The following is a 121,138-nucleotide window of genomic DNA, read 5'->3' on the forward strand; positions in this document are numbered from 1 at the left end:
CGTGGCCAGGAGGAGCAGACATCCTGGACATGGGAGGATATCTTGGACGGGAAGGGATCCTGGACGTGGGAGGAGATCCTGGCAGGAAAGGATCGCCTTCCATGGGAGCAGACGGAGGCAGCGAGGGAGGAACAACGACGACACCGGGGTTCACGGCCACAGCGGAAGCCCAAGAGGCAGCCTAAAAAATAATTGGGGGGGCACACGGTGGTTGGCGGAGCCAGGTTTTGAACCAGAGCCAACTCCCCGTACTCACCGTGGGGAGCGTGTGACCGGTCAGGCACCATGTTTTACGGTAATAGGCACTGTGTCTCCAGTGCGCATTCACAGCCCAGTGCGTCCTGTGCCAGCTCTCCGCACTTGCCGTGCGAAGGTGGTCATTTGTCCAGGATGCGTTGTGCCAGCTCTACGCTCCAGGCCTCCAGTGCGCCTCCACAGTTCAGTACGTCTTGTGCCTCCTCCCCGCACTCGCCCTGAGGTGCGTGTCACCAGCCCGGTGCCACCTGTACCGGTCCCACGCATCAGGCCTCCAGTGCGCCTCCACAGTCCAGTACGTCTTTTGCCTCCTCCCCGCACTCGCCCTGAGGAGCGTGTCACCAGCCCGGTGCCACCAGTACCGGCCCCACGCATCAGGCCTTCAGTGCGCCTCCACAGTCCAGTACGTCCTGTGCCTCCTCCTCGCACTCGCCCTGAGGTGCGTGTCACCAGCCCGGTGCCACCTATACTGGCCCCACGCATCAGGCCTACAGTGCGCCTCCCCAGTCCAGTACGTCCTGTGCCTGCTCCTCGCGTTCGCCCTGAGGTGCGTGTCACCAGCCCGGTACCACCAGTGCCGGCCCACGTACCAGGCATCTGGCGACAGTTCCCAGTCCAGAGCTTCCGGCGACAGTTCCCAGTCCAGGGCTTCCGGCGACAGTTCCCAGTCCAGAGCTTCCGGCGACGTTTCACAGTCCGGAACCTCCAGCGACGGTCCACAGTCCGGAACCTCCAACGACGGTCCACAGTCCGGAACCTCCAACGACGGTCCACAGTCCGGAACCTCAAACGACGGTCCACAGTCCGAAACCTCCTGAGAGGGTCCACAGTCCAGAACCTCCTGGGACGGTCCACGGTCCGGAACCTCCTGAGACGGTCCACAGTCCGGAACCTCCTGAGACGGTCCACGGTCCGGAACCTCCTGAGACGGTCCACGGTCGGGAACCACCAGCGACGGTCGGCAGTCCAGAGCCTCTAGCGACGGTCTGCGGTCCAGAGCCTCCAGCGACAGCCTGCGGTCCAGAGCCTCCAGTGGGGGTTCCCAGTTCAGAGCCTCCTGCGAGGGTTCCCAGTCAGGAGCCTCCGGCGACGATCTACGGTCCGGAGTCCCCGGCGACAATCTACGGTCCGGAGTCCCCGGCCACGACCTACGGTCCGGGGTCCCCGGCGATGACCCATGGTCCGGTTCCTCCGGCGACGATCCATGGTCCGGAACCTCAAACGACGGTCCACAGTCCGAAACCTCCTGAGAGGGTCCACAGTCCAGAACCTCCTGGGACGGTCCACGGTCCGGAACCTCCTGAGACGGTCCACAGTCCGGAACCTCCTGAGACGGTCCACGGTCCGGAACCTCCTGAGACGGTCCACGGTCCGGAACCACCAGCGACGGTCGGCAGTCCAGAGCCTCTAGCGACGGTCTGCGGTCCAGAGCCTCCAGCGACAGCCTGCGGTCCAGAGCCTCCAGTGGGGGTTCCCAGTTCAGAGCCTCCTGCGAGGGTTCCCAGTCAAGAGCCTCCGGCGACGACCTACGGTCCGGGGTCCCCGGCGATGACCCACGGTCCGGTTCCTCCGGCGACGATCCATGGTCCGGAGCCTCCGGCGACGATCCACGGTCCGGTGCCTCCGGCGACGATCCACGGTCCGGTGCCTCCGGCGACGATCCACGTCCGGTTCCTCCGGCGATGATCCACGGTCCGGAGCCTCCGGCAACGATACGCTGTCCGGTTCCCCCGGCGACGAACCATGGTCCGGTTCCTCCGGCGACGAGCCACGGTCCGGTTCCTCGGGCAACGATCCACAATCCGGAGCTTCCGGCGACGATCCCCGCACCAGAGCCGCTATTGAAGATGATGTAACCGCGAGCGGAGTGAGTACTTGGCCCCGCACCGGAGCCGCCCCCGACGGTAGATGCCCACCCGGACCCTCCCCTATTGAGTCAGGTTTTGCGGTCAGAGTCCGCACCTTTGGGGGGGGGGGGGGGGTACTGTCACGCCCTGACCATAAATAAAGAGCTTTTTATTCTCTATGTTGGTTAGGTCGGGGTGTGACTAGGGTGGGTCATCTAGGTGATTATATCTATGTTGGCCTGGTATGGTTCCCAATCAGAGGCAGCTGTTTATCGTTGTCTCTAATTGGGGATCATATTTAGGCCGCCATTTCCCCATTGTGCTTTGTGGGATCTTGTCTAGGTATAGTTCCCTGCGAGCACTACATTGAGCTTCACGTTTCGTTTTGCGCTTTATTGTTTTTTTCTTTGAGTTTTCTCTTCCAAATAAAGAGGATGGAAACATACCACACTGCATCTTGGTCCACTCATTATAACGAACGTGACACTCCTCCTCATGGACTGCACCAGATTTGCCAGTTATTGCTGTGAGATGTTACCCCACTCTTCCACCAAGGTACCTGCAAGTTCCCGGACATTTCTTGGGGGAATGGCCCTAGCCCTCACCCTCTGATCCAACAGGTCCCAGACGTGCTCAAAGGGATTGAGATCCGGGCTCTTCGCTGGCCATGGCAGAACACTGACATTACTGTCTTGCAGGAAATCCCGCACAGTACGAGCAGTATGGCTGGTGGCATTGTCATGCTGGAAGGTCATGTCAGGATGAGCCTGCAGGAAGGGTACCACATGAGGGAGGAGGATGTCCTCCCTGTAACGCGACTCGTCAGTGAAGAGCACTTTTTGCCAGTCCTGTCTGGTCCAGCGACGGTGGGTTTGTGCCCATAGGCGATGTTGTTGCCGGTGATGTCTGGTGAGGACCTGCCTTACAACAGGCCTACAAGCCCTCAGTCCAGCCTCTCTCAGCCTATTGCGGACAGTCTGAGCACTGATGGAGGGATTGTGCATTCCTGGTTTAACTCGGGCAGTTGTTGTTGCCATCCTGTACCTGTACTGTGCAGGTGTGATGTTCGGATGTAGAGGTCAGCCCGGTACCACCAGTTCCGGCACCACGCACCAGGCCTACAGTGCGCCTCAGCAGTACAGAGCGTCCGGCGACAGTACCCAATCCAGAGCGTCCGGCGACAGTACCCAGTCCAGAGCGTCCGGCGACAGTTCACAGACCGGAACCTCCTACGACGGGCCACAGTCCGGAACCTCCAACGACAGGCCACAGTCCGGAACCTCCAACGACAGGCCACAGTCCGGAACCTCCAACGACGGGCCACACTCCGGAACCTCCAACGACGGGCCACAGTCCGGTACCTCCAACGACGGGCCACATTCCGGAACCTCCGGCGACGATCCCCAGTCCGGAGCCTCCGGCGACGATCCACAGCCCGGGGTCTCCGGCGACGGTCCCCAGCCCGGGGTCTCCGGCGACGGTCCCTAGCCCGGGGTCTCCGGCGACGGTCCCCAGCCCGGGGTCTCTGGCGACGGTCCCCAGCCCGGGGTCTCCGGCGACGGTCCCCAGCCCGGGGTCTCTGGCGACGGTCCCCAGCCCGGGGTCTCCGGCGACGGTCCCCAGCCCGGGGCCTCTGGCGATGAGCCACGGTTCAGCTCAACAAAGGCGGAGGGACCAGGGTAAAGATGGGGGGCGGCGTCCAGAACCAGAGCCGCCACCGAGGGTAGATGCCCACCCGGACCCTCCCCTATAAGTTCAGGTTTGCGGACCTTTTGGGGGGGGGGGGGGGGGGGTACTGTCACGCCCTGACTTTAGTTATATATGTTTTCTGTATTATTTTGGTCAGGTCAGGGTGTGACGAGTGTAGGTATTTGTGTTTTTGTCTTGTCTAGGGTTTTTGTTGGGTTATTGTCTATGTGTAGTTGCATGTCAGCACTCGTTTGATTAGCTTCACGTTCGTTTTGTTATTTTGTTATTTTGTTTAGTTTTCTTCGTTAAGATTTGAATGTATTCAAATCACGCTGCGCCTTGGTCTCCTCGTTACGACGAACGTGACAGCTGGCATATGTGTACCAGGGCCCTACGTTTTTCTTTTCTTCACTAATCAGAATTTAAGGAATACATTTGATGGGTTGGAACCAAAATTATTTTCCAATAATAATTATTTTCCAATTCTGAACAGAACCATTATTATGTTCTACTGACCAGCAAAATAAAGTTCTGAACCAGTTAGAACCAATTAAAAGTTATGGTTTATATCATTCCTTTCTGTTCCTTTTTAAACCTCTGAAATCTACTTTTGTTTTTACATTTAGTTAGACATTAAATAACTTCACCAATCAATGTGGACAGAGTAGCTTGCTATTGAGCGGGTAAACGATTTAATCTGTATAGGAAAGTCATTAAGAGCTAATTGTATTTTGCCAGGACATAATGGTTTAATCATAATGAAAGACAAACACACGCTGTGCTGCCAGTAACAGTTTAGGGCATGAGACGCAACTGAAATTTTGTAGGTGAGGAGAGAGCAAGAGAGGATGGAGGAAGCTTGCCTTGAAGCACTGTTATGACATGCATTATATGAATTATGCCCACATAAATATACCTACAGAGGAGCAGCTTTTATGGAGGAACTTTGAATGTCTTTGAACTTCCGAGTTGGTTTAACATTGGACCAGAGCAAAAGTTAGCCAGCTAGCTAGCTAGCTTGTTTGCTAACAAGCTTGTGTGTGCAAAGCAGCACTTCAATTAAAAACACATCTTACCTTTTTGTATTTAATAAATCCAATGTGAAATGTGATAACTCTAGTATCCTTAACTAGTATGGAAAAAGTTGATCCATTCTTTTAAACATGTCTCCCTGATTTTTGAATCATGCTTGTAACGTTGTCAGTAGGCTACAGTAACCTATGCTTTAGAGGGGAGGAGCAGGTAGCCTACACACACACATGCTGGCAGGCAGACAGACACTGGAATAAGTTTCTGAGTGACATAGTAAATGCTTTGCATAGGTGCTTTGTTTTTCCTGGAACATAAAATAATGTTATTAACTAGTTCCCATGCTTTTAAAATAACGGTTATGATTCTGGAATAGTATAGATCACTTGAGTTTCCGGTTTGGGTTCTGTTCCTCAAATAATTTCATAATTTTCTAGTTTTCTGTTCTGTTCCCTGAACCGGTTACAACCGCTAATTATTACTTGTTTTCATGTTTTTGTTTTTATTTCACTTAATAACTGTTTTAAATATGACTTTGGATCCGTTACCATCTCCATTGGTGGCCATTTTGAATTCCACTTTCTGGATGATTTTGAAATGAGCATCCCTTCTAGGATGTTTTCATACCACCTGAGTAATGTTTATACCACATTGCATGCTTTTACTTGTTGCATGATTGCATTTTGATTACTGTTACAGTGCTATTTGTGTTGTTAATTGAATGCGTCATGAACTTTCTTGATCATTTGTAATTATTTTTTACTAATTTGCTTTACATTTGAATTATTTATGTACTTGTTTGACCTTTAACTGCATTGTTAGGAGCTAGTAACATAAGTATTGTGCTGCACCCGCTATAACATCTGCTAAACTGTGTACGCGATGGTCAAATACCAGCTGTTATGGCAGCGATTTTGAATTTTCGCGATAACTCGCTTCCTGGTTAAGTTTGAAATGTGCATCCCTTCTGGGATGTTTTCATATCACCTGCGGAATGTTTGTACCAAATGTCATGCTTGTAATATTTTTTTCTTCGGTAAAGCCCAGTAGGCTCAATTCATTATCTTTGGTATTATCCAACTCATTATCTATTGGGACATTTTTTGCATAAATTTGCCCCCAAATGTTTTTTACATCCCCACCATTAAACATGTAGCCTACAGGCTACTGAAGCCTTACTTACTCTTACTGACAGTTGTGGCTTCTTCACGTGATGTATTGTTATCTCTACCTTATTGCCCTTTGTGCTGTTGTCTGTGCCCAACAATGTTTGTACCATGTTTTGTGCTGCTACAATGTTGTGCACTGCCATGTTAAATAAAGGTTTTAAAAAATATATATATACAGGGGGTACCGGACCATGATACGTTGGTGATGTGGACACAAAGGAACTTGAAACTCTCGACCCGCTCCACTTCAGCCCCGTCAATGTTAATGGGGGCCTTTTCGGCCCTCCTTTTCCTATAGTCCACGATCAGCTCCTTTGTCTTGCTCACATTGTGGAAGAGGTTGTTGTCTCTGACCTCCTCCCTATAGGCTGTTTCATCATTGTCAGTGATCAGGCCTACCACTGTTGTGTCGTCAGCAAACTTAATGAGGGTGTTGGAGTCATGCTTGGCCACGCAATCGTGGGTGAACAGGGAGTTCAGGAGGGGACTAGGGACCCCAGTGTTGAGGATCAGCATGGCAGATGTGTTGTTGCCTACCCTTACCACCTGGGGCGGTGACTGAGGTGGTATACTCCTCTATGCCATTGGATGAATCCCGGAACATAGTCCAGTCTGTGCTAGCAAACAGCCCTGTAGCATAACATCTGCGTCATCTGACCACTTCCGTATTGAGTGAGTCACTGGTACTTCCTGCTTTAGTTTTTGCTTGTAAACAGGAATCAGGAAGATAGAATTATGGTCAGATTTTCCACATGGAGGGTGAGGGAGAGCTTTGTATGCGTCTCTGTGTGTTGAGTAAAGGTGGTCTAGAGTTTTTTTTCCCTCCGGTTGCACATGTGACATGCTGGTAGAAATTAGGTAAAATGGATTTAAGTTTGCCTGCATTAAGGTCCCCGGCCACTAGGTGGTGCCTTATACAGCTCGTTGAGTGCGGTCTTAGTGCCAGCATCGGTTTGTGGTGGTAAATCGATGGCTACAAAAAATATAGATGAAAACTCTCTTGGTAGATGGTGTGGTCTACAGCTTATCATAAGGTATTCTACCTCAGGCAAGCAATACCTGAGACGTATTTAATATTAGACATCGTGCACCAGCAGTTATTGAGGGCAGCTATGTCTTACCAGACGTAGCTGCCCTTTCCTGCCGATGCACGGAGAAGCCAGCCAACTCTATATTATCCGTGTCGTCGTTTAGCCACATCTCTGTGAAACATTACAGTTTTTAATGTCCCGTTGGTAGGATAGTCTTAATCATAGATCATCCAGTTTGTTTTCCAAAGATTGCACGTTGGCCAATAATACAGAGGGTAGTGGTGGTTTACCTACTCGTCTGCGAATTCTTACAAGGCACCCTGCCCTCCTCCTTTTTCTCTGTCTTTTCTTCACGCAATTGGCGGGGATTTGGGCCTTGTCGCGACAAAGCAGTATATCCTTCGCGTCGGACTCATTAAAGAAAAAATCTTGGTCCAGTTCGAGGTGAGTAATCACTGTTCTGATGTCCAGAAGCTCTTTTCGGTCATACGAGACGGTAGCAGTAACATTATGTACAAAATGAGTTACAAACAATGCGGAAAAAATAGCACAGTTGGTTAGGAGCCCGTAAAACGTCAGCCATCCCCTCCAGGGCCATTATACCTGCTACGCTTTCAGAACTTTGCACCCTTCTGAAAGTGCCCATGTTCCTCCTTGGTGGAGGTACTGATGGCTTTTATTTGTATTTATTTTATTCAACCTTTATTTTACTAGGCAAGTCAGTTAAGAACAAATTCTTATTTATAATGACGGCCTACCAAAAGGCAAAAGGCCACCAGCTGGGACGGGGGCTGGGATTAAAAATTAAAAATAAATATAGGACAAAACACACATCACGATAACAGAGACAACACAACACTACATAAAGAGAGACCTAAGACAACAACGTAGCGAGGCAGCAACACATGACAACACAGCATGTTAGCAACACAACATAACAACATGGTAGCAACACAACATGGTAGTAGCACTAAACATGGTACAAACATTATTGGGCACAACCAACAGCATAAAGGGCAAGAAGGTAGAGACAATAATACATCACACGAAGCAGCCACAACTGTCAGTAAGAGTGTACATGATTGAGTCTTTGAATGAAGAGACTGAGATAAAACTGTCCAGTTTGAGTGTTTGTTGCAGCTCGTTCCAGTCGCTAGCTGCAGCAAACTGAAAAGAGGAGCGGCCCTGGGATGTGTGTGCTTTGGGGACCTTTAACAGAATATGACTGGCAGAATGGGTGTTGTATGTGGAGGATGAGGGCCGCAGTAGATATCTCAGATAGGGGGAGTGAGGCCTAAGAGGGTTTTATAAATAAGCATCAACCAGTCAGTCTTGCGACGGGTATACCAAGTTGACCAGTTTACAGAGGAGTATACAGTGCAGTGATGTGTCCTATAAGGAGCATTGGTGGCAAATCTGATGGCTGAATGGTAAAGAACATCTAGCTGCTCGAGAGCACCCTTACCTGCCGATCTATACATTACGTCTCCGTAATCTAGCATGGGTAGGATGGTCGTCTGAATCAGGGTTACTTTGGCAGCTGGGGTGAAAGAGGAGCGATTACGATAGAGGAAACCAAGTCTAGATTTAACTTTAGCCTGCAGCTTGATATGTGCTGAGAAAAGGACAGTGTACTATCTAGCCATACTCCCAAGTACTTGTATGAGGTGACTACCTCAAGCTCTAAACCTTCAGAGGTAGTAATCACACCTGTGGGGAGAGGGGCATTCGTCTTACTAAACCACATGACCTTTGTTTTGGAGGTGTTCAGAACAAGATTATGGGCAGAGAAAGCTTGTTGGACACTAAGAAAGCTTTGTTGTAGAGCATTTTACACAAAATCCGGCGAGGGGCCAGTTATGTATAAGACTGTATCATCTGCATATAAATGGATGAGAGAGCATCCTACTGCCTGAGCTGTTATTGATGTAAATTGAGAAGAGCGTGGGGCCTAGGTTCGAGCCTTAGGGTACTCCCTTGGTGACAGGCAGTGGCTGAGACAGCAGATTTTCTGACTTTATACACTGCACTCTTTGAGAGAGGTAGTTAGCAAACCAGGCCAAAGACCCCTCAGAGACATCAATATTCCTTAGCCAGCTCACAAGAATGGAATGGTCTCCCATATCTAAAGCTTTGGCCAAGTCAATAAAAATAGCAGCACAATTTTGCTTAGAATCATGGGCAATGGTGACATCATTGAGGACCTTTAAGGTTGCAGTGACACATCCATAACCTGAGCAGAAACCAGATTGCCTACCTGAGAGAATACTATAGACATCAAGAAAGCCAGTCTGTTGATTATTGACAAGTTTTTCCAACACTTTTGATAAACAGGGCAAAATAGAAATTGAACAGATAGGATCAGCTTGATCTCCCCCTTTAAATAAAGGTCGAAACGTGGCTGCCTTCCAAGCAATGGGAATCTCCCCAGAAAGGAGAGACAGGTTAAAAAGTTTGGAGCTTGGCGATGATAGGGGCAACAACCTTAAAGAAGAAAGGGACTAAACCATCTGACCCAGATGTTTTTTTGGGGTCAAGTTTAAAGAGCTCCTTTAGCACCTCGGACTCAGTGACTGCCTGCAGGGAGAAACTTTGTAGCTGGGTGTAACCGATGTGAAATGGCTAGCTAGTTAGCGGTGGTGCACGCTAATAGCCTTTCAATCGGTGACGTCACTTGCTCTGAGACCTTGAAGTAGTGGTTCCCCTTGCTCTGCAAGGGCCGCGGCTTTTGTGGAGCGATGGGTAACGATGCTTCGTGGGTGACTGTTGTTGATGTGTGCAGAGGGTCCCTGGTTCGCGCCCGGGTCGGGGCGAGGGGACGCCATAAAGTTAAACTGTTACATTGATGCTGTTGACCCGGATCACTGGTTGCTGCGGAAAAGGAGGAGGTCGAAAGGGGGGTGAATGTAACCGATGTGAAATGGCTAGCTAGTTAGCGGTGGTGCGCGCTAATAGCCTTTCAATCGGTGACGTCACTTGCTCTGAGACCTTGAAGTAGTGGTTCCTCTTGCTCTGCAAGGGCCGCGGCTTTTGTGGAGCGATGGGTAACGATGCTTCGTTGGTGACTGTTGTTGATGTGTGCAGAGGCGCCCGGGTCGAGGGGACGGACTAAAGTTATACTGTTACATGGGCAGGGGAAAAAGAAGGAGAAGCATCGGAGATAGTCGCATTAGAAGGGGTGGGAGATGAGGAAATGTTGGACAGGCAAGGAGGCATGGCTGAGTCAAATAGGAATCGTGACTTAATGAAGTGGTGATTAAAGAGCTCAGCCATGTGCTTCTTGTCAGTAACAACCACACCATCAACATTAAGGGACATGGGAAGCTGTGAGGTGGGTTTATTCTCCAGGTCTTTAACCGGTTTCCAGAACTTCTTGGGGTTAGACCCACAGAGAGAGAACTGGGCCTTAAAGTAACTCTTCGGCCTTCCGGATAGCCTGAGTGCATTTATTTATAATTTGTCTGAATGAGAGCCAGTCAGCCTGAGTATGCATGTGCCGAGCCTTTTGCCAAATGCAATTCTTGAGGTGTAGTAACTCCGCAAGATCACGGTCGAACCAGGGGCTGAACCTGTTTGTAATTCTCATTTTCTTTATGGGGGCGTGTTTGTTAACAATACCACTAAAAATATAAAAAAAGAAGGTCCAAGTGTCTTCGACAGAGGGGATCAAGCTGATTCTATACCATTTTACAGAGGACAGTTCATGAAGGAAGGCTTGCTCATTGAAGTTTTTTAGCAAGCGTCTATGACAAATCAGGACAGGTCGTTTCACTGAGCAGCCATTACGAACACCGGCTGTAAAACAGTGATCACTAAGGTCATTACAGAAAACACCAAACTGATACTATCAGGATTATTTGTGAGGATAACATTGAGGAGAGTAGCTTTTTCTCGGTGTTTGGAGTCATACCTTGTAGGATTGGTAATAATCGGAGAAAGATTTTGGGAGTCCCATTGCTTTAGAACTTGGTCATGTGGTTTAAGCATGTCCCAGTTTAGGTCACCTAGCTGGACAAATTCAGGCTTACATTTTACACATTTTAGTCATTTAGCAGATGCTCTTATCCAGAGCGACTTACAGTAGAGTGCATACATTTTATTACATTTTACATACTGAGACAAGGATATCCCTACCGGCCAAATCCTCCCTAACCCGGACGACGCTATGCCAATTGTGCGTCGCCCCACAGACCTCCCGGTTGCGGCCGGCTGCGACAGAGCCTGGGCGCGAACCCAGAGACTCTGGTGGCGCAGCTAGCACTGCGATGCAGTGCCCTAGACCACTGCGCCACCCGGGAGGCTTAGTGTAAGGGGCCTGGAGAGAGTTTAGGGCAGGTAGGGTACAAGCTGGTGCTGATGGAGGACGATAGCACCCAGCAACAGTCAACAAAGAGTTATTTGAAAGTTTAATGCTTAAAACCAGCAAATCAAATTCTTTGGAGACAGACTTGGTGGAGACAACCGAGCACTGAAGGTGATCCTTGGTAAAGATTGCCAGTCCACCACCTTTAGAGGATCTGTCTTGCCGAAAAAGGTTATAACCAGAAAGGTTAACATCAGTATTCAAAACACTCTTCCTTAACCACGTCTCAGTAATGACCAACACGTCTGGATTGGAGCTGTGTACCCACACTCTCAATTGATCCATTTTAGGTAATACGCTTCTAGTGTTAATGTGCAGAAAAGTATAGCCTCGTTATTGTCATGTAATTTTATTTTTCTATTTTTTTAACTTTAGTTTATTTTGTATATATTTTCTTAACTCTATTTCTTGAACTGCATTGTTGGTTAAGGGCTTACAGTAAGCATTTCATGGTAAGGTCTACACCTGTTGTATTCGGCGTAAGTGAGAAATACAATTGTATTTGAGATAGAAATTACTTGAAACCCTGCATAAGATTCTCTGGAAGCATGTCTGACTGTTTGCACGCAAGCAAAGAGCATCTATATTCAGTTATTTTTTTATTGAACCTTTATTTAAAAGGCAAATCAGTTAAGAACAAATTCTTATTTACAATGACGGCCTACCCCGGCCAAACCCTAACGACGCTGGGCCAATTGTGTGCCGCCCTATGGGACTCCCAATCACGTCCGGTTGTGATACAGCCTGGAATCGAACCAGGGTCTGTTGTGATGCCTCTAGCACTGAGATACACTCGGGAGCCCCCCTCTGAGCTCAATTCAATGGGCTTTATTGGCATGGGAAACATATGTTTACATTGTCAAAGAAATTGAAATAGATCATAAACAAATGTGAAATAAACAATTAGAAATGAACAGTAAACATTACACAAAACTTTCAAAATATATAGTATACTGACTTCGCCTTCCCTCTGACTCAGGTGATCGCGGCCCTCCATATGCCGTACGCATGCGCAAAAGATGACGTCGATATCTGTCATACTGGTAGTTGGTTAATCAATAGTTGAAAACAAGAGGGAAATTCAAGGAATCAGTCCGTGCTGCATGTAAACTCAAAGTAAGTTGACAAACTTTGACTTTCATTTAGTCATTGCCTCATCATAATTTATATTGGTGTCCTCGTCTGTCACGTATGAGGAAAAATGGACTTGCTTTAGATCCTTGCAAGACTTGTCTTTTTGTCTACTGCTAGCTATCGTGCATGCTAGCTGTGAAGAAGCTGGCTATCTCACCGACCAACGTTAGCTAGTGAACAGTCAGCAACATTTCGTATGGTCAGAATATGGATACCTTTCTAGCTACTTAATATGTAAATTAGGAAATTTAGCTATTCAGATTGAGGCATAATGTCGCGTGATATCTACTAGCAATTGTTTTAGCAAGTTATTATACCTAGCCATTTTAGCCAAGTAGCTCTGGACCATCGCGCAACAACAGCAAGTTTTCTTTGTTTCCCCCCCGATTTTGTTTAGTGACTATCTTCAGTATACTTTCGTAACCTCAACAAAGTAAAAATGTTGTTAAAGTGCTGAAAGTGTTGTGTGCGCAGGATGTAATTTCAAAAAAAAAAAATGCATTTTAGCTCTCCACGCGCATGCGTTGCATCTGAGCTGGGTGTGCATCCGACGCATGCGCGTGGACCAGAATGCTAGAGCTAGCAAGTAAGCGGGGAACTGAAGCCAGCAAGCCTTGCTACTGTCTTTAGCTAGCGAACTAGTTTGACAGTTCATTTATGAACGTGTTAACGAGACCGAATTTAAGTTAGCTAGCTAGTCCAAAACATTTCAACTTAATGGTTTTATTGTCACATGCACAAGTACAGTGAAACGCTCAACCCAACAGTGCAGTAATCAATATCTAAATAGTATAACTAATATTTAATAAAGAAAACACAAGAAAATAGAGGAAGCTTTATACAGGGTCAGTGCCAATACCAAATTTACAATGAGCAGGGATACTGGTGTAGTTTGAGGTAGATGTACATATAACACGTCGTCCGTGTTAGGGTTTTGTCGGGGTAGGTCGTCATTGTAAATAAGAATTTGTTCTTAACTGACTTGCCTAGTTGAATAAAGTTTTTTACATTTTTTATCTAATGGGCCAAGATGACTTTCTGTTTAAATGTAATGGAATAAGTTCCCAGTGAACTTACAAATTCACTGAAGCAGCTAAATTACTATGTAGCGCTACACTTTGGGCCCCAAAGCAGGCATAATGACCATTTAAGGGAACTGTAATTCCACTGTGTAATTGGTCCCCATTGGGTGGCTGTATGGTGGTACAGAGACAAACGAGTAATGATTAAGAATATTAAATAGCAGACTAGTTCTAGTGATCAAGACGGCACGTAGACAAAATAATTTAATCAAGTTAAAAATTGTTGAGAGCTATTGTTAATCATAAATCACTGTAATTATACGGTCCTAACAGCTGCGGTTTTTCATCTTGAATTCTAAGTTACTTTTTTCACCTTTTAGTTTTTCTTTGTAAATATATTGCTTAAAAGGGTAAGTCAAGATCAAACCCTGTAGATCTGTGGTGACCGGCCCTGTTCCTGGAGACCTACAGAGTGTGCAGGTTTTTGTTCCTGGCCAGCACGAACACAAACTCTTAATTAATTATCACCTTGGTTAGGCTACTAGCATCAGCTGTTGTAGTGCTAGGCTGGGACAAAAGCTTGCTACTAGTATCAAGGCTGGAGGGACTGTACAGGGCAAGTTTACGGCAAGAAGGTTGAATAGCTTAATGTTTGAAATTGAGCAAATGTGATTTTGAAGAAGATTTAGAGATACTGGGCCCAGAGTAGAGATGACACAGAAAGGGACAACAAATACCAAAGACCTATAGGGAGGTAACCGACGCGGCCTTTGTTTTGCCCCCTCTATTAGGGATGGGTATGGAATATGTTTTTCCAGGTGAGACTGAGTGCAACAGAAATAGAGCATGATAATGATAGAATGCATTTTATAGGTCTTAACACGCTTTTACATTGTAATTCACTGCATCCACCATCAGAACATAGACTAACTTTTAATTCTCCTTAACCCATACACTCAAAGCTTGCTAATTTCTTGAAGTGTTTTGAAGCACAGGGTAGATGGTTGTGCTGGAAATGATTACAAATGTCCCACTTGAATGGCGCAGGTCTTGCTGACTATGTTGACATCAGCCTCCTCTGGCGTTATGGTACGTCACTGAAATCGGTGCAGCACACTGTGATTACGCCGATACTACTAAAAAGAAAGCCTATTTGATAGGTCTTTCTCCTAAAGGTAGGCCTACCCTATAGCAGCAGGGGTTTTCAAACCTCTCCTCGGGCTTCACCAGACATTCCATGTATTTGAACTATTTTACTGCTAGTAGGGCTGTGGCGATCATTGAATTTTGGATGACGGTTATTGGTCAGCCAAATGATCTCGGTCACCGTAATAACTATTCGAATAGCACCACAAATAATAATATCTATATTTTAAGACTCACATTTTCTCCTCTCCGCTCCTGAACACATGAGCTGCTGCTGCAGGGAAGGGTGTTTTGCATAGGCAACCGAAGACTCGTTTGCTACAACATCTTGCTTGTTTCAGCAATGTGCAACAAAGTTTCTTCATGTTGTAGAGTCCATGGTACAGTAGAAACGGACTCAACCGCATTAATGCCCGGCCATCCCGTCTTCAGTCAGCTGTTCTTTCCACAGAATTTTTTTTATTTTCATGATGTCTTCATCCATAACTGTTGGTTACATGGTTATACAGTAATTCATGGATCACATTAATGTTCAGAAAACTGCATTTTCAAAACTCAGACCATAAATAAATCTGTGTTTTCAAACCATTTTACCTGCTTTTCTTTTGAAAGTCAAGTCAAGTTTTTTCTTCACTAGTGATCAGGGGCTTGCAACTATAGTTTTCCTTCACAGAAAATACATTAGTGCAACACATTTGTCAGAAAATAGCTTTGTTTTCATCATTTGAGAACAGAGGTGCCACGATATTTGGTAAGTAGCCACACAAGTAATTGACAAAGGTCTTTTTTGCAAACATGATGCACGGCCATCATATTTCTAATGTTTATCATAGAAAGAATGTAGCCAGCTATGTTCCCTAATGTTTTTCTTGAAGTTAATCTTGCATTTTACCCGATAAAAGTAGGCTACACCGAGAAAAGTACCAGAGAAAAGTAGCTACACATCAGTCCGAGCGCTGTCTGCTGATGAATGCCTAGTTCGTGAATTTTCTTCCAAGTAGAGAAGTGCAACTGAAGCACAAAATTAGTCTGATGCCAAGCAGAAATTACAACAACAAGCATTTTAGGTCTGCGTTTACAAAATGCAGAAAGACATTTCTTATGCTTTTTTATCAGGGGACCCCTGGTAATTGTGCCAGCCCTAACTGCTAAGCAGACCTTATTTAACTTGTCAACTAATTATCAAGCTCTTCAGGTGAATCTGGTGAGCTAGTCTGGGGGTATCCAAGGAGAGGTTTGAAAACCACTTCCCTATATTATGAGGTGAAGGTGTCTGTGGGGCTTATCATGTTCATTTAGTAATAAACAGGGTTTAAATTAGGCATAGCCAAAGTAGCCCAAGTAAATTTTTGCTAAAGTGTTGCAAGGCTACATTTTAAATCATAGGCTTATTAGAACATGAATAACTTCTATCACCAAGGGCCTTTAAGGTAGTGCCATATTTGTTAAAGGTAGGGCATTACATGTTTAAATTAGCTCTGTAATTTTAACTAATTTCTTTAAAAATCCCTGTTTACTTTAATCTGCTCTATCATTTAGGCTAATAGATTTGTTTTGCTAAATTGCCCGGTGCCATTATTTTAGGATCTCGCCTTTCGGCGGCAGCTAGAATCAAAGCATACATCTTTGAGAGTAATGGTTCAGGTACAGGAGAATGTAATGAATTATCACTGTGTGAAGGGCCCCGTATGGAATTAATAAGCCTCTTGTATTTTCCTGTCTCTTTCTTTGTAAAAAAACAAACAAATGCTTCCTTTTGTTTAAATCTCCCTGCGTCACTGGGCAATTAATTAACCACGTGAATTCTACCCTACGATGCGCACCAGAGGCAGTAATTTCATGCTGGAGTGCCCAGTGTAATAGTGTGAGAATATTTATAAGCCTCAATGCCAGTGAGGTTAGCCTGTGAAAGTTTGTCCAGTGCTCCTCCCTTTTTTAGGTAAAAACTGCATGCTATGGATCAAAAAGTGCTGTGCAAGACCCTGGTATTATCTGCCAGGGCATAGGTGTGCATTCATTCACTTGAACTCAAATAGTGAACACACGGTTTCAGGACACGGGCAGTAAGCCGTGGTTGACCCTCCCTATCCCCACAGTGATCAGCCGACCCAAACCTTACCATCATGGCTCCGGGTTCTGGTCTTTGGCCAGTATTGGGCCCAGCTGAGATACTGTATGTGGGTGAAAGCGAGGGCCCCTAACAGAGACTATGTAGGAAATATTTACTTGAGTCTAATTGGATTAATGCCAGTGACATCTATAGTTTCAGAGCCTTACCTAATAGGAAGGAACATTAACTTGTTTTCAAAGCAGAGAGGTCTTTTCTCCACTTCCTTGAAGTCTATGTAAGTCACATGAAGAAAAGTGGAAGTCCTGGCAGGTGGAATCTGCAATGAACATCGACGAGAAGAACCTTGTGGTTAAGTTCTGGACGGGAAGGCTGACTGATGAAGATGTTGAGTGCTTCATTGAGAGATACTACACCATTCTACAGCCAGCTTTAAAGCCTGTAGATAAGTATGGTTTCTGGTACAGAGTGAGGAAGTACAGGGTGAAGTTGAAGAGGGGAAGGACAGGAGAGCTGTTAGAGGTGCTGAACGCAATCACTTTGGGCCCCTACAGTGGTAGGATTTTCTACCCCGGACAGGTCCTGCTTCACCTGCGGCCGTGCTGACCATCAAGAATGCACATACATTACAGTGCTAGTGCTATGAATCCCTTGGACACAAGGCCAGAGAATGCAAGAACTCCAGCAATGCACCCTATGTGATGAAAATGGCCACTCCTCCTTCGACCAGCCAAGAGAAGACAGGCAGCTTCTAGCGAAGAGCTAGCAGAAGAGGAATGCCAGCAGCAGAAGCTTGAAGGCGAGCAACCCGAGAGGCAAACCAGTCAGTCAACAAGCAAAAAGCAGAGTGAGTGACAGCGAGGAGGAGGAGACGATTTTGAAGGTGCTTTTGATAGTGACTATACCAGCGACTCTATCCTTCCTGAGAGTGAGGTCAACATAGGTGAATGGTCCTCCAACGAGGGGACCCAGAAGGAACCGGAGACAACGAGGACAACGAGAGTTCCCCCACCCCTCCCGAGAAGACCAGAAGACTGCACAACCTGTTAAGCGATGTCACAGCTCCCCATCTACAGGCAATGCAAAAAGATGAGATGCCTAGTCCTACATAGTAAGCCATCCTAAATATGAAGGAGAAAATATATGGGGGAAAATGTTGATATTTTTGGGCACAAGAACTCCGCCTGGAAGATCTAATAGACGTTGACAAAAAAAAAATGGTATAAAGAAGGACCAGTAGGTGGATTTTAATAGGTAAGATGGTGACTGGTTAAGAATGAGGGGGTAAATGAAGGGATATTGTTGATATTCCTTGCAATCATTCTCATATTCTCTTTAGTATTATGGAATGTGCTGTATTGATAATAATTTCCTCTTATACAGTGCCTTCGGAAAGTATTTAGATCCCTTGACATTTCCCACATTTTGTTATGATACAGCCTTATTCTAAAACTGATTAAAAAAAGACATCCTCAATCTACACACAATACACCATAAAAACAAAGCAAAAGCAGGTTTAAAGAAATGTTTGCTATTTTATTAAAAATAAAAACTGAAATATCACATTTACATAAGTGTTCAGAACCTTTACTTAGTACTTTATTGAAGTACCTTTGGCAGCGAATACAGCAGTGAGTCTTCCTGGGTATGCTGCTAAAAGCGTGGCAATTTTGTATTTGGGGAGTTTCTCCCATTCTTCTCTGCAGATCCTTTCAAGCTCTGTCAAGATGTTCGATCGGGTTCAAGTCCGGGCTCAGCTGGGCCGCTCAAGGACATTCAGAGACTTGTCCCGAATCTTGTTTCTCATGGTCTAAGAGTCTAGGTGCCTTTTGGCAAACTCCAGTCGGGCTGTCATGTGCCTTTTACTGAGGAGTGGCTTCCGTCTGGCCACTCTACCATAAAGGCCTTATTGGTGGAGTGCTGCAGAGATGTTTGTCCTTCTGAAAGGTTCTCCAATCTCCACAGAGGAGCTCTGTCAGAGTGACCATCAGGTTCTTGGTCACCTCCCCGACCAAGGCTCTTCTCCCCAATTGCTCAGTTTGGCTGGGCGGCCAGCTCTAGGAAGAGTCTTTGTGGTTCCAAACTTCTTCCATTTAAGAATGATGTAGGCCACTGTGTTCTTGGGGACCTTCAATGCTGCAGAAATGTTGTGGTACCCTTCCCCAGATCTGTGCCTCGACACAATCCTGTCTCGGAGCTCTACGGACAATTCCTTCAACCTCATGGCTTGGTTTTTGCTCTGACATGCACTGTCAACTGTGGGACCTTTTATATAGACAGGTGTGTGCCTTTCCAAATCATGTCCAATCAATTGAATTCACCACAGGTGGACTCCAATCAAGTTGTAGAAACATCTTAAGGATGATCAATGGAAACAGAATGCACCTGAGCTCAATTTAGTCTCATTGCAAAGGGTCTGGATACTTATATGAATAAGGTATTTCTGTTTTTTACCTGTAATAAATTAGCAAATTTTTCTAAAAGCCTGTTTTTGCTTTATCTTTATGGAGTATTGTGTGTAGATTCCCAGAAAAAAAAAATATTAAATCAATTTTAAAATAAGGCTGGAACGTAACAAAGTGGAAAAAGTCAAGGGGTCTGAATTCTTTCCGAATGCACTGTTAAAACTAGAGAAATATATATAGGAGGAAAATACGTACTTAGACTATTAAATATGGAATAAAGATGATGATGATGATGATAATAATAATAATAATAACAAGAGGATGCAAAACTGCTCTCTGTAATTCATGAAAGAGAAAATAAACAGATGTTTTTTAAAGATGGTCTTGTGTTTTCTGTCTGCTACCAATTCTTCCCTTGTGTCCATTGAAAGAATTGACCCAGAAGCAAATACCGGGGCCTTAACGGCAAGTGTTTGTGCTAAGATGGTCGCCTAAGTCACAACAGGTGCACAGAAGAGGAATAAGCTCCATTTGAAGGAAGAAGAGCAGCGATACAAATTGGAGTCTGCTTTGAAACCTCAACAGAAGACTACAGATAAGGAGAGAAAGATGGAGAAGACGACATTCTGGAAGAACCCTGTCCCATCACACTTCTTACATAAACAGCATAACAGCTGCAGCATCTCTGTCGGAGCCATAATTCCCCATGCACTGTAGAGATACAGGAACACAAAGCTTCCCTTGGCAGTGGGTATCGTTAGATTTGGACAAGCCCTTTTGAAGACCTATTTCGGTAGCCCCATTCTGTAAGCCTTTATCAAAACCAGATTATGGAAATGTGGAGCAAGCGAAGGGTCCTCCGTTCATCCGCAACAGTTTGTTTGACATGCAGCGACGCTTTGTCAGCATTGCCCTGGAGGCATCACTGAATACAGACGTCGCTCTTTGTTCAACATGTTTTTTTGTTCTCTATGCTTTTCCTCAATCCCACATTTACACTCTGCAGCAGCAAGACATTTGGTACGGCATATTATTTACATGTTCATCGTGTCGTGAATCGCTCACTGGCAAGATTTGTGGAATCAAGACGATTTGCAAAGGCCTTGGTGGATGAAAGAATTGAAACAAACTAAATCAACTGACTATTCAGCACAAATGTCGAAATATTTGGATGGTTAATTCGGTTGAATTAACAAAACTATCAGTGCTTTCATACTGATATCACATTACCAGTCACACTGAAAGGTGTGTAGCCTTGGCCTAATCCGTAAAATCCCAGTTCAAAGGTGTCAGTGCGACACCTCACATCCAATCCTTAAACAAAGATGACAATTTTGTGGTTTATCTTTTTTTAGCATTTGATAAAGAAATAAGTACCTTGACCTAGATTTTTTTTAGGACATTTTAAAGTTTACACCAATTTATTGTGAAATTTGTCAAGTTTTTATTTTCTCTTTTGTTTGGCATTTCTGGGAGTTGTGCCCCTCTCAAGCACAGCCTGATGGGAGTTTCTCTGTGAGGCCTGTCACCTTCAAATGCCACACTCACCTAGCTGGGGATTTAAGTCAGGCAGCAAAGAGACTCATGCCACTTGGAATTTCAGCTCCTTCTGTGTTTACGGACCCAGTAGAATGGCACCTGTAGAGTGAAAATAGAAAGGAGAATATGGACCGTCAACACTTGTTTTCAAATTAGATAGCTGGCTAGACTAATTTACCAATCTAAAAAAAAAAGTGACTGTGACTGACATAATGAAAGAAACTGCTGATTCACAACCACATTTCAAAATTGCACCTTGTGTATTCTAACTCTGGACAGTAAGCTTTTTTGTTTGTTTTTGGAAATGTATTAGCAGGCCTACAAAGGGGGGCCCTTTGAATTAAAGCCATGGCATCTCCTACAGTATCCTCTACTATGACACTCCCTCTACGGATGTTGACTGAGTTAGAATCCCTTCCTACGCTGTCGTGCAGAATTAGCAGTGAAAGGACCGACTCATCATTGCCACCTCAGTCTGTCCCCAGCCCGATTTCCTCGAGGGCGTGAGGAGAGACAACCAAAGAACAAGGGTCTGAGGCAGTGTCTCTGGCTGGACAGACTGCTAGCCATCCCCCTCTCCAGTCACCTGCAGAGAGTCTGACTCAGGAACAGTGACGCCGAGTTTTAAATTGGGTCTGTGAGAGAGTGGCCTTGGCTCCGCCGGCGCATAACTAGGCTCTCGCATGCACTCACACTCCCACTGGCAAACTGTTCCCCAGCTGATAAAAGAGCAATGGAAAACACCTGCTGTACCATTTTATCTTCTATGGGGTTTTTACTCAGCCAAAGGATACATTTTCATACACCTGCAAGAGCATAAAACTGAATAATCTGGCGTTTTTATATTCAAGAAATGAACCTTTTGTTACAGGCTAATGTTAGTGCAATTGGGGTTTGAACAGTAAGGCTTGGAGATTGCTATGATCTATCATTAAGAGGAGACTTGAGTATCATAAAGTCAAATTATGATCATTATTGTCTAAATAAAATTGTGATTAAAAAGAATTATACCAGTTTCATTTAAGGACCAACAAATTGACAGCTGTGCCATACAGATGGCAAAATAATTGGGAAGAGATTTTTGATGTACCGATTCCATGGAACATGGTTTATGAACTGACACACCAAACAACGCAGGATTCAAAATTTAGTGTTTTATTTATTATACTAAAAAGGTAGGGGTGGTATACAGAATATAACCCTGTCCAAGCACCTATCAAGAGCTACCATAAGCGCAATGAGGATACTGACTCTCATGAGGACCGCCACAGGAAAGGAAGACCCAGAGTTCATTAGAGTTACCAGCCTCAGAGTGCAGCCCAAATAAATGCTTCAGAGTTTTAAAAAAATCTATATATTTTTTTTTCACCTTTATTTAACCAGGTAGGCCAGTTGAGAACAAGTTCTCATTTACAACTATGACCTGGCCAAGATGAAGCAAAGCAGTGCGACAAAGACAACACAGAGTTACACATGGGATAAACAAACAGAGTCAATAACACAATAGAAAAATCTGTATACAGTGTGTGCAAATGAAGTAAGGAGGTAAGGCAATAAATAGGCAAATAGTGGCGAAGTAATTACAATTTAGCAATTTACACTGGAGTGATAGATGTGCAAGTAAAAATACTGGTGTGCAAAGAGCAGAAAAACAAATATGGGGATGAGGTAGGTAGTTGGTTGGATGGGCTATTTACAGATGGGCTGTGTACAGCTGCAGCGATCGGTAAGCTGCTCTGATAGCTGATGCTTAATGTTAGTGAGGGAGATAAGTCTCCAACTTCAGTGATATTTTTATTTTTTTTGCAATTTGTTCCAGTTCTCTGGCAGCAGAGAACTGGACGGAAAGGCGGCCAAAGAGGTGTTGGCTTTGGGGATGACCAGTGAAATATACCTGCTGGAGCGCGTGCTACGGGTGGGTGTTGCTATGGTGATCAATGAGCTGCGATAAGGCAGGGCTTTACCTAGCAAAGACTTAGATGACCTGGAGCCAGTGGGTTTGGCGACGAGTATGTAGTGAGGACCAGCCAACGAGAGCATACAGGTTGCAGTGGTGGGTTGTATATGGGGCTTTGGTGACAAAACGGATGGCACTGTGATAGACTGCATCCAATTTGCTGAGTAGAGTGTTGGAGGCTATTTTGTAAATGACATCGCCGAAGTCAAGGATCGGTAGGATAGTCAGTTTTATGAGGATATGTTTGGCAGCATAAGTGAAGGAGGCTTTGTTGCGAAATAGGAAGCCAATTCTAGATTTAACTTTCGATTGGAGATGCTTAATGTGAGTCTGGGAGGAGAGTTTACAGTCTAGCCAGACACCTAGGTATTTGTAGTTGTCCACATATTGTATGTCAGAACCGTCCAGAGTAGTGATGCTAGTCGGTCGGGTGCGGGCAGCGATCGGTTGAAGAGCATGCATTTCGTTTTACTAGCCTTTAAGAGCAGTTGGAGGCCATGGAAGGAGTGTTGTATGGCATTGAAGCTCGTTTGGAGGTTTGTTAACACAGTGTCCAAAGAAGGGCAAGATGTATACAGAATGGTGTCGTCTGCGTAGAGGTTGATCAGAGAATCACCCGCAGCAAAGAGCGACATCATTGATATATGCAGAGAAAAGAGTCGGCCCTAGAATTGAACCCTGTCTGAGAAGTAGTTAGGGAACCAGGCGAGGCAGTCATTGGAGGAACCAAGGCTGTTGAGTCTGTCAATCACCTTATTCTTATAGGCAGAGTCGATAGCCTTGGCCAGGTCAATGAAGACAGCTGCACAGCACTGTCTTTTATCGATGGCGGTTATGATATCGTTTAGGACCTTAAGCGTGGCTGAGGTGCACCCGTGACCAGCTCGGAAACCAGATTGCATAGCGGAGAAGGTACGGTGGGATTTGAAATGGTCAGTAACAGTTTGGGTCATGAGGGTCCTCCCGCTTTGAAGAGGGGGATGAACGCGGCCGCTTTCCAATCTTTAGGAATCTCAGACGATACGAAACAGGGTAAACAGACTAGTAATAGGTGTTGCAACAATGACGGCGGATAAATTTAGGAAGAGAGGGTCCAGATTGTCTAGTCCAGCTGATTTGTAGAGATCCAGATTTTGCAGCTCTTTCAGAACATCAGCTGTCTGGACTTGGGTGAAGGAGATGCAGGGGGGGGCTTGGGCCAGTTGCTGCGGGGGGTGCAGAGCTGTTGGCCGGGATTGGGTTAGCCAGGTGGAAAGCATGGCCAGCCGTAGAAAAAATGCTTATTGAAATGATTGTGGATTTATCAGTGGTGACAGTGTTTCCTTGTCTCAGTGCAGTGGGCAGCTGGGAGGAGGTACTCTTATTCCCCATAGACTTTACAGTGTCCCAAAACTTTTTGGAATTAGTGCTGCAGGATGCAAATTTCTGTTTGAAAAAGCTAGCCTTTGCTTTCGTAACTGACTGTGTGTATTGGTTCCTGGTATTGGTTCCCTGAAAAGTTGCATATCGCGGGGACAATTCGAAGCTAGTGCAGTGCGCCACATGGTGTTTTTGTGCTGGTCAAGTCTGGAGTGAACCAAGGGCTATATCTGTTCTTAGTTCTGCATTTTTTTTTAAATTGGGCATGCTTATTTAAGATGGTGAGGAGAGCACTTTTAAAGAACAACCAGGCATTCTCTACTGATGGGATGAGGTCGATATCCTTCCAGGATACCAGGGCCAGGTCGATTAGAAAGGCCTGCTCGCAGAAGTGATTCGGGGAGCTCTTGACAGTGATGAGGGGTGGTTGTTTGACTGCAGACCCATTACAGACGCAGGCAATGAGGCAGTGATCGCTGAGATCCTTGTTGAAAATAGCATTGGTGTATTTAGAGGGCAGGTTGGTAAGGATGATATCTATGAGGGTGCCCATGTTTACGGATTTGGGGCTGTACCTGGTAGGTTCCATGATAATTTGTGTGAGATTGAGGGCATCTAGTTTAGAATGTAGGACGGCCGGGGTGTTAAGCATATCCCAATTTAGGTCACTTAGCAGTATGAACTCTGACGATAGATGGGGGGTAATCAGTTCACATATGGTGTCCAGGGCACAGCTGGGAGTTGAGGGGGGTCTATAACAAGCGGCAACAGTGAGGGACTTACTTCTGGGGAGATGGATCTTTAAAAGTAGAAGCTCGACCTGTTTGGGCATAGACCTGGATAGTATGACAGAACTCTGCAGTTCAAGTAACACGCAGGAGACTGTGTGAATCAGGCCTTCATGGTCGAATTGCTGCAAAGAAACCACTACTAAAGGACACCAATAAGAAGAAGAGACTTGCTTGGGCCTTAGAGACACGAGCAATGGACATCAGACCAGTGGAAATCTGTCCTTTGGTCTGATGAGTCCAAATTTGAGATTTTGGTTCCAACCGCTGTGTCTTTGTGAGACGAAGAATAGGTGAACGGATGACCTCTGCATGTGTGGTTCCCACCGTGAAGCATGGAGGATGTGGTGTGGGGGTGCTTTGCTGGTGATGCTGTCAGTGATTTATTTAGAATTCAAGGCGCACTTAACCAGTATGGCTACCACAACATTCTGCAGCCATACACCATCACATCTGGTTTGCACTATCATTTGTTTTTCAACAGGACAATGACCCAACACACCTCCAGGCTGTGTAAGGGCTATTTGACCTAGAAGGAGAGTGATTGAGTGCTGCATCAGATGACCTGGCCGCCACAATCACCCAACGTCAACCCAATTGAGATGTTTTAGAATGAGTTGGACCACAGCGTGAAGGAAAACCAGCCAACAAGTGCTCAGCATATGTGGGAACTCGAAGACTGTTGGAAAAGCATTCCAGGTGACGCTGGTTGAGAGAATGCCAAGAGGGTGCAAAGCTGTCATCAAGGCAACGGGTGGCTACTTTGAAGAATCTCAAATATAAATATATTTTGATTTAGCACTTTTTTGGTTACTATATGATTCCATATGTGTTATTTCATAGTTTTGATGTCTTCACTATTATTCTACAATGTATACTTTTTTTTTTTATGATTGAGTAGGTATGTCCAAACTTTTGACTGGTACTGTATGTGTGTGTATATATATATATATATATATATATATATATATATATATATATATATATATATATATATATATACACAGTGGGGAGAACAAGTATTTGATACACTGCCGATTTTGCAGGTTTTCCTACTTACAAAGCATGTAGAGGTCTGTAATTTTCCATTGTATGATTTTTAAGTAATTCATTTGCATTTTATTGCATGACGTAAGTATTTGATCACCTACCAACCAGTAAGAATTCCGGCTCTCACTGACCTGTTAGTTTTTCTTTAAGAAGCCCTCCTGTTCTCCACTCGTTACCTGTATAAAATACACCTGTCCACACACTCAATCAAACAGACTCCAACCTCTCCACAATGGCCAAGACCAGAGAGCTGTGTAAGGACATCAGGGAAAAAATTGTAGACCTGCACAAGGCTGGGATGGGCAACAGGACAATAGGCAAGCAGCTTGGTGAGAAGGCAACAACTGTTGGCGCAATTATTAGAAAATGGAAGAAGTTCAAGATGACGGTCAATCACCCTCGGTCTGGGGCTCCATGCAAGATCTCACCTCGTGGGGCATCAATGATCATGAGGAAGGTGAGGGATCAGCCCAGAACTACACGGCAGGACCTGGTCAATGACCTGAAGAGAGCTGGGACCACAGTCTCAAAGAAAACCATTAGTAACACACTACGCCGTCATGGATTAAAATCCTGCAGCGCACGCAAGGTCCCCCTGCTCAAGCCAGCGCATGTCCAGGCCCGTCTGAAGTTTGCCAATGACTATCTGGATGATCCAGAGGAGGAATGGGAGAAGGTCATGTGGTCTGATGAGACCAAAATAGAGCTTTTTGGTCTAAACTCCACTCGCTGTGTTTGGAGGAAGAAGAAGGATGAGTACAACCCCAAGAACACCATCCCAACCGTGAAGCATGGAGGTGGAAACATCCTTCTTTGGGGATGCTTTTCTGCAAAGGGGACAGGACGACTGCACCGTATTGAGGGGAGGATGGATGGGGCAATGTATCGTGAGATCTTGGCCAACAACCTCCTTCCCTATGTAAGAGCATTGAAGATGGGTCGTGGCTGGGTCTTCCAGCATGACAACGACCCGAAACACACAGCCAGGGCAAGTAAGGAGTGGCTCCATAAGAAGCATCTCAAGGTCCTGGTGTGGCCTAGCCAGTCTCCAGACCTGAACCCAATAGAAAATCTTTGGAGGGAGCTGAAAGTCCGTATTGCCCAGCGACAGCCCCGAAACCTGAAGGATCTGGAGAAGGTCTGTATGGAGGAGTGGGCCAAAATCCCTGCTGCAGTGTGTGCAAACCTGGTCAAGAACTACAGGAAACGTATGATCTCTGTAATTGCAAACAAAGGTTTCTGTACCAAATATTAAGTTCTGCTTTTCTGATGTATGTCATGCAATAAAATGCAAATGAATTACTTAAAAATCATACAATGTGATTTTCTGGATTTTTGTTTTAGATTCCGTTTCTCACAGTTGAAGTGTACCTATGATAAAAATTACAGACCTCTACATGCTTTGTAAGTAGGAAAACCTGCAAAATCGGCAGTGTATCAAATACTTGTTCTCCCCACTGTATATGGGGGATTCAAAAATGATCCAGACAGTTACATTGATAGAAGCCACAATCTATTTGCAATATTAAAGATTATCCACCCTCTAAAAATATATATATATATATTGAGGCCCTTGATAAATGACAGAGGCTGTTAGCATGTTTACGTGTTACTAATATAGCCTAACTATTAGCCAATGATAATTGACACCTGGGAACTTATCCACTCTCAATATTCAGGTCTTGCTTGGGAGTGTTCAGTTCAGGAGAGCATTATGTAATGTATTGTAGTTTGTCTAATTTGGTCCTCAATATCACTGTTGGTCAACCACTACAGAACACTGGAATGTACTAACCTACAAACCCATAGTAGCCAGTATTTCTCCCTCATTCTCCAGCGTTATTCAGCCATTTAAACCTCTCCATTAATCATTTGTTTGGCTGAACTTGAATTAGCCTCTTTACTTAACGAGCGCCTTGTGGTTTGAAGGAGCCAGGCAGGGCTGGGGGTTGGCGACTGAGGAACGGGTGAGGCAGCTGTCTCTCCACCGCGGGGCCTAGGCCAGAGCGTCTGCCATCTCACTGGGTACAGGCTGGCACCAAGCTCCAGGGCTGTGGGTGGTATTTACAGCTGGTGCGCCTCTACCCCTCCTCAACCCCACTGTGTCGCTGCCACTGTTCTGAGGGTAAGATGCACACGGAGAGAGCCAGGAGCCAGACTATCCTCTTTTAGTTTTACATGGAGCTGAGAGAGAATGACAGAGACTGCTCTAGAGAGTTGTGACTGAGGGATTATAGATGAAATGGAGATGTTCTTGGTTAAGTCGGAACGTTTTTTCAAAAGTAAACAATTGACAGTTCTAAGTACAATGAGCCTCCCAGCGGGCTCACACGTTGTGCCTGTGGCTCCTCCCCCCTAGTCGAAATTGGAAGGAAAATCTTTCATTCTGACTGACTAAATGGTTAACTGACTGGCTGCCTCCAAGGCTGTTCTTCCTTATCTGCCATTGGTGGCCACACAATGTAGCACTGTAGGAGTCGGATGCACCAGTCAAATCCCCCCCAAAGCAAACAAGTACTCACACTGACAGGTAACAACCTAGTACCTGCTGGGAATGCATCTAAAACACCTCTCCTGTGTCCCTCGCTAAGGCTTTTGTGATATGCCAGCAGCATACCACCCTGCTTCCCACTGCTGGCTTGCCTCTGAAGCTAAGCAGGGTTTGTCCTGGTTGGTCCCTTGATGGGGGAGACCAGATGAAGGGGTGTTGAGGGCCAGTAGGAGGCACTCTTTCCTCTGGTCTAAAATAAAAATATCCAAATGCCCCAGGGCAGTGATGTCCTGACTCTTTAGTCACTAAATATCCCATTGCACTTATCGTAAGAGTAGGGGTGTTAACCCCGGCGTCCTGGCTAAATTCCCAATCTGGCCCTCGCCTAATTATCCCCAGCTTCCAATTGGCTCATTTGTCTATCCTGTAACTGTTCCCCAGGTTGTTACTGTAAATGAGAATGTGTTCTCAGTCAACTGCCTGGGGAAAATAAACATACACCCTTTTGCTTGTTGATGCGTCAGTTGTATTTTGAAGTTTAGTCATTTCATTGTAGGCCTATTTCTTTGAACAGATGTCTGTTATTTCTGTGCCAGTAGGCTACATAGTGTATAGCTAGCCCAGCGGTTAAGAGTGTTGGGCCAGTAACCGAGAGGTTGTTTGTTCACCTAGTTGGCTCAGGGATTCGAAGCATCACTCTGTGCCCTTGAGCAAGGCGCTTAACCCTAATAGCTCCTGTAAGTAGCTCTGGATAAGAGCATCTGCTAATTGACTAAAATGTAAATGTATGTTTTTCATCAGGTATTCTTGAAGTAATGCCTGTCCTTGTGGTCAAGGACGGGCCCGGTCCCGGCACCCAGGTTCCCGCTCAACTCCAGAGGATCCCCATTCCACTCCTCAGCCCTACCTCAGACTGCACTGGCAAGACTGTGAAGGTGTGTCTCGGTCAGGTCAAACCCTTCCGCTACGCTTCGTTTCTTATATCTCCATAAATCCCCCTCTTCTCCCTTTCTTACATTCTCGCTCCTGTCCTCCACTGCCTGCTTTTCTTTTTCACTCTCATTCTCTGTCTATTTATCCATGTTCCTCTCTCCACAGTTTATTTTGTGTTGATGTGTTTTTTTTTTACCTTATCTTTCTTTCAAGTACACTATTGGCAGATGATTGTAAAGCAGACAAAGCAATTAACAACAAATTCACTCCCCGTCCTCCATTTTCCGTCTAAGGGAGTTATGTGTTAATTGGCTTGTGGACTTGACCGATTTGACACTCATCAATTTTTATATGTTTTACCATTCATCTAAAGTTTTGTTTTTCTGCTATTCTCCCAGGGGAGAGTAGTTCACAAAGGGCCATTGGTATCCATGGGAGAAGACAACTATGTCCTGAAGACTGTGATTCAAGGTATTGTATATGAGAAAACATTTAGGCCCAGAAGGATGTAGGCCTATACAATGAAGGAGTGACTGCCCAATCATGCATTGGTGGAATTTCCTTGGAGGGCATGTAGCTGGCTGTGTTAGATCTCAGCTGGCTCGATTGTCTCACTCCCACTGTAAGCCGTTCAGCTGGAATGGATCTTAATAGGATTGTCGAAAAAGGCCATTTCTTCTTTGTTGTGTCGTCCATGCTACATTTATCCCTCTGCATTATGATTAACATTCATACAGCAGCACTGCTTATTCAGAGAGAGTTATCTCGCTTGTTAATACAGTACTTCAAACCCATTTGAAATATGCCTTGTTTCCTTGTCTTGTGTAATAATTGTATTACCACAGCAATTGTCAGTCGTGACAGACTGATCAGTGCTATTTTTTTATAATGTTTTTCACTTTGTTCTTCTGCTGACATTTACACAACCCAGAGCGGTTGGAATTATAGGGAAGTGCTAATTGTCTTAGTAGTGTACAGAGCATTTCAGAGATGCTGATTGCAATGTCCTTTTAGAGCAACTTTTTCACTCAGGCCCCCCTTCCAGCACCGGGGAACATCCCTCGCATGCCACGTCTATTTCTATGGGCACAGGCACTGTTCATGACACAAACTGTTCACACCCCGCTTGTTGGTGGAGAGAATATGTTGCACGTTTAAAGCTTATTTCCTGCAATTCTATACATTTTGCCATGTCCAATGTGTGTTCATGTGATATTTGAGTGACCCAAACATTACTACAAAATCTATGGGCTGAAAAACATTAGCTGACATGGGCTAGTTGATCTGGACATTTCTGACAAGTTATAGCTCTCTAAGATATGCTATGACTGACAGGAAAACGGATTACACTCTATCCAATTTTGAACTTGCACCTTGTGCAGAGAGGAGTTGGGTGACATTTTAATTGAACTGTAGCCCTAATAAGAGAATACCCTTATAAAGCCGTACAGGCTCTGAGGTATTTTCTGTATATGTCTTGCATCTGTCAAATTTGCTGCGTGTGTACACTATCTTCTGCTTAAGAGTTGTCTCTGCCTCTGTCAGAAGAAGACTCCCAACAGAACATGTCCCCGGAACACTCATCCATCAATATCATCCTGTTTGGTGCGCTGGCGAAGGACTACTCCGAATCCGTCAGTCAAGGGGTAGGTCTCCGACCATTCCCTATAGGATCTCAAACACGGTGTAGTAATGGCTCTGATTTGTACTTACTGAGGAAGTGGGCACAAAATTCTTAATTGGAATGTAATGGACGTTAATGGTGTAGGTGGCTGTTTTATCTGACAGAATATAATGCTGCATTTTGTAATTCACTTGTAACTGAATGCATATCCTCAGTTCCATATTGTAACTGCATGCTTATCCTCAGTTCCATATTGTAACTGCATGCTTATCCTCAGTTCCATATTGTAACTGAATGCATATCCTCAGTTCCATATTGTAGCTGCATGCTTATCCTCAGTTCCATATTGTAACTGCATGCTTATCCTCAGTTCCATATTGTAGCTGCATGCTTATCCTCAGTTCCATATTGTAGCTGCATGCTATCCTCAGTTCCATATTGTAACTGCATGCTTATCCTCAGTTCCATATTGTAACTGCATGCTTATCCTCAGTTCCATATTGTAACTGCATGCTTATCCTCAGTTCCATATTGTAACTGCATGCTTATCCTCAGTTCCATATTGTAACTGCATGCTTATCCTCAGTTCCATATTGTAACTGCATGCTTATCCTCAGTTCCATATTGTAACTGCATGCTTATCCTCAGTTCCATATTGTAACTGCATGCTTATCCTCAGTTCCATATTGTAGCTGCATGCTTATCCTCAGTTCCATATTGTAGCTGCATGCTTATCCTCAGTTCCATATTGTAGCTGCATGCTTATCCTCAGTTCCATATTGTAGCTGCATGCTTATCCTCAGTTCCATATTGTAACTGCATGCTTATCCTCAGTTCCATATTGTAACTGCATGCATATCCTCAGTTCCATATTGTAACTGCATGCATATCCTCAGTTCCATATTGTAACTGCATGCTTATCCTCAGTTCCGTATTGTAACTGCATGCTTATCCTCAGTTCCGTATTGTAACTGCATGCTTATCCTCAGTTCCGTATTGTAACTGCATGCTTATCCTCAGTTCCGTATTGTAACTGCATGCTTATCCTCAGTTCCGTATTGTAGCTGCATGCTTATCCTCAGTTCCGTATTGTAGCTGCATGCTTATCCTCAGTTCCGTATTGTAGCTGCATGCTTATCCTCAGTTCCGTATTGTAGCTGCATGCTTATCCTCAGTTCCGTATTGTAGCTGCATGCTTATCCTCAGTTCCGTATTGTAGCTGCATGCTTATCCTCAGTTCCGTATTGTAGCTGCATGCTTATCCTCAGTTCCGTATTGTAGCTGCATGCTTATCCTCAGTTCCGTATTGTAGCTGCATGCTTATCCTCAGTTCCGTATTGTAGCTGCATGCTTATCCTCAGTTCCGTATTGTAGCTGCATGCTTATCCTCAGTTCCGTATTGTAGCTGCATGCTTATCCTCAGTTCCGTATTGTAGCTGCATGCTTATCCTCAGTTCCGTATTGTAGCTGCATGCTTATCCTCAGTTCCGTATTGTAGCTGCATGCTTATCCTCAGTTCCGTATTGTAGCTGCATGCTTATCCTCAGTTCCGTATTGTAGCTGCATGCTTATCCTCAGTTCCGTATTGTAGCTGCATGCTTATCCTCAGTTCCGTATTGTAGCTGCATGCTTATCCTCAGTTCCGTATTGTAGCTGCATGCTTATCCTCAGTTCCGTATTGTAGCTGCATGCTTATCCTCAGTTCCGTATTGTAGCTGCATGCTTATCCTCAGTTCCGTATTGTAGCTGCATGCTTATCCTCAGTTCCGTATTGTAGCTGCATGCTTATCCTCAGTTCCGTATTGTAGCTGCATGCTTATCCTCAGTTCCGTATTGTAGCTGCATGCTTATCCTCAGTTCCGTATTGTAGCTGCATGCTTATCCTCAGTTCCGTATTGTAGCTGCATGCTTATCCTCAGTTCCGTATTGTAGCTGCATGCTTATCCTCAGTTCCGTATTGTAGCTGCATGCTTATCCTCAGTTCCGTATTGTAGCTGCATGCTTATCCTCAGTTCCGTATTGTAGCTGCATGCTTATCCTCAGTTCCGTATTGTAGCTGCATGCTTATCCTCAGTTCCGTATTGTAGCTGCATGCTTATCCTCAGTTCCGTATTGCTTTGAGGAGTGGTATAATCTTCAAAAGAGATGATTGGAGCGTTAGCTGCTGATCAGAGCTCTAGTCATTGTGAGCAAAATTGCAACACTCCCAATGAGAGAGAGTGTCTTCCTTGTGGAGCGAGTTCTTACACAATTATCGTCTACATTGAAGTAGATTAAGTCAACAGTTTGATCTTAGGGATGCTATTCAGAGTCTGAGGATCAGACAGACTCTTGTTAAGTGCAAACACATAGGGATGTTAGTCATTTTGGTTGTTTACGTCCTCTAGTCTGTAATAGTGTTGACGTCCTACATGCTCTCTCTGTAACAGTGTTGACATGCTCTTTAACGGTGGTGACTGATCAGCAACTATTTTTATTAACCTTGATAAAATGACACTCAAACCCAATGATAGGATTCAGGCATCCATGTCATTTAAGACCAATGCACAGACAAAGTTGAATGAGCTGAGTGATGCACCAGTGTTAGACAGGCTGACCTATTGTCTCAGAACACCCCTGAGAGGAGAAGAATCATCACATTCTGAGCAGACGTAGCGGGAAAAGGGATTGGCTATCATGGCTGTAGAGTACTCTGTCAAACAATGGTTTGTTTAATCCACTGTAACATGATTACTTTGTATCTCTCCCTTCCCTTTGTCTGCTGTATGAGTTATGTCAGAGAACACTGTTAAACCATTTGGAGGACAGTCACACACTGCTCCCCAAGCAAAATACAACTGGCTTATCTCTATTTTGAGTGTAGCATATTACTCACAAGCCTGTATTTCTTACCACAACATCTGCTATATTAAACGGTCTGTGCTATACTTGGGACTTCCCTACCCCATTCAATTTTAAATGGTTGGTTAAGGTTAGGGTAAGAGTTAGGTTAGGGACATCCCAAGTATCCCAGATACCAATGACTTATACTAAACCCATTTTACATCGTTTATAATATTTTTTTTACATTTGGGGGGGCAGTGTTATCTCACCTCTCACCACACCACATAACTCTCTCTGTCTCTGTTGCATGCGTTTGTTCCCTCAGGACATGCTGCTGGTGACTGGCTTCACTGTGGGCAATTCTCCCACAGCTCAAAAAGACAAGCTCCATGCCTGTAACCTGCAGCTAGCTGGAGATGATGCCTGGATGTATGTGAGTACATATTCAGGGAAGGGTTCCTATGTTGGTTGTTAATTAAAGGGAGGGTTTAATAAAATATGACCCTTAGTTTTCTGAAATGTTTTTCTCTGTGTCCTAGGTGTGGCCATCTACTGTAAGCCCGAGAGCATCTGTACCCCGCAAAAGAACCTCTCCAGCCAGCACTGAGGTCAGTCTGTGAACTCATTAGCTCAAAGACCTTGGTTTTATGGAGGCTGTCAGATGCCGTATTGTGCCTGTCTGAAAAATCTCATGTCATCAGATGTTCATCCCAATGTGAACTTGGGTGTGTCATGTTTTGCAGGATCTTTTTGGTACTGAATACATGTAAAATAGCTGGCCTATGGCCCTTCCACTTAAATCACTCTTACTGATCCCAAAACAATTTTACTCTGTCCAATCGATTCATTTAGGGACTGACCATATCCAGTCTCTACAACTGACTGTTGTTCTCTCTGAAGTCATTTACAAATAGACATTCTCTCTTTACTTAAATTGTTGTCCGATCCTGAATGGTAATGCAGTAGTGTTTGTCTTCAGGTCACTAAGGCAGTGAAGGTGGTTAAGTACACCTACGTCCCACTGAGCGACCTGAAGCCTGGGGTAGTGGTGAATGTCTACGCTGTAGTCACCTTCTTCAAGCAGCCATTCCGGACCAAGGGGACAGGTAAGTCAACCTGCCCTGCAAATGCACTAACATGGTATAGACAAATATGCTGATATTCCACCAGGCCAATGTCGAGCTCAGTTTAAGGTGTTGGCTCTGTGCTAAGATACTCTACAGGCAGAAAAGGACACACTTCCTACTCAGCAAAGCACTTTGAAGTCCATATTCAACCAACAGGCTGGTTGCTATGACTACTGGACCCCCTGACCTGCTGCTGCGAGATAATAAGGGGTTTGTGTCTAGGTGGTGTCATCCAGGGTAGGTTGGGTGGGGGTTACTGTACTGTGATCTCATTAAACAAGCATTTGTAGAGGCGTAGGGTTTGGCGGGCAGGGGAGGTGAGGTGGAGGCTGGCAATGGGAAAAAGAGGACCTCTCTCTGCACCCTCTCACTAAGCACCCAACATCACAGGGTACATATGAGTCCTTGCGGTGTTGCTTAGCCCTTCAACTCGCGACCTTTGACTTGGAAGTGCTGCGACTGCCTTTTTAACTGGTCTGCCCTTGCCGGGAGTCAGGCAGTGTGGCGAGGTTTGTTCACACAGAAAAAAAAAAACCTTGCTGTAGAAAGCGCAGAGGGGCTCGCAGAGTGGTTGTCCGAGGTAAGGGAACCTCGCTCTTTTGCTGTTATACGAACATACTCTGTCCTATCCTGTCCTCATAGCACCTATTCTCTGACTCCTTTCTTGTTCTCCTCCTCTCCTTCTCCTCTTTTCTTCTCCTTCTCTCCCCCTCTCATATCCATCTAATATTCTTAATCTCTAGCTTCTCCAACTCTTTTATCACCAATGGTTTTATTATGGTTGTCCAATAATCTCCAAAACAGAACAACCGGATACTCAACATTTACAGTGTCTGCTCTTTATTGCTACTATTCCAAACCAATGACTTTTTTAAATTGTACAATACAAACACATTGTAAAAATTACAAGGTAAATTACAGCACCCTGTATTAAACCACAGTCACTGAGTCCTCGTGCGGTTAATCTCTGCCTTAACACACCCTAAGCATTGATCGAGCATTAGATCTTGTCATGCAAGCTGACATAAAGTGGTGAAAAATCAATCCTCATCCTACTCAACCAACCCTGTAGATATCTGACTTGATTTTGATGTACTGTACAATGTGCTGGGCCATCTCGTCCAATTGAATCAGAGGTCCCTCCATTGTGTCTGGAGGGAAAACTCTGCATGAAAGATCCATTTTGAATGCAAGTGCCTGTGATGCAAATGACAAAAAAAGCAATTATAAACAGGGTGGTTCGAGCCCTGAATGCTGACTGGCTGACAGCCGTGGTATACAGTGGCTTGCGAAAGTATTCACCCCCCCCATGGCATTTTTCCTATTTTATTTCCTTACAACCTGGAATTAAAATTGATTTTTGGGGGGTTTGTATCATTTGATTTAAACAACAGACCTACCACTTTGAAGATGTAAAATATGTTTTATTGTGAAACAAACAAGAAATAAGATTAAAAAAACAGAACTTGAGCATGCATAACTATTCACCCCCCCCCCCCCCAAATCAATACTTTGTAGAGACACCTTTTGCAGCAATTACAGCTGCAAGTCTCTTGGGGTATGTCTCTATAAGCATGGCACATCTAGCCACTGGGAGTTTTGCCCATTTAAAGTAAAAACTGCTCCAGCTCCTTCAAGTTGGATGGGTTCCGCTGGTGTACAGCAATCTTTAAGTCATACCACAGATTCTCAATTGGATTGAGGTCTGGGCTTTGACTAGGCCATTCCAAGACATTTAAATGTTTTCCCTTAAACCACTTGAGTGTTGCTTTAGCAGTATGCTTAGGGTCATTGTCCTGCTGGAAGGTGAACCTCCGTCCCAGTCTCAAATCTCTGGAAGACTGAAACAGGTTTCCCTCAAGAATTTCCCTGTATTTAGCGCCATCCATCATTCCTTCAATGCTGACCAGTTTCCCAGTCCCTGCCAATGGAAAAACATCCCCACAGCATGATGCTGCCACCACCATGCTTCACTGTTCTCCGGGTGATGAGAGGTGTTGGATTTGCGCCAGACATAGCATTTTCCTTGATGGCCAAAAACAAAAAAAACAAAAAAAATTTTTTTTTTTTTATCCCATTTTCTCCCCAATTTTCGTGGTATCCAATCGCTAGTAATTACAAAGCCATGCGTCCTCCGAAGCACAACCCAACCAAGCCGCACTGCTTCTTAACACAGCGCGCCTCCAACCCGGAAGCCAGCCGCACCAATGTGTCGGAGGAAACACTGTGTACCTGGCCCCCTTGGTTAGCGCGCACTGCGCCCGGCCCCCCACAGGAGTCGCTGGAGCGCGATGAGACAAGGATATCCCTACCGGCCAAACCCTCCCTAACCCGGACGACGCTATGCCAATTGTGCGTCGCCCCACGGACCTCCCGGTCGCGGCCGGCTGCGACAGAGCCTGGGCGCGAACCCAGAGACTCTGGTGGCGCAGCTAGCACTGCGATGCAGTGCCCTAGACCACTGCGCCACCCGGGAGGCCCAAAAAAAAAAAACATTTTAGTCTAATCTGACCCGAGTACCTTCTTCCATATGTTTGGGGAGTCTCCCACATGCCTTTTGGCAAACACGCTTTTTTTTTTCTTTAAGCAATGGCTTTTTTCTGGACACTTCCGTTAAGCCCAGCTCTGTGGAGTGTACGGCTTAAAGTGGTCCTATGGACAGATACTCCCATCTCTGCTGTGGAGCTTTTCAGCTCCTTCAGGGTTATCTTTGTTTTCTTTGTTGCCTCTCTGATTAATGCCCTTCTTGCCTGGTCCGTGAGTTTTGGTGGGCAGCCCTCTCTTGGCAGGTTTGTTGTGGTGCCATATTCTTTCCATTTTTTAGTAATGGATTTAATGGTGTGCCGTGTGAGGTTCAAAGTTTCTGATATTTTTTTTAGAACCCAACCCTGATCTGTACTTCTACACAACTTTGTCCCTGACCTGTTTGGAGAGCTCCTTGATCTTCATAGTGCCGATTGCTTGGTGGTGCCCCTTGCTTAGTGGTGTTGCAGACTCTGGGGCCTTTCAGAACAGGTGTATATATACTGAGATCATGTGACGGATCATGTGACACTTATATTAGACACAGGTTGACTTTTTTAAAACAAATTATGTGACTTCTGAAGGCAATTGCTTGCACCAGATCTTATTTAGGGACTTCATAGCAAAGGGGATGAATTCATATGCACGCACCACTTTTCTGTTTATTTATTTTTTAGAATTTTTTGAAACAAGTAATTTTTTTCAGTTCACTTCACCAATTTGGACTATTTTGTGTATGTCCATTACATGAAATCCAAATAAAAATCTATTTAAATTACAGGTTGTAATGAAACAAAATAGGAAAAACACCAAGGGGGTGAATACTTTTTCAAGGCACTGTACCACAAGTATGACAAACATTTCTTTTTACTGCTCTAATTACGTTGGTAACCAGTTTATAATAGCAATAAGGCACCTCTGGGGTTTGTGGTATATGGTCAATATACCATGGCTAAGGGCTCCGCGTTGCGTCGTGCATAAGAACAGCCCTTACCCGTGGTATATTGGCCATATACCACACTTCTTCGGGCCTTATAGCTTAAGTATAGTTAACTGATCTTAAGATGGTAAAATGGGGCCTGAGCAAAGCATGTGTTAATGCTTTGCAAAGCTGTAATCTGTGTGTGATCCAACTTGTAACATTTACCATTTTAATGTGGAAGTACCTTACAAAATTATTATTCTTGTGTGGTCAGGGCTTTGCTCTGCTTATTTTCACAAGGCGTTTACATGGCAAGCACAACAGACTTCAAATGCTTCGAGAAGCACAACGTTTACGAGCCAAGACATTTATGCCTTGTTTTTGACCTGAGGGGACAGTCGGTTAGTAGTAATCTCTGAACCCCTCTTGTCTCGGGAAGTACCGTAATGAAAGAAAGAGCTCAGTAATATATAATACAGTAATATGTCCATGGCTTTCCAAATCACATTTTCTTGTGCGTCTCGAAAAGCCTGCAAACAGTGTACCTTGGTGTCCTTTTTGTTTGTGTGAGCCTCATACAAAGAGTTCCCCCTTAAGCCAAACTGGATTGAGTAATGAATAAATAAATAAATAAAACAGCAGTGTTAGTAGTACAGCGTTAACTGACCATGTATTGTCATGCTACTGAATCCTAGTGGCAGCAGAAGGGAGATATTAAGAGAATCCATCAGTTGAGACACTGGTGGGGTGGCAGATGGATGAGCCCCTTACCTAGCCTGGTTGACGCCACCCACTTGACTACACAGCGAAGAGAACACAGAGTTCGATGTTAGCCAGATGATCCCTTACCACCCCTCAGCCTAGGAATCTAATGTTATTATATACAGTTTATTAGGTACACCCATCTAGTACAGGGTTGGACCCCCCTTTGCCACCAGAACAGCCTGAATTGTTTGGGGCATGGATTCTACAAGTCGGACATGTTCCACATGGATATTGGTCCATGCTGACGCGATGGCATCATGCAGTTGCTGCAGATTGGACGGCGATGCACCACCGCCACCAGCCTGTACCGTTGACACCAGGCAGGATGGACTCATGCTGCTTACGCCAAATCCTGACTCTGCCATCAGTATGACGCAAGAGGAACCGTGATTCGTCAGACCAGGTGATGTTTTTCCACTCCTCAATTGTCCAGTGTTGGTGATCGGGTGCCCACTGGAGCCGCTGCTTCTTGTTTTTTGCTGATAGGATAGGAACCCTCTGTGGTCGTCTGCTACAGTAGCCCATCCATGACAAGGACCAACGAGATGTGCGTTCCGAGATGCCGTTCTGCACACCACTGTTGTACTGCTGTTATTTGTCAGTTTGTGGGCTGCCTGTTAGCTTACACGATTCTTGACATTCTCCTTCGACCTCTCATCAACGAGCTGTTTTCACCCACAGGACTGCCGCTGACTGGATATTTTTTGTTTGTCGTACCATTCTCGGTAAACCCTAGACACTGTCATGTGTGAAAAGCCCAGAAGGGTGGCCGTTTCTGAGATACTGGATCCAGCGCACCTGGCACCAACGATCATACCACGCTCAAAGTCGCTTAGGTCACTCGTTTTACCTATTCTAACGTTCAATCTAACAGTAACTGAATGCCTCGATGCCTGTCTGCCTGCTTTATATAGCAAGTCATGGGCACGTGACTCACTGTCTGTAGGAGCGATCCATTTTCGTGAACTGGGGTGTGTACCTAATAATAAAACCATCCGGTGAGTGTATTTCTTACATTGTGTACTGTTGTGTGCTGCTTTTCAGTAAACCGCATTCCAGCTCTACAATCAAATTGTCTTTGTGGGTGGACCTCTATTGCAGCATTCAATGGCCCTTGTACCCACAGACTAATTTAAATGAGCCAAATCACTTCCAATAGAGCAGTGTTTCTCAGCGTTCTAATCTTCGAGTACCCCCAAAAGTACACATTGTTGTAGACCCAAATTAACACACTTGATTCAAGTAGTCAAGGGTTTGATGACTAGCTTAATCAGGTGTGCTTGTCTGGGCTCTAAAATAAATGTGTACCGTTGAGGGTATTCAAGGACCAGAGTTGAGAAACACTGCATTAGATGGGCTTTTGTTGGGAGCATAAGAAGATTGAGAACCTTGCCTTTTGAAAGCTGCGGTCAAAGTATGTTTAAAGCAAGCAACCATTTTGGGCTGTCTCAAATCACATTGCAATGAGATGTGCATACTAGGGCCCGTCTCAGTATTCAGCAGGCCATATCTGGAATCTGATCTGACAGTGGTCCCGATTTCTATCCCCCATAGATTACTGCTCCACACTGAAGATTACAGACCAATCAAATAAAAAAGTGGGCTGTACCATCTTTTGTGACAAGCTCGAGGAACACCCTAAAATCTTCAAAATGGGAGACGTCATACGCCTACACAGAGTCAAGGTAAATGTGTGATCAGCAGGTAGCCTATCAGTTAAGAGCTTTGGGCCAGCAACCGGAAGGTCGCTGGTTCGAATCCCTGAGCTGACTAGGTGAACAATTTGTCAATGTACCCTTGAACAAGGCACTTAAGCCTAATTGCTCCTGTAAGTTGCTCTGGATAAGACCGTCTGCTAAAGGACTAAAATGTAAATGAGTGATGCTGAGAATCAGATTTTTCACTTTTTTAAATGTATGCCAAACAAGAACCAATGATTGCAAAGTTAAACAAACCATAAGGACTAGTTTATGTTGTACTTTTACCCCTTTTTTGTGATATCCAATTGGTAGTTAGTCTTGTCCCATCGCTGCAACTCCCCTACAGCCTCGGGAGAGTCGAAGGTTGAGAGCCATGCGTCATCTGAAACATGACTCTGCCAAGCCGCACTGCTTGCTTAACCCAGAAGACAGCCACATCAATGTGTCGGGAGGAAACACCAGCCCATCTGGCGACCATAGTCAGCTTGCAGGCGCCCGGCCCGCCAGAAAGGAGTCGCTAGAGCACGATGGGACCAGGAAATCCCGGCCGGGCAAACCCTCCCCTAACCCGGAAGACGCTGGGCCAATTGTGCGCCGCCTCATGGGTCTCTCGGTCACAGCCAGCTGTTACACAGCCTGGGATCGAACCCAGGTCTATAGTGACGACTCATGCACTGCACTGTGCCTTACACCATGCCCAAACTGGACGCGCGCGCAAATTGATTTTGTCCCCCCACACCAAACACAATCACGACACGCAGGTTGAAATATCAAAACAAACTCGGAACCAATTTTATTATTTTGGGGACAGGTCGAAAAGCATTAAATATTCACGGCAATTTAGCTAGCTAGCTTGTAGTTGCTAGCTAATTTGTCCTATTTAGCTAGATTGCTGTTGCTAGCAAATTTGTCCTGGGATATAAACGTTGAGTTGTTATTTTACCTGAAATGCACAAGGTCCTATACTCCAACAATTAATTAATCCACACATAAAACGGTTAAACGAATCGTTTCTAGTCATCTCTCCTCCTTCCAGGCTTTTTCTTTTTTGGACTTTATATGGCGATTGGCATCTAACTTTTATAATAAGGTGTATCACCACAACTGACCGACCGACCTCAGTTCATCTTTCAATCACCCACGTGGGTATAACCAATGAGGAGATGGCACGTGGGTATATGCTTCTATAAACCAATGAGATGGGAGAGGCAGGACTTGCAAGGCATTCAGTGTCACAAATAGAACTGACTTCTATTCTATTTTAGAGCATGGCAACGCAGACGCTTGTTGGTGCACGCGAGCGAGCAGTGTGGGTATGTGTAAATTGTGTGGTCTGAATGTTAGACCCCTGCGCCACTCGGGAGGCCACAAGGACTACTTTAACTAAACAGTTTACAAAAACACGTTTACTTGAAGAGCAGTGCAGATGCCACGTTTTGTAACAGAATAACGGTTTGTGCAGTTGGTGGTAACAGAATGACGGCAAACTTTGCATCTGTAAAATTTTCAGTGGAAATTATGAAAGGTCATCCTTGTGCGTAGAGTTGGATGGTTTGTTTAACTTTGCAATCATTGGTTTTTGTTTGACATTATTTTAAAGTGAAAAATCTTAGTCTCAGCATCACTCTTACTGTGGACTTGCCCAAGATTGATTCTGACCTTATTGTAATTTGAAATGAACTGATATTTAGAATGTGAGCCTTGCTGAAATGTTTGAGATTATCCAGTCACAAAGCTCAAATCTCTTTCTCTCTCAGACCCAGCTTTTTAATGGAGCCATTAGCCTTTTGACCAGCCATGGTTTCTCCGTGGTCACCTTTGATGGAATGGTAGGCAGTCCCGTGGTCCCTCGTACCTCCAGCGGGTCCTTCAAATTTGGGGAGGAAGACTGCCAGGTCGTGGAGGCCCTGCGCACGTGGGCGGCCAACCAGTCCCTGGTTCCTGCCGAGCCCTGTGTACCCCTGTCGGCAGTACAGCCCAAGACTTACTTTGACCTGACCTGCCAACTGCTGGCTACAGCCCCTGTGGACAGCAGCTGCACCCTGTTGAAGGTAAGAACCATGAAGAACCTTTTTCCACTTCTTTAGCGACTTTCTGGACCTGTCAGTATGTTTGATTGTATTGAATCAGGTAGCTAGGAAACTCTGGAAATCCAGTGGAAAACGTGATATTTTGGTCATCGGATGGCTACCTTGGTGTACAGTGAATAAAAGGTTTGACATTTAGCAAAAGCATAATGATGAGAAAAACGTTTTCTGATTTAGGCTAGTGTATGTCTTTAAGCATCCCTCTTAACAGTTTGTGGCAAAGGCGGGGAAGACGTTTTCTTTTCTACTTATATCTGCGAGCACTTCATCTCCCTGCTTATACAGTTTGAAATATATATGAGGACGTAAAAAGACATGGGCTTAGTGCAATGATGCGGTTGTGAGTGTTGACACTTTATGCCAAAGAACATGCTCATTATGAGGTAGGAACCGTGTCAACCCTCAGGGAATTTGTCCTCATTGGGATGCCACTTCACTCAGTTTAATAATAGTCATGTATGTTTACATAAGATCCTTATTGTGGGTAATGACGCAGTGATAAACCACAGAACTGGAGGCCCATGACCCTCCTGTGTTGGGATGACAACGTGACATTTGCGGTAAAGATTACTAGTGCCTGGGGGGCCATCTTGTAATGCCCTCCTTTTTATTTGTTCTCACTTTGTAGCGCATTTTTTCCATTCTTGAATTTTTTACACGTAGACCTTTTGTATGGCAGTTGACAACTTGAGTCGTTGACTTGTTTTGTAGTTGTTGTGTTGTCTTCCTCTTCAGTTTTTGGCTCTCCGTCTTGTTCACTCTTTCTCTCTCCCTCTGTGTAAGTTAAAAATGATCAACCTTTTTCTTTCTCCAGGTTTGGGACGGATCAAAGTGCCCTCACCCCCTGCTGGATGTATTTGTGGAGCCCAACACTCTTGAAGGAAGTCCCACGTTGTCCAAGGACATGGCAAACCTCACAGCCAACGTCTTGGTCTACGACAACCATGTAGAGGTCGCCCGGCAGTTTAAGGTGAGAGGTCACAGACTGTTGCTCAGCAATGTGGGACGGATAACCACATCAGGTACTTTGTGCTCTATCGTCAATCCAATGGTTTGACTTTGAAGTACAGGCCTACCAGTCCGTGATGGTAGGCTACATGGCTGTGTGATTACACAGAGATCGGGAGGGAAGGTAAAAAAATAATAAAGCATTAGTGCCCTGTCACTACATCAACACCTGAAGGTTTTGCCACGGGCTGTTTCTGCTGCGTCGTGCCCTAATTCAACGACGCAGTTTCTCTCTCTCTCGTCTTCTAATAGTTCACTGTGTTCTCCTTCAAAACACAAACTCTTGAGTTCTTTGCTTTTTGCAGCGCCTCAGGCAAATCTGTTTTACTTTCTTCCCCCTCATTTCCCCTGCTGACAATAATAGCGATGAATATTTAAAATGCTACAATATGCATCGCTTTCTCACACGTTCCATTTCTTACTCTCTCCTTCTCCACCCTTCCTGAATGTATAATTCCGTCTTTCTGCTTGACAGAAGCAGCAAAGCTTTGATCCTCTGCCTTAGCGATCATCCTTATCAGTGGAGATAGGCGCTATTAGCATATGGTTGCATGATTGCATAATTTGTTAACCCACTCTGACAAGATTCCTCTTGTCACCAGGGTGGCCTGTCCACACCCACTCAACCTCTCGTCTGTAGGACTCATTGGGGTCATCTGTAGGACTCATTGGGGTCATCTGTAGGACTCATTGGGGTCATCTGTAGGACTCATCGGGGTCATCTCCATCAACAACCCCTAGCCTAGACCAATGCATTGAGTAATATGTTGTGTTATGTGTAGCTACAGTCAATGCTCTCTTGATTAAGAAGAAGCGGTTTCACATTGTGCTATTTTATTAAGGATGATAAGACAAAACCCTTCTGTCACAAAGGAAAACAATATTCTGCTTTTACCAAACTCTGCAAACTACCCATTTGTAGAATACAGGTCGACCTACATTTTTGTACAAGTATGTACAGTATCACAAGCTTAAAAGTCAATGATAACTCCCATCTAACATGAATTTGTATCATGGAGTTGGTTTACATAGATTTTGGTGTCGGAGTCCCTGTTATAATGTCTTACCTCAACATTAGGTTTGCCTGCTGGCCTCTCAGATCACTCTTTCTCCCTCCCTCGCATCTCTCTCTTCCTCAGTCTGGAGATTGTCATCATTTTCCTCTTTACCCTCTTTCTCTTCATTCATTTCAACTCTGTCACTATCATCAGTATCTATCCGTTCTTCATCACTCTCAGGTCTCATCCGTCTCCCGATCAAGCTGGAGGTCAGCTTTCTTTTCTTAATTCCCGTCTTTCTCGTTCTCCTTTTTGGTTGATTTGCTCACTCCTGTCATGTGCTCTGTCTGCATTCCTTCACAATTTTTTTCCTCTGCTCAATTGTTTTCCATTTTGTTTTGTTTTGCACCATCATGATTACTGTGTATTTCCTCACTGCAGTCCGTCTGACCGTTCTTCACCACTGTTCAGCTCTTTCTCCTCGTCCTCGGATGGGGTTTTCACCTAGTGCTTATGGTGTTCCATTGTATGAGTCGTTAAATGGCACTTTCAATTAACAGTTCTTCTGTTACAATAATACTTCACTAAATCATATTTTGCATTATTCTCACTGTGTGCTTATTGTGCATGTATTATTTTGATTTACACTTTTTGGTCATTTAGCGAAGCTCTTATTCAGGGTGACTTACAGGAGCAATTAGGGTTAAGTGCCTTGCTCAATGGCACATTGACAATTTTTTTTTTCACTCTGGGATTCGAACCAGCGACCTTTCGGTTACTGCACCAACGCTCTTAACTGCTAGGCTACCTGCTTCTGTGATACAGAACAGGGATTATGTATCTGTTATGTATTGTGGTGAACCACTCGTCACTGCTGTCCACTGGCCTAACTGTCCCTCATCATGGATAAACATTACCGTGTGACAGCAGAGAGAGGACCTATGCTACACACACAAGAATTTAGCTGCACCTGCTAAAACATCTGCTAAACTGTGTATGCAACCAATAAACTTTCATTTGATACACACATGCACAAACAAATCCTATGTGGATACATGAATAAAAAGTTCCACAACTTTGAATTTCAGTCTTTTGGTTGTAACTGGGAGAAGAAAAGGTCAAAACAAAATTGTTATCCTCCACACTTATTTTTTTTATACTGTAAGACTATTGATTTTGTCTTCACACATTCTCCAGTTATTTCAGACTTACTCTGATTAGGTGGAATACAGTATTTAATATCATAGCCTCTTAAACGAAAGAGGATTTATTTGATAGGAGTCATTTAATGCTTATCAATCAATTCACCCTCCTAAATAAAGCTTTTTCAGGGCAGATGAGTGTGAATAGAAATATTTCCCCATTTATCAATCTCCTCTGGCGAATCGTCAGTAATAGTGTGTGAAATTGGCAGAGCCGGCTTTTGAGAAGACGGCTAGTTAGAGAAGAAAGGAGGTTATTAGGATAACAGAAAATGAGAGAGAGTGGGGGAATTGGGAGGGGAGGAGAAGGAAAAGTGCCCAATCGATCCGCCTCCGTCATGGTTTCCCTGTGGTCACCCTCACAGCATGGTGTCTCTGACACACACACACACACACACACACACACACACACACACACACACACACACACACACACACACACACACACTCGCCACTGCTAAAACAGCAGGGTGCTTTCAGTTGCGGTCTGTATACCACATTCTGTTCTCCACACACTCAAACAGATATATGACTACACAGTGAGACAACATGGGACCTGTAGCTTTCAATGGCGCTGTTAACACACACTCTTATTGACCCCTACGCATTCATCATAGAGCACACAACTGATATGTCATCACTCTACTTCTTATGCATTGTAGACCATATGCACGGGGGTATCTGGTTTCATATACGTGTCAACCACTTTTCAACATTTACTGTACATTGAGTTATGCATGCAGGGGACTGGCAGATCTTTTGTGCTTTGTCTGAAGTGCAGGACAGATTGGATCCCCAGCTTCACTAATTTGCTGGTAAGGGTCCAATGACATTGACCACAAAGTCATGATACTGTGGGATCATGCAAATCCAGCTGTATCTTTCTACGTCTTTAGACCAGAAGGGGAAAATGCCGTGTCAGACCCAAAAATGACATGGTATTATCCGGCATGGTCTGTTACACTCTCTCTTCTCTTTCTCTCTCTCTTTTTCTCTCCCTCTTACTGCACTTGTCCCATCCCTTTGCATCTGTTTCCTCTTTTCTAACATTCCCTTTGTCCCTTTCCATCTATCCCTCTGTCATTTCTTAAGTTTTCTCCCGAATCTCCCTTCATTTAACTTTATCGAGGCTGTATCACAACCGGCCGTGATTGGGAATCCCATAGGGCTGCGCACAATTGGCCCAGCGTCGTCCGGGTTTGGCCAAAGTAGGCCGTCATTGTAAATAAGAATTTGTTCCTAACTGACTTGCCAAGTTAAAGAAAAAAATGTAAAAAGAAAAAAATCTATGTTTGTCATCTCATGTCCCTTTCTCTCTTTCTCAGCACAAACTCTCACACAGATGTTAACCCAAACAGTGTACTAATGCTCAGCTCTGGATCTCCCAATTTCCCTTTCTGCTGAAACCGCAACTGTCTTGGTACAATTCCTCCACATCCAAACCGAGATATACAGTTGAAGTCGGAAGTTTACATACACTTAGGTTGGAGTCATTAAAACTTGTTTTTCAACCACTCCACAAATTTCTTGCTAACAAACTATAGTTTTGGCAAGTCGGTTAGGACATCTACTTTGTGCATGACACAAGTCATTTTTCCAACAATTGTTTACAGACAGATTATTTCACTTATAATTCACTGTATCACAATTCCAGTGTGTCAGAAGTTTACATTAAGTTGACTGTGCCTTTAAACAGCTTGGGAAATTCCAGAAAATGATGTCATGGCTTTCGAAGCTTCTGAAAGGCTAATTGACATAATTTGAGTCAATTGGAGGTGTACCTGTGGATGTATTTCAAGGCCTACCTTCAAACTCAGTGCCTCTTTGCTTGACATCATGGGAAAATCAAAAGAAATCAGCCAAGACCTCAGAAAAAAAATTGTAGACCTTCACAAGTCTGGTTCATCAAGGTACCACGTTCATCTGTACAAACAATAATACGTAAGAATAAACACCATGGGACCACGCAGCCGTCATACCGCTCAGGAAGGAGACGCGTTCTGTCTCCTAGAGATTAACTTACTTTGGTGCGAAAAGTGCAAATCAATCCAGGAACAACAGCAAAGGACTATGTGAAGATGCTGAAGGAAACGGGTACAAAAGTATCTATATCCACAGTAAAACAAGTCCTATATCGACATAACCTGAAAGGCCGCTCAGCAAGAAGGAAGCCACTGCTCCAAAACCGCCATAAAAAAAGCCAGACTACAGTTTGCAACTGCACATGGGGACAAATATCATACTTTTTTGAGAAATGTCCTCTGGTCTGATGGGGGAAAAAATAGAACTGTTTAGGCATAATGACCATCGTTATGTTTGGAGGGAAAAGGGGGAGGCTTGCAAGCCGAATAACACCATCCCAACCGTGAAGCACAGGTGGCAGCATCACAATGAACCTTCCAGGTACAACCCCAAATCCGTAAACACAGGCACCCTCATAGATATCATCCTAACCAACTTGCCCTCCAAATACACATCTGCTGTCTTCAACCAAGATCTCAGCGATCACTGCCTCATTGCCTGCATCCGTAATGGGTCTGCGGTCAAACAACCATCCCTTATCAGTGTCAAACGCTCCCTAAAACACTTCAGCGAGCAGGCCTTTCTAATCGACCTGGCCCGGGTATCCTGGAAGGATATTGACCTCATCCCGTCAGTAGAGGATGCCTGGTTATTCATTAAAAGTGCCTTCCTCACCATCTTAAATAAGCATGACCCATTCAAAAAAATGTAGAACCAGGAACAGATATAGCCCTTGGTTCACTCCAGACCTGAATGCCCGACCAGCACAAAAACATCCTGTGGCGTACTGCATTAGCATCGAATAGCCCCTGTGATATGCAACGTGTCAGGTTAGTTAGGAACCAATATACACAGGCAGTTAGGAAAGCTAAGGCTAGCTTTTTCAAACAGAACTTTCCATCCTGTAGCATAAACTCAAAGTTCTGGGACACTAAAGTCCATGGAGAATAAGAGCACCTCCCAGCTGCACACTTCACTGAGGCTAGGAAACACTGTCACCACTAATAAATCCACTATAATTGAGAATCTCAATAAGCATTTTCTACGGCAGGCCATGCTTTCCACCTGGCTACCCTTACCCCGGTCAACAGCCCTGCACCCCCCACAGCAACTCGCCCAAGCCTCCCCCATTTCTCCTTCACCCAAATCCAGATAGCTGATGTTCTGAAAGAGCTGCAAATATCTGGACCCCCTACAAATCAGCCGGGCTAGACAATCTGGACCCTCTCTTTCTAAAATGATCTGCCAAAATTGTTGCAACCCCTATTACTAGCCTGTTCAACATCTTACATATCGTCTGAGATTCCCAAAGATTGGAAAGCTGCCGCGGTCATCCCTCTCCAAAGGGGGTGACACTCTAGACCCAAACTGCTACAGACCTATATCTATCCTACCCTGCCTTTCTGTCTTCGAAAGCCAAGTTAACAAACAATTACTGACCATTTCGAATCCCACCATACCTTCTCCGCTATGCAATCTGGTTTCAGGCTGGTCATGGGTGCACCTCAGCCATGCTCAAGGTCCTAAACGATATCAAAACCACCATCGATAAGAGACAGTACTGTGCAGCCGTATTCATCGACCTAGCCAAGGCTTTCGACTCTGTCAATCACCACATTCTTATCGGCAGACTCAACAGCCTTGGTTTCTCAAATGACTGCCTCATCTGGTTCACCAAATACTTCTCAGACAGAGTTCAGTGTGTCAAATCGGAGGGCCTGTTGTCCGGACCTCTGGCAGTCTCTATAGGGGTGCCACAGGGTTCAATTCTCGAGCCGACTCTCTTCTCTGTATACATCAATGATGTCGCTCTTGCTGCTGGTGATTCTCTGATCCACCTCTACGCAGATGACACCATTCTGTATACTTCTGGCCCTTCTTTGGACACTGTGTTAACTAACCTCCAGACGAGCTTCAATGCCATACAACTCTCCTTCTGTGGCCTCCAACTGCTCTTAAATGCAAGTAAAACTAAATGCATGCTCTTCAACCGATAGCTGCCCGCACCTGCCCGACCGTCCAGCATCACTACTCTGGATCATTCTGACTTAGAATATGCGGACAACTACAAATACAGAGATGTCTGGTTAGACTGTAAACTCTCCTTCCAGACTCACATTAAGCATCTCCAATCCAAAATTAAATCTGGAATCGGCTTCCTATTTTGCAAAAAAGCATCCTTCACTCATGCTGCCAAACATACCCTCGTAAAACTGTCCATCCTACCGATCCTCGACTTTGGCGATGTCATTTACAAAATAGCCTCCAACACTCTACTCAACAAACTGGATGCAGTCTATCACAGTGCCATCCGTTTTGTCACCAAAGCCTCATACTACCCACCACTGCGACCTGTGCGCTCTCGTTGGCTGACCCTCGCTTCATACTCGTCGCCAAACCCACTGGCTCCAGGTCATCTACAAGTCTTTGCTAGGTAAAGCCCCACCTTATCTCAGCTAAATCGTCACCATTGCAGCACCCACCCACCCGTAGCACGCACTCCAGCAGGTATATTTCACTGGTCATCCCCAAAGCCAATTCCTCCTTTGGCCGCCTTTCCTTCCACTTCTCTGCTGCCAATGACTGGAACGAACTGCAAAAATCACTGAAGCTGGAGACTCATGTCTCCCTCACTAACTTTAAGCACCATCTGTCAGAGCAGATCACTGCTCCTGTACATAGCCCATCTATAAATAGCCCATCCAACTACCTCATCCCCATACTGTATTTATTTATTTATCTTGCTCCTTTGCACCCCAGTATCTCTACTTGCACATTCATCTTTTGCATATCTATCACTCCAGTGTTTAATTGCTATATTGTAATTACTTTGCCGCCATGGCCTATTTATTGCCTTACCTACCTTATCTTACCTCATTTGCACACACTGTATATAGACTTTTTCTACTGTATTATTGACTGTATGTTTGTTTATTCCATGTGTAACTCTGTTGGTGTTTGTGTCGCACTGCTTTGCTTTATCTTGGCCAGGTCGCAGTTGTAAATGAGAACTTGTTGTCAACTGGCCTACCTGGTTAAATAAAGGTGAAATAAAAAATAAATCAAATAAAAAAAATGTTGTGGGGGTGCTTTGCTGCAGGAGGGACTGGTGCACTTCACAAAATAGATGGCATCATGAGGAAGGAAAATGATGTGGATATATTGAAGCAACATCTCAAGACATCAGTCAGGAAGTTAAAACTTGGTCACAAATGGATCTTCCAAATGGACAATGACCCCAAGCATACTTCCAAAGTTGTGGCAAAATGGCTTAAGGACAACAAAGTCAAGGTATCGGAGTGGCCATCACAAAGCCCTGACTTTGTGGGCAGAACTGAAAAAGCGTGTGCGAGCAAGGAGGCCTACAAACCTGACTGTTACACTAGCTCTGTTAGGAGGAATGGGCCAAAATTCACCCAACTTATTGTGGGAAGCTTGTGGAAGGCTACCTGAAACTTTTGACCCAAGTTAAACAATTTAAAGGCAATGCTACCAAATACTAATTGAGTGTATGTAAACTTCTGACCCACTGGGAATGTGATGAAAGAAATAAAAGCTGAAAGAAATAATTCTCTATTATTTTGACATTTCACATTCTTAAAATAAAGTGGTGATCCTAACTGACCAAAGACAGGGAACTTTTACTAGGATTAAATGTGTTAAGGTGCATGTAAACTTCTGACTTCTTCAACTGTGTGTGTGTGTGTGTGTGTGTGTGTGTGTGTGTGTATATATGTATATATCTATATATTTTTTGGGGTGTGTAATTTATAGATACTTTTGGATTCAGCTTATTCTAAAGAAACTGGAAAGGTGTTGGTTATGTTCATTTGCTATTAGTCAAAAAATAGGCAGAGTAGAGTCCCCTAATAGCTAGTGACCTTCCACGTGTACGTACAGACACGTACACATATAGAGGACAACCTATGGTGATTATTTACAGCTGACCCTGCACTTACTGGATACAGTTTCCCCTCCCCCACACCCCCTTGCCCTTGCTTCCTGTTTGTTGAACACAGTGTATGATGGTGAAAATGAGATTAACGCTGTGGTTGAAAGTCTCCTCTTAAAGTACAGAAGTGTCAGACGCCATTTCTCCTCATGCTTTAAAAAGCAATTGCGCATGGCGAGAGCATTCTGAGAAAGAATAACGTTCACACTTCTGCTTCATTACTCCGCTCGCTCCCTTTGCCTGCGAAAACATGATCTGCCATGCTCACCTTCTGTGAGAAGGCATTTTTAACCCAATGCCATTTTTAGAGTTCTTTTAAGGGGGAAAAAATGACAAATTGGGAGCGCTGCTTTGCATAGGTCTGTGTTCGTATAAATAGCCCCATTTGTAAGTGAACCCTGGTGTCTGGACAAAGAGAGGTCGCGGTGTCATTGAAGCACCTGGATTCCAGATTCCTATCATTGCTGTTTTGTGAAGGGTCCTTAATCATTGTTGGGATGAGGGGTTTGAGGCTTATTGACATCCTCATTAGAATTGCAATGTGAAGAGTAGAACTCAAAACTGGACCTAGTTCCATTGGTCTGCTCCCAGAATGCAACTCTCCTAGTAGTTGTATCATTTCTTGACTCAGGTTGTCTCAAGTTGAGGATTTCAGTCCCATTCTCACACCGGTGTTTTACCTCACCCTGGGTTTCTGAGATTGCATTAAAGCGTGTCAGTTACGTGACTGGGTGCGTGGACAACTTTGAACATGTGGCCTGTTCTACAGTGGTAATAATCTGCCGCCTCTATGTAAATGTCCCACCACTTTAGCCTTCATGGACCGTGCATGTTGACCAGAGAGATGACTTTCTGTCTGTGGATAGTTAGGCCCATCCCCCATACTGTACCACTGTGACCTCTTGGCTAGCCACACATCTTATCATCTGTTATTCATGAAGCGCAAGAGAAATACAAGAGCGAGACAGGGCACCTGTGCTGTCTGAACACACTTGTGCTTCCATAACTTACCTCCTCAGACAACCAGTGGCTGAACTCTGTGTGTGTGTAGGCACGTATATTCAAACCCGGGTCTCCTGTGTTCCACGAGACGGTGTTAGGCTGCTGAGCTAAAGCCTAGGCATTAGTTCAGGGAGTCTACACAAGTCTTCAGGTCTCACACAAGGTTACTTGTCACATGAGCGTGGTCTGAAACCACCTTCATTACCATGGCAGCTCTTGTTAAAAAAAAGTAATTTCAATGCACTGTTTCCTCATTTGTTTTAATCTTGTATCTTAGGGAACACTTTGTCTGACTTTGTTTACCTTCCAGAAAAGTGTTAACAAAATGGCTGCCAAGAGCCCCAAACATTCTACTTTAATCGAGGTGCTTAATCTCAATGAGCCACACTTATTGTGCTACTCCCCTTCCCCTCTCCTGTGAGTCTCCCCACTCCCCACACACAACCCCTGAATCCTGTAACTGAGTAATGTCGGCTCTCTTTCTAGCTTCTGGTTCTAGTTTCTTTCTATTATAAAAAGACTGGTGTGAAATTAGTTTGGGTTTTTTTCTCTGCCAGAAGTTTGCTAAAGTCTGCTAAAGTTTGGTCCGGTTTATTGAGCCTGACTCGTTAAGAAACTGTAAAGCCGAAAGCAATCTTCTGAATTTGGAGAATCCTTTACAGAGCCATCATTGCGTCACTCGGAGAATGAGACACTGTTAGTCGGTGGGCTCATGACGTTTGGTCACACAGACGCACTTGAACATGTATTTTTGGGCGATGACTGTTAAGCGGATAGAAAACGTCACCCTAATGCGTCAACAAAATATATCAGGAACCAGAGCTGTCACTGGCTGAAAGAGAGCCACCATCGCTTGGCTCAGTATGTGTTCTCATTATAACCACACCTGGCTACTTTGGGCAGAGGATGGTAGATTTAATAGCTGTAGCAAGGCAGGAACAGCTTTGGGGTTAGCAGCAGTGCTTGGCTTGGCTGGCTTTGAACCAGAAGCATGCAGCATCACCCCCATTTCTCTAAAGTCTCACTGTCCTCCTGTGTTCTCTCACCAGTCTCTGAGCATTAATCATTTACTCTGCGGCTCTAACACCTGTTTCTATCTTTGGCATTTAAACACAAACAAAACTGTGGCCAACTCACAGAACTCTCAAAGACTAAACATTGAACACCCCAATGTTGTTGATCTTTTCATTTGTTTTAATACTTAGGATATTGTGACAATGTTTCTGTGAAATGTCTTCAATGTGCTGCAATTTTGGTGCCCCCCCCCCCCCCCAGAACCATTATCAACCCCCTGTGCTCCAGTCAGCCCTGACTGATGGAATCTTCAGAACTGAGTGTTGCTCCAGAAAGGAAGGTTTTGGGAGACCATCAGGCAAACCTTGCTTGCCTCTGTCTGCACATAAGGGAATGTTTTTGGGCTGTACATTTTGCAGTTGAGGATAAAGAATGAATTGGACCATTTTCTTCTGCTGTTAGCTTTTTTCACCCTGTGGAGGATACTTCTAAGAATTGTATCTCACAATTCCATAAATGTTCTTTGGAATGCCTGCTTTGTGCAGTCGCTTTACAAAAAAACTAAACAAGAACATGCTAAGGAAATGTATGCCGTCTTTTAAACATGGCCAGTGTTACTAGATAGGTACACGATACTAGCCCATGTTGTGACCGGAAGCTGAACAAAGCCCCTGATGAGCAGTAGAGCTAAACGGTGCTCCCCTACTACTCTACTACCCTGTACTCATGTGCTCTCACAGATAGAGCATGAGAGGTGAAGTCAGGTTCCTGTCACCCTGAAGCTGATCGTGACCGTAAAGCTCATCTGTTAAAAAACATTCAGTTTAGCTGATTTGTGTACCCTTGATGAGATATACTTATTAAAAATACTTAAACCTGATTTGTCTCGGTATCACGGGAAAGGTTTAGATTTGGTACCATACCGCCCTCTTCTGGCTGCAAGTGTCAAATTAAACTGATACATCCTTCTACTTGTTATTCAGCAACAGTGAAATGATTCAATGACCACTATGGGGAGCAGTATGATGTCTGGTGCTGATTTCCTTCTGATGCGAAGACTGCAACTACATTAAAAAAAAATTACAATCGGCATTGCAAAAATGATAACATTGGATGACTCAAATCCAAGGATCGTGAAACAGTGACTCACCTCATCAATTTCCAATATGCAGGTGCTATTTTGAACCAAAGCATTCAACATACTTCATTAGTTGAGAGGGGCTGGAGTGATACATACGTTTCTAACATGTCTTTGACCCCTCCTTCTCCTTCTAGCCCGGGTCATACCTTCGGATATACAACCTACACGCAGTTCCTGGGGCTAGTCGGTTGCCAAGCAATGACTCTGGCCAGTCTGATCAGACGGGACACCTGGGTTTCCACCTGCATGGGGGCACCTCATACGGCAGGGGGTTACGCGTGCTGCCTGAAGACAGCCCAGATATACTGGACCTCAAAAGGTAAGAGGGGGCTGTCTGCCAATTTGTGCCTGCCAATTTGTGACCTCATAAGGCCTAAATGATAGGACACTTTCGCTTGAACTGCCAATCTTTTAAGTTTCTTTTCTCATTGTTTCAGGATCTTGGAGACATTCTCAGAGTCTGACATAAATGACTCATCCATGTTTGAAGTCTGGAGTACACCACCAGAGTCTTTTGGTATGTTGACATTTATATGTACAATACCTCGTTTTCCTGTTAATATTGCTTAAAGTCATAATGGCTTGGAAGGCTGTGGTTTGGAGGAAACGTATGGCACCACATAAGTTTCTGCTGTCATTTTAGGTACTGCTCCAGATGAAATTGCTACAGGTATGAAATGAGAAGTATGGAGCTATTTTGTTACACTTGTGGGCAAAATATAAGCATATATAATTGTAAAATATTAGGATGTGAGCAGAAAAACAAAGGGTTGAATCACATCTCAAGAAACAAAATCACTTCCCAGTCTAGGTGTAATTCACACCCCCTGCCAGTACAAAATCACTTCCCAGTCTAGGCATAATTCACAACCCCAGCCAGTACAAAATCACTTCCCAGTCTAGGTGTAATTCACACCCCCTGCCAGTACAAAATCACTTCCCAGTCTAGGCATAATTCACACCCCCAGCCAGTACAAAATCACTTCCCAGTCTAGGTGTAATTCACACCCCCTGCCAGTACAAAATCACTTCCCAGTCTAGGTGTAATTCACACCCCCTGCCAGTACAAAATCACTTCCCAGTCTAGGCATAATTCACACCCCCAGCCAGTACAAAATCACTTCCCAGTCTAGGTGTAATTCACACCATTTAAGTCATTTAGCAGACGCTCTTATCCAGAGCGACTTACAAATTGGAAAGTTCATACATATTCATCCTGGTCCCCCCGTGGGAATTGAACCCTGGTCCCCCCGTGGGAATTGAACCCACAACCCTGGCGTTGCAAGCGCCATGCTCTACCAACTGAGCCACACGGGACCACTGCCAGTACAAAATCACTTCCCAGTCTAGGTGTAATTCACATCCTCAAGCCAGTACAAATCACTTCCCAGTCTAGGCATAATTCACACCCCCGGCCAGTACAAAATCACTTCCCAGTCTAGGTGTAATTCACATCCTCAAGCCAGTACAAAATCACTTCCTAGTCTAGGTGTTATTCACACCCTCAGCCAGTACAAAATCACTTCCCAGTCTAGGTGTAATTCACATCCTCAGCCAGTACAAAATCACTTCCCAGTCTAGGTGTAATTCACATCCCCAGCCAGTACAAAATCACGTCCCAGTCTAGGTGTAATTCACATCCTCAGCCAGTACAAAATCACTTCCCAGTCTAGGTGTAATTCACATCCCCAGCCAGTACAAAATCACGTCCCAGTCTAGGTGTAATTCACATCCCCAGCCAGTACAAAATCACGTCCCAGTCTAGGTGTAATTCACACCCCCTGCCAGTACAAAATCACTTCCCAGTCTAGGTGTAATTCACATCTTCAGCCAGTACAATGGAAACTGGGTTTCAGACTACTCCACTACTAATGTACATCCACATCTGTGATAGAAGTCTATGTCTTTGATTTGTTGCAGTCCTGTCTGACACTAGCTAGCAGATTGTAACGGGCTAATGTGCTGCTCCATTAGCCGTTACAGGCTAGATACTGTTCGGCATAGCACCGAGAATTTTCGGCCAACCTTAACTTTGACGATATTATCTTCGTTCTCGATTTGCACAAATATATATCTCCAAAAATGTCTGTGTCCAGTTGTAAGTGGTTCTTTTGAATTTAGAAAATGCTCTGTTATTAAATTAAATCATTTGTTTTGCTCCATGACTTGATCCAACACAGTGAGAGAAGATTTGAAATAAAGATGGTGGCGTACACATTGTTGGATTACTTCATAGAGCAAAACATAAATTTGTTTTAATAATGGAGCAATTTCTACATTCAAACAAACCAGCTGCGACTGGACATGGGCATTTTAGAAGATGCATGTTAGAGTGAATCGAGAACTAAGATAGTATCGCCAAGTTAAGGTTGGTGGAAAATTCTCTGCTACGCCAAACAGTACCTATCCCGTAACGGCTAATGGAGAATCACATTAGCCCGTTACAATCTGCCAGCTACTCTGACACTTGTTGTATGTGTGTTGGTGTAGAGAGGACGTGTGACCACACTGTGGAACAGGTGAGTCTGGCTGAAGTGAAGAGCAGAGGCCCCCCTCAGGTGTTCCACGTTCAGGCTCAGCTCAAGTCTTACCAGCCTCAGAGACTCTACCAGTCCCTGAAACTCTTCTGTCACAAGTGTAAAACCATGTGAGTTACTGCTATACACTGACAACCAAACACAAACACTCAAGACACAACATTCACTTGATTGTATTAGCTACATAGCTCCAATTGTGAGATCATAGGTTATCCATGCTTCTTCATATACATACTCGCACATGTCTCTCTCAATCCATTGGGACCCCCAGGGTGTGCACAATTATCTAGTCCAGCACTAACACACCTGATTCAACTAATCACCAAGCCCTTGATTAGTTGAAGGTGTGTGCACTCTTTGGGTGTCAATCAGGAATGGTCCTTGCTATCTGGGATCCTTGTGACATCCTTACCCCATTTGAAGTTAACGTTTAAACATTTTTAAATGTTAAGGACAAGGTTAGGGTTTAGGGTAGGGACGTCCCAAGGATTCCGGACAGCACTAATCAGTCAGGAATAGATTGAGAAACGATTGAAAAACTGCCCTGTACCTTTCAGACGGGACGTCCCTGATGATGTCACAGTGGGGGGCTTGTTCTCAGAGGCCCAGAAGGACATTGGACCTTGTAATAATGGGTACTGGACTCTGGTTCTGCCTCTCCCCAGAGAGCTTCCTTCTGAATCCCCCAGCCGGACCCTGACCCTTCTGATGTCCAGCCAGCTAATGGGAAAGGGCAAGGCAAAGGAGCTGATCTTCCTGAAGGGTGAGAACCACACAACTGCCTTGTTACTATGGAGACACGGAGTGTTATCTGCATCTCTCTTCCTCTCATGGCCACAACCGTACAGACTTGAAACCTAGTAAAGAAACGCTATATAAATGCAATCTATTTCTACTGAAACACAGTGATGCATGTCTCTTTTAGTGATGCATTTCACATTTACCTTCTAAAACCTACGCTATGAATCAAATCAAATCAAATTTTATTGGTCACATACACATGGTTAGCAGATGTTAATGCGAGTGTAGCAAAATGCTTGTGCTTCTAGTTCAGACAATGCAGTAATAACCAACGAGTAATCTAACCTAACAATTTCACAACAGCTACCTTATACACACAAGTGTAAAGGGATGAAGAAGATGTACATAAAGATATATGAATGAGTGATGGTACAGAACGTCATAGGCAAGATGCAGTAGATGGTATAGAGTACAGTATATACATATGAGATGCGTAATGTAGGGTATGTAAACATTAAGTGGCATTGTTTAAAGTGGCTAGTGATACATTTTTTACATGTATGGCAGCAGCCACTCAATGTTAGTGATGGCTGTTAAACAGTCTGATGGCCTTGAGATAGAAGCTGTTTTTCAGTCTCTCGGTCCCTGCTTTGATGCACCTGTACTGACCTCGCCTTCTGGATGATAGCGGGGTGAACAGGCAGTGGCTCGGGTGGTTGTTGTCCTTGATGATCTTTATGGCCTTCCTGTGACATCGGGGGTGTAGGTGTCCTGGAGGGCAGGTAGTTTGCCCCCGGTGATGCGTATGACAGTTTGATTCTATGTTTTACGCCAAAGGCTAAACTGTTATCCATTATTTTGTCTGCTTTCCCGTAGGGGCTACCTTGGAGGAAACGTGTCGGATAGCATCCGCGTACAGTAACATTGTCCCAGTGACATCACCACAAGGAACCATGACCCCGCTGGATCTCTCGGCTCCCTTCCTCTTCCGGGGCACGAAAAGATACTATGGGTCTGTATCTATCTTGAAAGTGACTGTCTTAGCCACATCTGACACAGGCCACATTTTGTCCATCAGTGTACTTAAATACACTAAAATGTGATGTGGGTTTTTATGCCTTTGTTTTTCAGATGCAAACAGTGCTCCCAACTAAAAGTGGGAGAGTCATTGGGAGAAGGAGTAGAGGTTTGGGATGAGAAAAGTGTGGCAGACGGTATGCCGATCTCTTTCTCACTGTGTACACCTTTTAGGTGGTGGAGATTTAGTGTGGACCTGACCCCATCGTCATTTCTCCCTATTCACCCCTTGATCACATTAATAACCTCTTACCTGGGTCGTGTTCACAGGCAAAACCTCAGCAAAACATTTTGCAGTGGTAGGAAGATCTTATTAGACCAGTTAGACCATTACGTTCCATGTTTACTGAACACGACACAGGTTATCAGTCAGAGGAATCATCTTAGTAATGGAAATGGCAATGAAGATGTAGTTGTTGTTTTGTGCTTCTGTAAGTTGTTCCTATGTGTATGTTTGTATTTGGTGGGGGTTTTTTAAAAGGGAAAAAATCAGATTTAAAGGAAATGGTAATGAAATTGCAGTTAGCAATAAAAGTACAAGTTTAAGGGCTTGAGTGGCTTGAACACCTGTGACCTGGTCTTTGTGGAACATGAGCTACAATACACAGAGACAGGTCTCTCACGGTGACCTTTGTGACCTGGTTTTTGTGGAACATGAGCTACAATACACAGAGACAGGTCTCTCACGGTGACCTTTGTGACCTGGTCTTTGTGGAACATGAGCTACAATACACAGAGACAGGTCTCTCACGGTGACCTTTGTGACCTGGTTTTTGTGGAACATGAGCTACAATACACAGAGACAGGTCTCTCACGGTGACCTTTGTGACCTGGGTTTATGTTCTTGCTGTTTTTGTTATGTATCTGCTTCCTCTTCAGCTTTCGTGGATATTCTGGCTCGGCTGGGTCTTCCATTTCACTGCTCTGTTGTGTCTGTGACGTCTCGGTTTGTTAATGCTATGGTCACAGCATCCGTTTTGATCATGTTAGGATTACCTTCATCCCTCTTCGCTTTTAAATGTACTGGCTATTCTTGACCTTCTCTCTGCCCCAGGCCCTCAGCTAGGGGAGGCTGGTGGGAGGAGCTATAGGAGGAAGGGCTCATTGTAATTGTTGGAATGGAATGAATAGAACGGAGTCAAACATGGTTTCCATATGTTTGTTGTGTTTGATACCATTCCATTTATTCCATTCGTATTTACAATGAGTCCTCCTATAGCTCCTCCCACCAGCCTCTTCTGGTTGGACTGTATTGTCTTCTCTCTCCCTCTTGTTACTAGGCTCCTCCCCCTTTCCTGAACCCTCAGTTGTTTTGATCTTATGTCTCCTCTCCACCGGCACTTTTAATGTTACGTCTGCTGTGTTTCTTTACTCCACCAATCCTCAGTTTTATGTTCTGGCTTCCCTCCTGATTCAGCAGCACCTTAGGTTGTAAAGTTACGCCAAGTGTCCGCTCCTGCCTCTGCTCAGGTCTCTCTCTTAAATCATGTGGTTTTAATGTTATGGCTCTCCTCTCGGCTCTCTTCCCTCGCCCAGCTCTCGGGGTGCAGCTGCTGCAGTATGGCCTACTGATGAAGCTTGAGCTGCAGGATGGCACCGGCTCCCTGGAGGCCCTGCTCTGGAGAGATGCAGTACGTGAGGGGATGGGTGCCAGTCCATATGAAGAGACAAGACAGACACAACACATTGAAATATTTTTCAACTTGGTGCCCATAGGTCTGCATGGGTATTTGGGCTCTATGTGTGTTGTATTCTTGTTGTCTAACTGGTAACGCCATTAACCCTATGGCAGGAATCCTTCTTCCACGTGTCAGCTGAGGACGCAGCAGCTGACCAGGAGGCACAAGACAGGGTCCAGGAAACCATGGACAGGCTCTGCCCACCAGGGAGTAGCACGGGTAATCATATATTATAATAATAATATGCCATTTAGCAGACGCTTTTATCCAACCGACTTAGTCATGCATGCATACTTTTACATATGGGTAGTCTGGGAATTGAACCCACTACCCTGGCGTTGAAAGCGCCATGCTCTACCAACTGAGCTACAGTGACTCATTGGCCCTGTCCAGAAACATCCCTTATTATTTAGGCTTTGCTGCAGGCTGCTTCCAGCAGTGTCCACGGATGTATCACTATCACATAAATAGACCTGTGAAGTGAGAATGTTTTTGTCAATATTTCAAGGGCAGAGTTTTTAACCCCACATCAACAGTGGGTTCTAATGAAGCATTGACAAACAGCGCGTAGAGGTTTCCCATTAGTGAGCAATGAGGCTGGATTAGCTTCCAGGCAGATGGCCCCTCAGAGCGTGAATGCACTGCAGCAATTGAGCAAGTGACTGGACAGCAATTAGTATTCACATGTCCTCCTGAGCAGACGAGGCTAAAATATGTATTTAAGGATGTCAATTTGGTGTATGTGCGGCATGTTTGTGTGGTGTATTTATGTTTTGTGTGGTGTATTTATGTTTTGTGTGGTGTATTTATGTTTTGTGTGGTGTATTTATGTTTTGTGTGGTGTATTTATGTTTTGTGTGGTGTATTTATGTTTTGTGTGGTGTATTCATGTTTTGTGTGGTGTATTCATGTTTTGTGTGGTGTATTTATGTTTTGTGTGGTGTATTCATGTTTTGTGTGGTGTATTTATGTTTTGTGTGGTGTATTCATGTTTTGTGTGGTGTATTCATGTTTTGTGTGGTGTATTCATGTTTTGTGTGGTGTATTCATGTTTTGTGTGGTGTATTTATGTTTTGTGTGGTGTATTCATGTTTTGTGTGGTGTATTCATGTCTTGTCTGTGCCCTTTCCCTTCCTGTGCCCAGCGGAGAGGCCCTGGATGGACCTGTGTCTCAGTGCCTACACAGTGGAGGAGAACGGCCAGAGACGGGCCTGCTACCAGATCTGCCACACTGATACCAGAGGCACTAACCCACATACACACCCTTACGCCGCACCTAGTGACACATAGCACTCAACCAACCAGAATATCATGTATATGCCAAATAATAATTTGTGAATATTGTATACAGTTGTGTACCTCCAAATTAATAAAACAAATTATATTGGCTGAAATGTATCTGGCTTTGAGTGTCTCTGACCATTTCCTTTGTCTTATTTCCTCCTTTGTACCAACATTTTATATGTTTTGTACTTTATTGACAGTATGTGTAAACTCTGTTTTCCCCTTCTTAGAAATAAATGATGTGAAAATTATTTGTATTGTCAATTTGAATTTAACCATGGCATTTTTATTGTCTACATCCCTCAAACTCAATTCTGTACCTTGAAGCCAGTTCCACTGCATTAGAGTTCCCCTCTAATCAGGGACTGGTTTAGACCTGAGACCAGGTGTGTGTGTGTAATTAATTATCAGGTAGAACAGAAAACCAGCAGGCTCCGGACCTCATAGGGTAAGAGTTGAATACTCTACATCGGCTATTCCCAAACTGGGGGTACACGCAATACCGTCGGAGGTGCGCCAAATAAAAATGTGATTCACATTTTCAAACAGTCCATTTAGATTTTCCAACGGGGCTATACAATTTAGTGATGTTTTCTTCTCGCTTGAGTAGCCTCGTTTCACTGTCAAAAATAAAATTAAAACCATCCACTGTTCAGCGAAATAATAAGACAATGTCAAATAGAGGTAGCCTAGTCAAATAATTAACATCCAATCACATTAACCGTTACTCTCTCACGGGGATTCCACTAACGGTCCGTATGTAGCCAAACGTAGCTGCTTCTCATTCCGTTTGCTTGAAAATTGATAAATGGTTAAAAAAAGTAAGGTCTGCGTCGATAGAGACACATACCAGCTCTACTGGTAGTACTGCTACTGCCAGCAGTACTACACCTACACCTGTCTGACACAAGTTGTTCCGCTTCCACGAGCACAACCAATGCTAGCATCAGTAATTCTACATTTGTTGCTTTGTTGCTAGTCCAGCTAGCATGGATACTAACAGTTGTGAATCTGATGCAGCCGAGAGCTACTGCCCCCTTACCCAGGAAAGCACCGAACAACCGACAGGGACGTTGGACCATTGAAGAGGCGAAAATATGATGACAACTACATTGATTTGGGGTTCACTTACAGTTGAAGTCGGAAGTTTACATACACCTTAGCCAAATACATTTAAACTCAGTTTCACAATTCCTGACATTTAATCCTAGTAAAAATTCTCAGTCTTAGGTCAGTTAGGATCACCACTTTATTTTAAGAATGTGAAATGTCAGAATAATAGTAGAGAATGATTTATTTCAGCTTTTATTTCTTTCATCACAGTGGGTCAGAAGTTTACATACACTCAATTCGTATTTGGTAGCATTGCCTTTAAATTGTTTAACTTGGGTCAAATGTTTCGGGTAGCCTTCCACAAGCTTCCCACAATAAGTTGGTTGAATTTTGGCCCATTCCTCCTGACAGAGCTGGTGTAACTGAGTCAGGTTTGTAGGCCTCCTTGCTCACACATGCTTTTTCAGTTCTGCCCACACATTTTCTATAGGATTGAGGTCAGGGCTTTGTGATGGCCACTCCCAATATCTTGACTTTGTTGTCCTTAAGCCATTTTGCCACAACTTTGGAAGTATGCTTGGGGTCATTGTCCATTTGGGAGACCCATTTGCGACCAAGCTTTAACTTCCTGACTAATGTCTTGAGCTGTTGCTTCAATATATCCACATATTTTTCCTTCCTCATGAGGCCATCTATTTTGTGAAGTGCACCAGTCCCTCCTGCAGCAAAGCACCCCCACAACATGATGCTGCTACCCCCGTGCTTCACGGTTGGGATGGTGTTCTTCGGCTTGCAAGCCTCCCCCTTTTTCCTCCAAACATGACGATGGTCATTATGGCCAAATAGTTAGTTATATTTTTGTTTCATCAGATCAGAGGACATTTCTCCAAAAAGTACGATCTTTGTCCCCATGTGCAGTTGCAAACCGTAGTCTGGCTTTTTTTATGGCAGTTTTGGAGCAGTGGCTTCTTCCTTGCTGAGCGTCCTTTCAGGTTATGTTGATACAGGACTCATTTTACTGTGGATATAGATACTTTTGTACCTGTTTCCTCCAGCATCTTTACAAGGTCCTTTGCTGTTGTTCTGGGATTGATTTGCACTTTTCGCACCAAAGTACGTTCATCTCTAGGAAACAGAACGCGTCTCCTTCCTGGGCGGTAGGACTGCTGCGTGGTCCCATGGTGTTTATACTTGCGTACTATTGTTTGTACAGAACGTGGTATCTTCAGGCATTTGGAAATTGCTCCCAAGGATGAACCAGACTTGTGTAGGTCTACAAAAAAAAAATCTGAGGTCTTGGCTGATTTCTTTTGATTTTCCCATGATGTCAAGCAAAGAAGCACTGAGTTTGAAGGTAGGCCATGAAACACATCCACAGGTACACCTCCAATTGACTCAAATTATGTCAATTAGCCTATCAGAAGCTTCTAAAGCCGTGACATCATTTTCTGGAATTTTCCAAGCTGTTTAAATGCACAGTCAACTTAGTGTATGTACACTTCTGACCCAAAAGAATTGTGATACAGTGAAATAATCTGTCTGTAAATAATTGTTGGAAAAATTACTTGTGTCATGCACAAAGTAGATGTCCTAACTGACTTGCCAAAACTATAGTTTGTTAACAAGAAATTTGTGGAGTGGTTGAAAAATGAGTTTTAATGACTCCAACCTAAGTGCATGTAAACTTCTGACTTCAACTGTACATTGGGAGTAGTGCCTTTCCTCAGCCACAGTGTGTTATATGTGCAAAAGTATTATCTCACAACTCGTTGAAACATTCACTCTTGCGTAGACATTTAGAAACGAAACATGCCACTTTGAAAAATAAGTGAGAATTAAGACTTTTGAGGAGTAAGACAGGTAAAAAAGCAAGAGATACCATTAATAAGAAGGGGCTAGAAGCGTCTTATATGGTGAGCTACTGAGTGGCTAGGACAGGCAATCCCCATACTATTGTAGAGGACTTAATTCTTCCTGCTGCCGCAGATATGGCTGGGACAATGCTGGGGGAAAAGGCCCAAAAAACTTTGCAGACAATGCCTTCATCAAACAACACTGTTTCACGACACATCAGTGACATGGCATGAGATGTTTTGAAACAATTACTGCTTTGCATAGAAGTAATGCATATAATTCACTGACATCTGGATGAGTCAGCAGATGTGGCGGGCCTGGCACAGCTCCTGGTATCTGTCCGTTACGTTTATGGGGGGTCAATTAAGGAAGACATCCTCTTCTGGAAACCAGGACAACAGAGGATATTTTTAAGGTACTGGACAGCTTTGTGACATCAAATCGACTTTGGTGGTCAAGATGTGTTGGTATCTGTACTGATGGCACAAAAGCCATGACAAATAATTAAGGGAAACAGGGAGACATAGTGGAGTGGTAACGCGCATGCAAGCAGTTGCTCCCAAAGCCACTTGGGTACACTGCAGCATCCCTCGAGAGGCTCTTGCTGCCAAGGGAATGCCTGACAGCTTGAAAGACGTTTTGGACAATAACATGTCTTTCCATTGTTGTATGATTTTTTGTGTGCAAATTAACTCAAGTTTACAGACAATGTCAAATGTGATATAGCGAAGCACCTGAGTGAGCAGAATTTTTCCTGAAACGGACGACACAAACAACTGGATTCGTTGTCCCTTTCATGCCCTGCCTCAGTCCACTTACCGATATCTGAACAAGAGAGCCTCATCAAAATTGCAACAAATGGTTCTGTGAAAATTTTATTTAATCAGAAGCCACTGCCAGATTTCTGGATAGGGCTGCGTTCAGAGTATCCTGCCTTGGCAAGCTGTTAAGATACGGATTCCCTTTGCAACCACATACCTATGTGAGAGTGGATTCTCGGCCCTCACTAGCACAAAAAAATAAATACAGGCACAGACTGTGTGTGGAAAATTATTTTAGACTGAGACTCTCTCCAATACAACCCAACATTGCAGAGTTATGTGCATCCTTTCTAGCACACCATGCTCATTAACCTGTGGTGAGTTATTCCCAATTTTTTATGAACAAATAAGGTTTTATATGTAAGATGGCTAAATTTACATTTACATTTAAGTCATTTAGCAGACGCTCTTATCCAGAGCGACTTACAAATTGGTGCATTCACCTTATGATATCCAGTGGAACAACCACTTTACAATAGTGCATCTAACTCTTTAAGGGGGGGGGGGGGGGGGGTTAGAAGGATTACTTTATCCTATCCTAGGTATTCCTTGAAGAGGTGGGGTTTCAGGTGTCTCCGGAAGGTGGTGATTGACTCCGCTGACCTGGCGTCGTGAGGGAGTTTGTTCCACCATTGGATAAATAAAGAGCAAAATTATTAATTATTATTTGTGCTCTGGTCCTATAAGAGCTCTTTGTCAATTCCCACGAGCCGGGTTGTGACACAAACTCACACTCATTCTTATGTTTAATAAATGTATTGTAAAGTGTGTGTGGCAGGATGATTACAATGACGCCAAAAAACATTTGAGAGTGTGCTGACCCTGGTGCTAGAGGGGGTACGCAGCTGGAGGTTGAATGTTTGAAGGGGTACGGGACTATAAAAAGTTTGGGAACCACTGCTCTACATCATATCACACTATTTCTTCTGTAGCCTTTATAGGGACAGATTTGAAGGTTTGCATCTGCCTAATTGCAGCAAAAAGAATATATTACGTTTTTAATTGGATATCATTACAGTAGGCACTTTCAACCCAGGGCCGCCGCAGGGTGGAATGATGTCATGTCAAAACCATAGAATTACTATTTCTGTGCTCAATGCCTACTGATAGTTCTTAATTATCTTCGAATTTCACTGGCACCTGATGGGTTCTAAAAGCACATTCGTATCACTCTCAATGGAGTTCATCTGTGGGTGATCGATTGTTTTATGATGGGCTTCATGGCCCGAGGTAATGTGGCTGAAATGGATATAGTTCACTGGGAACTAGTAGTGACGTTCTATTGTCCATGTAGCTCTAGGGCTCCATCGGGTGGTGTATCAGTGAAATGTGTTATGAATGCTATGGAGCCCCTATGGGGTGTATGCAGGTTTTGGTTTCTAATGTATTACTTGATCATGTTTGATTATTAGGCTAATGATGTTAGTGGCCAGTCTTGTTGTTCTTGGAATTTTGGTAACAAAATTCTCCAACTTTTGCTTTGGTCATAAATACAAGTATAGCACAGGGTCAACAACATTATTTACATATGAGTTAATAGAACATGAACTATTAAAAGTTGGATTTTCACTGGGCAGTTCCTTATAAGCTTTTTTACTGCAATTCTACATATTTTATCATAGGGTGGAGAGAACATTTTACTATTTTCAACCTAGTGTCCTGCAGTTCTACACATTATGCCATCGCTATTTTTTGTTCTAATGCTTTCTGAGTGACTCAAACATAACAAAATCAATGGGGGCACCAATGGGAATTTTAGATTCTCCCCAACTGTAGTTTTTATTTGGGCGTAGTTAGTTCTCAAAGATCTTGTTAAAAATGCATATATAGCTCCATTATCTTGTGTAGATACTGTACTTTATATCTGATTTTAAGTTTACACTGAAAACGTTTTACCATTAAAAAAAAATCTAAATGGCAGCAACAAAAAAATGCCCGCTGCTAAATGAATAGAGGGGAAACACTGCATCTGCAATAAACAGATAAAACATTGGTTGAAACAGCCAATAACCTAATTACCGGATGCATTCTTCGGATTTAGGTAATTGTGAGAGTTTAAGTCCTGTATAGCAAATCAATCAGGCGGGTACTGCCGACAGCAGGTAATATGCACAGAATATATCAAACATTTGGAACACCTTCCTAATATTGAGATATTGAGTTGCCCCCCCCCCCCCTTTTGCCCTCAGAACAGTCTCACTTCGTTGGGGCATGGACTCTACAAAGTGTCGAAAGCGTTCCGCAGGGATGCTGGCCAATGTTGATTCAAATGCTTCCCACAGTTGTGTCAAGTTGGCTGGAAGTCCTTTGGTTGGCGGACCATTCTTGATACACACAGGAAACTGTTGAGCGTGAAAAACCCAGCAGCTCAAACCGGTGTGCCTAGCACCTACTACCATACCTCGTTCAAAGGCACTTGCATTTTTTGTCTTGCCCATTCGCTCTCTGAATGGCATACATACACAATCCATGTCTCAATTGTCTTAAGGCTTAAAACTCCTTCTTTAACCTGTCTCCTCCATTTCATCTACGCTGACTGAAGTGGATTTAACAAGTGACGTCAATAAAGGAATCATAGCTTTCACCTGGCCAGTCTATGTAATGGAAAGAGCAAATGTTCTTAATATTTTGTGTACTCAGTGTATAGCCCAATGGCTCCTAAATCAAGGGCACACTGATCAAAATGATTAGCAAGATGAATAAGACTCTGGTGCCTGGAGTGATGTTGATGTGTGCTGTAATGCGGTTGGCAGGGGACTTTTTGATGTTAGCTTTAGTCTGATTTCCTGAACCCTGGTTTTGTACCGTATGCATCATCCATGCTGTGAGGAACCAGTGTTCGCTTGGGGAAAATCCACCCACATCAACACCTGCTCTCTAACTTCATCCCTTTGTGTGAGCAGAGCGCAACAGAACCCCCCCCCAGGTATACCTTTCTCACAGACAAAGCTTCAAAAGGGGTTTTCAATGTCCCTGAAATGGATATTCACAGTGAAGCAAATTTATACAGTGGAATACACTGCTACATGGTGTCAGGAAGGAGCTACGGTGGAAAGAAGCTTGTGCTGGTGGCATAGTGGTCGTTCTGTACAAAGGTGAGTAGCAGTCTATCATAAATAATCCTGTGCAGAATTTGCTTAGCATAGTGCACTTTCTGGCAGGGACATTCTTCTCACTCCCTTTTTAATGAGATGTTCAGTATAGTTTGAAAGTAATATATGGGTGCATTATAATATAATATGCATCTTAGCAGATGCTTTATCCAATGCAACTTGCAGTACAGTGCGTGTTTGTATGTGATCCCTGCAGGAATTGAACCCACAACCCTGACTTTTGCTAGTGCCACAATTTTTGCCAACTGAGCCACACAGGACCCGTGTGTGAGACAGAGCTGTGAGAACTTCCTTACCTGAAGTAGTTTTTCCTCTTTGTTTTGACCAAGTTCATAGACCAACTCTTCTGTTGGCATTAAGTGAAAAACTGTGGTGCAGATTTCCTTTCTTTTAGACAACAGCATACCTTAAGTCCAATACACAGGATGAAATGTCTCTATGACTCTTAACACATCATATTCAGCGATGACACGGCCTGTGAGAGAGATTGTGGAGAGGGAACTTTGTCTCTATTTTAGGCTTGTGCCGTAAGCTAAGTTGCTGCTTAGAGCAGACTGGGCCTGAAGATTTTTTGCTTACATTTATTTACATTTTACTAATTTAGCAGGCACACTTATCCAGAGAAAAGTGGTGCACATCCTAGTCTTATTCATTGTTTGTGCTGCAAATCAGATTATCTTGGTAGTGGGGGGGGCAGACACAGCAGCTGTTCAAACTGTAGAACCCAGTTCCTACATTTTAATATAAAAATTGATTTTATCAAACACAACTATTTTACATTTTATCTCTGGGACCCTCAGGATGACAAATCAGAGCAAGATTACTGAATGTAAGTACATTATTTACCTTCAGAGGTGAATGTATCAAACCAGTTGCCGTGCTAATTTTTTTTGTGTGCACTCTCCTCAAACAATAGCATGGTATTTTTTCACTGTAATAGCTACTGTAAAGGACAGTGCAGTTGATTAACAAGAATTTAAACTTTCTGCCCATATAAGACATGTCTGTGTCCTGGGATTTTTTTTGTTACTTACAACGTCATGCTAATCACATTAGCGCACGTTAGCTCTACCGTCCCACGGGGGGAACACTGATCCCGTAGAGGTTTTAATAACTAATTAGTCAATTATCAATGATATCATTAGAGCAAATAACACCAATGAGTGTTGCCTAACGCCCATTAGTCCAGGTTAACATCCGAGTGAGATATACAAATTCACCAAACATGCTTCAATTGGTTATTAACAACCCTTATCCCAAGGCAATCGGTCTGCAGTTGGCTTAAACTGGCACTTTTACAGTAATGTTGATGAATGTGCACTGTCCCTGTAAAATTAAACTTAATAGCTACATAAAGTAAAGTAGCATAATCACACACTCTAATTGCAATTATCCAGGACTGCTCAAACCTAGATTGGAGTCAATTGTTTATTTTCTGTTATGTTCTTCTGTTTATTTTTATATTGAATGACACATCATATTTTGCTATAGCCTAAATAGTTTTTATTGTTGCTACCATTTTCCCCAGGGGGTGCCAATAAGCTGTGTGTAAAAGCTACGGTGATTACATGTATTATACTTGTCTGTGTATGACATGATAGACCCAGGTACTTAGATAACAAAAGTAACTGTACAGTGAAATGTCACTTTTATTTTATTTTTTTCGTCTTTTTTTTTTGTAACCTTTTTTTTCACCCCAATTTCATGGTATCCAATTGATAGTTACAGTCTTGTTCCATCGCTGCAACTCCCGTACGGACTCGGGAGAGGTGACGGTCACAACCTAGCCAAGCCGCAGAGCTTCTTGACACAATGCCCACTTAACCCAGAAGCCAGCCACACCAATGTGTTGGAGGAAATACAGTGCACCTGGCGACCGTGTCAGCATCTAATGCGCCCGGCCCGCCACAGGAGTCGCTAGTGCGTGATGGGACAAGAACATCCCTGCCGGCCAAACCCTCCCATAACCCGGACAACGCTGGGCCAATTGCGTGCCGGTCTCCCGGTCGCGGCCGGCTGCGACAGAGCCTGGACTCAAACCAGGACCTCTAGTGGCACAGCTAGCACTGTGATGCAGTGCCTTAGACCACTGCGCCACTCAGGAGGTGAAATCTCACTTTCAAAAGTTAATATCCTGTTAACTCATTCCCACATCATTGTGTTGACTTATTCTATACTTGTGTTTGTGGCCAAAGCATAAATTAGAGGGAAAAAAACATAAAAAATCCCACCTCACTTGTATCTCAAACAGACTATTATTTTTGTTTTATTTTATTTAACCTTTATTTAATTAGGCAAGTCAGTTAAGAACAAATTCTTATTTACATTGACGGCCTACCAAAATGCAAAATGCCTCCTGCGGGGACGGGGTTGGGATTAAACATTTTTTTTATATACATATATATATAGGACAAAACACCCATCATGACAAGAGAGACAACACAACACTACATAAAGAGAGACCTAAGACAACAACAGAGCAAGGCAGCAACACATGACAACACACCATGGTAGAAACACAACATGGTCACAGCACAAAACATGGTACAAACATTATTGGGCACAGACAACTGCACAAAAGGCAAGAAGACAGAGACAACAATACATCATCCAAAGCAGCCACAACTGATGATTGCTATTTTCTCACAGAGTATGATGTCATACTCCGGAGGAGGATGATCTGGCCAGTCAGCTGAATACTAGCATAAATATTTTTTATCAAATGCATATGGCCACACCATTCTGTTATTGGGGTACCCCCACACCATTCTGTTATTGGGGTACCCCCACACCATTCCAACACAGAAAAGATTAACATACTTAATTACTGTTTTTTGGAAGGAAACTATTCCACTCATATTGTAATTAATTATAAGTAATATTTCATAGAGATCTGGAAACCCTGGACAGTTACTTTAACTCCTGTCCACTGAATGTGGCAGCCAATAGCCTAGTATGCTGGTGTTTTTGGAATTGCTGAAAGCATAGGCCCCTGTTTAGTTTTACACAAAAAAGACAATGAATGCTTTGCTTCCATGAACCCGAGCGCCCCAATACAGCGCAACCGTGAGATGCCTTTTACACGTTGTGGTCCTGCAGTCCAGGCCATATCCATTGATGTGTACAGTAGTCCTTATACAACATGCCACCACGCTGAACATAAACGTCTAGTTGCAGTGAATCATGTTGTTGGAAAGTTTCACAAAAAAACGCCCTCTAGGTTCTCAACAGAGATAAACCTCCAGCAAAACAAAAAAACATTTGTAGGCTACTTACAGTATTTCAAGGAGAAACATTGTCTGACGTGGTTGAGTGATGCTGACTGATTTAGTTGAACAGATCCGGGTTAGCCGCCAGGGGAGCCCGTCTCTTCTCTCCGTGATGCTCACGTGCGCAGCTCCAGACAGAGCTTGGCACATCCCGGACAATACGCACTCCATCTCCGACTCTGGGCGCCCGGATCGTGGGTACCAGTAATAACCGTCCAGGGCGCTTTTCGGACCTAGAAGCAAATGCTTTTGAATAGGAAATGCGATCTTGTGTCCATTTAACCCTTTTACAATCTGTTATATATTCAGAGGCACAGACGAAATTCAAACATACCCTACTTCACATGGTGAGAAAACAACCGTTGGTGAACTTTACTTTGTCGCATTTCGGAGACGCACCTGTCAATTGCCAAGTGCACTTTATTTAATTCGAAGTGGTGTTGACAACTATGGAATGAAGGTTTGGCTTTGTTTCTGTCGTCTCTCCGATGTGGTAATCATCCATGGATAAATATATTTGTAATACAATATACTATTGTTGCGTGTTTTAGAATAAACAATGCTGGTACTACTCTTAAGATTACTGTGTTTCTCTCTTTGGAGCGAGAATGTGTTCACGCAAATACACGAGGAGAAGACACATTTGATTCCTAGACATTATGAAACCGCCGTCACTATCGGGAATTTACACAAAACCGATAGTGATAGTCAGAGATTTCACTCGTCGTATGGCAGAGTTATCAACGAAATTGACAATAAAAGGGTGCATACTCCAAGTTCATCCTCTTGGGATGTGGTTAGGACATGGATAGATAACTTAAATGGGACTTCATTCAATACGAAAAGGGTTATGAATGAAATAACAATGCGCAAAAGCAATTCGTCAAATGGAACAGAACCCATTTGGTTACCCGAGGAAGGCGAGTCAAAAAGGCTGATGGAGGAAAAGTTGGACACGGAGAAGCATGCAGCCATGGAAACGCGAGATGGTGTATACATTCATTTAAAGCCCTCCACGAGACATAAGCGAGGAGGACACCACCGTGACGAGCACAACCGGATCTGCATACACAAAAGAGCAACTGCAGACCGTCGGAGAAGAAATGCGAAGGATGGCAGTAAAAAAGGTAACAAAATAAGCGAGCCAACCTTGCTGTCAGATGCGTCTTTGGACACACCGCTGTCCACGTGGGAACCGCTGCCTAAACCTATGGCCCAGAACCAGTCAACAGACATGCCATTTCATTCCACTGATTATGAACAGTTCACTTTGCCAGACCTCCAGGACTATACCCCACTGATTCCTCTCAATCCTCAAACTAGGAGAAAAGATGTAAAAAACCCATTTTACCCCGTAACAGCAGAATCATATGGGGCATATGCCATCATGATCATTTCGGTCATCATTTTCACTGTTGGATTAATTGGGAATATAGCAATCATGTGCATTGTGTGCCACAACTACTACATGAGAAGTATTTCAAATTCTCTTCTAGCCAATCTCGCCCTATGGGATTTTGTTGTCATCTTTTTTTGCCTGCCTTTGGTGATCTTCCATGAACTGACCAAGAATTGGCTGTTGGGGGAGTTCTCCTGTAAAATCATCCCCTATATTGAGGTAATAATGTCCACTAGCTATTGTGTTACTTGATTGAATGTTATGATTGGGTGATGAAGTTGGTGTTCAAAGTCTGCTGTCATAACCATCTCTTCCTTGTGAAATCTGTCACATATGGTGAGCAAAAAAGTGTTGGGGCAGTGACACTTTGGATTTGAAATGATACTATGACTATGAAGTGCAGACTGTCAGCTTTAATTTGAGGGTATTTTCATCCATATCGGGTGAACCGTTTAAAAAATACAGCACTTTTTGTACTCCCATTTTAGGGGACCAAAAGTATTGGGACAAATTAAATAATGTATATTAAAGTAGTAAAAAGTATTTGGTCCCATATTCATACCACGCAATGACTACATCAAGCTTGTGACTACACATTTATTGGATGCATTTGCTGTTTGTTTTGGTTGTGTTTCAGGTTAGTTTGTGCCTAATAGATATGAATGGAGTCACATTTATTATAAATAAGAATACAATATGTTTCTAAACACTTCTACATTAATGTGGATGCTACCATGATTATGGATAGTCCTGAATGAATCATGAATAATGATGAATGAGAAAGTTAGACGCACAAATATCATACCCTCAAGCGATGCTAACCTCTCACTATTACAATAACAGGGGAGGTTGGCATTTTTGTGGGGGTATGATATTTGTGTGTCTAACTTTCTCACTCATCAACAACAACAAAAATGTGTCCTGTCCCAATACTTTTGATGCTCACTTTATGTCAATTCTTACACTGTACAATGTTCTGTGCTTCAAGTGTTTGCAGTATTTGGAGGATCCCATACTAGGTCTAGATTTTTTTTTCTCCCGAATGTCACCTCAACCTGTTGTTCCAAACTTTTAGGGGAGGTGTCACTATTCTAGCTACAGAGGTAAAAGCCCCTAGGCGACCTATGCTATGTCAGGGATACGGTTACAGTCCTACTTTCCCTAATAAGGCAGTAGTCTGAAACTCACTTGGCCTCAATAATTACATCAGACCCACACCCGTTATTGCATCAACTTACCTGTCTGTTTCAGCTGTAAGGCAGCTCTTCTGTCAGCCATCTATTGTAAAATATACAATGTTAAATGTAGGTGATGAGGGATCACACAGAGCCAAGACAGGCCTTTAAAATAACATGTTTTCCAGAGTTACAGAAAGCTAACCATACAGTAAAGTCTATATTTTGTAGCCATAGCATTGCCTACTGAAGGGTTTGTATTAACACACTTGTACTACATACTGAATGTCATATACTGTATGTGATTTGAATGTTGCAGGACCAAATTATGAAAAGAAAATCTATTATTGTCCCTGGGGTCTATTATTGCCGCTGGGGTCTATTCAGACAGTGAACAGTTTGTATCCAGTTTCCAGGCATCGTCAACACAGGTCCTAGAGAGAAACGGAGTGTGCTTTTGTTTCAGCCGACCACTAACGCACCTGTTTCAAATAATCAACCAATCATGGTCGTTAACCTAGACCAAAATTAGCTGAATCAGGTGTATTAGCGCTGGACTGGAACAAAAGCCTGCAAACCCACTATCTCTCCTGAACAGAGTTGGAGAAGACTGAGCTCTGCTCTGCTTGCTGTGTAAGTGCAGTAAATGGTGATTGTTGTGTTAAGAAAGGCGTAATCTGACACACCACACATCATAGAACTGAGCCTCATAGGACAGGATATCCACCTTTCAAAAAACAACAGAATTGCTGGTTATATCACATACGGTCTAAAAGGCAACCCACCAGACCCAGTTGCAGCTAGGGACAACACCCAAGAATCTAGATGATATGGAAAAGTCTAAACAAGATCCTTGGGATGTCCCAATGTCAAGGTTGGGACGGGGTAAGGGTAGGGACGTCCCAAGGAATTCGGACTAACCTAGATGTTATGCAGCCCAAGAACTTGGAACACCTTATACAGTCTGAGGTCACAGTGTAAAACCTATGCTGCTCAACAACTGAGCCTTCTTGGTGAAAGTAGCGTCAATGAAAATGAACAAAGATCTGAATTGATTGGATTAAGTATAATCAACACGTTGACAGACCCACCTTGTCCTCTGATAGTCTATGTGCAATTTTTACTATTGCTTACACCTATCCCATCTTTTCAGATCTCCACAAGTCCAACATCCTAGGGCTAGGGCTTACCTGTCTCTGTGTTTTATGGAGTCCAATCCTCCACTCCTTTACAGACCTCTTTGGTTCAGCTCCTGCTTTTAGCAGTCTGTCTGTTCTCTCTGTTGTGGAAAAGTACTTAATGTAAGATAGATGACATAGTTTTGCTGTGGTTCACTATCATACTGTTGGTTCTGAGTGCCTTTTATGGGATATGTGTGAAGCATTCACCCGGACGAAACTCGATTCTGTTCATTAAGAAGGAAGCACACTCCTTTTGGAAGAGGAAATGATCTAGATAAAAATCCTTCTCCAGGTGGCACAGTTCATCTGTCCGGGCACATACACTGAGTGTACAAAACATTATGAACACCTGCTCTTTCCCTTACATAGACTGACCAGGTGAAAGCTATGAACCCTTATTAATGTCACTTGTTAAATCCACTTCAATCAGTGTAGATGAAACGGAGGAGACCGTTTAAAGAAGGATTTTTAAGCCTTGAGACAACTGAGGCATGGATTGTGTATGTGTGCCAATCAGAGGGTGAATGGGCAAGGTATGGTAGTAGGTGCCAGGCGCACTGGTTTGTGTCAAGAACTGCAACGTTGCTGGGTTTTTCACGCTAAACAGTTTCCCGTGTCTATCAAGAATGGTCCACCACCGAAGGACATCCAGCCAACTTGACACATCTGTGGGAAGCCTTTGAGTCAACATTGGCCAGCATCCCTGCAGAACGCTTTCGACACATTGTAGAGTCCATGCCCCAACGGATTGAGGCTGTTCTGAGGGCAAAAGGGGGGGGGGGGGAGATTAGGAAGGTGTTCTTAATGTTTTGTACACTCAGTGTATAGGCCTACACAATGACTCCAAGACAAATAAACAACCTCAAAACGACCCAAACGATCTGTATGAGTGATGCTGTATAAACTGCCAGCGCTAGTCTGTAAGCTGCTTAGTTGCAGTGATTGTCATTGTGTTTGTAAGTCCCATTCTATGCCAACATGACCTGTAGGCCATTTTAAAACCACAGTCCCAGACATAGCACTTTGAGTCTCTTTGAGTAGACAGACTCCGTGGTAAGAACATTAAATGGATAGCGGCAGACGCATCCTCGTTATGCTAAGCGACTCGCTAATCAAGCAATTAATGGAGCATAACTACACAAACAGTGGAGGAATTAATTCTAATGGCTCCTGTGGCAACTAAGTGCTCTGTCACATGACAATTTGTCATTATGGACACCAAGGTGAGAGGTTAGTTAGACAAGGCCTGCCCGCCACTGTTGACACAGCTCTAGAGGATAGCTGTCACGTTGACGATGATGGTATTTGCTGAGAGCGCTTTGTCTTGACAATACTCTCTCCCTCTCTCTTCTCTCTCCATCTCTCCCTCTCTCTTCTCTCTCCATCTCTCCCTCTCTCTTCATCTCTCCCTCTCTCTTCTCTCTCCATCTCTCCCTCTCTCTTCATCTCTCCCTCTCTCTTCTCTCTCCATCTCTCCCTCTCTCTTCATCTCTCCCTCTCTCTTCTCTCTCCATCTCTCCCTCTCTCTTCTCTCTCCCTCTCTCTCCATCTCTCCCTCTCTCTTCTCTCTCCATCTCTCCCTCTCTCTTCATCTCTCCCTCTCTCCATCTCTCTCTCTCTCTTCTCTCTCCATCTCTCCCTCTCTCTCCATCTCTCCCTCTCTCTTCTCTCTCCATCTCTCCCTCTCTCTTCATCTCTCCCTCTCTCTTCTCTCTCCATCTCTCCCACTCTCTTCTCTCTCCATCTCTCCCTCTCTCTCCATCTCTCCCTATCTTCTCTATCTATCCCTTGCTCTTCTCTCTCTCTCCCTTCATATCTTCTCTCTCTATTGCTCCCTCTTTTCTCTCTCTCTCTCTCTCTCTCTCTCTCTCTCTCTCTCTCTCTCTCTCTCTCTCTCTCTCTCTCTCTCTCTCACTCCCTCTCTCTTCTCTTGATTTCTCACAAGCTTAGATAAGTTGTGGGAATGTAAGGGGTCTGCTACAGGGTCTTCTACAAAAATCATAGGCAATCCCAGGACATAGTGTCTATAATACTGTAATAAGCTCACATAGTTGCTGTCACAAACTCCACACAGTTGTCACCGACTAGTTGTATATTCATTTCCCACTGAGCAAACCATTTCTGTACAGCATTCATATAAAATTACAATGACATTTGTCAGTAAAACTCACGAATGCAACTGTTTATGTCAAATTGTTTTGTGTTCTACTTGTCTCCCTGGTTGTCCTGAAAAGAAAATGGTAAAACACTTCGCTAAAATAAGATCTGGACATGCAGATACATTTAAGTCAGATAATGAAAAGCCAGTTTTAGCTGGGGCCTCTGGAGTGATGGTGTGTTTTAACAGATTTGATCATAGCTGTGATGAAATTACTGGCTACGTATGTACAATTACTCAGCAGTACATTTCCAACTTAAGCTGACCAAGCATATTGAGGGAAAGATACTAGAGACAAAGCATTCCTTGTGTGTCATGACACATAGCAAGGATATTTGGTGGTGTCCACACATTGTTGTGGTAAACATTCCTCATACCCCCCTCCAGGCACAGAAAAGTTCATTTTAAACCTGTTCATATCAACGAATCCCAATAAATAGAACCCCCTGAGGGAGTCACAAGACCTAGCATATAAATCAAAGTCTTTCCACAGTCTCTCTCGCTCTCTCTCTCTCTGTGTCATGGGCTCCCTTGCACACGGTATACTGTGCACCTTATTTTGTTATACAGTCATCAATATTATAATTTGATATAATTAGAAAGTCTAAAGTTCCCCTTTTTGGCGCCCAACTGTAGTCTTCCCACTCTTTAAAGTATCACACATAAATCATTACTCATGGCTACTTTCAAACATCTCAGTATGGGAAATTAGGAACTCGTGTGCGGTAAGTAACAGAGCTGTCCCGCTCTAAACCTGTTGACATCTAGTATACTGTGCTGTATGTACCATTGTCACATGGGAATTGTTCCAAACTGTGTTTTGAACACGCATGGTGTACAGTGGACACATTCTTTCGGTCTTTTCAGAGAACAAGATGGCTCTGGGGCCTTGGTATTTCAACCAGACTTCCCAAGGTGCATTGCAATTAGGAGTAGTCTCTCCTCTATTGTGTGTTAAGCCTAGGGCCTGGATACAGTCTATACTTGTTTCTCTCTAAAAAATGAAGCACTTTGACAGAACTTGATGTTATTGTTAATGTGCAGTAATAACACATCAACTGCATACAGTAGTGTCTGACTTCCTCCTCTCTTTTCTTTGTCCTTCCAGGTCTCCTCCCTCGGGGTCACCACCTTCACCCTGTGTGCTTTGTGCATTGACCGCCTTCGCGCCGCCACCAACGCCCAGATGTATTACGAGATGATTGAAAACTGCGCCTCCACGGCCGCCAAGCTGGCCGTTATCTGGATCGGGGCTCTCCTATTGGCCCTGCCAGAGCTCCTGATCCACCAGCTGGTCACTGAAGATGGCGAGCCTCCGGATGTGACGCCCTGCCAGCGCTGCGTGGTTCGTATCTCCACCGACCTCCCCGACACGCTCTACGTGCTGGGCCTGACCTATGACGGAGCCCGCCTCTGGTGGTATTTTGGCTGCTACTTCTGCCTGCCAACGCTGTTCACCATCGGCAGCTCCCTGGTGACTGCCCGTAAAATCCAGCAGGCCGAGCGGGCCTGTGTGCGTGGCAACAAGAAGCAGCTCCAGCTGGAGAACCAGATGAACTGCACGGTTGTGGCGTTGGCCATCCTCTACGGCTTCTGCATCATCCCTGAGAACATCTGTAACATCGTTACAGTCTACATGGCAGCGGGTGTGCCCAGACGGACCCTGGACATTCTCCACCTGGTCAGCCAGCTGCTGTTGTTCTGTAAGTCGGCGGTGACACCCGTCCTGCTGTTCTGCCTGTACCAGCCCTTCAGCCGGGCCTTCCTGGACTGCTGCTGCTGCTGCTGTAACGAGTGCGGCCCTCCCAGGTCTTCCACCACCGCCACCACCAGCGAGGAGAACGAGCACGAGTGCACCACCACCGACCTGGAGCTGTCACCATTCAGCACCATCCACAGGGAGGCATCCTCCTCCTACACCACCGTGGGGACCCACTGCTGAGAGGTCAAAGGTCATGACCTCCTTCAGAAAGTTACAACTGCCCTGTGAAGAGTTCAAGAGGTCGGACTTTAAACCAATTGGACCGGTTTCCCCACACCCAGGTTAAGGTTACTCCTGGAATAAAATGCATGCTCAATGGACAATCTCCAGTGAGAGTGCTTGTAAATCAGAGAATAGGCTTAATCTGAGTCTGGGAGACCGGCCCTTAAGAGTTACGATCAGTTCATTTTTTATTCCTGTCAATTTAGGAATTGAATTGATAATGCGGATAAAGGGCACATCCCATTCTAAATCCATGTCCACTTCATTTCCTGAATTTACTTTGAATTAAATTGACGTAAACTCTGGTGGACATCTGTGTCTCGGTCTACTTAAGGGCAGAGTTCTGTATACGTACTATAATGTCTGTCCACTCTTTGTTTACAGCAGTGGTCACCAACCGTGGTCGATCTCCAAGGCATTCCTAGTCAATCACCAAACATTTCTGTAAAAAAATTAAAAATAAAGCCTTGCGTTCCTATTTTGTTATTTGTTTTGTGCTGTTGGTGGTAGTTGCACTTTATTTTTGATTTGTTTTAGGTTGTAAGATGTAGGTGCACTTGATTCAGCAGCCCTAGCGCCAGGAAGGCAAAGTCTTCCCATTTTGAATCACGTTTTTTAAATAGAATTTCCAAATGGTCTGAGAAGAAAAACATTGGCAGGGAAATTCAAGCATTGATAATGTATTGGGCCTATAGCCTACTGCACAAACTTCATTGTTACAGAACTGTAATTGGTTAATGTTGCAAAGGCTTACGTTTTCTAAGTCATGTTTAAAACAAATCTGAGCAGTAGATCTCAGCTTCCATTTTGACTCAAAGTGATCTTCACTCAATGGTTGGTGACCACATGTTTACAGAAACCATACGGAAAGGAATACATATGTATAGTTCAATTCAATTTATAGCAAATTCATTATAAACTCACCAGTGTTTTCTCTTTTTAATTATTATATAATTTGTTTGGGGGGGTCATAATGTTATTTTTCTGCCTCCACAGAGTGTCTGCGTCAAATGGAAAGTAATATATTGAAAATGGCTGATCGTACTGTATTGTGTTTAGCTTATAATGGTGATTCTTGTGAATCAGTTCAAAGTTATGCCTAGCTCCCTTGCTATGTAAGTATATTATGCACTCTGTATTTGATAGCAGAAAACTGTACAATACACTTCAGTCAGTCAGTAAAGTTACTGGAGTGGTCTTTTTTGTTGTTGTTGCTCACTTTAATAAAAAAAGAACACAGAATTTGATTGAATGTTTCTTTGACCCTCAAAATGTTAATATCTTGGAATAAACAATCCACTTACTATTTGGGGACTAACATACCTTCTTCCAAAACTGTTAACCATGGATAATAAATCTACCTCATCATTTTGTCTTGGGAACTAAACATATGTGATAATATTCTCCAGATGGAGAAGAAGTGTGTGGTTTCCTGAAAATGGCCAGTTAGCTCTCAGAGGGGGAGTTTCTCATCTGGCCATTGTGACATCACTACCCACTCCCCAGAGTACACAGTAACCCTTGTTTCACTACCCGTCGCCAAGGCAACCTCAGGAATCTGCTTCTCAGCTGTCTCCATGACGTCATGGTTGGCCGAGTGGCAGGGAGTCAGATCAGATGGTAGGGTGGGTAGAGAGAAGGGTTCATAGTATTGGACTTAACTAGGGTATGGTGCGAATCATGCATTTCCATGGCGATGGTCGGTTGTTGGCTCTCAGGAGTTCATTTCAGACGTGAGCCTTGCTAACTGCTAACCATGTTTCTGGTTGGTTCAGTTCAGCCTTCCTTCAATGTTCTGTATAGTCGTCCAGTTTTCTAGACAGTCTAAGAACGTTTCTATTGAAAACGGTGTCCTTGGAACATTTCTGGAACATGCTTGACTTGAATGTCAAGCTTACAACATGTTTGCGATCAAGTAACATCTGCGCTGATAGGAACGGCATAGATGGACACAATCATATTTTAGGCAAAATTGCATTGTCTCTGTTTAACAGAATGATGTTGTTTTATAGCTTCCTGGTCCTGATGTGTAATACATTGTGAAGATATTGCCTGCCTGCAATACTACAGTAGCAAAATCTACTACAACATGGCTGCCATCACGTCCATACACAGTGCAACAAAATGGTGTACGACTTTCATCTGCCGTATATAGACCCATGATGTCCACAAATCATTTGGCTGTCAGATCCGGTCTTGTTATGGAACACAACGTCTTATTCTCCTCACAACACTGTCCTCCCACAGTGCTTCTGAGCCCGTCTTTCATTTTCAATCACTCCCTCTGTTCCTGATGGGATTATGCATAGTGACTACACTTTTTTTTCTCTCCACAGGAAGTAAAAGGCTCCATAGAGTTCACTCTGACTGTTAGGATAATGCTGTAGCTGAGGGCCATTGAACAACAACACATTTTACAGGCCAACACATTACCAGAAATGAGACATCGTTGTTCAACGTTTTGCTAAACCTATTTTGACAAAAAGACTGGAATAGTGTATTCATTTGGAAACCGGGAAAATAAGTATTTTTGAACCTCGACCGTTATGCAAATCCATGGCTACGGTAGGTGATCTGTGGATGGAACTGCTGTTTTCAATGGAATGGCATGTCGCCAGAGTCCAGCTATCAGAAAAGCAAAATCTGATCAAAAGCGAAAAAGAAATTGTTCCCTCAAAATTATTTCAGCCTCCCATGCTCATCCAGTCATAAGAGTGAGGTCCTTTTGTTGAGGCAGTGCATTGATGTTGTTAAGGAATGTGTTCTCACTGTAACTGAGTTCTTACTTTAGCTGAGCTTGTGGTGACATTAAACATGCACAATTGTATCTACAGTATGTATACCCTGTTCAATGACAATGGCATTTTTTTATGGGAACTGAGAATATTAGCGCTCATCTCTATTAACTATCCAAAATAACATGCCTGAAAGTGTCTTGGTCAATCTGCAACTCACTGTGAGGTTCAAGCTCTCTGTTGTATGAAAAAACTGTTGTGCCACAGAAGCTGCCATTCAGGACCTCCGCAGAACAACAAAGATGTCAGTTTTCCTGAACCCGCATGCTCCTCATTTCATTCATCAACAATCATACTGACCACAGTCACTGTTTGTATGGTATTCAACAGTTATGTACAGTATGCACAGGGTTTTTCAGTGTAGTCTACAGATGAAAACAACCTTGGTTCCTTCTTTATGTTATGTGCCCATGTAATAGAATTATTCATTTAAATCCACAGGCATTTATTATAACTTAACAAGGCAGCTGGATGTGATTGATGGGCATCTGTCGGTCGGCCGCTAGAGTGACAGTTACCTGAGCGTCCCTAAAAAAATCCTGCTTCACTTTTCATAATGATGATCAAAAACACGAAAGATTTACAATATGCCAAAAGTCCAGTATATCACAGTAATTCCTTTCCATGAAAACCTGTGAGTCGGTTGGACATCCCTGCTTCCTAGTTGCAATTAAAGGTTCCTCTTTTCATTTGGTAACAATAGCTTGAAAATACATTGATGTATTGCCGCTAAACAAGTTGCTCAGTGACCTTAGACTAACTCCTTTCAGGGTTACGTGGGATGGGCAGGGCATTCTGTACAAGCCCAGTATCCTTCATGATTGACAAGGAGCCAGGGTGCCATGGTAACCAAAACCACCCCTGGGAGTTATGCCACATGCAAACTAAGGTGTGAAATTAGAAAACAGTGAGTGTGGATATCGAAAGCAGAGTCTAAAGCAAGTCTCCCATCTCACAGCTGGATCTATCAGGTAACTATACAGTAAGCATGCAGAAATGCAGCATCCATCGATTAAAGTGTCTGTCATTGGTTCAAAACACATTCTCACATAACATCATGTTTTGGTGCGCTACTCACTGCACTCTGAAACGATGTGGTATTTCATTGTTGAAAAGCCCCTTTGGTATTGTTCGAAACTGTCATGTATTTTCATGAAGTCTGCCCAGTCAAAAGATTTTCAGATGTGTCCCAACCCACACATCTGAGGATTAATAATTATACTGTACAAGTGAACATCTATTCTGTTGTAAGGCGTGTGCCCTGTGAATATTTAATGCTTGTAAACTCTTGTTTCTGATATGACTTGGAACTTCAGGGCAATATAGGTGGTCCACATGGATATAGTCTGGGTTTGATACGTGAAGTGTATGTTGTATTCATCTGTGTTATGAATGATGGTACTCTCATATACATAGAACGTTCTATATCTGGTACAGGGCAACGCTGTCCGTAATGTTACCCATCACAGTTTATGGTTGCCATGTCAACACGCTCATCGAGACTAATGCTACAATATGAGTCCACGATAACCAGGTCTGTCTCCACGTTTCTGTCAAATTCCCCTATGTGGTATACGTGGACACAAAACATTTACTATGGGCTAGTATATCACTACCACTCTGTCTGCATGACCAGTTGGATGTTCCTCAAACATCTACTCGTGTGTTTGCACAACCCAGTCTCTCATTTATATATTTTTATTTATTTAACTAGGCAAGTCAGTTAAGAACAAATTCTTATTTTACAATGACGGCCGACCCCAGCCAAACCCTAACCCGAACGATGCTGGACCAATTGTGCACCGCCCTATGGGACTCCCAATCACGGCTGGTTGTGATACAGCCCGGGATCAAACCAGGGTCTGTAGTGACGCCTCTAGCACTGAAATGCAGTGCCTTTAGACCACTGCACCACTCAGGAGCCCCTTGGGAGGAAAGAAAAGCCCCTCGGAAAAGACAGATTTCCTCAAATAAACTCTGGTGAGCCTAACACCATCTAAAACACAGACCAAACAATGCTACGTGACAGCCAAAACATGCCAAACATAATTTCCCTGGTTTCTATGAAACAGACACCAAATGGCTATGTAAACACACAGGCAATTTTCCCGGTATCAATGGATCTTTAACATTAAAGCGTCACAGTTTTACTAGTGTAAAACTCGTAAAGACGTTAGTGCTGCAAAACTTCTGGGAAACTCACCCCCGCAGAGATTCTGGCACTGAACTCCTTTGTCTCAGAAAGGATTAGCGGTACCTCGGCTCTACATTGGCATATGTACTATATGTAAAAATAAGCACAATGTTTTGATGCACTTGTACATATAGTACCTAGTTAATGAGAGACCGAGTTGATTTGCATGCACATCCCAATGGCTTTTGGAGGAATCCACAGCGCACAGTATGGTTGCCATGTCGTGACTCCCTGCTGTGGGCAGTGCCCTGTAAGTGCGGGTGCAGACGGGGCTGTCGGCTCAGCTCAGCCTTGTTGTATATGGGATCCATCTGATGGAGCGGATGGACAGCCATCCTGGGAGGATAAGGGCTTTATTGTCTAAACCCTCTGTTGCATTGTTTCCTAATATCTAGGTCACCGCCTGTGATTGAATGCTTGAGTGCATAAATTAGTGTTTTTCGCACTGAGAATTCCCCCTTCCCTCCCTTACTGAATGCGCTGAAAGGACTGCCTGCCTGCTATTAGGGGTACAATAAGTGGTCCCCCCTTCACCTCCTCTACTGGGATGTGAGGCTACAATGACATAGCTATGAGCTGCCAAATTATTTTTTTCTCTTGACAAAAAGCTTTTTTCGACAAAAGGGTTATTCATGGCAATAACTGGTGTTCAGTAGGACCTTCAGATCTCTTCAGCTATCTCCACCATTTTGTAGGCTCTCATTATGTCCCATTCACTCTCCTCAGCATCATTATTACTGACCCTGATTTGTAATCATAGCAGGGTTTAGCATATAAACTCAGCAACAAAAAAAAGTTCATTTTTTCAGGACCCTGTCTTTCAAAGATAATTGGTAAAAATCCAAATAACTTCACCGATCTTCATTGTAAAGGGTTTAAACACTGTTTCCCATGCTTGTTCAATGAACCATAAACAATTAACGAACATGCTCATGTGGAACGGTCGTTAAGACACTAACAGCTTACAGACGGTAGGCAATTTAGGTCATAGTTATGAAAACATAGGACACTAAAGAGACCTTTCTACTGACTCTGAAAAACACCAAAAGCAAGATGCCCAGGGTCCCTGCTCATCTGCGTGAATGTGCCTTAGGCATGCTGCAAGGAGGCATGAGGACTTCAGATGTGGCCAGGGCAATAATTTGCAATGTCTGTACTGTGAGACGCCTAAGAGAGCACTACAGGGAGACATGATGGACAGCTGATCGTCCTCGCAGTGGCAGACCACGTGTACCAACACCTGCGCAGGATCAGTACATCCGAACATCACACCTGCAGGACAGGTACAGGATGACAACACCATCTGCCCGAGTTACACCAGGAACGCACAATACCTACATCAGTGCTCAGACTGTCCGCAATAGGCTGAGAGAGGCTGGATTGAGGTCTTTGTAGGCCTGTTGTAAGGCAGGTCCTCACCAGACATCACCGGCAACAACGACGCCTATGGGCACAAACCCACCGTCGCTGGACCAGAAAAAGTGCTCTTCACTGACGAGTCGCGGTTTTGTCTCATCAGGAGTGATGGTCAAATTCGAGTTTATTGTCGAAGGAATGAGCGTTACACCGAGGCCTGTACTCTGGAGCGGGATCAATTTGGAGGTGGAGGGTCCGTCATGGTCTGGGGAAGTGTGTCACAGCATCATTGGACTGAGCTTGTTGTCATTGCAGGAAATCTCTACGCTGTGCATTACAGGGAAGACATCCTCCTCCCTCATGCGGTACCCTTCCTGCAGGCTCATCCTGACATGACCCTCCAGAATGACAATGCCACCAGCCATACTGCTCGTTCTGTGCATGAGTTCCTGCAAGACAGGAATGTCAGTGTTTTGCCATGGCCAGCGAATAGCCCGGATCTCAATCCCATTGAGCACGTCTGGGACCTGTTGGATCGGAGGGTGAGGGCTAGGGCCATTCCCCCCAGAAATGTCCGGGAACTTGCAGGTGCCTTGGTGGAAGAATGGGGTAACATCTCACAGCAAGAACTGGAAAATCTGGTGCAGTCCATGAGGAGGAGATGCACTGCAGTACTTAATGAATGAAGCTGGTGACCACACCAGATACTGACTGTTACTTTGATTTTGACCCCCCCCCCCCCCCCCCCCCCCCCCTCCCCCCTTTGTTCAGGGACACATTATTCCATTTCTGTTAGTCACATGTCTGTGGAACTTGCTCAGTTTATGTCTCAGTTGTTGAATCTTGTTATATTCATACAAATATTTACACATGTTAAGTTTGCTTAAAATAAATGCAGTTGACAGTGAGAGGACGTTTCTTTTTTTGCTGAGTTTATTAGTGCTCACACCTGGCTTTGACAGTTGGGTATTGATACTAAGAAGTCATTATCTAAGCACTAATGATCTGCTTCACCCATACCCTCTAATAGCCCTGCTGGAAAATTACTTCAAATATTATGATTTCTCCATATTAGTTTAAGAAGGATTTTAATCAACAAGAAAGAATGGTGGCTCGTATCTTGAATTCAGTAAAACAAAAGCCATGAACAGGACGGTTTTTGCACACAAACCATAAATCCCGACAAGAATGGTTTGAACCTTTCAAGTATCTTTGCAAAGAGATGGTGCCCCCTCTTAAGAGATCCAGGGAAGTTTTGTGAATTCCGCCAGTGCTGGCCAATGGTGTACCAAACCGAGGAAGAGGAAGTGAATCTAACCAAAAAGTAAGCCCATAAGTCTGCATAGCACACTGTACTTTTTACAGCAATTACACACCATTTACTGCAGCAATTGAAGTGCTGTGACTGTGGCTATCAAGAAAAACATTAAAATTAATTCTGTTAGGCATCGAGTTACGACCAGGCATATGCCCAACTGGCCCCAGGTGTGATCCCTAGCACAGAACGTCTGTAATGAAACAACATAGCCTTTTAAATAAAGCAATGCACTCATCCATTTAATGTTGGAGTCACAAAGAGTGAATGTGCTTGGAGCGGAACTCTGGTGACATGAGACACAATTTGGCTCAACATCACTCGGGCACTGACACAAACCAAATGGTACAGCACTAGCAAAACTGAATCCTTGGGAATGTTTTTCTAGCTTCGGCTGAGGCAGGAGTCAGGAGTAGGTGGTTCGGTTAGCTGTTTACTGTGGAGAATCCAACGTAAAAAGGTTGGGAGGGAATAAAGCTCTAGTGTGCAACACATAGCAGTAGGACAACATCTTAATATGTCAGTTCACCTGAGCAGTGTGACAATGAATGGGGCTCTTTTTAAAACTTTGACCCCAGGGGTCCAAGGGGCCACTGAACACAGTAATATGAGTCCCACTAGTAGAGGTGAAAACGACTTCTTCCACAGGCCAACGTAAGAAAAACATAAACTACACAGACCTTATTTGGCCTCTGCAGCCTTTGGCCTTGTTTTCATGATGAAAAGTTACAACGTAATTAAATCATGCTTCAGATTCTCCACTCCTCCCTTTTCCTTCCTTCCTCTCCTTCTCCTCTCCTTCTCTTCTTCTCCCTTCTCCTCTCCTTCTCCTCCCTTCTCCTTCCTTCTCCTCCTCCCTTCTCTTCTCTTCCTCTCCTTCCCCCTTCTCCTTTCCTTCTCCTCTCCTTCTCCTCCCTTCTGTTCTCCTTCCATCTCCTCCCTTCTTCTTTTCCTTCCTTCTCCTCTCCTCCTCCCTTCCTCTCTCTCTCCTCCCTTCTCATCCCTTCCATTCTACTCCCTTCCTCTCCTTCTCTCCTCCGTTCTCCTCCCTTCCTCTCCTCCTCCTCCCTTTACCTCTCCTCCGTTCTCCCTCCCTTCCTCTCCTTCTCCTCCCTTCTCCTCTCCTCTTCCCTTCTCATCCTCTCCTCCCTTCCTCTTCTTCTCCTCCCTTCTCTACTTCTTCTCTCCTCCTCTCCTCCCTTACTCTCCTTCCCTCGCCCTTCTCCTCCCTCTGGCCAGTTACCAATGGCTGGTGAAGGGTAACACAGCACTGACCAGAGGCCATAACAAACTCTGCATTGTGTCACTCTGTATAAGCATTTGTGTGTGTGTGAGAGAGAGAAATAGAGAGAGGACAGCTATGGCATCGAGGCCATCTCTTAATGGTGGTTTCACCCTGCACCAACTGTCACAACGCTCTGACAGGACACAAACACTACATGATCACCAAGGGCAGCTCTTCATGTAACATATGCCATGTAATATCAGTTAATATCTGTGAATAAATTGAAACATTTAAATTTGAAATAAATGTATTACAGTACATTGGTGACAGTGTTTTTGGGATAACCATCTGTATGACAGAACACAAACTGAAAAGTGTGAATCTATTTCAAGAGCCAGCACTTCCTATTGTTTTCATTCACATTTGATAAAGTAAGCATTTTGAAAACTAAACCCACACTGACTTTCTTTCATTCAAAAATATACGTTTTGCTGACTTTACAGGAAGACAAAGAAGAGGGTTTGCGTCACTGTGTGACTCGGATTGAGGGGGAACAATCGGTGCTTTGTGTGGGGTTGTTTATGGCATGTGGGCAATGGCCAAGGCAGGCACTGATGGTCTGTAACTCACTAAGGAGCAGCCATGGGAGACACACCCTGAGTGAGTGGGCATGCTGTTAGACCACCCTCTGATCCTTCAAGTGGCAAACATGCCAACACAATTGGAAGAAGGAGGACAATTGACCATATATGTCCTGTCCTGTCAGGAGTAAGCTAATGTTGCCCCCAGACCCACCCCATATCTGGTTATGGTTAGGATTGTGGGAGGGTTAGGCTGATCCTAGATCTGTGGGAAGGGTAGGCTGATCCCAGATACAGTTTGTAGGAGGGTAGGCTAATCCTAGATCTGTGGGAGGGTAGACTGATCCTAGATCTGTGGAGGGTAAGCTGATCCTAGATCTGTTAGAGGTTAGACTGATTATAGATCTGTGGGAGGGTAGGCAGATCCTACATCTGTGGGAGGGTAGGCTGATAATAGATCTGTGGGAGGGGTAGGCTGAACCTAGATATGTGTGAGGGTAGACTGATCCTAGATCTGTGAGAGGGTAGACTGATTCTAGATCTGTGGGAGGGTAGGCTGGTCCTAGATCTGTGGAAGGGGGTAGACTGATCCTAGAAATGTGGGGGGGTGGGCTGATCCTAGATACAGTGCATTCGGAAAGTATTCAGACTCCTTGACTTTTTCCACATTTTGTTACATTGCAGCCTTATTCTAAAATGTAAATTTCCTCATCAATCTACTGACAATACCACATAATGACAAGGTGAAAAAACGTTTTTTATAAATGTTTGCAAGAAATAAATAAAAATAATACCTTATTTACATAAGTATTCAGACCCTTTACTCTGAGACTCAAAGTTGAGCTCAGGTGCATCCTGTTTCCATTGATCATCCTTGAGATGTTTCTACAACTTGATTGGAGTCCACCTGTGGTAAATTAAATTGATTGGACATGATTTGGAAAGGCACGCACCTGTTGGTGCCACAGTCCCACAGTCCCACAGTTGATAGCACATGTCAGAGCAAAATCCAAGACATGAGGTCAAATTAATTGTTCGTAGAGCACCAAGACAGGATTGTGTCGAGGCACAGATCTGGGAAGGGTACCAAAACATTTCTGCTGCATTCAAGGTCCCCAAGAACACAGTGGCCTCCATCATTCTTAAATCGAAGAAGTTTGGATCCACCAAGACTCTTCCTAGAGCTAGCCGCCCGGCCAAACTGAGCCATCGGGGGAGAAGGGCCTTGGTCAGGGAGGTGACCAAGAACCCGATGGCCACTCTGACTCTGAGTTCCAGAGTACCTCCGTGGAGATGGGAGAACCTTACAGAAGGACAACCATCGCTGCAGCACTCCACCAATCAGGCCTTTATGGTAGAGTGGCTAGATGGAAGCCACTCCTCAGTTAAAGGCACATGACAGCCTGCTTGGAGTTTGCCAAGAGGCACCTAAAGGACTCACAGACCATGAGAAACAAGATTCTCTGGTTTGATGAAACCAAGATTGAACCCTTTGGCTTGAATTCCAAGCGTCACGTCTTGAGGAAACCTGGCACCATCCATACAGTGAAGCATGGTGGTTGCAGCATCATGCTGTGGGGATGTTTTTCAGCGGCAGGGACTGGGAGACTAGTCAGGACCGGAACAAAGTACAGAGAGATCATTGATGAAAGCCTGCTCCAGAGCACTCAGGACCTCAGACTGGGGTGAAGGTTCACCTTCCAACAAGACAACGACCCTAAGCACACATACTTATGTAAATGTTAACTGTTTTTGCTTTGTCATTATGGGGTATTGTGTGTAGATTGATGAGGGGAAAAACTATTTCATCCATTTTAGACTAAGGCTGTAATGTAACAACATGTGGAAAAAGTCAGAATACTTTCCAAATGCACTTAGCAGAGGGGGAAGAATACTCAGCTCTGAGGGACAGTTATCAGAGAAAGGGAAAAATAGAAAACAGCTTTTGAGAGGCAGACATGACATATTCTCCTGTGGCTGGTCTACGTTTTGTTAGATAATGAATGACATGATCATGCACGTGCCCTTCCCTTCTCCTTGCTAACGAGCTAGCATTCCCAGAGCTTTAAGCCAAGTTTGTCTCATGCATGACAGCTCCTAATTATTCGGATGTTTTACAACAACATCACAAAAATGTATGTGCGCGCATCTTTGAGGCAGAAGGCTGTGTAGTGTTATGATTTTGAACAATCAGATAGCTAGAAACAATGACAAGAAGCTGCCATGTGGGTAATCATAGGTGGCTTGTTTCAGTTGTGTCTTGTTCTTGATATCATGTTTTGTTTTGAGGTGTTTTGACTTATGTCACGTCTATGCTAATATGGTAAGATTTGCTAAATAGCCAACCAACAACTGTAATAATGTATTTGATAGAAAACAATTGTGCAAATGTATTTATGTTTTCAATAAACACTTGAAGACTAAATATAGTTTACATGTAGTCAATAATGCTTTGACAGTTGTTTTGCCCCAAAATAGTTGTTTAACAGCCCACCCATCTATTTATAGCATCTCTCAATGAGAGAATCTTGAGGTTAGTGTGTTTGATGCTTGAGTTGTCCAGTAACTCCACTCTGGCAGACCCATGCACTTGATGTCAGTATAGCCCTTAAAATGTACTGTTACTAAATGTATGCATGATTTATAAAGACATTGTCATCTTCGAGGGCTTTATTCAAGTGTTATTTTTTTTACTCCTAATTTGTGATTTAGTCAAATATTCATGTTAGGAATCTACCCATTTATCCCCAGGCAAGTCAAATCAGTAGCTGCCACAAAATGAGACTTCAAAAGTTCAAACAGATTTTGTGTCAAAAAAACACAGTGCACAGTCTTAGCATTACCATAGTAACGTCACATTATTTCTCAGAGGATAAATTCAGACTAAAATGAAAGACATATCTGTCCTCATATGGCTTCTCTGTCACTGATGCTATTTTATGTACTTTCTGTACAAAGCCTCATGAGGTTTTGCATATTTTGGGAGAATAATGATGATGTTAGTAGCCTTAACTGTTCCCTATGCATTTCTGTATTGGTTGTTTAAAATCATAACCCACTTCTTATTTAACTATGCAAGTCAGTTAAGATTTTTTTTTTTTTTACAATGACGGCCTAACCCGGACCAATTGTCCGCCGCCCTATGGGACTCTGAATCACGGCTGTTTGAGATACAGCCTGGAATCGAACCATGGTCTGTAGTGATGCCTCTAGCACTGCCTTAGACCGCTGCGCCACTCGGGAGCCCACTTCGTCCGTGTCAAAGTTAACAACTTTGTAGGCCTACGCTCCATTGGGCCGAAGGTGCAGCAAAAGCCCCATCCTCCACCTCCACCCTCCCAACATTGTATGTGGAAGACAGTGAGGAATGGATGGGCTTGAGCTCCTCATATCAGCAGGGAACTGGTCCATTGCCTTGACAGACCAACAGAGGCCTGTAAAGAGAAGCCTGCTGAAAGACTGATGTTCTAGGGGGTCTGTCATTGCACCGTTGAACCCAACAGGGGCTGTGTAATTACATACACCCTTTATATGCCTCAAAGTCAAGAGGAAAGAACGTCCTTTCACAGTAATCTGTGATACAGAGGGAATATTAATGCTAAATGGGCTCAAAATGGACTGGACTTGCACCCTCAATCAGGGGCTTTAGTTGCACTTACGCAAATGTCGGAAAACACACCCAAAAGACAAACTATAGAATTCAGTAAAGGATCTATTTTATTCTGAGGACGGACGACAGTCTACTGAGAAGAAGGAAAGATATACCCAACATAACACAGTTATATAGCACAGAGAGAATGTCGACCATTATTTTACATTCTAGTGCATCAAAATGGTGTGCTAATGCTGGAATACGACAGTATAGGGCCCCAGAGGCTCTTTGTCTCATGGTGGCTAGCTCCTCTTTTTAAAGCTGCATGTGTCCAGACTGAGACTGTTCCTGGGGGAAGATGAGAAGTAACAAGATGACTAACATAACTTAAGGAAGGATCCAAGAGGCCAGAGGAAATATTGCTATAATCAAATGCACGTTCTATTGTCGGGAGAATAGAGAGGGAAAACAGCTAAGCCAAGGGAGCTATTTTTAAAGGAGACAAGTATCTCCACACAGCACACGTCTCTGTGTATGATAATTTACTGGTGTTCTATAGAACATTCTGGCTCACAATCAATTCAACACAATGCCATGCCATAGGTGCAATGCACACAATCTGCCAGTCAATCACCAGTCAACTTTGTTGCTAAGGAACAGGGCTCATAACTCACCAATAAAAGTCCTCAAAGCAATATGTCCTCATTGTACATTTGGTAATATCAGGGTATAAACTGGGAATCCAACTGCTTTCACTACATCCACTGAGATCTCTTTACATACAGTGCATTCGTAAAATGTGTTCAGACCCCTTGACTTTTTCCACATTCTGATACATTACAGCGTTATTCTAAAATGGATGAAATAGTTTTTTCCCTCATCAATCTACACACAATACCCCATATTGACAACATTTTTATTCACATTTACATAAGTATTCAGACCCATTACTCAGTACTTTGTTGAAGTACCTTTGGCAGCGATTACAGCCTCGAGTCTTCTTGGGTATGACGCTACAAGCTTAGCACACCTGTATTTGGGGAGTTTCTCCCATTTTTCTCTGCAGATCCTCTCAAGCTCTGTCAGGTTGGATGGGGAGCGTTGCTGCACGACTGTTTTCAGGTCTCTCCAGATATGTTCGATCCGGGCTCTGGCTGGGCCACTCAAGAACATTCAGAGACTTGTCCCGAAGCCACTGCTGTGTTGTCTTGGCGGTGTGCTTAGGGTCATTGTCCTGTTGGAAGGTGAAGCTTTGCCTCAGTCTGGAGCAGGTTTTCATCAAGGATCTCTCTATACTTTGTTCCATTCATTCCATTCTGCCACCACCATGCTTCACCGTATGGATGGCGCCAAGTGTCCTCCTGATGGGACGCTTGGCATTCAGGCCAAAGGGTTCAATCTTGGTTTCATCAGACCAGGGAATCTTGTTTCTCATGGTCTGAGTCCTTTAGGTGACTTTTGGCAAACTCCACGAGGGCTGTCATGTGCCTTTTACTGAGGAGTGGCTTCCGTCTGGTCACTCTACCGTAAAGGCCTGATTGGTGGAGTGCTGTAGAGATGGTTGTCCTTCTGGAAGGTTCTCCCATCTCCAGAGGTACTCTAGAGCTCTGTCAGAATGTACATCCGCTTCTTGGTCACCTCCCTGAGGTCTACGGACAATTCCTTCGACCTCTTGGCTTGGTTTTTGCTCTGACATGCACTGTCAACTGTGGGACCTTATATAGACAGGTGTAATGATAATGGCGCCGGAGGAGATGGCTGTCGTTTTACGGACCCTTAATCAATTGTGCTATTGTGTGTGTTTTTTCACGTTATTTGTAACTTATTTTGTACATAATGTTTCTGCCACCGTCTCTTATGACTGAAAAGAGTTTCTAGATATCAGGACAGCGATTACTCACCCTTGCTGGAAGAATATTTTTTCTTTAACGAATCGGACGCAAAGGATTTTCTCTAGACACCCGACAAGGCCCTCATCCCCGTCATTCACAGGAGAAAGAGACAGAGATATTGGGGACGTAGGTCTGGGTGACTTGTAAGGATCCGACGGCGAGTGGGTAATCTGCCTTTACCATCTGTCCTATTAGTCAACATACAATCATTGGATAATAAAATAGACGAACTATGAGCATGTATATTCTACTAACGGGATATAAAAAACTGTATTATCTTATGTTTCACAGAGTCGTGGCTGAAAGACGACATGAATAACATACAGCTGGCGGGTTTTACGCTTTTTCGGCAGGATAGAACAACAGCCTCTGGTAAGACACGTACATTTGAAAACAACAGATGGTGCACGAAATCTAAGGAAGTTTCGAGGTTTTGCGCACCTGAGGTAGAGTATTTCATGATAAGCTGTAGACGACACTATTTACCGAGAGAGATTTCATCTATATTCTTCGTAGCTGTCTATTTACCACCACAAACCGATGCTGGCACTACGACCACAATCAATGAGCTGTATACAACCATAAGCAAAAAGGAAAACGATCATCCAGAGGCAGCGCTCCTAGTGGCCGAGGACTTTAATGCATGGAAACTTAAATTCGTTGTACCTCATTTTTACCAGCATGTTAAATGTGCAACCAGAGGGAAACAAACACATACAAAGCTCTCCCTCGCCCTCCATTTGGCAAATCTGACCACAATTCTATCCTCCTGATTCCAGCTTACAAGCAAAAACTAAAGCAGGAAGCACCATTGACTCAGTCAATAAAAAAGTGGTCAGAGGAAACAGATGCTAAGCAACAGGACTGTTTTTCACAAGGCACTACAGAGGGTAGAGCGTCCAGCCCAGTACATCACTGGGGCCAAGCTTCCTGCCATCCAGGACCTCTATACCAGATGGTGTCAGAGGAAGGCCCTAAACGTTGTCAAAGACTCCAGCCACCATAGTCATAGACTATTCTCTCTGCTACCGCACGGCAAGCGGTACCAGAGCATCAAGTCTAGATCCAAAAGACTTTTGAACAGCTTCTACCCCCAAGCCATAAGACTCATGAACAGCTAATCAAATGGCTACCCAGTCTATTTGCATTGCCCCCCCCGCCCCCTATTTTATGCTGCTGCTACTCTCTTTTATTCTACCTACATGTACATATTACCTCAATTACCTCGACTAACCGGTGCCCTCGCACATTGACTCTGTACTGGTACCCCCTGTATATAGCCTCGCTATTGTTATTTTTCTGCTGCTCTTGAATTATTTTATTTTATTTTTTTACCCAGCTATTTAAAAAAAACTGCATTCTTGGTTCAGGGCTTGTAAGTCAACATTTCACTGTAAGGTCTACACGTGTTGTATTCGGCGCATGTGACAAATACAATTTAATTTGATTTGATTTTATGTGCTTTTACAAATCATGTCCAATCAATTGAATTTACCACAGGTGGACTCCAATCAAGTTGTAGAAACATCTCAAGGATGATCAATGGAAACAGGATGTACCTGAGCTCAATTTAGAGTCTCATAGCAAAAAATACTTATGTAAATAAGGTATTTGCTAAAATTCCTAAAAACCTGTTTTCACTTTGTCATTATGGGGTATTGTATGTAGATTGATGAGGATTTTTTTTATTTAATCCATTTTAGAATAAGGCTGTAACGTAACAAAATGTGGAAAGAGCCAAGAGGTCTGAATATTTTCTGAATGCACAGTATGGCTTTATATCATCCTCTCTGGACAGGACAGCATCATGTTTTGCTAAAGTCTGGTATATAGACCCCCTATTATATTAGCAGACAACTGTTGCCATAGATGACTCTGGTAACCTGCAGTGACCTTGTAAAATTACCATTCTCCACATGCAGTTGCAAGAAGGCGCTGATGGACATCGCCCATCTCCACATGCAGTTGCATAATGGCGCCAATGGCGCCAATGGACATGGCCGCCTTGTTTCAGGCTCCTAAGTATCTTTGCAGGTTTTTTTTTGTTTGTTAGATATTAGTGCGCAGTTGGAGCTAGGAACACAAGCATTTTGCTACACCCGCAATAACATCTACTAACCATGTTTATGTGACAAATAAAATTTGAGTTGACTAATGGAAAACCACCATGGCACCCAGCGCACAGCCTGAATCCAAACAAATAAAAACAAAAGTCATGTGTGTAGCTACATGATATACAGTTGAAGTCGGAAGTTTACATACATCTTAGCCAAATACATTTAAACTCAGTTTTTCACAATTCTTGACATTTAATCCCAGTAAAAATTCCCTGTTTTAGGTCAGTTAGGATCACCACTTTATTTTAAGAATGTGACATGTCAAAATAATAGCAGAGAGAATGATTTATTTCAGCTTTCATTTATTTCATCACATTCCCAGTGGGTCAGAAGTTTACATACACTCAATTCGTATTTGGTAGCATTGCCTTTAAATTGTTGAACTTGGGTCAAATGTTTCAGGTAGTCTTCCACAAGCTTCCCACAATAAGTTGGATGAATTTTGGCCCATTCCTCCTGACAGAGCTGGTGTGACTTAGTCAGGTTTGTAGGCCTCCTTGCTCGCACACGCTTTTTCAGTTCTGCCCACAAATTATCTATAGGATTGAGGTCAGGGCTTTGTGATGGCCACTCCCAATGTCTTGACTTTGTTGTCCTTAAGCCATTTTGCCACAACTTTGGAAGTATGATTGGGGTCATTGTCCATTTGTAAGACCCATTTGCGACCAAGCTTTAACTTCCTGACCGATGTCTTGAGATGTTGCTTCAATATATCCACATAATTTTCTTCCTCATTGAGGCCATCTATTTTGTGAAGTGCACCAGTCCCTCCTGCAGCAAAGCACCCCCACAACATGATGCTGCCACCCCGTGCTTCACAGTTGGGATGGTGTTCTTCGGCTTGCAAGCCTCCCCATTTTCCCTCCAAACATAACGATGGTCATTATGGCCAAACAGTTCTATTTTCGTTTCATCAGACCAGAGGACATTTCTCCAAAAAGTACGAGCTTTGTCCCCATGTGCAGATGCAAACCGTAGTCTGGCTTTTTTATGGCAGTTTTGGAGCAGTGGCTTCTTCCTTTAGGGCGGGCATTCAGGTTATGTCGATATAGGACCTGTTTTACTGTGGATATAGATACTTTTGTGCCTGTTTCCTCCAGCATCTTCACAAGGTCCTTTGATGTTATTCTGGTATTAATTTGCACTTTTCGCACCAAAGTACGTTAATCTGTAGGAGACAGAACGCGTCTCCTTCCTGGGCGGTATGACGACTGTGTGGTCCCATGGTGTTTATACTTGCGTTCTATTGTTTGTACAGATGAACGTGGTACCTTCAGGCATTTGGAAATTGCTCCCAAGGATGAACCAGACTTGTGGCGGTCTACAACTTTTTTTCTGCGGTCTTGGCTGATTTCTTTTGATTTTCCCATGATGTCAAGCAAAGAGGCACTGAGTTTGAAGGTAGGCCTTGAAATCCACAGGAACACCTCCGGGTTAACTAGCTTGGTAATGCAAGCTAGCTTGCTAATGCACGTGTTAGCATCAAGCTTCATCCCACAAACCACCAGCCTGATCTCTATCACAGTGTCAGAGCACCTGAGATGACGTTGTGATGGGAAATTAAATCATACTATTATTGCATGAAAGTGGTTCATGATGCTAAAGTGGCTCAGTAGACAATTAGGCCAATATTCAGCTCAGTTCACTTCAAGTTAGTTCAGTTAAACTCGACTGAATTCAGTCTAGATCAGATCAGTTAATTTTAATTCAGTTGAGTTCAATTCAGTCACTGAATTACAGCTGTGGGACTTGGGGAGGGATAAGGAATGTGATTATCAAGAATGGTCTACGCAAATGCAAGCTTTATCTTGAACATAACCTTTTAAACAAAGGATATGTGTCACACCCTGGCCTTAGTTATCTTTGTTTTCTTTATTATTTTAGTTAGGTCAGGGTGTGACATGGGGGATGTATGTGTTTTGAATTGTCTAGGGGTTTTTGTATGTTTATGGGGCAGTGTTCATTCTAGGTGTTTGTATGTCTATGGTTGCCTAGATTGGTTCTCAATTAGAGACAGCTGTCTATCGTTGTCTCTGATTGGGAACCATATTTAGGCAGCCATATTAATTAGGTAGTTCGTGGGTGATTGTCTATGTGTAGTGTTTAGTGTCAGCACTATTTGTTCTATAGCTTCACGTTTGTTGTTTTGTCTAGTTTGTATAGTGTTCGTTTCGTCTTAAATAAAAAGAGAAGATGTATTGTTATCATGCTGCGCCTTGGTCCTCCTCTCTTCCACGTTACGACGATCGTGACAATATGACTAATCAAATGAGGATTTATAATGACACTATTAAGAATGGGATTCAGCTATCACTTACTATTGTTATTTCTTTATGTCATTAGCACTGTGTGGAAAGGAATGTTAGCATGTGAGCTTTTCAATGATCAGGTAGAGCTATCAAAATTGACTCATGGTTGCATTTGTAACAATCACTTTTCAGCTGTAGTTTCACCTTTCATGTGTATGTGCGTGAGTGTGTGTGTGTGTGTGTGTGTGTGTTTGTGCATGTGCATGTGCGTGCATGAGTGAGAGAGGTTTCGAGCCACAGAGGCTCCCCAACAGATGGACAGAGCAGAAAGGGGGGGATTAACCTCTATAGAACCTCTATAGGTTAACCGCTATAGAACCTTGACCTCCCCTTTATAGAACATTGACCCCCTGGTCCCAGACCATTTGGCAGACCATGTATAGTATGTTACTGGGTGCCTTGATCCCCTCCTGTTAAAGAACCTTGATAGCCTTATGTTATAGAACCTTAAACCCCTCCTGCTATAGAACATTGAGTCCCTCCTGCTATAGAACCTTGAACCCCTCCTGCTATAGAACCTTGATCTCCTCCTGTTAAAGGATCTTGATCCCATCCTACTATAGAACCTGAAGCCCCTCCTGCTGTATAACCTGAAACCCCTCCTGCTGTAGAACCTTGACCCCCTCCTGCTATAGAACCTTGACCCCCTCCTGCTATAGAACCTTGACCTCCCCTTTATAGAACATTGACCCCCTCCTACTATAGAACCTTGACCCCTCCAGCTATAGAACCTTGACCTCCCCTTTATAGAACATTGACCCCCTCCTGCTATAGAACCTTGACCCCTCCTGCTATAGAACCTTGACCCCTTCCTGCTATAGAACCTTGACCCCTCCTGCTATAGAACATTGATCCCCTCCTGCTATATAACCTTGATCCCCTCCTGTTATTGAACCTTTACCCCCTCCTTCTATAGAACCTTGATTCCCATCTGCTATAGAACATTGATCCCCTCCTTCTATAGAACCTTGATCCCTTCCTGCTATAGAACCTTGACGCCCTCCTGCCCCCAGAATATGATTCTAGGGGATGATAGATAAAAGTCTACACATAATGCTCCTTGATATACATGCACACACACACGCGTTTCTCTTTATTGAGACCTATACAGATGTATTTCCTGGATGCTTTTAGTGTGTGAACCCTCTGGAGGGTTGGGAAAGGGCCTATGCAAAGGGACACGATAGCATTCTCTACTTATCTTACATTCATTAAGTAGTGATCAACTTCAATCCTATCCTCGACCTTTCAAAGTTAAACATGGCAAAACTGTCTTGAAAAAACTACTTAATTTGTGGTTCCCAGATATTATCCAATGATAAGCTTTCTAGAGGGAAACAATGTGGATTATAGTTGTCAGGATTAACTTGATAATACTCCAGTATGTCGATAAGAAGTTTTGTTTTGTGACGGAAATTAGATGAGAATGTGATTAGAATTGTAACCATGGTGATATCAAGGCTCTCACTCTCTCTGTAGATGGCTATTGCTTTAGGAGAGAGGAGATTGAGGTTTTCTGCAGTGGATTATAGAGATTTAACGATTCGTTCTTGTTTCTGTGAGTATCCCACACTGGGTTGGAACTTCATAGCCTCAGCTCTCTGTATTGGAAGCAGTCCTCTTGTATCTCACAGTCATACAGAAATCAAAGAAAATCCTTACGGAGAAACCATGTGAATTTCACATGTGATCACGTGACCTTGTGGGGTTTTTTCATAAGGGAAGTTCAATGCAGTGAGGCACAGGCAGCAGGTGTGTAGCAAGGTTTGTTTTGTGTGTGTGTTTCGCTAAACACACACACACACACACACACACACACACAAAACAAACATATGTTGACAAGAAGACAAGTACGCATAAATATGCCCAAACCCACGCCCCACCCCAGCACCCCACAAACACAGGTGCTTACAATTGCACACAGACACAGACATGGACACACGGACACACACACACGGACAAACACCAGGGGCACATTACGTATTTGCTGTCTTGTAATTTCTGCCATTTTCATTTCATATTCATCAAACATTAATTTGACTCCTGAAAAGAATGGAGTCCAAAGGGATTTGATCTCCACACATCAGCATGCTCTCCCTAATCTTCAAACAAAGGGATTTGATCTCCCTTCATCAGCATGCTCTCCCTAATCTAAGTCTTCAGACAAAGGGATTTGATCTCCCCACATCAGCATGCTCTCCCTAATCTAAGTCTTCAGGCAAAGGGATTTGATCTCCCCTCATCAGCATGCTCTCCCTAATCTAAGTCTTCAGACAAAGGGATTTGATCTCCCCACATCAGCATGCTCTCCCTAATCTAAGTCTTCAGACAAAGGGATTTGATCTCCCCACATCAGCATGCTCTCCCTAATCTAAGTCTTCAGACAAAGGGATTTGATCTCCCCTCATCAGCATGCTCTCCCTAATCTAAGTCTTCAGACAAAGGGATTTGATCTCCCCACATCAGCATGCTCTCCCTAATCTAAGTCTTCAGACAAAGGGATTTGATCTCCCCACATCAGCATGCTCTCCCTAATCTAAGTCTTCCGACAAAGGGATTTGATCTCCCCACATCAGCATGCTCTCCCTAATCTAAGTCTTCAGACAAAGGGATTTGATCTCCCCACATCAGCATGCTCTCCCTAATCTAAGTCTTCAGACAAAGGGATTTGATCTCCCCACATCAGCATGCTCTCCCTAATCTAAGTCTTCAGACAAAGGGATTTGATCTCCCCACATCAGCATGCTCTCCCTAATCTAAGTCTTCAGACAAAGGGATTTGATCTCCCCACATCAGCATGCTCTCCCTAATCTAAGTCTTCAGACAAAGGGATTTGATCTCCCCACATCAGCATGCTCTCCCTAATCTAAATCAATGTAGCATTCTCAGACACATGAAATATAATAACCATTAGGGCTTACCCTGCAGCATAGTAACTTTAAGGTGCTGTTCTAAGAGAGTACATTAGTTCATGTTACTGCATTCCCCAGTCCTTTCTCTAAATGACTTGTCTCTCTGTCAGATGTAACACTTCCCACTGGGCAGACACTGGTTGAGTCAGCGTTGTGTCCATGTCCTTTAGATGTTGAATTGAGTGCTCTGATGAAAGGAGTGGGTCACTCAAAACTGTTCCTGACATTTCCCTGACATGGTGACATTCATACGACATTTTAGAAGAAAAAAAGACTCTATTAAGATCAGCTACTCTAAACTACAGCAGACATGAGAAGTAACAATCCTCCTTATCACTATAGATATCATAGTGGACAAACAACCACCAAAGAGCAATGCTTTTTCTCAGCCTTGACAGTTGTATTCAAGCTGAGTCATTGCTGAATGGTTTGTGCAGATACACTGTCCGGCTATAGACCCCCTTTTGTGTTGCACTTGAGAGAGCCAATGCCGCTTAGTTCACTCTGTAGTTGTAAAGACCACCTCCACCCACCCTTGAGATGAGTGTTAACCCACTCTAATCGCAGACAGTCACCTGGTGTCACATCAGTGTGTGTTGATGTGTCATGCTTAGGGCCCTGTGTAATGCTGTACAGTTAAACCATTTGCACTGTTTCATTCAGCTGGACTGTGGCTACCCAGTATTAGAATGCCACCTGTGGAAGCAATAACTTCACTGAATATCAAAGGTTTTACTGAATAGAAAAGCACTTGATGGAGTTACTGTTGACCTCTTATTAAGGACACTGGGATATGTCCTGCTGTTTAACGGTCATTTCAATGAATGATGAGTGCAATGTGTCATTGCTATGTGAAATGATGTAACCAGTTCAAGTTGCCTTATTGGTTTCAAAATGTATTTCATTTAATCCATGAGGTGTTTCCCACACAAAACGGGATATATACAAAATAGCCTCCAATACCCTACTCAATAAATTGGATGCAGTCTATCACAGTGCCATCCATTTTGTCACCAAAGCCCCATATACTACCCACCACTACGACCTGTACGCTCTCGTTGGCTGGCCCTCGCTTTATACTTGTCGCCAAACCCACTGGCTCCAGGTCATCTACAAGACCCTGCTAGGTAAAGTCCCCCCTTATCTCAGCTCGCTGGTCACCATAGCAGCACCCACCTGTAGCACGCGCTCCAGCAGGTATATCTCTCTGGTCACCCCCAAAACCAATTCTTCCTTTGGAAGAATTCCAGAATTCTCCTTCCAGTTCTCTGCTGCCAATGACTGGAATGAACTACAAAAATCTCTGAAACTGGAAACACTTATCTCCCTCACTAGCTTTAAGCACCAGCTGTCAGAGCAGCTCACAGATTACTGCACCTGTACATAGCCCATCTATAATTTAGCCCAAACAACTACCTCTCCCCCTACTGTATTTATTTATTTTGCACCTTTGCACTCCATTATTTCTATCTCTAGTTTGCACATTCTTCCACTGCAAATCTACCATTCCAGTGTTTTACTTGCTATATTGTATTTACTTCGCCACCATGGCCTTTTTTTTTGCCTTTACCTCCCTTATCTCACCTCATTTGCTCACATTGTATATAGACTTATTTTTCTACTGTATTATTGACTGTATGTTTGTTTTACTCCATGTGTAACTCGATGTTGTTGTATGTGTCGAACTGCTTTGCTTTATCTTGGCCAGGTCGCAATTGTAAATGAGAACTTGTTCTCAACTTGCCTACCTGGTTAAATAAAGGTGAAATAAAAATATGAGAGGAATTGTTGTCACTGTTATCCCTTGACTAACCCAGAGGAATCAGTACAAAATACGGATTTATCGCCCCCTACAGTTACTTTACACTATCAGCAGGAGTTGAATTTACATTGCCCTTTTTCATGATGCATTCCCTTCCTGTCTGGCTAGGCGAGTCTACTGGATACATGTTTTCAAATGGAGGAACGCTAAGAGCAACAAGGACCTCAGGTGGAACATAGTGGTATGGTCTGGTTTATTTGTTTACATTGTCCCCTTAGTGAGACACATAGGCACTCTAGCCAGAAGACACATGGATTCATGATGTGGATCTGCAACGTCCAATAATATCTGTGAGAAATGACTGAAATCAAATCACATTTTATTTGTCACATGCCCGAATACATCAGGTATAGACTTTACTGTGAAATGCTTACTTACGAGCCTTTTCCCAGCAATGCAGAGTTAAAAAGTATTTTCATGATCAATGTATTTTTTTAAAATCTGTCAGACAGACACAAAGTTCCCTCGAGCTAAACAACAGGTTTTGAAAGCCATCTGGAGATTTGTGAACAGGAAACTTGACATTGACAGGAAATGCCAGTTGTCTATATACCTGATGAATTCTGGCCTTACAGTGTCATAAGATATTGGGTACTGTATATCACATTAGAAACCTAGTTAAAGGTTGTGGATAAACAGTATATCACATTAGAAACCTAGTTAAAGGTTGTGGATAGACAGTATATCCAGTTACACTTGTGATTGTCTTTACTTGGAAATGATGGTATTTCACCATAATGTGTACTTTTACATCACCATAAAATGTGTTTACACTTTTCACAGCAGTTTCAATTATGTTTTCGTATTTTCACCAAAAGTGCAGTGTGTTCATACCTTTTACCTGAACTTTTTTATTAGAATTTTTTACATTTGGTAGCAACCCAAACTAGTCTCCCAAACATAAACTCAAGAAGCCCTGGAAACTCCAAGTGACAGTACAACACAGTACAACACCTCCTTTTGTCCACAATACACATACATCACAGGTGGCTTGTGGCACCTTAATTGGGCTCATAGTAATGGCTGGAACGGAATAAATCAAATGGTATCAAACACATGGTTTCCATATGCTTGATACCAATCCATTCACTCCATTCCAGCCATTATTAGCAGTCTTCCCTTCACCAGCTTCCTGTGATGTTGCACATCATTACAAAAAAACATACATACTGTAGACAGAAGTCAGAATGACAAACGGTTGGAAGTATTGGGGAGTTCCATTGCTTTGAACAAAGTTGGGGAAGGAGTTTAGAGTAATGGAGGACTGACATGGTTTGTCAGAGTAGCACAAACAGTCAAATCTGTCAGCAAACCAGTCAATCTCATATTGGGACATTTCACCCTTCACAGCCAGATTGCCTGTTTTATATCTCTTGATCTGGAAGGTATATGGGTTGAGGTGTAGGTAGTCGTCTCTGTCCCAGTGCTTTCTTATGCATCGGCCATTCGCCCGACACAAAGCCTCGCTGCACAGCCGCGATGCTGTGGAAACATTCAAGATGTATGGATTCATGATCTTCTCCAGGTGGCGTCTGGCATTGAAACAGGAGTCCTGTGAAAAGTGGGCAGAATGATAAAGTGCTTTTGTTGTGTTTACATTAAATACTTGATTAAATGCATTTAGGTGTTAAAGATGTATGGATTGTTCTTAGAAGCATATGAAATAGATCTGTATAGAAATAGGGAGCATACCTCTGAGTCAGTGACGTTCATGTCCCCCCAGGAGATCACCCCAGCCGCTCCCAGGGCAGCTGCCTCCCCAACGGTGTTAACCAGGTCATACTGGAAACCACAGAGTTATACAAAGCCATAAGGGAAAATCACTATGACACAATACACCCCCACCAAGTCATTTAAAAGATACAAATCACACCAAGTCATTCAAAGGATACACATTTTGCCAAGACAAAACACTAGCACTTCAAACACACTTCAAACAATAACATGAGAGAAAATGAGACTAAACAAAGTTGTCATGTTGGTAGAACAGAGGATTAAAGAAAAAGATAGAGAGATCACTATGATTTTTTAGCTCTACCCTTGAGACATTTAGGCCAGGGGTCGGCAAAAGGTTTTTAGCAACAACAACAAAAGTTTTTAGCAACATAAAAAATATACGTCTTTTTTGTAGGATTTTAGTTTTACGTCAAAAAAGACTAAAATCACCAGGATTCCAGTAAAACATTTGTTTCATTTAGGAAATCTATTAAATTATTCCCACAAATATAATAAGAGACATATGTGATCGTGTCTCAATGTAATCAAGGTATGAAAGTATTGTTCTTTTGAAATACAATCTCTTTTTGGGCTTAGTTGTGGTCAATTATGCAGTGTACAAATTATTATAATTAAGTTCCATCCTCTCCCACGGCTGAATCTAGTTGCAGACCCCTGGTTTAGGCTATGTCTGGTTTTAGGCCAGTTAGTGTGCTGTCAGGTACAGAAATCGTTTTCAGATCTCTTGACAGTGTTCACTGACCTCTGACATGTAGTCATCACCACTGTCTTTGAAAACTGGGCGGATGTAGGCGTAGACAGGAATGGCGTAACTTTGGTTGGGGAGCATGGATACTCTCATAGCTTCCTGAATGCGGTGGCGGACAAATAGGCGGGCTTGGTAGGAATCTCTCAGGATCAGCTCCAGATAGATGGATGGATAAAGAGCAGTGGACTCCTTCCATAGCCACATCAACTCATCGTTCCTCTCTTGCTCAAGCTCAGGACAACTCCCAGAATAATCACTCATATCCTGGTTGTAGTCGTAGTTGTAACAGTCCGGGTACAGATAGTATCCCCAAAGCCTGTTGGGTCTTAGCCTCTTCCCAACCAAGAGAGATCGGAGAAAGTATCGCTTTGCTGCTCGCTCAAACACTATCTTGGCTCTGTCTTCGGCCTCGTCGTCGGATAAGGTTGGGGTCTTGGTTTTCACAGTCTCAATTGAGAGATCTCGATAGATGTCCTTGCTGCCCCAGTTCCGGACCCACTGTGGTCGCCACTCCTCAAAGTCAAGGATGGCGAGGCCCGGTTGGTCTTCGGGGATGTAGTATTCAATGTCATCTTCGGCCTGCTCACGGTGTTCCTGGAAATCAATCAGCTGTGGAAGGCCTTCGTCATACATTTCCCCTGTGTCCTCGTCCACGTAGGGGAAGAGGCCGAAACGGTCAGTGTAGAAAATGGAGATGCTTTGGTTGGTGGCAGACTTCAAAGTGCTGCTCACTAACTGGAAGTGGGAGAGGTTGAGACCCACGCCAAATCTGGTCTCGCAGAGTTCTGTGGGAGCGTTCCACATGAATAGGAAGGGGTAGTCAGGATCTACAGGTTGGTCTGTTTTAGGTAGTGCCCAGTTAGTGCCCAGCAGAGACATGAGAAAAAAACATTCCACGAAGTGCAGTCCACGAAAGGAGACCCTGTCCAGATTCATTTTTAACTCTGTGTCTTATTCCTTAAGATGGGAAAACAGAGCATAACCAGTCAACGTTATTGTGAGTAATGTTTTTGAGCAGTATCAAAAGAAAGCACATCCAACCCAGATTAAAGTAGGTAAATGTGTTCTGCACTACCTTTCTTTTCAAAGCAGATTTCCTTTCAAAGAACAAGTATTTGTTTTTGTTTGATGTAATTTTGGCAAATACAAACATAACTGTGACATCATTGATCAGCATTCTATCCTGCACCATCTACTCAAAAAAGCTTTACATTTTGAAGTGTTCAATTCAATAAAAAATAATTACATTTTTCTGTGAGGGAACATCTTGTGTGGAGTGGAAAATACAACCAAACACTGCACAAATTGTAAAAATAGAAGTAATAGTCAAAATGGAGGCAATAGAGAATGACATCAGCACAAAACTAAGCACATTGTATTCAATCATATCTGTGATTTCTCAACTGCTGAAAATGACCACGCCATTTCCTGTGCAGTAGAAAAATAGGACATTCCATTATTATGTAAAGGGTAAAGATCTGATTTATGTTCTGTTTTCCTCTTTCCTCAAGAACACCCGTTGGCACTTGTACTATTTCACAATGTATTGCAACTGGAAGAGTGGGCATTGGAGTTGATGATCATTGATTAGCAATGCCTGACGTGTGAATTAGAGCTCGGTGATATGGACAAAAATCCGTAATAAAATAAATTGCCTGAATTTATGTGATTATGATAAATAGAACGATACATTTATAACATTAATGTGCATCACATATATATATATATATTTTATATACTTTAAACTACAAATAGTTTGATGGTTGAAGTCATCAATTGTAAAATGAACAGTCACCCATATTAACAAACGTATTTCACATTTCTGTTGTAAATGCTACTTATTTTAATGAAGGATATCTGCAAAATGTCTGCGATAAGTGATTGGTATGGTAAGAGTTTATTGTCCCAGTTCTACACTCTTAGAAAAAAGGGTTCCAAAAGGGCTCTGCGGCTGTCCACATAAGATAACACTTTTTGGTTCCAGGAAGAACCCTTATTGGTTCAAGGTAGAACTATTTTGGGTTCAATGCAGAACCCTTTCCACAGTAGTTCTACCTGGAACCAAAAGGGGTTCTTCAAAGGGTTCTCCTATGAGGACAGCCTCTTTTTCTAAGAGTGTACATGTATCTCTCACCTGAACTAATTCGGATGGTGGTTGTCCTGGAATAAAGTCACATCCAGTTAAGCTGTCTCGTGTCCAAGTCTTTTCTTTAATATAGCTGATGTTCCACTCTCTGAAACCTACAAACGGCGCGTTGCATTACCACCATCTCAATTAGTTTACATGGCAGACAGGAATTTAGACACACGTCAGGCATTACTAATCAATGATCATCAACTCCAATTCCCACTCTTACACACCAATGGAATTAACCACCAGAGGCACATTCCTCACATTAAATCACTATACTTTATATTTTATTATGGGTCATAAAATTGGAACTTATGTCACAACAGCCACAGGTGGCTTGACTTCAATGTTTTATCAGCACACATCTCAACAAGGCTAGAGAAAGGACAAGAGACAGGCAGGCGATCACTGGCCAAGACAAAACACTACAGATGTAGGATCTTAATTTGATCGCTCTTTTGTTTCTGAGAATTTTCCTGCACATCAGGAAATGCAAACTTGTAACGTATTCAAGGTTTAAAAATGCTTCTAAAGTTTGTCATTTCCACTTTGAAAAATGAATCAACCCCTACTAAAATGTCCATTAATTATAATCCACATAATAATTCACATTTCCTTTTGCTGCAGGATTATTTTCCGGCTGTTGCGAACTGGCTAAAATTAAGATCCTACATCTATACCACTTCAAACATACTTCAAACAATAACATAAGAGAAAATGAGACGAAACAAAGTTGTCAAGCTGGTAGAACAAAGGATTAAAGGTTACAACATGAATGTGCACACACCTGTTCCAGGGATTCTCACACAAACGCCTTGCAATCCAGCACACTCTGTATTTCCCCTTCTCCTGCTCAAAATGTTTGATCCCTTACTACAAACCTCACCCCAGGTCTCATCTGGGAAATGTAAATAGTGTGTCTAAATACGTTCTGCAATAGCTTTGAGCGTAGCTTGGTGTTACAAAGCAAACACTTATGTTACCTTGTCAGCACGGAGAAGACAGACTTTGATTTATATGCTAGGTCTTGTGACTCCCTCAGGGGGTTCTATTTATTGGGATTCGTTGATATGAACAGGTTTAAAATGAACTTTTCTGTGCCTGGAGGGGGGTATGAGGAATGTTTATCACAACAATGTGTGGACACCTCCAAATATCCTTGCTATGTGTCATGATTTGATTTGTCCCTAGTATCTTTCCCTCAATATGCTTGGTCAGTTTAAGTTGGAAATGTACTGCTGAGTAATTGTACATACGTAGCCAGTAATTTCATCATATCTATGACCGAATCTGTTAATTCTTTGGAGTCTAAGACATTGGGGGAGGGGGGGGGTGCTAAGCTGAAATCTGGATTTGTTTTTAGATGGTTATACTATGGATCATTTAGCTATTTGATTTGGAATTTTAGGACCTTTTATGTCTTTTAGGTCTAAAAAATCTATATATATTCATATATATAAAAAATGTAATAAAATATTGATTTTGGCCTTCACTAAAGCCCATAGAATCACATTGAATAACACATTCATAAATGGAAAAAAGGACAGTCCAAAAATAAATCATAAGAAACAAGGTTTTGAAGTGTTTGTCTTAATTCTAGGAGACATACAAAAAACCCAGGAAATATATGTATATTTTTTACACATATTTAACCCCTTTTTTGGGTAGGCACAAAACTTTTTTTTTTTTTACCTGTACCGGTTACCTTCAGACGAGTCCCGTGACACTTGTGGGAGACGTAGAGCAAAATGGAGAACACCATCATGTTCAGGAGAATCTCATTAGTTTGAAGCCCAAAGTGTTTGGACGCTACCAAACAGAAGTTTGCACATCGACGGTACCGACTTCATACGAGTCTCTTGACACTTGTGGGGGTCATAGAGCAAAATGGAGAACATCATTCGTGAGAGTCTCCCCCTTTCAAAAGACTGGTCATAATAGCTCAAGCCCTTCGGACACAACAGACGTTTTTGTGAGAAGACTGATTTTCGGGATGTCTCATGGTCTGACAAACACTGTTCTAGCTTTGCCACCTTTCACCACAGTTGTGGAAGTGCGACAGGCAGATGTGGTGGATTGAGACGCATCCAATGCAAAAAAAACATCTCTATCTTAAAATGACGGATTTTGATTGGGATTTTTTTTAAACTGACAGATTTTGATTGGGATTTTTTTGTTATGCACCGGTGCGTCAATCAACTCTAAGGGGTTAAAACACACTATTTCATCAACTTAATTATCACAGCAGCATTACTCAAAGCCCCTCAAAGGTTATGGGGTTAAAGGTTACTATCACGTTTCAGGTAAGACCCAAATGCAGACTGTGTTGAAGTAACAATGTTTATTACAGAAACAGGGGCAGGCAAACGGCAGGCAGGGGTTGATAATCCAGAGTAGTGGCAAAGGCACAGGACGGCAGGCAGGCTCAGGGTCAGGGGCAGGCAGAGTGGTCAGGCAGGCAGGCTCAGAGTCAGGACAGGCAAAGGTCAAAACCAGGAGAGCGAGAAAAAGAGACTGGGGAAAAACAGGAGCTGAGACAAAATGCTGGTTGACTTGACAAATAAGACAAACTGGCAACAGACAAACAGAGAACATAGGTATAAGTACCCAGGCATGACAGTTACAGGCTCTGCATACTGTCCAAAGCAGGCCTCTCCAACCCTGTTCCTAGAGAGCTACCGTCCTGTAGGTTTTCACTCCAACCCTAATCTAGCACACTTGAATCTAATAATAAACTGGATAGTTACAACTGTGGTTGGAGCAAAAACCTACTGGAGGGTAGCTCTCTCAGAACAGGGTTTGAGAGCCCTGGTCCAAAGGATACCAAATAATGGGCATATAATTCTAGGCAGAGTTGCAAAGAAAAAGCCATATCTCAGACTGGCCAATAAAAATAAAAGGTTAAGATGGGCAAAATAACACAGACACTGGACAGAGGAACTCTGCCTAGAAGGCCAGCATCCCGGAGTCGCCTCTTCACTGTTGACGTTGAGACTGGTGTTTTACGGGTACTATTTAATGAAGCTGCCAGTTGAGGACTTGCGAGACGTCTGTTTCTCAAAATAGACACTATAATGTACTTGTCCTCTTACTCAGTTGTGCACCGAGGCCTCCCATTCCTCTTTCTATTCTGGTTAGAGCCAGTTTGCGCTGTTCTGTGAAGGGAGTAGTACACAGCGTTGTACGAGATCTTCAGTTTCTTGGCAATTTCTCGCATGGAGTAGCCTTCATTTCTCAGAACAAGAATAGACTGACGAGTTTCAGAAGAAAATTATTTGTTTATGGCCATTTTGAGCCTGTAATCAAACCCACAAATATGATACTCCAGATACTCAACCACTCTAAAAAAGGCCAGTTGTATTGCTTCTTTAATCAGAACAACAGTTTTCAGTTGTGCTAACATAATTGCAAAAGGGTTTTCTAATGATTAATTTGCCTTTTAAAATGATAAACTTGGATTAGCTAACACAACGTGCCATTGGAACACAGGAGTGATGGTTGCTGATAATGGGCCTCTGTACACCTATGTAGATATTCCATTAAAAATCAGCTGCTTCCAGCTACAATAGTCATTTACAACATTAACAATGTCTACACTGTATTTCTGATCAATTTGATGTTATTTTAATGGACAAAAATGTTGCTTTTCTTTCAAAAACAAGGACATTTCTAATTAACCCCAAACTTTTGAACGGTAGTGTCTATCAACCAATACAGCAGGTCCTGTACATTTCTGTGAAACTGCTGCTTTTACTGATATCTGGTCTCCTATCTCGTTTCTGCACTCTGGAAAACACAGATGCCCTTCAAGGCCCCTGACCTCTGGAGTGTGCCGAGGATATCAGTGTTTGTCTGCAGTTATCAGCTTAACACATTGCGTGTAAGAGAAGGAATATGTCCAAATACACATGCAATAGAATCCAAACTTTAAGGGTCACTTTCAGGGCCACTTTAAGGGACTGTTAAAGGGCTACTAAGGGCCAATTAAAAACCATTTTCAATGGAGAATCTTCATTGATACGTTGTCAATTGGAAAATAGTCATCCATGTTTATTTCTTGATATCAGCCTCCATATAATGCCATTTAATTAAGTTTCTTAGCTTTGAAGCAGAATGTAGAAACAAATTGATGTATCCAAAATGATCGATTTAAAAAATGTTTGCAGTTCATCTACATTCAAGCAACTCTTGTCATATGTTGCATATAATCCTTGTGTATTTGGATTACAATCTTGGAATCTTAAGTGCGGTCTAGGCAAAAGCACAACAGGGCTACTATAGCTGAGATGGCTGAGATGATGAAATCATCCACATTGAGATGGATTTGTCTACAGTGAAACCACAGTCACATAACGAAATAAATTGTACGAACTACTTATATGAGCCACTTGTCCATACACATAAAACATGAAAACAAAGTGAGTTAAGCAATCCAAAAAGAAATGTTGGCGGCTATCAAAATGCTGACATGCCTTATATTGATGCCAAGTCAATTATGACTCTAGCCCTTGGTGCTTCACAGAAAGAACATCTGGAGTACATTTGTACAGTGCCATCGTGCATGGGTAAAGAACAACATGGATACAATTGGCAAGATTTGAAACATTTCTGTTCTCTACATTAAAATAACGTATAGTCCATATACATAATGGTTTTACAGTCCAGTTTAGCATAACAATTGTACATCAAAATTATTTTACAGTTTCACACATTTCAAGAGTAACCTGGGTAGAAGACACTCACTTTGGTGTTGCAAGAAAATACCTTCTGACTCTCCTACAGTAAACTACTAACTAAGGAGGACAGGCAAAAGGTGTTGACATTACATACATTGTCTCTTCCATTGCTGCTCAGTGTTAACCCCTGCCTACCTGAGCTTCAATGTCAGAGTGATACGTAAGGCTGTGGGTTCTTTTGAACATACACCTGTGAATCGATGAGATGTCGAGTTTAAATATAACTTGAACACCAATGTTTGCAAAAAGTTGTGGGAAGGAAACAGCTGGCAACCTCCATAGCGCCTCTGTTACACAATGTTCCTATACGTTGCCTACTAAACATGGAAGGCCACGGGCCCTGTGATGTGGTTCGGAAACTTTTCCATGTAGATATGTAACAGTATAGCTTCCGTCCCTCTCCTCGCCCCTAACCAGGGACCCTCTGCACACATCGACAACAGCCACCCTCGAAGCGTCGTTACCCATCGCACCACAAAAGCTGTGGCCCTTGCAGAGCAAGAAGAATAACTAATTCAGGTCTCAGAGCGAGTGACGTCACCCGATTGAAATGCTATTAGTGCGCATCTCCGCTAACTAGATAGCCATTTCACATCGGTTACAGATACACCAATTTGTTATAGGCTTTTTCAAATTGCACTGTGCCATGGAACTTTTTAAAACTTTATTGTTCCTCCAGTAGTCAAATTAGATAATCCGTTCAAATGAATTTTAAAAAATTAAAAACTTTGCATTGTGGAAATACCAAGCTTATTGCTAGATGAAACTGCACAGTATTAGGGGAGACTGGAGCAAGAGTCCCAGATATCATTAAATTGTCAGAGCTTACAATACTACCAATAGTGATGGTGTTTTGTGTGAATTAATAGGGTTTGGATGTTACCTTACTCTCAGCAAATGCATGCCGTTGCTGGCAAAGGGAGCAGCGCATGCCTAATGGCAAAATGTCAAAAAACAGCCCGCAGTTTATATTGATCCTAATATATAGTAAGGCTTAATGATAGCATAAAGTAGGTTTGATGACAGGATATGCATTTAGGGTGGCAGGCAGCCTAGCAGTTAGAGCATTGGACCAGTAACTGAAAGGTTGTTAGTTTCAATCCCTGAGCTGACAAGGTGGTACCCTTCAAGTAAAGTGTTACCCATTATAGTGAAGGACCCCAGTTGAAAAATGACACAGCATTGCATGAAAGCAGTTCCCATGGCAGTGACTTCAAGCTCTGTCTCCCCTACCGCAAATAACACATGGCACTTAAAGTGCTATCATCATACAACAGTCCCCACTAAGGATATAAGTTCAATAGGAGGAGCAACACCACCAAGCTGAGGGTGTTCCCAGTTCGTGAAGCCGCACTTTCCCTCTGCTCCTCCTCCCCCTCTCCCCCCTCCTCTTCCTCCTCTTCTTCCACCACCTTGTTCAGGCTGTCACACTTCTCCCCGGTGTGTCCCTCATAGCAGTGACAGCGGAAACTCTTGGCCAGTAGTTGGAGCTCGTGCTGCGAGTGCCAGCCAGTGACCACAAAGTCCCCTTCCCCTGAGGGCTGGATGTGGTAGCTGTCTCCGCTCAGGTGGAGGTAGTACGGGGCGTGGAGGTCCCTGCGGACACAGCGGCCGTTGCTCTGGCACAGGAAGTCACTGCAGACCTCTGCAGCCCGTGTCACATTGGTGATGTACTGACCCAGGCGCTGGTTCAGGAAGGACTTCACCTTTGTGCAGTTGTGCTAGAGAGAGAGAGAGAGAGAGAGAGAGAGAGAGAGAGAGAGAGAGAGAGAGAGAGAGAGAGAGAGAGAAAGAGAGAGAGAGAGAGAGAGAGAGAGAGAGAGAGAGAGAGAGAGAGAGAGAGAGAGAGAGAGAGAGAACGAATGAATGAACGAAGAGACAGTCAAACAAATAAGGGCATTGTGCAATCCACGATAATCCCTTATATACTTTAGAGAGCGCTGCCCTATACTGTCATAACTATTCTCTGTTGGTTTTCAGCTATTGTCAACCAACTATTGTCCTCCTTATAGCATTGGTATGTCTTACACCCAGATTTATAAAATGCTTGAAGCTCCAACTCAAGCTTTAAGAGAACCCAGTAAGCAAAATTAAGTTGAAAATACATATTTTAGACTTCTTTTCCAGACGTTGACGGTGTATTTTATCTGCTGAATGAAAGGTGAAAATACTTATTTTCCGGATGCAGAAAATATGTGTTATCCAGATGTCAACTTATTTCCGGATGTATTTCCGGATGTTGAAAATACTTGTTTTCTGGACATTGCAATCACGTGCATTTGAGGTGCTGAATGAAAGGAGAAAATACACATTTTCCGGACAAAGACGTCAAAAATATGTATTTTCCAGACATTGAAAAGAGATCATTTACAGATATTGAAATAAGTATTTTTTGGTCATTGATTCTGTGGCCAAATTTCAACTGCACATACATTATCAATGAAGTAATTATGCTGTAATTACTGCATTACTGTAATTACTGTAATTACTGCATTATATCACAATAATAATTTATTAAGCCTCTTAAAATAGGAAAGATGAGCAAAATGAAGATTGCAACATAATATGTATAACATTATTGTAAATGTAAAAACAAACACTTGCAAAGCGTGCTGGGTATTATTCTAATGAGCTCCACCCCCAAACAAGTACAAATGTGGTCTGTCCAACCGAATCCTAGACGTCTAGGCTATGTTTCACAAGTTTGAACATCACAGTACTGCACAGTTTATATTTACATTACATTTGAGCAGACACTCTTATCCAGAGCGACAGGGCGATACAGGAGCAATTTGTGTTTCGTGCCTTGCTCATCAACAGATTGTCTTGCACATCGACAGATGGTTCACCTAGTCGGCTCAGGGATTCGAACCAGCAACCTTTCGGTTACTGGCCCAACGCTCTTAAAGCTAGGCTACCTGCCTCCCACATGTTTCGTATAGTAGAGTACAGTTGAGTACAGTACAGTAGAGTTTAATTCAGTAGAGTAGAGTACAGTAGAGTACAGTAAAGGAGAGTACTCTTCAGTACAGTATAGTTTAATTCAGTAGAGTACAGTACAGTACAATACAGTACAGTTTTGTACAGTACAGTATAGTTTAATTCAGTACAGTACAGTTTAATTAAGTGATAATGCCCTCGAAGCCGGTGTTTGTTGGATACAACGGGTTACCAACATATTCAAATAATGTGTAGAAAGAGGAGGAAGGGAAGCGCTACTAAGGTACACTATAGTATATTTTGGTAGATAGAAGATGCTCTTTGGTAAAAGGGGTAAATTGGTCATCAAAAAGAAAGGAGGACCAAGGCACTCTTCATAAAATTAATTAAAATGCCTTTATTAGTATGGCATGTTCAATAGAAACAAAGTTTTAAAAATCCGACGCGTTCCGGCTGCATGGCCTTCGTCAGGGAGTACATTGTATTATTTTTTTGTACTCCCTGACGAAGGCCATGCAGCCTGAAAAGCGTTGGATTTTTAAAACGTTGTTTCTATTGAACATGCCATACTAATAAAGGCATTTTAATTAATTATATGAAGAGTGCCTTGGTCCTCCTTTCTTTTTGATATTCAAATAATGATTGACATATTTCATTAAAATTTTTATTTTGATTAATTTATTCATACTATTTCATCCATCCACAAGATATAGTCCTGACACAAATCTAGGGTTGCTAGAGGTGCGACCCAGTCGTTCGTTATTTTTGTTCTGTATCTATGGACACGACCCAGTTGTTCGCACTTTTTGTTCTGTATCTATAGACACGATCCAGTCATTCATTCTAAATGTTCTATTGTCATACCGACTGGCAACGTTCTTATCCCTTGCTTGCTAGCTAGCCAACTACGGTTAATTTACAGTCATGTCAAAAAGTGCATCCAGAATAACAGCAAAGTAGCTGCATTTGCATTTGTTTAAGCTGTTTTCTAATGAAGATTTCAACATCATAGATTCAGCCAGTGGTAACTTGTGAAATTGACACTGGCTGGAATGCGGTTTTAACCAATCAGCATTCAGGATTAGACCCACCCGTTGTATAATTCAGTACAGTACAGTATAGTTTAATTCAGTAGAGTACAGTGAGGTGCAAAACAGTACACTATACTTTACTTTTCTATACTTTACTGTTCCTTCATGTGCTCTACTGTACTGTAATGTTCTGTACTCTACTTTTCATCAATGTACTGTGCTGTACTGTGCTGTACTGTGCGGTCCAAACCGGACCGGATTAAATCTGAATTAAACCGGACCGGATTAAATCTTATAGACGTCTATGTTTGGGCCAATTCCAGGGTGATCTGGACCGGACCGAATCTGAACCAATTATAAACATCTGTTTGGGCCAAATATAGGCCAGTCCGCAACAGACATCTGTGGACGTAGAAATCAAGGCTGGTCCAGACCTGACAAAATCTGAACCAAACATAGATGTCTATGTTTGGCCAAAATAAAGTTGACACCAAAAATCTGCATCCTTGTATGCTGAAATCAAGGCCAGTCCAGACTGCACCAAAAAAAGGCATCTAAAAGTGGTCGCCGTTGGTAAATGCTTAGTCGGAAGAATGTTTGGAATACATTTAGGAAAACATTACATTTCTTCTCAAAGCCTCATTTTGAATGACATATGTACACAAGATTTGGAGGTGTTGACAGCAAAAATAAGTCCAAAAAGAATGAAATAGCAAGCACTTTATTTTCATAGCTTTAATTAAGGATTTGTCTTTGTCAGAGCTGTTCATTGCCCTAACGCCAGCCCTTTTGGCTCTTCTCTATTCTAGCTTGTGTAACACTTGGATGGTCTAACTATAATGTGAATTATATAAGATAACAGTAAAGCTAGAGAATCAGACTCACTCTGGATGAGGTGAGGTTGAGGTCTCCCCAGATCACAAAACCAGCAGCACCAAGAGCAGCACTCTCCCCAATGGTGTGGATCAAGTCTTTCTGCAATACACATACAAACACAGACAGGATAATTCCACCACATTTTCAACTTATTTAAGCAGCCACAAGATGGTGCTAATGTCTCCTCAGGAAAAGCAGAATTGCCTGCACACAACTGATGATGCAGTACTCTAAATAGTGTTGACTGCTGAGAGGGAAACAAATTAGTGTAGGTTAAAGAATGCCAACAAGAAATAGTTCCCAGCCAAACGAATTATGTCTAAACTGATCCTGTGTGTAAAGCATTATAAAGTTTTGTAGCATCAACTAATAATCAGTGAATTACCAGTCCCATTGGGATCATGTAGGATGAAAAGCATTTGATTTTAGACCTTTGGGTTACTAAGTGTGGCAGTCTTACCGTTGTGAGGAAGGCCATTGCCTCGTCTCTGTAGCCCAGGCGTGTGTACACGAACGTGGGCAGATCATAGCTGTGTGAGGTGAGCCCAGCTATCCTCAGAGACTCCAGCACCCTGAACTGGGAGAAATGGAGGTTGCTTACACTGTCTGTTTGGCTCTTCCTGATAGCCACTGAGGGAAACAGTGCTGTGCTGCTGTTCCACAACCAGAGCAGTTCGTCATTACGCAGGCTTTCCAGCAGAGGGCAGGAGCCTGTGTAGTTGTGCTCATGCAGGTTGTAGTTGTGGCAGTCCGGATAGAGGTAGAAGCCCCAGAGTCCGTTGGGGCGAAGGAACGTCCCTAGCTGGACAGTCTTCTGCATGAACGCACGGGCACTCTTCTCAAAGCGTTTGCTCGCCAGCTCTTCGATTTGTGATGAAGTCACGTTGACATAGGCCTGTGTGATCAGCTCACGGGACTTCTGCCGGTAAATGTCTTTCTTGTGCCAGTTGCGGCTCCACTGTGGGCGCCAGTACTCCCAGTCAATGACCGCCAGACCGGCAAAGTCCTCCGAGGGGATAAAATGGTTGATATCCCTGTAGGCCTTGAGGAGATGGTCATTGATGTTGCAGTTTTGGGGCAGGCCTCCATTGATAGGGATGCTGTGGTCCGTGTAGAAAGGGTAGAGGCCCAGCCGATTGGCGTAGAAAATGGTAACATTCTGGCCAGTGTGGACGGCCCGCGGACTGCCACTAATGTGGAAGAGTTGCTCCAGGTTGGTGTGGACATTGTACTTGACAGTGCACAGGTCCAGCGGTGCGTTCCAGGCAGCGATGAAGGGCTTGCGGCCCACCAGGGGCAGTTTGGCAGGCTTCTGGCTGAAGGCGGCATGAAAGAGCAGCAGGAGCCAGGAACAGGTGAGGGGGCAGGCCACGGGCACGGCGTGGTGAGGTTGGCCACTTCCGATGGGCACCATGAGCATCCTGGGGCTTGGGTCAATGGGAAGGGCTGTCAAACATCCTGAAGAGAGAAAAAGGAAGAGAGAGAGAGAGAGAGAGCGAGTAAGATAGTGAATGATACAGACAGAAGAAGGACAGAGAGTGAAAGGGAGTGAGAGAGAGTGAACAATATAGAGGAATGATGGAGAGAGAAAGAGTGGGTGAGGAAGAGAGAGAGAAAGAGAGGCAGAGTGAGTGAGAGAAAAGGAGAAAGGAAGAGAGAGGACATTAGGGATTATAGATGAGGGGTCATTTTATCATATAGTGTTTCACAACAATGCTAATCGGCTTAGAGAATATCCCATACTGTGTACAACAATGTAGGTTGTTTGCACCTGTGCTTAAAGTTTTCTGCTGTTGAGTGAGTTTCTGTTTCTATTTGGTTAATTTATTAGGCATACACAAATAGATCAGAATGTTGGCATGCATGTTGCCATGACGCCTTGATGCCTTGTCAATTGACACCCAGGGATCTGACTAAACCATGAGCTGGGCAGACTGCTCATGTCCACACCACATCTAGCTGTACCCTGATCAGAGGGATGGCCACTGCATCCCTCAAAGGCATGTTTGTACAATGTCGCCAGATATTAGAGTTTTCTACTGGTGTATAACGACAACTGCTCCCAACATTGTACCTGCTGATTTTCCAAATGCCTGAGTCAGAGTTTCAAGCCGGGAATAAGATTATGTACCAGTACACTGAGTACACAAAACATTAAGAACACCTGCTCTTTCCACGAATCCAGGTAAAAGCTCTCTTTCCCCTCCTTGCCTCTTTTGACCTCATTCTTTCCCAATCCCCTCCAACTCACAAGGCAGGCAATACCCTTGACCTCATCTTTACTAGAGACTGCTCGCCTACTAATCTCACTGCAACCCC

The 121,138-nt window shown here is 43.6% G+C and overlaps 4 protein-coding genes across 8 annotated transcripts; 2 read left to right on the plus strand and 2 right to left on the minus strand.

Annotated features, from left to right (window-relative positions):
* The first annotated feature begins 12,415 nt into the window (after nt 1-12,415).
* Nucleotides 12,416-62,748, plus strand: pot1 (protection of telomeres 1 homolog). 5 transcript variants are annotated; one of them, XM_038999243.1, is made up of 21 exons: nt 12,418-12,499; nt 27,781-27,976; nt 29,144-29,277; nt 29,674-29,746; nt 30,821-30,921; nt 34,048-34,155; nt 34,262-34,330; nt 34,702-34,828; nt 40,614-40,744; nt 42,517-42,810; nt 43,661-43,816; nt 55,320-55,504; nt 55,623-55,702; nt 55,829-55,855; nt 57,676-57,832; nt 58,280-58,485; nt 59,340-59,475; nt 59,595-59,677; nt 61,077-61,171; nt 61,333-61,438; nt 62,364-62,748. In XM_038999243.1, exons 3-21 carry the CDS (start codon nt 29,158-29,160, stop codon nt 62,507-62,509), a joined length of 2,400 nt encoding a protein of 799 aa, XP_038855171.1. In that variant the 5' UTR covers nt 12,418-12,499; nt 27,781-27,976; nt 29,144-29,157; the 3' UTR covers nt 62,510-62,748. The 5 variants fall into 5 exon arrangements, with proteins under 5 accessions (XP_038855170.1, XP_038855174.1, XP_038855172.1 ...); XM_038999242.1 differs by lacking the exon at nt 27,781-27,976 and having other exon boundaries at nt 12,416-12,499; XM_038999246.1 differs by lacking the exon at nt 27,781-27,976 and having other exon boundaries at nt 12,416-12,499; nt 58,388-58,485.
* An 11,075-nt stretch (nt 62,749-73,823) lies between these two features.
* LOC120051755 (prosaposin receptor GPR37-like) lies at nt 73,824-80,468 on the plus strand. The gene is made up of 2 exons (XM_038998642.1): nt 73,824-74,231; nt 79,635-80,468. The coding sequence occupies exons 1-2, from the start codon at nt 73,824-73,826 to the stop codon at nt 80,466-80,468; spliced, it is 1,242 nt and encodes a 413-aa protein (XP_038854570.1).
* A 25,302-nt stretch (nt 80,469-105,770) lies between these two features.
* LOC120051765 (hyaluronidase-5-like) lies at nt 105,771-107,984 on the minus strand. The gene is made up of 3 exons (XM_038998654.1): nt 107,100-107,984; nt 106,313-106,402; nt 105,771-106,172 (listed from the first exon to the last, which is right to left on the minus strand). Exons 1-3 carry the CDS (start codon nt 107,982-107,984, stop codon nt 105,771-105,773), a joined length of 1,377 nt encoding a protein of 458 aa, XP_038854582.1.
* Nucleotides 107,985-113,004: 5,020 nt separating this feature from the next.
* LOC120051771 (hyaluronidase-4-like) lies at nt 113,005-120,239 on the minus strand. The gene is made up of 4 exons (XM_038998661.1): nt 119,280-120,239; nt 118,829-118,918; nt 115,385-115,693; nt 113,005-113,088 (listed from the first exon to the last, which is right to left on the minus strand). The coding sequence occupies exons 1-4, from the start codon at nt 120,237-120,239 to the stop codon at nt 113,005-113,007; spliced, it is 1,443 nt and encodes a 480-aa protein (XP_038854589.1).
* Nucleotides 120,240-121,138: the final 899 nt, after the last annotated feature.

The sequence above is a fragment of the Salvelinus namaycush genome, chromosome 8, assembly GCF_016432855.1.
Source record: "Salvelinus namaycush isolate Seneca chromosome 8, SaNama_1.0, whole genome shotgun sequence".
NCBI classification, from domain to species: domain Eukaryota; kingdom Metazoa; phylum Chordata; class Actinopteri; order Salmoniformes; family Salmonidae; genus Salvelinus; species Salvelinus namaycush.

Bases quoted from the DNA above. Each gene is read 5' to 3' on its own strand.
- LOC120051755 (XM_038998642.1), top strand. From the start codon at position 73,824: ATGGCCCAGAACCAGTCAACAGACATGCCATTTCATTCCACTGATTAT. The intron at 74,232-79,634 runs GTAATAATGTCC...TTGTCCTTCCAG, and splicing joins AAATCATCCCCTATATTGAG to GTCTCCTCCCTCGGGGTCAC.
- pot1 (XM_038999242.1), top strand. From the start codon at position 29,158: ATGCCTGTCCTTGTGGTCAAGGACGGGCCCGGTCCCGGCACCCAGGTT. The intron at 34,331-34,701 runs GTCAGTCTGTGA...GTTTGTCTTCAG, and splicing joins CCTCTCCAGCCAGCACTGAG to GTCACTAAGGCAGTGAAGGT. The intron at 58,486-59,339 runs GTGAGAACCACA...GCTTTCCCGTAG, and splicing joins GGAGCTGATCTTCCTGAAGG to GGGCTACCTTGGAGGAAACG.
- LOC120051765 (XM_038998654.1), bottom strand. From the start codon at position 107,984: ATGTCTCTGCTGGGCACTAACTGGGCACTACCTAAAACAGACCAACCT. The intron at 106,403-107,099 runs GTCAGTGAACAC...TGTGGTTTCCAG, and splicing joins GTGATGACTACATGTCAGAG to TATGACCTGGTTAACACCGT. The intron at 106,173-106,312 runs GTATGCTCCCTA...CACTTTTCACAG, and splicing joins TGAACGTCACTGACTCAGAG to GACTCCTGTTTCAATGCCAG.
- LOC120051771 (XM_038998661.1), bottom strand. From the start codon at position 120,239: ATGCTCATGGTGCCCATCGGAAGTGGCCAACCTCACCACGCCGTGCCC. The intron at 115,694-118,828 runs GTGAGTCTGATT...CTCTCTCTCTAG, and splicing joins TCAACCTCACCTCATCCAGA to CACAACTGCACAAAGGTGAA. The intron at 113,089-115,384 runs GTGGTGGAAGAA...TGATAACTGCAG, and splicing joins AGTGTGACAGCCTGAACAAG to ACAAACACTGATATCCTCGG.